General features: G+C 38.5%; 7 protein-coding genes and 1 pseudogene across 25 annotated transcripts; 5 read left to right on the forward strand and 3 right to left on the reverse strand.

Annotated features, from left to right (window-relative positions):
• Positions 1-5,537: 5,537 nt before the first annotated feature.
• Positions 5,538-14,186, reverse strand: LOC103719351 (F-box/LRR-repeat protein At3g26922-like). The gene is made up of 3 exons (XM_008808555.4): positions 12,999-14,186; positions 6,275-6,457; positions 5,538-6,179 (listed from the first exon to the last, which is right to left on the reverse strand). The coding sequence occupies exons 1-3, from the start codon at positions 13,983-13,985 to the stop codon at positions 5,811-5,813; spliced, it is 1,539 nt and encodes a 512-aa protein (XP_008806777.4). The 5' UTR covers positions 13,986-14,186; the 3' UTR covers positions 5,538-5,810.
• A 9,217-nt stretch (positions 14,187-23,403) lies between these two features.
• Positions 23,404-25,859, forward strand: LOC103719345 (putative F-box protein At3g58860). Of its 2 annotated transcripts, XM_008808545.6 has the most exons (4): positions 23,404-23,754; positions 23,848-25,004; positions 25,171-25,332; positions 25,412-25,859. In XM_008808545.6, exons 2-4 carry the CDS (start codon positions 24,081-24,083, stop codon positions 25,637-25,639), a joined length of 1,314 nt encoding a protein of 437 aa, XP_008806767.4. In that variant the 5' UTR covers positions 23,404-23,754; positions 23,848-24,080; the 3' UTR covers positions 25,640-25,859. The 2 variants fall into 2 exon arrangements, with proteins under 2 accessions (XP_008806767.4, XP_038981691.3); XM_039125763.3 differs by having other exon boundaries at positions 23,531-25,004.
• Positions 25,860-29,959: 4,100 nt separating this feature from the next.
• LOC103719343 (Tetratricopeptide repeat (TPR)-like superfamily protein) lies at positions 29,960-43,981 on the forward strand. Of its 16 annotated transcripts, none has more exons than XM_088701772.2 (6): positions 29,960-31,962; positions 32,061-32,132; positions 32,251-33,270; positions 33,537-34,341; positions 40,859-40,945; positions 42,829-43,981. In XM_088701772.2, the coding sequence occupies exon 1, from the start codon at positions 30,290-30,292 to the stop codon at positions 31,577-31,579; it is 1,290 nt and encodes a 429-aa protein (XP_088557898.2). In that variant the 5' UTR covers positions 29,960-30,289; the 3' UTR covers positions 31,580-31,962; positions 32,061-32,132; positions 32,251-33,270; positions 33,537-34,341; positions 40,859-40,945; positions 42,829-43,981. The 16 variants fall into 16 exon arrangements, with proteins under 16 accessions (XP_088557898.2, XP_088557891.2, XP_088557906.2 ...); XM_088701765.2 differs by having other exon boundaries at positions 42,836-43,981; XM_088701780.2 differs by lacking the exon at positions 33,537-34,341 and having other exon boundaries at positions 42,826-42,894; positions 43,626-43,981.
• Positions 43,982-49,184: 5,203 nt separating this feature from the next.
• LOC103719349 (uncharacterized) lies at positions 49,185-51,119 on the reverse strand. The gene is made up of 3 exons (XM_088703944.2): positions 49,923-51,119; positions 49,634-49,780; positions 49,185-49,565 (listed from the first exon to the last, which is right to left on the reverse strand). The coding sequence occupies exons 1-3, from the start codon at positions 50,859-50,861 to the stop codon at positions 49,185-49,187; spliced, it is 1,467 nt and encodes a 488-aa protein (XP_088560070.1). The 5' UTR covers positions 50,862-51,119.
• Positions 51,120-61,367: 10,248 nt separating this feature from the next.
• Positions 61,368-62,625, forward strand: LOC103719342 (chlorophyll a-b binding protein 13, chloroplastic-like). Its single transcript, XM_008808542.6, has 3 exons — positions 61,368-61,634; positions 61,745-61,906; positions 61,998-62,625. Exons 1-3 carry the CDS (start codon positions 61,491-61,493, stop codon positions 62,505-62,507), a joined length of 816 nt encoding a protein of 271 aa, XP_008806764.2. The 5' UTR covers positions 61,368-61,490; the 3' UTR covers positions 62,508-62,625.
• A 1,137-nt stretch (positions 62,626-63,762) lies between these two features.
• LOC103719341 (myosin-1-like) lies at positions 63,763-84,950 on the reverse strand (annotated as a pseudogene). Its single transcript, XR_015967554.2, has 23 exons — positions 83,996-84,950; positions 79,499-79,600; positions 79,273-79,416; positions 79,022-79,172; positions 78,879-78,906; positions 78,566-78,731; positions 78,410-78,473; positions 78,113-78,220; positions 77,391-77,494; positions 77,127-77,265; positions 76,890-77,008; positions 76,643-76,795; positions 76,456-76,545; positions 74,226-74,303; positions 73,142-73,300; positions 72,252-72,455; positions 69,163-69,368; positions 68,939-69,074; positions 67,371-67,500; positions 66,931-67,077; positions 66,723-66,838; positions 65,446-65,658; positions 63,763-64,762 (listed from the first exon to the last, which is right to left on the reverse strand). The product of XR_015967554.2 is annotated as a myosin-1-like (transcript).
• Positions 84,951-110,691: 25,741 nt separating this feature from the next.
• SPHK1 (sphingosine kinase 1) lies at positions 110,692-117,464 on the forward strand. The gene is made up of 10 exons (XM_008808540.6): positions 110,692-111,188; positions 112,421-112,543; positions 112,648-112,748; positions 113,200-113,272; positions 114,468-114,554; positions 114,679-114,756; positions 114,931-115,001; positions 115,285-115,581; positions 116,054-116,176; positions 117,033-117,464. Exons 1-10 carry the CDS (start codon positions 110,852-110,854, stop codon positions 117,228-117,230), a joined length of 1,488 nt encoding a protein of 495 aa, XP_008806762.4. The 5' UTR covers positions 110,692-110,851; the 3' UTR covers positions 117,231-117,464.
• A 9,365-nt stretch (positions 117,465-126,829) lies between these two features.
• LOC103719339 (B3 domain-containing protein Os07g0563300-like) lies at positions 126,830-142,521 on the forward strand. 2 transcript variants are annotated; one of them, XM_008808538.6, is made up of 12 exons: positions 126,830-127,334; positions 127,911-127,992; positions 128,147-128,245; positions 131,353-132,173; positions 132,328-132,424; positions 133,744-133,918; positions 134,618-134,694; positions 135,596-135,994; positions 138,382-138,431; positions 139,473-139,586; positions 140,415-140,482; positions 141,232-142,521. In XM_008808538.6, exons 1-12 carry the CDS (start codon positions 127,192-127,194, stop codon positions 141,810-141,812), a joined length of 2,706 nt encoding a protein of 901 aa, XP_008806760.4. In that variant the 5' UTR covers positions 126,830-127,191; the 3' UTR covers positions 141,813-142,521. The 2 variants fall into 2 exon arrangements, with proteins under 2 accessions (XP_008806760.4, XP_088557926.2); XM_088701800.2 differs by lacking the exon at positions 127,911-127,992 and having other exon boundaries at positions 126,914-127,334.
• The last annotated feature ends 1,658 nt before the right edge of the window (positions 142,522-144,179 follow it).

Below are 144,179 nucleotides of genomic sequence, written 5' to 3' on the forward strand. Positions count from 1 at the left end.
TTGTTCTTGCAGTGAACTTTTGTCTGTATTAGAACAAATATATGCAGAATTCTTCTGTTCTGGCTCTTCACATTGCATTATTGAGTTTGTGCTTTCATGGGTGTTCTCTTGATTAATCTGTTTTTCTGAAAAACTATACACTTTACTCCAGGTAGCTTCTGGTACACTTGTTTCTATGGATGTTGTCAAAATGTTTCATGTAGTTTTGATGTCTTTTCCTAATTTCTATTCATGTATTTTCACAGATATGATAACTTGTGATTTCCAGTGAATTTTAAAAAAATATCATCATGCAAGAAACTCTGCCAATTTCTGTGGTTTAAGTGGATGGAAATTGTTCATGGTATGGTTTTGGTGATATCTGAAGGTGGAAGTTGGACAGGTGTACTTTTTGGTAAGTAATTTATTTATGATATTAATGACATTATAAAGCAGCTACAAGCAGACTTTGACGTCCCATGCAACATCTGGGCAACCATGAGCACAGATGTTATGTAAAGAATACAGCAGCGTACACAGTGACAGATAAAAGGAGTACATGCATGCATAAGCACATGCAATAGAACCCCTTGAACCCTAAACCAACAACAACACCAGCAGTCAACTTACAAATGATGCCCTCACCAACAAGGACCTCCAGCATTCCCTTTGAAAACCTCAGTGGGTGAGGGAAGCCAGTGGAGAGGGTGAAAAGAAAGAGGCCGCCAGAGGGGCAGGCTGCATCAGTGCACTGAAGATTGAAGTGAGATGCTGATGCCTGATGAGCATTAATTAGAGGGAAACCTAAGGTATCAGGCAGCAGCAATGGAGGGGCTGTTCTGCCACCATGTCCAAACTAGTTAGATGGTTTTTTCTTTGTTTTTCTAATAGTTTTTTATGGTTCAGAATCAAAGTTTGTGGTTCTGAAAGCTTTTTTTTTTTAAGCTGGCTTTCTGACTTTCTTGGGTACAGGAGTTCCTGTAGACATGGCTTGGGATCTGACTCATGATTTTACTCATATTTTTCCTAACCCAAGTTTGGTACTACATTTCAGATTCTCTGAGGTCTTAGTTGTTTTGCCTCTTCTATGTCCAGATTTGTGATGATGGTTGCTCCAATGCCTGATTTGAAAAAGCAGCGAAAATCAGCCAGGAGGATGCTTTCTTTTGAAGGTTGGTGCATGGGGCTTCTCCATGACATTTTCTGTGCTTTTGGGTTCCATTTATCTTTAATTTGTTGCTCTCTTATTATTATGAGTCAGCTAAACATTAATAGTTTTCATGCTGTTAACATGTTGCTAGTTAATGAATAAAGATAGTGAAGTAATCAAGTTTGTAAAATCATCTTGTTCCATTAATTTGACTTGGCATTCAGCATTTTATCGTAGGTAACTTGAGATGACTAGAGAGAAACAAGGTTATATATTGCAGCTTGTAAGAATCTGTTTGGTAGCTCTTGTTTGTAGTACTATTGCATTTTCTGAGATTTACCCGAGACTTAAAAGCGATTGATTTTCTTTTCTTGTAAGAGACATTTTTTTTCCATTTATTTTATTTCATCTAAAATTGTAGTGATTTCTAAAGTGAATAGACTAATAATCATCTGGCTCTAATTGTTGACAGTTCCCTCAGATCACATACATTGGAATTTTCGTGGAGAGACTTCTAGGATGGATAGGCAGAATTTAATCTTCAAGCTTACTTCTTTAATATCACTTTGAATCTATATTTCATCTTCTCTCTTCTAATGACCAATCTGTTTAGTCTTTTGGCGATGTCTCTTCCTATGAGTTCATGATGAATCTGGGGTTTCTGCATGTGTGTTCATGGTTGCTAGAAGGTTATGGTGGATGATATTTGGATATGATAGTATTTCTTTTGCATACATGGAAGTGTGGTACTTCATGATATGTTGATTTTGTGTTGTATCATGTTATTTTAAAAATAGACGTGTTGATTTTTTTGTGTTTGATAGTGCAAAATGCTTGGGTTATACACATGCATTTTGTGTATGTATGCGCATATGTATGCATATAAATTTGGTAATGTTGGTCGCTTGTGACCAAGAAGTCTCCTAATCTATAAGTTCTTTCACTTGTTAGTTGAATACATGTATATGCAGGTTTTCTATGGTAACTGGTTTTGAGTTAGTTAAATTTGATCTCTCATGGGGATTCCTTTGCGATGCCAATCTCTTCAAGTAGCTTCTTGTATACATGTTCCGGTGTATATTACCATAGTCCTTTGTATAGTATTGGTGCCTTTTTCTTAATGCCTATGCATGTTTCATTAGATATGACAAAGGTTCCAGTGAGTTTCTATCTTCAAGATATAACGGCGAAGAATCCATGTGGCCCTGCTTTTAAAAACAAAATCTGTTTTGTTAGAACTATTGATGGTATGGTTTTTTTGCCTAATTTCTGGACAAGGATTTGATCATTCATTTTAGGAGCTTGTAGTTTCTGGAACATTTTGGTTGCTGCATACCTATTCTTGGTAATGAGATTATACAATGTTCATTTGAATTTGACTCATCGGCATTTCAGGTTTTCCAAGGAGTTTATGGTTCCAAATATTAATGACTTTTACCAATTTTTTGTCTAATAAAAAAAGCAGTGAAGAAATAACCTTTCAGCTGGGTACTTCCATCAGAATATTAGTTGCTGATGGGAGTTCTTTTATGATTTTTTTTGGGGGTGTGTGTGGCTATGGATGGTTTCTACTTTAATTTCGAAATTTGTTATAGCCATGCTTCCTCTAAATTTAAATAGGTTCCATGTGGTTAAAATGTTTGTTGCAGGATGAATCGAGATAAAGTTGTTGATCTTGTAGAATCTGCTCTTTTATTTCCCTTTAATTAGTGAGAAGCATCAGTATAATTGCTTTCTGTTTAGCAAAACAACCTATGGGACTTGTTTGGTCATTTCTTATAGGGCTTTCCGAGATGCAGCTGAGACAAATCCACAGAATTAATTTCCTAGTCTCATAGGAATCATTTTTTCCAGTTTGTTATTGCATGGCATGTTTAGTTTTCATGAAGGGATTTCTAACATGGATAGATGGAAGCTAAGACATAATTCATTAGAAGTGGCTAGCAAGGTGGTTGATCTTTCTTTCTAGGGTAGCCTCTAAGATTAGTAGAGTTAAAAATCAGTGATTTTGTAATATTCTTGATTATTCTGATTGAATGTTTTTTTCTTTACATGGTTGTTTGAATTCTTGTAGACAAAGAACTCTGGAATTTTTTAAGTAAGTGGACTTTTTTGCAGGGACCTCAGTTGGATGAGTATCTAGTCACTTTCAGATAATCTTTTGGTGATTTAGGAGGTTTTACGTTCCTTTTGATCTGTCTTTTGCGTTGATCAATGATATAGAAATTCCATAGTGATCTTGGAACTTGCAATTCAAATTCCTGAGAAGATATTTCTTGTTGATCTTTTCACACTTTCATATTTTGATCATCTTCTGACGTGTACGGAAATACAGTAAGATTTTTCTTCTGTGGAATAACATCAAAAGAATTTTTAATACAATTTCTGTTATTTATACCTGTTTGAGTTGGACTTGGAGTTTTAAAATACATGTTTTTCAGGCCATTTATTTGTTATGCTGCTTTACCAAACATTTCATTCGTGCCAGGGTTACAACTAATGCTGTTGAGAGGGGGGTTTTTATTCGAATGTATCATGTACAGTTTAGTTCTATTGCTTGCTCTGCCTGCCTGATTGATCTATATTGTCCTTTAATTTAGTTGTCTTTCGGTTTTCTAACAGATTGACTTTATAAAAAAAATCTGTAATTTGCATCTAATGAGAGATGGTCTATATTATTAGGCTCATCACTCCATTACATGTTGGTCATCTTCCTCCAAGTATCTGCTATTATAGATGTTCCAAATTCCTAATAGGTCTTATTAGATTTTCTATTCTGCATCAAAATTTGTTTTTGACTATCTATATCTATGTTCAGCAGGCAAATTAGGTCCAATGCAGAGAATTTTGAAGATTTGCTCTGTAGAATCTTTTGCTTTCTTGTTCTTCGTGTTACATATTAAAACTGAAGGATGTAGCATGATTTCATTTGCTGAAACAGTTATTGGCTCTGCATAGTTCATATTTCGTTAAAGTTTGTAGCTGATGAGTTTCCAAGTACTCACAGCATTGGTCTACTATATATATATATATATATGCTCTCATTAGTAGTTCGTAGATTAGCTAGTTTGCCTCCCATCTCTTCAAGTAAGAGGTCTTATGTTCAAAACCGAGTGGTGAAAAATAGTCACCATAATCTCAAAAGAAAATTATATGCCCTCCAAGGATGGGAGGGTTTCTAGGAGCAAACAAGTGGTGGGAAACCATTGTCAGACCCTTTCTGGAAAGGGTGTGAATCTGCCTTGCTATCCAACAAATCTGTCGAATCAAAGAATGCCATGTCATAATTCTTTATACCAACAGACAGGCAGAGGGAATGGAAGGACTGAATGGCTTCAATGAAATGATCAGCAGCGAATCTGTTAAAGCCAAGCATATAATTGTAGAACTACATGACTTCTAAAAATCTGAACTGTGAATATATTTGTAATGAAACAGGACCTGCATTTGGCCACATTTTCTTTTGCTAACTCCATAAATTTTCCTCATCCAACAAGAAAAAAGAAGAGCATTTGATAACACAAAATTTATCAGGTAAATTACCAATGAAAAACTTTTGCAATCATGCATCGTCGCTTTCTTAATAACCAAACAAGGTTGAGGCAGTCACCTGTAAGAATCCCTGCATTAATCTGCCTTTTATACCACAGTAAAGCTGTTTGAAAGTTCCAAAGCACCAAGCTAAGCCTCTTACTGAACAATAGGTTAACTGTGTTTCAGCAATGCTAAATCAGAAAATCTATACATGTGCTGTAACTTGAAAAATCATAACATGTAAATAAGAGAAACAACTCCTTCAGGTATGCTTGCTTTAAAAGGCACCAGAAGGTTAAATCAGGCAATGATTTTAAGATTTCAAACAAAAGAAATGGAGTGGAAGAGATGATAAACTAGTTACCAAGAGAATGTGTTTAGAGCCCTTTCAAGTAATTACAGATTCAATGCTTTCTTGTCCTCTCTCTGACTCACTTTTTTCTTCCTCATTCTGAAACCAGCTCTGCCAAAAATCCTGCAGCGAAGCTGATCTGTTTCTTCTGCTGTGTTTTTTAGCCTCTGTTCGTGTGTTATCCTTTTCTTTGACTGAAACTCTCCGCCCTGCTCCTATCTACTTTCACGTCACTGCAACAGCCCTCATGTAGAGCTGTCAAAAAACTCACTCTTCTCTGTATCTTTACCTCTGTTGTGCATGCTATGTGATTTTTAATAGAGACCGGGTGGCAGTTTTGCCTCCCTTAACATCAGAGAAAAGGTGATGCGTTCTTTCAGGTTTCCCACCACCTCCCTTTTTTTCAAGGGCAAGAATTAATTTTTTTTATGCAAAGCTGCAGGTTCAAAGAATTCATGTACATATTTTTTACCCTCCGAATGAAAGCATCATGTACTGAAAATAATATCCTAATCTACTGCCAATAATTCTTAGCTCTGTATTGCTCAAAAAAAAAAAAAATCCTGATCTCTTTCATCAGACATAACAAGATGATGAGTTTCCACATAAGAGCGAGTTGTTGAATGAGAATTCAGGGGAATAATTTCCTGCATAACTCAAATATACCAGCTTACAAATTTTAGATTACATAGCCCGCCATTAATAACCAATACTGCAGATTAAGACTACATCCAGCTTTCAAATTCTAAAATGCAGCGTCCACCAATCAATGACCAATCATACTAAAAATTAAGTCTACATTCCATTTGTAAGAAACACTATCCGAGCATGGGAGGCTTTCGGGAAAGACAGAATCTTCCGAGTAGTATCTAACTGCCTCTGGTTACCCACCGAGATTTCTTCGAAGTTGGGCATCTGAGCCATGTTCATGGTCAATTTCTCCAAAACAAGAGCTTTCCTCAGGATAAACCTTACAAGCCCCAGGACCCTCTCTTGGTACTTGAGGTAGCCCGCCCTTGACAAGCTATCATTAGAGAGCAGTCCCGTGAAGTCTTCTACCTCAAAATTCTTCAGATGATGCTTCAAACAAGAGAGTTCGGTGCTCTTTGGCTCTGAATAAATACTTAAGAAAAATTTGCTGACCCTCTTGAATTCTCCAATAAACTGAAATGCAAGTACGTCTGCAGTTAGTCTTGGAAGAAGCACAAAAGAAGGTCAATAAGATGAAGCAAAAGAGTTGAGAGGTTTCTAATGCCCACCTTGGGTCCACGACATGCATCTGGGGCATTTATCTGTAGAACAAGCGTCTCAAGCTCTGGTGACCGTCTTAGCAAGTTGTATATCCCAGGGGTCTCCCACCTACGTAAAGTAACCTTCAAAACCAACTTCCTCGGCCTCATAAAGGGTGACTGGAGATTTCTTATTTCCTGCAGAGCCAACAACTACGAAAGGCAAACAGTGAGGATTAGGTTTCAAATGCAATGATTATAAGATGAGTTCGCATCATTCGTTCATTTTTTTGGCAAAACTTTAAATTAGTATAAAAATTTCCCGAGTCAAAACAATTAGAATTAGGAGCATCTAGTCGGCCAATCGTAATTGCAAGCGCTATCTATGGAATGCATTCAGGAAACCATGAGCATGAGGACATTGAAGAACTTTTGTTGTTACATCTTGTTTATATTTTGAAAATATAAATTATATTTTTAAGATATAACTATAGTTTATGTCTCCTTCATACTTGTTGGCTATTTAGTTTAATGAAAGTAGCATTATAGACATGAGATAAAACATGATAATTGTGATGTTTATCTCTTCTAATTTTTTAATGGGGGAAGTCTTAGGTATGAGGAGAAACTACAGGAATACAATTTAGTGATGTGAATAAAGAAATGAAATAAACGACACTAGGTCTTCTGAATAAAAAAAACCCATAGATGAGATAGCTAAGGCTACAAATAGGTCAGAATGATTGGTGAGCCAACCCGACCAACCTGATTAGACCGGACCCAATACGACCTGGATAGATCCAACCCAATCCATTCTTTAAGACCCATGGTCTGGGTCGGGTTCAAATATTGGACCCATTCCATATTTTGGATTAAGTCTGGATTTTATAAACTTCAACCCCACCCAATCTATACACTTTATAATTCTATTTCTAATCTTCCTATTAGTTACCCAACTCAAGCCGACTCAATTTGATCCGAAGAAAGTATTCCAAATCATTCCTCTTTTTCTGTGTTAATAGAAAAACGTTCAAACTAATCTCACTATATTAAATAAAGATAGTTGTTGAGATTATCAACCTCTTGAAATAGATTGAAGTTCAAGATGAACATTAATTCATGAAGCTTTGGCAATGTTACCAAATAATTTTATTGCCATCAAAATTTAGTTTGATTCGGATGTTCCTTCATAAAATATTGTTAGCAAATAAATGTAGATCTTGGACACGAATCAAACCCAACCTCGATCCAACTCGGATCCATTTATTTTAGGTTGGATCCAGATTATAAATGATCCGGACCAGATTGAACGACCCATTTGGTCTAAAATATTTTAAAAGAAGCCGATCCAATCAGTTATTAGATTGGATCTAGATTCAATACTAAGACGCATACATGAAACTGGGTAAAATTAGGATCAAGCATACCTGATCTGACCAAGTGTCACAACCTAGGATATCACTCAAAAAAGCTAGCCGGAAAATATTTTCTGGATTCCTTAATCCTGTATAAGTATCCAAGATATTCTCGATGAATAACCGATGTGGGACTAAATATACGCCTGCACGGATCCTCACATACTCTTTCCGTTCAAGCCCTCACGTTTTTTTCAGGCTAAGAATTCAAATCCATTCAAATCTAATCACAAGCACTATGATTGGCCTAGAGTCAGTCTCCATGAACCTGTGCTGTAGTGTCTTCTAGTCCACATAGACTTTGGGTCGAGTTTGTTTTGATACCATTTATAACAACCCAGAATCTCACCTCAAAAGACTAACCGAAAAGTATTTTTTGGGTTCCTTAGTCCCCAAGATCTCTTCGGCAAATAACTGATGTGGGACTAAACACACACCCATACGGATCTTCACATACTCTCCTCGTTGAAGCTTTAACGTCCTTGTCAGGCAAAGGGTTCAAATCCATTTAAATCTAATCTCAAGCACTACTATCGGCCCATGGTCAGCCTTTATAAACTCGTGCTACAATGTCCTCTAGTCCACATAGGCTATGGGCCAAGTTCGCTCTAATATCATTTGTAACAACTCAGGACCTTACCTAAAATGGCTAGCCGAAATGTATTATTTGAGTTCCTTAGTCCTGTACAGTATAAGTATCCAAGATTTTTTTGGCCAATAACTGATGTGGGACTAATTACTACACGCCCGTACCGATCCTCACATACTCCTCCCGTTGAAGCTCTGATATTCTTGGTCCTCTTGTTGAAGCCCTAACATCATCGTCAAGCTAAAATTTCAAATCCATTCAAATTTAATTACAAGTACCATGAATGGCTCGTCGTCAACCTTCATAAACTCATACTGCAATATCTCTTAGTCCACATAGGTTATGGGCCGAGTTCACTCTGATACCATTTGTCACATCCCAAGCATCACTCAAAAAGGCTAGCCGGAAGATATTTTTTGGATTCCTTAATCATGTATAAGTACCCAAGATCTCTTCGGTGAATAACTGATATGGAACTAAACATATGCCCGCACACACCTGGCCGGTTTGCAGCCCCACGGATAACAAAAATTTTATCCTTCTCCAGCTTAAGAAGTAAAAAACTCATGCCACATGCGCTTTTTCTTCTTTATTTTATTTTAGCCTCAATCTATATGCCCTAAGGCTTCGCGTCAACCGAACTCCTTGGTTTGCGTGTTTATGTTAGTTTTTAAAATTCCGTTGCTTGTTTACCAGAAACAAATATGTGGGCTAGATTTTTCTCTCAAAAATTGTCGGTTAAAAGTGGAACCCGAGAAAGATAGGAAGCTGAACCCCGTCCGCCTCCCCCTTCCCTAATCCTTTTCCAACCGAGAAAAAAATCATCCAAGAATTTTGCTTCAACTAATACTTTTTCCAAGGAGAAAAACATATACATTGAACGCGCTAAACACACTACTTCAAATAGCATTGTTGTTTAATATCTAATATTTTCAAGAGTCCGACTACAACGTACATGACGCATTTTGGCTAAATGGATGTCTCTTGTGGACATCAGAATCGTCCACAAAGTTATACAATGTAACTTAGAGACCAAAGGGTAAAGCTAAGTATGTAGCCTGATTTGTTTGTAAGCATGTAGCCATTAGACAAGCTTTTCCCATAGCTAAAGATACATGATCATTGATGATTAATCATGAGGAAAGGAGCCATAGAACATCTTGGTTCTATTGCAGGACATGTTTTTGCATTGTATGTTTTGTTCATACCTGCGAAAGGTAAGTACGGAGAGAAAAAGTTTGGACTTGAAACTACCTAAAGGTAATTAGTAATTTAATGCGAATCTCGGAATCCAAAACTTTTAGGAGTTATATTTGAGAAAGATAGTCCAAGTGGTTTGAAAGTTATATAAAAGAGATATGATTCGGAAGAGGAGGAGAGAGATACTTGTTCTTTTAACATAAACCGGCAACTAGGCATGTTGGAGGAAAGAGAGGAGAGAAATTAACCGAGCAGTTGAATCAAAATGTCCAATCTATATTGGAATTGGATTAGAAAATATAAGAAATTAAAATCAATCTCTTTGGGCAATTTATAAAAAGAGTATGATTTGATTGGAAAAGGAGAATAAAGAGTAAATTTGGTAGCCAACGTGAGCGAGAATGTGGAATAATTAACATTAGTTTTTAAGATAATACGAGATAGGAAGCGTGCTTTCTGAATAAAAATAAAAAAGAAATCCTTAATCTTGTTTTCTAAACTCTTATTTTTATAAATATTATAGAAGCTAAATGGGATCTTTCTTTACCTTTCCAACCGTCCATATCGGAATTTCCCCATCGTATCCTATCTCCGGAGAACTCTTTACGTTGAGTCTCTCTTGTTATTATATCATGCGAGCTAAGCATTTTATCGGCATTAAAAATATAAGAACGTCAATTAAAAATATAAGCATTTTATCTTGTGGTAACACCCTTCCGGGCCACACCACCAGAGCAGAGATAATAGTGGTGTTACTTCGTTTCATGCGAATCACCATCAAAAAGTATTTTTTGCTAATTGGTGTAGTTGGTGGCAATTAGCAACATGCATGCAAAGGTGTGAAGCGATTGAGGCAACCCTTTTGAATTGTTCTTTTATTATGCTCGTACATGAGAAGGAATTCAGACCAATCTTTGTTTCAAGGAAATGGTGGGAAATTCCAGGAGGCCCGCCGCAGCACAGGACGTAAAGCAGCCCGTAATAGCGCTCGGAAAGAGAGAGCCGTACTTCCGCCTATTTGGAGCCATTGGTGGAGGAGTCCGGTGGCCTTCCGCCTAGCTCGATCATCTTTCGCTTCCCAGCCATGCGTCGATGTGCTTCGTCTGAATCCGCGATCATTACCGAAAGGTCCGACCTCTGCATCCCGCGCCATGCATCCGGCCATTATGATCCAGATTTACCTCGCTATAGTGGCCTTCCCTTTCCCGAAAGCATGCAAGGTTTGCGCGCACGTCCCAAGGTAAGACCGAGGATTGACCATCATGTCATCCTCCATGAGCGGAAGTAGAGTTTGAACTCTACTTTCCAGCTTCTTTCGCTTCCGCCAAATTAATACCATAGGCGGGGAAGAGGTTCGCCGAGGAGAGCTGCGAGGGAGAAAGTAGCTTTTCCGATTGCAGAAACTCTTGTTTGGCTTCTCAGCGATAAGATGAATCGAAGTCTTATCAGAATCTCTTTTCTCCTGAAACCAAGGACTAATTGAGCTTCTTCGCTTCCACGCACGTCCGCTCCCTATTCGTTTTCACCGGGGTTCCCACGGAGTAAGAGGCTACGCACGGATAGCTAGCGAACACATCCAAGTAGGGCGAGGCTATCCACGGATAACAGCGCTGATTGACCTCTTCTGTCCTCCTCCTAGCTCCTGAGCGACCTTCGCTTCCCGGGCTTGGCCTGAATCCACGACCATAGAAGTGGCGCTAAACCATAGCACTCCTGCGCTGTGGATCCCATTAGCATCCCAATTTACCTCGCTAATGGCTTTCCCTTTCCCGAAAGCCTGCTAGGTTTCCACCATGAGCCTCCTAGGGAAGTACAGTTTGAACTCCACTTCCAACTTTGTTGATTCCTTTCTCAATCTTCTACTTATAAATAAAGAAAAAGAGCTTATTCTATATTTTACTGGATAATAAACTTGCTCCTTAACTATCGAATAGAGTTTGTTCCACCTGAACGTATGCAGAGAACCTTTACGGCTCCCATCTACGCTTAGCTTCAGGAGAAAACAACATGATCTAACTAAAAACTCAGGCAACAAACTTTGATTGGGCGCTTGATGTGAGGATCCGTGCGGGCGTGTGTTTAGTCCCACATTGGTTATTCGCTGGGTAGATCTTGGGTACTTATACAGGATCAAAGAATCCAAATAATAACTTATGACTAGCCATTTTGGGTGAGATCCTGAGTTGTTATAAATGGTATCAGAGCGGACCCGGCCCATAACTTATGTGGACTAGGAGACACTGCAGCATGGATCCATTGGGGTTGACCACGGACCGATCGACGGGGAGAGTATGTGAGGATCCGTGCGGGCATGTGTTTAGTCCCACATCGGTTATTCGTTGGGTAGATCTTGGGTACTTATACAGGATCTAGGAACCCAAACAATAATTTCCTGCTAGCCATTTTGGATGAGGCCTTGGGTTGTTACACTTGATTTGTCAAAAAGCAGCGTAAACTTAACGCCCTTTGTAAAAGAGTTTAACAAGGAACCTCAAACAGTCTGTGGTCCAAACTGTATTTCCGGTTCAGTAAATGAGAAATTATAGAAGTTCTGAGTGAACTTTCAACCTAAAGTTATCTGTATAATTTTTCATTTTTACTCACCTATCCAGACAGAAAATCACAATGTCGCATACTACAGCTCTCGCCAACAGTTCCTATGATTCTTCGTTCATCTCTAAGCTAATCAAAGCTTCATCCTTTTATTCATTAGAAAAGGATGGGAAGAACCCATCAATTCATTTCATGAAAATATGAAAACAAAGTAGAAAAGGTTCTCTGGAAAAAAGAAAAGAAATCTAGAGAATGATATGCGAATAAAAGATCATCAGAACCCACAAAGAATCTTTACACGGTCTAAGAGTAGCTAGAACATAATTTTCACTAGACTTTGTAGATCTATAATTCAACATCAATGTCTATCTATGTTAACTCATTGAAAAGAGGTCTACTCATCTTGCTTCCCATTTCCGGAAGAATAAAATACTTAAAAAATCTTGAGGAAAAAGGAACATTAGAGAGCAAATTTACCAATCACCAGTCTCAAGATAAAAGAAAAGAAAGGAAATGAAGCTTCACAGCGAAACAAATGGCCAAACTATATATCTGACTGAAGAACGCATAAGAAATCATTCAGCTATTGGTATCAATAAACTACTTAAGGACTGTATGGCTCCGTCAGAATAAATCTACCACGCATATTACAATACATCATTTTCTTTTGAACACTATATATAATGTAGTATGTAAAGAGTTATGATCCACGAAAATGACCACGTTTCCTGAACATTAGAACAATTAAAATATAATAATGACAAATACAAACAAAATAGAGATTAGAAATACAATTAAAGATGAGGTTCTTTTTTTCTGAATTATCCTCTGGCTTCAATAATCTTATCGATCAAAATCTACAGAGGCCTTGCATATATGATACGATGCGACTAAACGTTAAGGGACTTGCGATTGTTGATAAATAAACGGACTGATATAAAACATCACAATTAGATGGAAAATTGAAATATTCAATTAAAGTTCAACGTAGACATACCACAGTGCAGCAATTGCACCATGTCAGAACTTGTGCATGATGAACATCCATAAGCAGACTATTTAACGGATGGTTGGCCACCCGGTCCACACTATTGTAATACCCCATTCGTGCATCTCGAAGGATAATGGTTGCACGCACTAGAGACACCAGGTCCTTCAAAGAATGGGTCGCACGCATGACCGACCCATAAATAGCCACTGTAACAAGATTTGGAGCAGAAAGCTTCAGCGAATACCTCAACTCCTCCAGCGTCAGGTGCTTAAGATTCCGAGCAGCTACAGTCCTTGCGCTTTTGCCATCACAGTCCTTTAGAATCAGAGTCTCGAGCGAGGAGCATTCCAGGAAAATTCTTTCAAGCAGGTCGTCACTCAGAGTAGTCAGTCTCATGAGAGCTAAGCTCCTTAACAATCTCCAGCACAAAGGATTTGTTGGCAGCTTAATCTCGCAGTAAGTCAAGGACAGGCTCGTCAGAAACCCATAGCTATAAAGAGAGTTCGGCAAGGAATACATGTCCTTACGCCGATTGATGCCGCCTACTCGGCGATGTGCCACGTCCAGGATGAGCTCCTCGACGTGCCGCTCGAGAGCGGAGCGGACCCAGACGTCGACCATGGCCGAGTGCCTGGCACGATCGTAGAAGTTGAAGGAGAGGTGGAAGCGCTGGAGAGGGTCGGGCTTGCGGAGAATCAAGCAGACGCTGACGAACTCGAGGAACTTCTGCCGGGCCTTTTGAAGGTAATGAGGGTTCTGGCTGAAGCTCTCCGGGGAAAATTGGAGGTCCAGGTGGCGAAGTTGAGTCCAGAGGTTGCGCCATCGCTTGGACAGGGTGCTGGTCTTGACTGCATCGATGGTCGGCAGCAAGGAGAGGATGATGAGGAGAAGCGAATCGGGAAGGGAAGAGATGCGATCCCTGCACGCTCGCTTCCAGCTGGCTGGCTCTATTATCATCGCGTTCACGGAAGAGCTGCTCCCCTCCGCTTCCATGGCTGATCGGAGCTTCGCTTCAACACACGACCTTCGATGACACACACACACACACACACACACACACACACACACACACACAGAGAGAGAGAGAGAGAGCGAGCGAGCGCTTCAAGGCACGACCTTTGATGACGGAGCTAATGGCGTTTAGGGATTTTACCGTCATTTTATAGATCCCGCTGGTACAAACCAGGGGCGGGCTCAACCCGATGGACGCGGCTACCCACTGATTAGCAAAATATCTTTGCCAGGTGGGGAGGTTTTACGCTCGCTCAATTCTCCGTCAGCCACATAAACTTGCATCACGAGTCGCCAAGGCTTCCAAAAAAGTTGAGCTGGTTGTCATATTCAGCAAACCCTGAGCGTATAGAGGGTAAGGTTTGCTGATTTTTAAATGAAATAGTTATGTCTAAAAGCTGTGGATTTTATATAAACTTGCATATAATTTATGCGATCTATAGAATATTTTTTTATTAATTATTTTTAAAATATGATGTAATAATATGATAAATTATAATAATAGAAAATTTTGGTAGTCAAATTTTTGTTATATATTAAGTAATTCACTTTAATTATAGTCAAGTATAAACTTTTCTCATTAATATCATCATTAAATACCAGTATTCAATAACTTTACACAAGCTGAGCATACGTTTTCCTTCTTTTCACAAATAAATTTAAAATACAAAATGACAATATAATAAATTATATAAATAGAAGCTTTTAAGCTTAAATTTTTATTGTATATTAAGTAATAAATTTTAATATTGGCCAAGGGTATTAATATCGACATCATTAATATATGTCGCATATTAAATAATGAACTTTAAGGATGCCCGAGCAGATTAATATCAACGTTATTAATATTAGTGTCTCTCTCTATATATATATATAATAGACCCACTGGTCCAAACTAACGCTAAGCAAAACTGGATGGCTGTAATTACCCAATGATGCTCATTGGAGCATTTGATGGTCCCTTGCTTCATCAGCCACATGATCACGCATCAACACCCGTGAAGGCCTACGTGTAAGATGCAACATGATACTGGATCAAGCGGTTCAATGAATGTTAGAAAGAGTTGAGCTGATTTTCATATCTAGCAAACCTTAAGCATATGCATATAGATAAGGAAAGGTTGGCTAACTTTAAGTGATTTTTTCTTCTTTGTTTAATTATTTTTGAAATTCAATATAGCAGCATTACAAATTATACCAAATAGAAAACTTTAATAGTTGAATTTCTGTTGCACATTAGTAACGTACTTTAATTATGACCAACCAAAAACTCCAATCATTAATTAATACCGCTGTTACTAATATGAGCATTTATATGGTGAAAGGATAAGTCTGCATGAGCTAAGCCCCCATGCAGAATCTCATAGTTGTTACCGGCAATTGGTCCTGCATGATGGATATGGTATGGTTTCTCTTTTTTTTCAATTATTTTTAGAATACAAAATGATAATATAATAAATTATAATAAATAGAAGACTTTAATAGCTACACTTTTATTGTATATTAAATAATAAACTTAATGATAACCAAGTACATTAATACCGTCATCATTAATATATGTTGTATATTAATAAATTTTAATAATGCCCAAGCACATTAATATTGATGTCATTAATACCGGTTTCTAGCTAATGATTGGAGAACCTGCCTCCATTTCATATATATATATATATATATATATATATATATATATATAATAGAGCCCATTGGTCTAAATTAGGGTTGGGTACAATCAGATGGTTGTGGTTGCCCATTGAATAGAAAATATCTTTATTAGGTGCAAAGAAGGTTTGATGCTCACTGGACCATTTGATGATTTAATGCATCATCAACCACATGATCATACATCAAGCAGAGAGAAGGCACATGTGCGAGATGCAACACATGCTGTATCAAATGGTCCATTGATTGCTGGAAAAAGTTGAGCTAATTTTCATATCTAGCAGACCTTAAGCATATTTATACAGATAAGGCAAGATTTGCTGATTTTAAATGAAGTTGATATGGCCTATACCGGCTTTACATAACATAGAGTCTGAAAAAACAGTAGACTTTATAGTTTATATAAACTATAATATAACCAGCATCAATGCGTGGAGTACTATTTTTTCCACTTTTTTTCAATTATTGTTGAAATATAATATAGTAATGCACCATGTCATCACAAATAAAATATTTCAATAATCTCGGTAGCACATTGAACAATAAACTTTAATTATGTCCAAGCTGAAACTCTCTCTCTTTTTTTTTTTAATGAAAAAGCAAAAACTCTCTTCATTAGTGCAAGCTCTATATGGCGGATGAAGAATTTTGCATAACGTGAGCCACCATACAAAAACTTCATCATTAATCCCAACAGTTTTAATATTGACCCACATGATGCGGCGGTTACAATTTCTTTATCCTTTTTCAAACTATTTGTAAAAAGTAATATGATAATGTAATAAATTATAACATCCAGAAAATTTTGAAAGCCAAATTTCTATTGCATATTGAACAAATAAATTTTAATAATGGCCCAACACATTAATACTGATATCATTAATAAGCATATTAAGCAATAAAATTTAATAATAATCCAGCAAATTGACATCAATATCGTTAATGCCAGCGTTCATACAACGAATGGAGAAATCTACACAAGTTGAGCCTCCATTTAGACATATATAATATATAGAAGAGAAGTGAAACTAGCCAGTTGGATTGCTAGCTTTATATATCCATACATTTGTAATATTGTAATGCATGTGAGGGTAATAACAAATAACTATTGTGGCTAATTTAAATATTCATTGACTGAAAACGGAACTCCTAATTTTAGTTGATATGCTTTTTTCAGCCTCTCGATTGGAGATAAAAATCTTTAAGTTGATGATTACGCCAATCCAGGTACTTATATAAAATTGGTACACAAAAGTTGGTAAGAACTGCTGATTTACATTGACTGGAACAAGTTCTGTGATGCATTTGCGCTTGCCACCTTTGCTTTATACTACCCAACTTAATTAATACTATGCTACTCTAATGTACCCCTCGCTCTATGAACGGGTTGGTTCTGCCTTCTATTAGTTGTTAGCCTAATTTCTCCTCTTTCTCCCAAGCTCACAGCACCCTCTTTCTCGCTTGCCTCTCCCCTACCTCACCCATCCGCTTTCTCTCTTCCTCTTGTCTCGTTTTTTACCTGTAAGTGGAGCACAATGTAGAGCAGCAGCAGCCGCAACAAAATCGCCAAATTGCCTGGTGTTATTCTTCACTTCTATGTCACAGACTTCTCAACCGAGCAAGTTGTCAAGCTGAGCCCTGTCGCCAAAGGTGGGGACGCTTGCGGACTTTGGCTCGTTTATAGCTGATCATTTTTTCGCCATGAAGATTTTGATGATTGTCAATAAGTAACTGGAGCTTCAAGTTTTGGCAAATAGTGCTTCCATATATATGATTTTTCGGGGGCACACAAATTCTGTCTTCGGTGTTGAAGCTCCAAAGTCCAGAACCTTAAGATTGTGCTCAGATTAAAGGCCTTTAATATGATTTAGATAAGCAAGTTCGAGATGTGGAGGCTTAGTTCTCCTAAATGCAATAACCCTAACTCAGTTATGAACCAAGCACCTACAAAATTTCATTGCTCAATATCGTTTTGCCATTGTTTACTTTGAAAGCGGTTTGGTCCCAGTAGAACAAGCACTGATGATTGCAAAAGCAAACAGAAAATCAATAAAACGACATTTTTCAACTACAAAAGATATTGGTATTATAAAAATATCAATTTATGATCAATAATGGAAACTGTTGAATAAAGTTGTAATTATCAAGAAAAATGAAGAAAACAAGCAAGTGACAACTCAAGTCTAGCTACCGTAATAAACACTGCCAGATTTCTTATGCCTCCCATGATTCTAGGATCAGTTTTTTATTTTTGTAAATATTACCATTTATTGTGTTGTAAATTTTCTTTTCAGTTACATATTTTGTACGCCTAAAATTATGCTTTTCTGATTGTATAAATATACAATGTATGAATAGAAATGATTGGTGAGTTCAAAATTCAAAACCATAGTAGTGTGCATTCTCTATATATCAAGTCTTGTTAAGAACAAGTATTGCAATACTCCAATCACTCTTCGGTTTTGTGTTGCATCAGCTGATGAAGAACCATCTGCCAGCTTTAGAGGTATTGCCGTAGATAGAGGAGTTGTGACATCCTTAGCTCCATCCATACTCGTTCTATCAAGTATATCTCGGATATACTTAAGCTGAGTTAGAAACAAGCCTTCTTTGGTAGGGATGACCTCAACACCAAGGAAAAAATGTAATAATCCCAAGTCTTTGATGGGGAATTTTTTTCCAAGTTGATCAATAATGTTGACAACGAATGTCGAATTATTTCCAGTGAGAATCAAATTCATCAACATACACAAAGCAATAGGCAAGTATAGAACCATCATGAAACACAAATAGAGAAGAATCAGATTTAGTATTGAGGAAACCAAATTCTAACAGTGCTTGTTTGAGGGCAGAGTACCAAGCACGAGGTGCTTGTTTTAGACCATATGTTGCCTTTGTAAGACAGCAAACATGATTTGGTTTTTCGGGATTCCTAAAATCAAGTGGTTGCTTCATATATACTTTTTCAGTGAGATGCCCATGAAGAAAGGCATTATTGACGTCTAATTGCCTTAGAGACCAACCTTGCATAACAGCAATTAATGGTTAACACAGTGCATATGGTGACTGGTTTTACTACAGGATTGAATGTCTCTTTGTAATCCAGTCCTGGTCTCTAATTGAACCCTTTTGCAATGAGTCTGGCCTTGAATCTGTCAACAGATCTATCAGCATGCCTCTGTATTCGAAACACCCACTTACAGCCAACAATATTACAATCACTCGGTGATGGAACTAGTTGCCATGTATTGTGACGCATTAAAGCAGTCAATTCAGAGGACATGGCATCACGCCATCGTGAATCAGTGAGTGCTTCAGTAACACTCATGGGTTCCAAGGAGGGTGGAAGAGGATGCTTAGTGACTACAAACGATTTTTTTGGCTTATAAATATTGTTCATGGAACGGATAGTCATGCGATGAGTGCGCACTTCATTATTTTCAGAAACATTAGATTCATACACTTCTGATGGAGAAATTTGATTCGAAATCAAGGTAGAGGAAGAGGGGTTACTTACCTGGTGAGGAGGCGGTTCAGGAGGTCACTCAGTCGTAGATGATGCGAGACTTCAGCGCCCAATATCGGAGATGGAGCTTGAAGCGGAGCGAAGGTGACTTTTGGCAACGAGATCACGACGGAGGGATTTTCTTGGCCTGATGTAGGTGAGGTGGGCACGGGAGTTTTAGGGCTTGTGTTTTAAAAAGGGAAAGTCCCTTCGTGGAAGTTGACATGCCAAGAGTGACTGAGCTTTCGTGTAATGGGCTCAAGGCATAGATATGCATTTTGGGAGAGTGAGTAACCCACAAATGTACATGGTTGGGCCTTGGGCTCAAGTTTATGTTTGTTATATGGCCTAGTTAAGGGAATAACATAGGCAGCCAAATTGCTGGAGCTTGATGTAATTTGGGATTTGTTTGAACAATTTTTCAAATGGAGATTGATTGTTCAATGTCGAGGTGGCTACCTAGCAGATATTATCTCATCTAAAAAGACTGGCTGAAAGGTATTACTCCATCCCGTACCCAAAAAAAAAATCGGCATTACTCCATCCAAGAAAGTTAGTAGAAGAGTATTATTTGAATTTTTTGAAACTGTATATGTATCCAAGATCTACCAAGTGCATAACCAATATGATTAAAATATATACCTCATGCTGCCTAGAATTGTACATATATCTAAGATTTATCTAGTGTATAATTAATATGAGACTAAACACAAGCTACATGTATCATCATAAAAGTTGTATACCCCAAAAAAGATCCAATCAAAGAAAGCATACAAGGAGGGATTAGGGTTCATGGTGATGTATTCCGTTTTGGATCCATCAACCTGCCAGCTCATGGAGCAAGTAGGGCTGCTTGAATCCATGGCCAGCGAACATGGATCTAATACCATCGTCATCTATCTACACCAATCCTCTACCAATCAAATAGGTATGAACTAGGAGTCAGAATCTTGTGCGATAAGTGTTTTACACTATAAGAGTGTCGTGTAGCTCTGGCTAGCCATCATGCTGTCCATCACAAAGACAGACGATTGTCACTTATTTCACATGCTCTGTCAAGCATGATTTGTTCAAATTCTCAAGATGAAAAATAGCTATTTGTCTCCAAGATGGACCACAATATGGTGGCTATGCAAGGCTACACAAGCCCTCTATGGTGCAAAACACACACCACAGATAATCTAAACCTTCATATTAGACCACCATGACTCTGAGATTGGGAGGCTCTCAAGCTCCTCCATATATAGGCTGGTCAACACCCGCCATACTTTTGTGCAGTGCTTGGGGACCTAAAACCCAATGCCACTATTGCTCATGTGAGGATCCGTGCGGGCGTGTGTTTAGTCCCACATAGGTTATTTGCTGGGTAGATCTTGGGTACTTATACAGGATCAAGGAACCCAAATAATATCTTCCGGCTAGCCATTTTGGGTGAGGTCCTGGGTTGTTACAAATGGTATCAGAGCGGATCCGGCACATAACCTATGTGGACTAGGGGACACTGCAGCACAGATCTATTGGAGCTGACCATGGGCTGATCGTGGTGTTTGTGATTAGATTCGAATGAATTTGAACCCTTAGCCTGACGAGGACGTCAGGGCTTGAACGAGGGGAGTATGTGAGGATCCGTGCGGGCGTGTGTTTAGTCCCACATCGGTTATTCGCTGGGTAGATCTTGGGTACTTATACAGAATCAAGGAACCCAAATAATACCTTTCGGCTAGCCATTTTAGGTGAGGTCCTGGGTTGTTACAGCTCACCAAGCTCTTGTTGATAAGGTGCGCATGGCCCTTTGGAGAGCTGTTCGACGCCCAATGCTACATAGGCCATGAAGGTGACCGTTAGACACAGCCTGAGATGATGTTGGCTGCTCTACTTCGGGCTTTCAAGACGCTCCAATAGGCTAGCATCGCTATATTCTCTCTGTGTGAGTTTTTAATGTTTGCGATGCTTTAGAGTCAATGGTGTCCTAAGATAACGTTAGCCCTTATGGTATTTTTCTATAGTTAGGAACCTCTATGTTGCATATTTTGCACCGTAGAGAACAATAAAGCTTTAGATAGCCACCACATTATTCATCTTGGAGACGAACAGCTCTCTATCTTGAGAATAGGAGCAACTTGGTTTCAGTACGGTACATGATGTATTGCAAATTGAAGGAGGCTATCTCTTTTCAAGATGGATAACACGGTTGCTATTTAGTGTTATGTAACCTTATGCGGTGCAAAGTATGCACCGTAGAGGCTTCTGACTCATCTTGCTCAACCTTCCAGTGTTTACTCCTCACTTGTTAGGTTCTTTACGGTGCGATAGGATTGTATCTTTTGAACAAAAGAAGAAATCATATTTTCTTTATACGCGTCCACTATTAGATCACATAATAGTTACTTTAAGATCTATACAAGTGGATGAACGAAAAAATTTGGACTGCTTTGAGGTCTGTGTAGAACACAATCCTACATAATCAGCCTTATAGTATCAGAGCCGAGGACGGCTCTTGTCCGATGGTGGGAAGGGTGTGAGGCCCAATAGTCCCACATCGGAAAGACTCGTTCTAGAGCCTGGGCATATGAGGCGGGTGTCTCCTAATCCTGCAGACGCGTTTTGGGTGGAAAACAAAACCGGGGAGGGGTGAAGGACGCTTGCGTGAAGCCCCAGAACCGGACAATATCTGGCAGGGGAGCCCCGCGGTCCCCCCTCATGTGGCCCCCACGTGGGCACTAGGTGCCTCACGTGCCTCGCGCAGGCGGGGGCGTGACATTTGGTATCAGAGCCGAGGACGGCTCTTGTCCGATGGTGGGAAGGGTGTGAGGCCCAATAGTCCCACATCGGAAAGACTCGTTCTAGAGCCTGGGCATATGAGGCGGGTGTCTCCTAATCCTGCAGACGCGTTTTGGGAGGAAAACAAAACCGGGGAGGGGTGAAGGACGCTTGCGTGAAGCTCCAGAACCGGACAATATCTGGCAGGGGAGCCCCGTGTTCCCCCCTCATGTGGCCCCCACGTGGGCACTAGGTCCTCACGTGCCTCGCGCAGGCGGGGGCGTGACATTTGGTATCAGAGCCGAGGACGACTCTTGTCCGATGGTGGGAAGGGTGTGAGGCCCAATAGTCCCACATCGGAAAGACTCGTTCTAGAGCCTGGGCATATGAGGCGGGTGTCTCCTAATCCTGCAGACGCGTTTTGGGTGGAAAACAAAACCGGGGAGGGGTGAAGGACGCTTGCGTGAAGCCCCAGAACCGGACAATATCTGGCAGGGGAGCCCCGCGGTCCCCCCTCATGTGGCCCCCACGTGGGCACTAGGTGCCTCACGTGCCTCGCGCAGGCGGGGGCGTGACAGTATTAGCATGAATGAACACAGTTGCCTGAAAGGATACCTTCATGAGTGTCACTTGAGAGTTTTTGTTAAAATTATCAAATATGCAAATATTTCTGAACAACCAAATATGATATGCAATGTAACTAATGTGGATGACATCATAGAAATAGTTATCTCTTTTCATCCCCCCCCCCCCCCTCCCCCTCATTTTTTTTTCGATACAATAGTTGCTCATCCTATTCTAGCATAAGTACAGCCAATAGAATCAAGGACGACAATTTGGCAAAATTGTGAAGGAGGGATATTCTGGTTGGTCCATATACCCCTCCGAAATGTTGTGATGTATAGGAGGCGACCCAGTCAGCAGCCCTATTTGCCTATCCATATGCATGCACTGTCTGAAAGATACTGCAGTCTCTCACCATCTGCCAGATATCGCCGAGTAGAGGACTCTCATCCCCTCTCCGCCCCTCCTCACGTAACTAATCGATTATTATGGTCGAGTCGCTCTCAAGAATGATGCGCTCTGCCTTCAGCCTTTGTTTCACATAGGAAATACCTTCCTATGTTGCTCTGAGCTCCGCTCCTATAGATGCCAGTCCATATGTGCATCACCCGCCCGCAGCAATGACCTATGAGTCATGACTCCTGATCACGAACTCTACACTGCTCTATCTCCATCATCAGTAGCACAACCATCAAAGTTCACTTTGAGATGGTCAAAGACTCCTAAGAAACAAGAATGAACTTAGGGTGGAGCTTCCGACCATATAAGTTTTATGCATGGTCCGAGAGCTATCTGATGATGAAAGTTTGTCCACCAAAAAAATAATAAAGAAAAAAAAAAAGGACTATCTGAAAGTTTTACCGTTAATATGAGTTCAAAATGCCGACTGAGGAAGCGTCAAAGCAATTTTATTAAGGGTCCCTAAATTATTGTTTAATTACTTACGAGTTTTCTTTTTTTTTTCTTTTGAACAGCGGGGACTCATACTCGACGGTGTCACTACGGCCAACAAGATCTCAAAGAAGATTGTTCAGGAAAATGTTATTAATACGTGGCCGTATTTTATGGATCGCTCCCGCTCCCGGAGAAAATACACTGCCTTTGCTCCTCTCCTCTAGGGCATAACCGCAAGCGGCCATCGCTCGCGATCGCCGTCGTCGCCCTTCCTGGGGTTTATTTGGACGCGCGCGGGTCGTATCCGTCGGAAATTAGCTAGGATTTTTCACCGAGCGAACGACGTCGTCATTTTCTTCTTCTCCGGTAATTTTCCTCTAACTCTCGTCTCTTTAAGGTCTGGATCTGTCCTTCTTCTTGGGCAATTTATGAATTAGTTCTTACAGCTTCTCTTCACAGCTGTTATTAGATTTTCTCAGCATCAAATGCCACTAATTGTTCATATGGTATTCCGACGATGAACAAAATCTCTGGCCGATAATTTTCACTTTTCACAACTATTTACTGTTTTATTACAAGAGAGAAACCCAAATCCGTTCCTTTTTTCGATGGATGAATCCGAGTTTTGACGAAATTCATATCCCGATTTCGTAAAAGTCATAAACACAATGAAGAGCACAGCAACAAGATAGATGTCGGTCGGTTGGATAGCAGGAAGCGGATGTGGCGCCATGGAGATTGGAAGAAGCCGCGACAGGATCAGTGAATTGCCTGATGCCATTCTGCACCACATATTCTCGTTCCTCCCCACCCGACAACTTGTGGAGGCGAGCATCCTGTCAAAGAGGTGGACGCACCTGTGGGCGTCGGCTCCTAGCCTGTCATTCTCCTCTGATGACTTCGATTCCACCGCGGATGGTAGACGGAGGTTCCCGAACTTTATCGACACTGTCCTCCTCCTCCGCGATGCGTCGGACATCTCCACGTTCCGCCTTCAATGGCTGGGGGAAGGGAAAGATTTGGAGCAAGCTGACCGATGGCTACGTTTTGTGGTGAAACGTAACGTTAAATGTCTCGAGCTTCAAATGCATCTGTACATAGATGAGAGCTTGCCGAGCTGTATCTTCAGTTGCCAGTCACTGCAGGTGCTGAAGCTGGAAGCTATGTGTGGTTTCATCGGTTTGCCTGGTTCGGTATCCCTCCCTAAGCTCAAGAGGTTGGAGGTCTCATATGCCGAATTCCTGGATGACTCATTAAAGGAGCTCCTCTCTGGATGCCCTCTCCTCGAAGTTTTATCCTTCGAGCATTGTTATTTCACTAGTTTAGAGATTTGTTCCCATGCACTTAAGAGATTAGAACTATATGTACCTGACGATGCTGAGGCCGTGGTTCGGATTTCTGCTCCAAGACTGCTGTCCTTTGCCTACTGGGGCATGGTGTTTCAAGAACTTACTCTAATGAACTTGTCTTCTTTGACGTATGCTTCTATCTGCCTTTTTTCTAATTCATCGAATGATGATGATGCTGGGGATATGGATCGCTATAGAAGAATAAGTAACTTGCTTGCAGGACTTCATAATGTTGAGTCTCTGGAATTCTTGTCTGTTGCCTTCAAGGTATGCGTCCCCTTTTAATCCTCCAACATGTTATCCCAGTTGGGTGTTGAATTGGAATCTAATTCTTGTTTGATATAAATTAAGGTGGAAGTAGTCTTTAGTTGCATGTTTTATGTTTCCACCAGCATTTTGTGATCCTTGTACTTGCATCTTATTCTTCTTCAAGTTTCTCCTGCAAAGAAGAGATCGTTCGCAGAGTCTTCCCATATTTCGCAAACTTAAGCATCTGAGAGCAGGCACTTCACTTGACAGAGATGGCATTGCAGCGATAACTAGCCTGCTTCAGCGCTCGCCCAATCTGGAATCTCTGGTGATTGATCAATATGAGGTGATAAGAGGACTGACAGAATCCATGCTTCCTTGGTAATTTCAAACAGTTTGATTTTATGATATTCACTTTTAAGCAGGTGCCAAATAATTTATGCATGGAAGGAGGATCCATGGCCCCTATGCCAGATTCGGCTCGTCTATGTCACCTTAGGGTGGTTGAGATCAGTAACTTTGGTGCAACTGAAAATGAACTCAGTTTTGTGAAATTATTGTCTAGTAACGTATTTTCAGCAGAAAAAGTTACTCTAGTTCCATCAAAGAAGACTGGAGAATCAGGAGACAATGCGAGCAGATGGAAGCAGTAATGTGAATATTCAGCATGAAGAGATCCAAAGACCACTAACATCTTCTATCCTCCTACATGCTTGTCTTCAATAATCTGCTTTTACTTTTAGCAGGAATTTTTGTAATTATATCTTACTTGAGAAGTAGTGTTTTTGCCTCTTGGGTGCTGCTTTAAAATAGCAGAAACATTAGCAAAAGATAAATTGCAGATATGTAATCTGGCCCTTTGTTCTTTGATAAGCCTTCCCTTTGAATATTTCACAAAAGGTATGATCCTAATAATTGCAAAAGAATTTTTTATCTACATTTCTCGAGAAATATATAAAAAAAATCCTGATCAACATCGATCACACGGCTTGAGATATTGGTCACAGGTGCAAGAGAATAACAAAGGTTCGATATATTTTCTTCTAATGGCATGGATAGAGTGTCCCAAAACTACATAAATGCATCACAAACTAATTCTATTGCTGCTTGGGCACCGCTAACGCTAGAATCTTTAGGACTATAATTGTTGTGGTGTAAGTCCTTTATTTTTGTTTATTTATTGATTGTTTTGGGGGGTGGTTGGTGAGGTAACTAATGAAAACTTAAAACAGAGAGAAAGGAGGGTATAATTGAAAACCTGACCTACAACCATCAAACAATTTCACTAAGGAAGGCTTAACCTTGAGCTTACTCTAAATTCTCCAGAATCAGTAAAGACTAAAACAAAAATTATTTTGGCTGAATATAAAAAAACATGGTACCTATACCTTGCTATGATTTACACCATATATCCTCACAACTGCAGATTTTCTCGAGTAAGATTCTTCAATTTCTATGAGGCTTTACAGAATTATATGCAGGTAAGGTATTTGGAATAAGACAACTGTGGAATATATATTATGCCACTGAGTACAAGTAATTTGGTGTCTCAACCAATGACTTGCAGTACTCACGGACCTAACCATGGCTCAATTACATGAATGAGCTCACTTCCATCCAAGGTCAAGCTTCTGTCCCGTACATGGCAGTAAAGTACTAATTCTTTGATGGGCCTTCGTATCACCAAGACTCACAAGATTCCTATGGGTTCAGACATAAGGGTTTTGAAACTAAAGTTTTGGTTTAATGAACTCAGCTTGAATTCTTAATAAGACGTGAAGGGCTCAAAAGATTATCGTCTTGTTTCACCATGTTCTGATAAACTTCTATCTTGCTATCCACCTGAGAATTTGGACTCACAGAGTTGCAATCTTCAACATGTTGAGACATCAGATTTTCTGCCTCCAATCTCAAGTATTTTATTGTATATGTAAGATTTTTCTATGATGGCTATGTTGCATTGCATGAAAAATACCATTAGATATTATGACCAGATATTCAAGGGTTTAATGACAAGTATCCTATCGTTCAATTACTAAGATTTAATAGGTCAAAACTTTGTCTTTGGAATTTATTCCTGATCCGTTCCATGATTATTGAATTCTTACAGCGCTAATGTCGATTCCTGGGCACTATCTGGAACAAACTTGAAGGTACTGCTCCAAATTATCATGTTAATCATATGAAGATTGGTTTAGATATCATGTTGTTTTTGGCTTAACATGTTCTTTATTGTCATGTTCATGGCTTCAGAGGTAATGTTATTTTTTCCATGGAGATTGATTTCTAACCTATGACTCTGTTATGCAGTATAGTTCCTATCTGAAGTGCAACATACTGAAAAATGCTTACCACTTTCAAAATAAAACCTGAGGAATGTGAAGTTTTTGACACAGTCAGATCATTGAAGTGAGTAAACCTTATTGCAAAAATATCCTAATCTCAGAACTCTCACGATCAATGCATCTGAGGTAATTGCTATACATTCAGCATTTTGGTTATACCATCTTATTCTCTATCTGTTTAGAAAGTTGATTCTAATTAGAGCATGCTTGGATTGGGAGAGAACTGAAGGCTGCATAATTTGGATGGCAAATTGAGCTTGTCTTCTCAAGGAATTTGATGTTCATGGGTTTAGTGGGGATGAGGTGAGTGTGAGCTTGAGCTTGTGAAGCTTTTGCTTAAGATTGCAAGCACCTTTCAGAAATTGAACCTCACTTTTATGAAGCAGCTAATTATATTTCAGGAAATATACTTGGGTGCTACCATTGCATCTTTCCATTGAAACATGATTTATCCAGGATAATTTATGATAATGAGCTCTTAGAGCTTGAGCTGACTTCAAGGGTCATGACATCTATAGGGACAAATATATATGGATTCTAAATTATTATACTTGTGGAAACCAAAGATCGGTTTACTGTTGTAGTCTGCTATTGCCAATCTTTTGATTGTTGCCTTGTTGGAACTCATCAAATTTGTCACTCTATATATTCATTTATTTATTCCACTTTGATATGCCAGAGTTTTCTCAAGGCTTTTTACAGCATGAATATTTTAAATACTAAATTCAACAAAAAAGCTTCAAAAAAAAAAAAAAAAATCACAGCCCCTGCAATGCACCTCTGTAGCAAGGGGCTTCAAAAAAAAACATCAGTTCGAGTTCCAGCTTCAACCGTTCTGGGTGCAGATTGGTTCTACTTAGGTGCCGAACCGTAGTCGCACTTCCGACTTCCGAGGGTGTCCAGTCCGTTTCCTAAAGCGATCAGCATGGGACGCCCCTCTACGGGTTCCTCTCCTCGTCCCCCGCACATCTGGACTACCCTCATCTCTAAACGCCACTTGTAGTACACGTTGTCAACCAGCAGGGACGGCCCAATCCTTAGGCGACTAAGACGGTTGTCTAAGGCCCTAGCGCAAAAAAGGTCTCCCGCAGGGAATGCTTCAAAGACAAAAAAAAAAAAAAAAAAGGCTTCTCTTAATGAGTTCGCCTTAGGCCTCCAAATGCATTGAGCTGCTCCTGTCAACCAGCACAAAAAAATCTAGAAGTATCCTCAGAAGACATAGAGAATATCACATAAAAATGTAATCTTCTCGCTCCATTACTTATAATAAGACTCAGACAACTTCGAGAGGTCTCTCCTTTTTCCATTTTCTTCCTTTTTTTTTTTTTTTTTTGCTAAAGAAAAGGAGTAGGGGGAAGGAAGGGACAAGCCCACCCCCATATAACAGTCCCCACTGGGCCTCCGTCCCGCCAGGAAAATGTTCGATGCGGGCAGACATTATCCTCTCGAGGAGAAAATGGTCCGCCTGCCCCCTTTTTTTTTTTTTTAAATTTTCTTGAGGAGAAATTATCTTCTCGAGGATTTGAAGTGATTGGAGCTTTCTCTGTTTCTCGTTTTGTACAGCTGAGCTGGAAGACCGAATTTATTATTCTCTCCACAATCAAACTAGAAGTTTTGTTATTTGTCTGGTTGACTAAATATATTCTGATTTGTTAACTTTTATAAAAAATTCCTCTAGGCACGAGGTGCCTATTGATCTTTTAAAAAAAATTGCAAGATTTTGAGGTATAAATCAATAGCAGAATAATACTTTTTTGATTTTTCTTGTTTATAACAAGAATTAAATTAAAATTAAGAATAGCTTATTAATATACAGGTAGTTAGTTATAATGGTGCGGAGGTAGGATCGATGATCACGACATCTTAATTATTCATTTTGCAAGGAAAGTTTGATTTTTTTTTTTACAATTTATATATTTAGACAGTTCGAATAAATTTATATCAAGGACTAAGTGTGAGATGGGCGATAAAGTAAAATAAATAGAAGATTTTAATCATGCATCACATGTTTCATACTTGGGCTCGCAAACAGGATTGCCGGAAAATCTTTAAATGTTTACCACTTGGTGAAGAGATTAATTTAAAAATTTCTACAAAATCAATAATTAAATAATTTTTATGCAAAACCCACTCTAATTAAAGATTTATGATGCTAGTTTATCTTAAGAAAATAGTTTAGGCCAATAGTACTTGCAACTACAAATGCTATCATGTGATGATATCAAGGGGAAGAATCAACATCCTATGTTTTCATGGATCACACTAAAACCTCACGATAAACTAGCATGTGCTATTCATATTAATTGCATCACCTTATTATCGCATGCATGGAATATCATGATTAATTATAAAAAATTCTGTAAAATGCACAGTGTCGTGACATGGATGACTTGGGTTCAACTGCTTTCACCCAATTTTGACTAGATTTTCTCTCATTTTGATTCTAAAAGAAAAAAAATGTAAATCAAAGACATCTTAAACTTTTATTGAATTTAGATTGGGTATATGAAATGCACTTGATATACAGTTAATATAGATGGCTATAATAATGTCAAAAGAATCATCAATGACCATGATGATTTCATCCATCTAATGAATGCACTCTCACTCCTTGACTCTAATTCATTCAAGCATAAAATTAATTGGAACATATTTTTATAGGAAAAAGAAAAAAAATATTTATAGACATAGAAAATCTCACAAGCAAAGAACGGTGGTATTTCATTTTTGCAAAACCAACAAAAACACCAGATTTGGGACTCATCATTGCAGTAGCATCAATTTTTTTTTTTTAGTATAACAACGGCTCATACACAATAGATGTGAATGTCGCCAAGATCGGCATCATCTTAAATAGTAGACAGTAGAACAGGTACAGCGCTATCAAATCCTAGGATACCCCTTTGAGGGATTCATTCAAATACCAGGAGGAGAAACTGAAGGAGAATAAAGTTGACCATGCGTTTCCTCCGGAACAGCCACCAACGGCTACTTGCGTATACCAAGCTCCTGACTTCCTATGTGAACCAAGGCCATCACCACCAAGCCCTCACCCTCTTCTCCCAGTTGTTCTCCAGCCCCGACCTCGCTCTGGACCCATATGCCTTCCCCCTCGCCCTCAAGTCTTCCGCCGCCCTTCACCTCCCGCACTCCGTGGCTCTGATCCATGCCCATGCCGTCAAGGCCGGTCTGCTCTCTAACCCATTCGTTGCATCCGCTCTCGTTGATTCTTGTGGCAAATGCATCTCCATTACCTCTGCCCGACAATTGTTCGAGGAATGTCCGCAGCGAAATGTTGTCGTGTGGAATGCGATGATTTCTCTCTACTCCCGTTCTAACGATATAACCAACGCGCTGCGGTTGTTTGAGCTCATGGATGTCACTCCCACCGAGTCATCCTACAATTCAATAATCGCGTCACTCGCAGAGTCCGATGACGGGTCGTCTCGAGCCCTCGGTTTCTATCGGCGGATGCAGGGATCGGGTTTGAAGCCCAACCTGATCACGGTTCTAGCACTCTTACCTGCTTGTGTAAGCATTGGCTCATTGAATTTGATCAAAGAAGTTCATGGGTTTGCCATGAGACATCACATCCAACTGCATTCCCACCTGTCCAGCGGACTCGTTGAAGCTTACGGCCGGTGCGGTTGTTTGATCGATGCACGTAAAATTTTCGATCAGATGCCGGAGAGGGACGTGGTAGCATGGAGCTCCATGATATCAGCGTATGCATTCCATGGCAACGCTCGAATTATGATGTCTCTTCTTCAGAAAATGGAAAGGGACAGTGTACGGCCAGATGGGATTATGTTTCTTAGCGTGTTGAAGGCATGCAGTCATGCCGGACTTGCAGATGATGCATTGGAATATTTCGAGCTAATGACCAAGCACTATGGAGTGGAGGCAGGCAGTGATCACTACTCGTGCTTGGTGGATGTTTTGAGCCGAGCAGGGAGATTGAATGACGCTCATGAGGTTTTACAGGGGATGCCGGTGAAAGCAACTGCTAAGGCTTGGGGGGCGCTTCTTGGGGCTTGCCGGAATCATGGAGAAGTTGGGCTTGCGGAGATTGCAGGAAGAGCGTTGTTTGAGATAGAGCCAGAGAACGCAGGGAGCTTTGTTCTGCTGTCAAGTATTTACGCTGCTGCAGGGAAATACGAGGAGGCAGAGAGGGTCAGAAGACAGATGGAGGAAAGAGGTGTTAAGAGGATGCCGGGAAGCAGTTGGTTTATATCTCGCAAGTCTTAAAAAGTTGTAGCTCATCATCACCAAAGTTCTAGTTCTAGATTAGGACTTTTACAGGCTTCTGGGGATTCCTTAGCCTTGATCATGCATGTCGGATTGGGACATCGATCTGAAAAATTTTGTGGTGAAGTCTTTTAATTAAATTTTTGTTTGTAAGAAGCAGATGAAGATTAGGATGCTGATGGTGTAAAAGTTGTATTGTTTGCAAGAATTCCCTTGTCAGCGTGTCTTCATCCACAGAGATTCTTTATTTCCTACTTATTCATGTCATTATTTCGCATATGGAGAGCATTAGCCTAACAAGCATGCTCTTTTATTTTGTGATCATCTTGTTCAAAGATGACAAGATGTTACATTGGAAAGAGCCCTAAATAAAGGAAATTTAGGTACTATCCATATATTATATATACATACATACATATATATAAATATAGGTAGTATCCACTGATAACTGATTAGTTTTTGTGGATTTCTCTGATATCAGGGAGGACACGGACGAGAAGGAACTCATTGTGCTTTCAGCGATGCTCCATCATGAATCTTTGACGGTGCGAAGGTTTCGGTTATCACATTGTACTAGCTATGCATCATCAAGAACCATTAGACAATAGTTAGATTTTTGGCGTCATATAACACAATCGAAGAGTTGTCTGCAACTTTTTTTTTGCCACCAGGAACGCCATCATTCCTCCGGCAAAAATTGCAATGCGGAGAATGAAATGGACAACGTTTTTCATGATTTGCCTGCTAATATATTATCCTTTGGATTCTTGCGTGTTTTAGAGCCGGAGGGTTGTAAATTTAGCAGAACTGGCATCATGGATGTTTGGCACTTCACAATCTTATCATTGTGTCACACTGGCTCATTTGGAGCTATGCAGACTCTACCTCAGAAGATTGAAGCTGTGTTGTTGTCATAATGCAAGGAACATTGAGAGCAAATCTTCCGAATCTTTGCTTCATTGATTACTGGGGCGAGTACTCAGACAACTTAAGAGTTTTCCATTAGGAAGCTCCGAGATTTCACCTAAGAGATTAGGCGATTTCATCTTTCATTTATATATTACACATTTATTCCAGGAAAATCCCAATTTACCTTTGAAAATATGTATGTTGATGCACAAGCAGGGTAAATTTTCACGAGACAAGAAAAGAAAGATAGTATGTAATGTAAGTGGAGACAATTTCAAATATTTCACCGGCCCAGCCCAATCCAGCCCATACAGAGTAGATTTTGGTCCGTAGGCCTTACCATCTGCTTTCCCATCATCCCACTATCCCGGCGCGTGCCTGCGGAAAATCCTATGCCGCCTCCGGATCTGGAATCCTGTTCACCAGTGACATCACGAAGAAACGGACGGACGGGATCACTTAGATCGGCTAAAACGGAGGGCACATATATCACCAGGAAAAAAAACGTTATACGCGCGTGCGATAAGATAACAGCTGGCAGTACACGGATCACAAAGGGACCCACCGCCATCTCCACTGCTATAAATAGGGCCCGCACCTTTCGTTAGCTTTGTTTCCCCCTCTCGTTTCAGGCGGCACAATTGAAAGAGAGCGAGATTCAGATGAAGGAAAGAAGGACGGAGGCCCCTCGCAGAGCGGTGGACGAGAGGCATGACAATCGGAAGTCCATGATCTATGTCCACTACGAATCCTTCGCTGACCAGAACATCTCAGTGCTTTCGGTATTCTATCTCTCCTCTCTTCTCTCTTCTCGTTCTTCCTTTTTATGCGATTCTTGGTCCTGCAAGGGTTTTGAACGAATGCCGAGGGTTTCTGTCCTAAGGTTTCGGTTCTTGTTTCACTTTTTGAATTCCAGTGGAAATTAAGTGCTTCTCGTTCCAATGAGGGTTTTCCTCGATTCTTGGAGGGTTTTAGCTTCTGGGGATTTGATTCTTTGTTAGTTTCTTCTATTTCTTGGATCGTATTATCGTTGTATTTCTTGTTTCAGTTACAAAAAAGCTGAAACTTTTGGAGGTGATGCAAGGTCGATAACTTAACCGAGGAGATGATGAAGAAAGAGATCTTGGTCGGTAACCTAAGGGTTCGGTTCTTGTTTCACTTTTTTGAGTCCAGGTGGAAATTAATTGTTTCTTGTTCCAATGAGGGTTTTCATCGATTCTTGGAGGATTTTAGCTTCCAGGGTTTCGATTCTTCATTAGTTTCTTCTATTTGTAGGTTCATATTATCGTTGTATTTCTTTTTTTAGTTTAATGTAACAACCCAGGATCTCACCCAAAATGGCTAGCCGGAAGGTATTCTTTGGGTTCCTTGATCCTGTATAAGTACCCAAGATCTACCCAGCGAATAATCGATGTGGGACTAAACACACGTCCGTACGGATCCTCACATACTCCCTCCGTTCAAGCCCTGACGTTCTCGTCAGGCTAAGGGTTCAAATCTATTCAAATCTAATCACAAACACCACGATTGGCTCGTGGTCAGCCCCAATGGATCCGTGCTGCAGTATCCCCTAGTCCACATAGGTTATAGGCCGGGTCCACTCTGATACCATTTGTAACAACCCAGGATCTCACCCAAAATGGCTAGCCGGAAGGTATTCTTTGGGTTCCTTGATCCTGTATAAGTACCCAAGATCTACCCAGCGAATAATCGATGTGGGACTAAACACACGTCCGTACGGATCCTCACATTTAAAAAGGCTGAAACTTCTGGAAGTGGTGCAAGGTCGGTAACTCAACCGAGGGGTTGATGAAGAAAGAGAGGATGTTGGTGCAGTGCCGGTGGACAGAACGGTACTTTGGACCAAGTTTGATATTTGTTTTTTGTGTTTATTTTTAATTTTCACAATGCTACTGAAAATATGGTGCGGCGTTGCTTCCATTAACCAAATATGAACGGAAATTTTAACCAAAAATAGGGTAGAGGGTGAAGGTGGCATGATCAGGAAGATTTAGGTGTGGTGGTGGAAAGAGATGACGGGAAGGAAGGAACGGGATATTGTAAGAAGATATACAAGATGTAAGAAAATTTCATTTGTTTGTATATGATAGGCCAAGGCGGACCCAACGCACACCCATAAAGAATCGCAAGTATAATAGGGAGTGAGGGAACGACGTGCATGGCATGCATGGGGACTATTGAAGAAGACCTGGTCCAAGCTAGCTGCAGTTTTGTTGGAAGACTTGGTCATCCAAGATCGTTGCAGTTTTAATGGATGAATTGATCCAGTCTGTTGGATAACATTCACATGCATAGAATAAGTCGAGTGTTTGTTAGCTATTATTTTGTTGTTTGTTAGCTATTATTTTGCAGTCAGAGTCTTTATTCTAGAAAACTATGGTCGTAAGTGTAGGAGAGGTTGTTATCCATTGTCTATTTAAATTCTGCTGAATGCATGAATAAAGGCAAGCAAAATTTCTATCCAACTACTTGCGGTACATTCTCACCCGAAGAGAATACTATTACTTTCGCAATTGTAATTCAGCTTTGACTGGGACCTATTATTGGTATCAGAGCCCGGGTTACAATGGCAACTAACAAGGAGAGGATCGAGAGATTAGAAGCAGGGCTTGGAGGACTTCAAGATGGCATCAACCGAATGGAGCTGGGAGTTGCTGACAAGCTACACCAACTCGAGGGGACCATCAACAGACTGTCCGAGGCTTTGTTTTCCAACAAGGAAGGCTCCAGCAACATCAACAATGACCGAGATGGTCATTCTCGCACCAACAGGGAAGAAAACAGAGATGACATGGACGGAGGAAGGCAGATCTTCTCTTCAAAGATGGCCAAACTTGAGTTTCCAAGATACTCTGGCAACGACCCCACTGAGTGGTTCAACCGCGTAGATCAATTCTTTGAGTACCAAGGCTCTACTGAAGCACAAAAAGTCTCTTCGACTTTGTTCCATTTGGAAGAGGAAGCCAACCAATGGTAGCAGTGGCTGCGCCGAGCATACAGGGAGGAAGGGCGAGCGGTGACCTAGACCATTTTTGAGGAAGAACTGTGGGCTCGATTTGGACCAACCGAATGTGAGGATTTTGATGAGGCACTTTCATGGGTCAAACAGGTGGGCTCCTTACGAGACTACCAGAAAGAGTTTGAGAGACTGGGCAACCGAGTGCATGGGTGGACGCAGAAGGCATTGGTGGGAACTTTCATGGGAGGTCTCAAGCCCGAAATAGCAGAAGGCATCCGGATGTTTAAGCCGAAATCATTGAAGGAGGCTGTCAGCCTTGCCTGCATGCGAGACGACCAGCTCTTGCGCCAACGAAGATTTACACTGCCACCTCAACTCAACCGACCGTAGCTGGACATTTCAACTCCAACAAGATCCATACCAGCATTCCCAGTGAAGCGCCTAACGTGGGAAGAAATGCAGAAAAGAAGAGCTCAAGGTCTTTGCTTTAATTGCAATGACAAGTTCACTGTGGGACACAAGTGCAGAGGACCGCAACTCTTACTACTTGAAGGAAGCACTAGTGCGGGCAACATTACGTGTGAAGAATTTACTGACGAGGTTGTAGAAGAGCCTACATCCGATCTTCAGCCTGAACCAGAGATATCCTTGCATGCGTTGACTGGATGGTCCACCTCCAAAACAATGCGGGTCACGGCTAGAGGCAGGCATCATAAAGTGGTTGTGCTCATTGACAACAGCTCTACCCATAATTTTATTAGTGAAAAGATGGCTAGTTTGCTTCACTTACTCGTGGTTCCTATCGAGCCATTCACGGTGCGGTTTGCTAATGGGAATCGATTGTAGTGCCAGGGAAGATTTGAGAACGTGCATGTCCTCCTTCAGGGTATCCCTTTTTTCCTTACCCTCTATTCTTTACCACTAACTGGTTTGGACTTAGTATTGGGTATACAGTGGCTGGAGCAATTGGGTTCGGTTGTTTGTAATTGGAAAAAAATGATAATGGAATTCCAATGGGAGAATCAAGCTCGAAGATTACAAGGAACTGATGCGCAGCCCATTCAAGCTGCATCTCTGAAGGTGGTCTCTAAAGAATTGAGACGAGTTCCATGTTTGCAATTTGTCTGCAGTCACTCGAAGAAGTACCACGACAGGACGTTCAACCGGATATGCAGCTAGTATTGGAGGCTTATGCTGACATTTTTCAAGAACCAACGCAGTTACCACTAAAGAGGGAGGTTGACCACTGCATTCCTCTTAAAGAAGGCATAGAACCAATCAATGTGCGACCCTACAGGTATGCCTATTTTCAAAAAGCTGAGATTGAAAAACAAGTTCAAGACATGTTAAAATTGGGGCTTATAAGATCAAGTACCAATCCCTTTTCATCACCTGTCCTGTTGGTTAAAAAGAAGGATGGTACATGGCGCTTTTGCACTGATTATCGGGCCCTTAATTTCATTACTATCAAAGATTGATTTCCTATCCCAACGGTCGATGACATGCTAGATGAACTTCATGGCGCATCCTATTTTACAAAATTAGATTTAAGGGCCGGCTACCATCAGGTACGAATACACCCAAATGATATCCATAAAACTGTTTTTCATACCCACAATGGTCATTATGATATTTAGTTATGCCCTTTGGTCTTTGCAATGCACCCTCTACTTTTCAAGCCATTATGAATTCCATATTTCGCCCTTATCTGCGTAAATTTGTATTGGTCTTTTTTGATGACATTTTAATTTATAGCCCCAATTGGATTATGCATCTTGAACATGTTCAACAAGCTTTTGAAATATTAAGGCATCACCAATTTTTTATTAAGATCAGCAAATGTGCCTTCGGTCAACAGGAGTTGGAATATTTGGGTCGCATTGTTACTCCTCAAGGGGTAAAAGTAGACCAAGGCAAAATTAAGGCAATGCTAGATTGGCTTAGACCTACTAATATTTCAAAATTGCGTGGTTTCTTAGGTCTTACAGGCTACTACTGGAAATTTGTTCGTAATTATGGGATATTGGCGCGACCACTCACTAATCTGGTGAAGGGGCAGTTCGGGTGGACAGATGAAGCTGAGACAACATTCACTTTCCTCAAACAGGCTATGACCTCTACTCCTACTCTTGCTATGCCTAACTTTAATGAGCCATTTGTTATTGAATCTGATGCTTCAGGAGAGGGAATTGGCGCGGTTCTAACTCAACAAGGCAAACCAATTGCCTTCATGAGCCGGGCCCTGGGAGTTTCAAAACTGTCATGGTCCACATACGCCAAGGAGATGCTAGCCATCATTGAAGCCATACGAACTTGACGACCATATCTGCTGGGTCGGAGGTTCTATATTCAGACGGACCAACGAAGCCTCAAGTATTTGTTGGAGCAACGCATGGTCACACCAGAGCAACAGAAATGGGTGGCAAAGCTGCTGGGTTATGATTATGAAATACTTTATAAGCCAGGCCGAGAAAATGGCGCAGCAGATGCACTCTCACAAGTGGTGGGCGGCCCAATTATTAATGCATTGTCTTTTTTGCAGGCCCAATTATGGGATGATATTAAGGCCGCGACTGTGGGAGACGTGTACATGGAGAAAATTGGCAAGTTAGCCACTGAGAAACCAGGGGCTTCTTACACGTGGCGTGATGGGTTGATTTTATTTAAAAACCGGGTGGTAGTGCCTCCCAACTCGCCCATAATCAACCAACTTTTAAGGGAATTTCATGATTCACAATGTGGTGGTCACTCAAGTGTGCTGCGGACATTCAAAAGACTTGCCCAACAATTCTATTGGCCGTCGATGTATCACACGGTGCACAACTATGTCTCCTCTTGTGATGTTTGTCAGCGAGCTAAGGCAGAAACGTTGCCACCAGCATGTCTTCTTCAACCACTACCCATTCCATGCCAAGTATGGGATGACATCACTATGGATTTTATTGAAGGTCTTCCCCCATCCAACGGCAAGGATACTATCTTAGTGGCGGTGGATCGCCTCAGTAAGTCTACACATTTTTTGGCTTTGACTCATCCGTTTACTGCAAAGACTGTGGCTGAAAAATTTGTGGAGGGAGTGGTTAAACTCCACAGTATGCCCAGATCTACATAAGTGATCGCGACCCCATTTTCATTAGCAATTTTTGGCGCGAATTCTTCAAGTTATCAGGAACACAGCTGAAAATGAGTTCCGCCCACCACCCGCAGACGGACGAACAGTCAGAAGTCGTAAATAGGTGCTTGGAACAATACCTTTGCTGCTTGGTCCATCAACAGCCACGAAAATGGAATTCTCTTCTTCCATGGGCTGAATTCTGGTATAATACAGCCTATCACTCATCCACAGGAATGACCCCCTTCCAAGCTCTGTATGGTCGGCTGCCCCCAACCATTCCGCACTACCAAGTGGGCCAATCTCCAGTCCACGAAGTGGACCAAAGCCTTTCCTCCCGTGATGTATTGCTGCGACAATTGAAGGAAAATTTGCATGCAGCCAATAACCGCATGAAACAAATAGCTGATTCCAAGAGGCGCGACGTGGAGTTCCAAGACGGGGATTTGGTTTTCCTCAAGCTGCATCCTTATCGGCAGCAAACAGTTTTTAAACGGGCATATCAAAAACTAGCTAGCGGATTTTTTGGGCTATATCCAATTGAAAAGCGAGTGGGTAAGGTAGCTTATAAGCTCAAACTTCCAGAGGGGTCCCGTGTTCATCCTATTTTTCACGTGTCCTTACTTAAAAGGAAGTTGGGCGAAGCTAGTGCAACCAGTATTGACTTGCGGTTACTAATGAAGGAGAAATCGTGCTGGCGCCGGAAGCTTTGCTGGATATTCGCTGGGTGAAGAAAGGCTCGAAGTTTATTGAGGAGAGCTTGGTTAAATGGCAAAGACTCCCTGCAGAGGATGCTACCTAGGAAAACACTAAGGAGCTGAGGGACCAGTTTCCATCTATGGATCTTGAGGACAAGGATCTATTGAAAGAGGGGGGTATTGATAGGCCAAGGCGGACCCAACGCACACCCATAAAGAATCACAAGTATAATAGGGAGTGAGGGAACGTCGTACATGGCATGCATGGGGACTATTGAAGAAGACTTGGTCCAAGCTAGCTGCAGTTCTATTGGAAGACTTGGTCATCCAAGACCGTAGCAGTTTTAATGGAAGAATTGATCCAATCTGTTGGATAACGTTCACATGCATAAAATAAGTCGAGTGTTTGTTAGCTATTATTTTGTTGTTTGTTAGCTATTATTTTGCAGTCAGAGTCTTTATTCTAGGAAACTATGGTCGTAAGTGTAGGAGAGGTTGTTATCCATTGTCTATTTAAATTATGCCGAATGCATGAACAAAGGCAAGCAAAATTTCTATCCAACTACTTGCGGTACATTCTCACCCGAAGAGAATACTATTACTTTCGCAATTCTAATTCAGCTTTGACTGGGACCTATTAATATACTGCTTATTTTGGCATTATCTGTAAACAAATTCTCCAGCCCAGGGGACTCTGTTGAGTTCAGGTGAAAATGTATTCTGTTCTAATATTTTATCATAAAGATATGAAAATAATATGTTTTGATGCTAGTGAACTCAGTTGCAATATCACTACTGCATTTGTGATAATATTGTGGATAATATTTCTTGAAGTTTTATTCTTCTTCACTCACTGTCTCCCAAAATCACATTATCAGTTCTGGTCTTCTTCACTTATATTCTTTTTTGTATAGGAACAGTATTCACATTACACTTTTCTTTAAATCCATAGGTAGTGCGAACAATATTTATATCTGGATTCAATGTTGTATTTTTTGAATAGTTCCTAGTTATTTTCTTACACTCTGGGCTGCCGAATGTTAAATATATATTTAAGTCAATTACTATTTGAGTTTGTGGAATCTTTTATTCTCCATCTTCTCTATTTAGATTTAGTTCCCGAATGGCTAGCTTTTGAAAATGGAACCTTCTATCATTATTGTTGTCACCTTTGCAAAAATGGGGGGGAACCTCTTTGGTGAACAATTTTGAAAGTATATTTCTGGTACAATTCAACTGTCATCCTGGAGAAGAGTAAAGTGTATCTTTTATTTTTTGCACCATTGAACAATAACATTCTTATCTTTCACTTAGATTTCTTTTTGTTTATTTCCCCTCATCACTCTGTGTCCCTCATATTTTTGCTATCATAGAACATCAATTTGCTTTAAAGGTGGCAAATTATTATATTCATTAGAAGTAAATGATTGTGTATGATTTTTCTTAGGAAGCGGTTGCTTAATGTTCATGCTTATGTTTTCCCCAAAACTGCACAAACACATTACTTTTGTTAAGTAACTATTTTTTAGTAATTTGTAATAGTTTTTGTCCTTTGACCTCTTATTTACTTTTTCTTCCAGACTGATGGCACATTCCTAATACTCATGTAATGGCAAATTGTGAAGCCATCGAACCAAGGGTTGCAGCTGCAGAGCAATATCTCCCAGGTTAAGCGGTCATGAACTGATGTTTTTGTAGAGGCTGTTAACTAAGTTATTTGTAGTTAATGAACATCTTTAAGTAATTTCTGCCAGAATATCTTTTTCCGTGCAATGCATTGGTCCATATTTACAGCTTAATCACATTCCAGTCAGTAAATTGAAATGTACTTAGTTGCGTGTGAGTATTTTGGAATCTATATGCTTTTGTAAATTGAAATAATTTCTTTTTCTGATTCTGAAGTCGTCATAATGAGCATAAATTTGGCAAAGCTTCTTCCCTTGTTTTGTACATTATTATAGGACTATTTGAAGCATAAAATGGACTTATTTGGATTGGGACTTATTAGCTTTCTGGTGATAATAAATTACCTTTTATCATTTTAATAAAGAAGCACACTCTCCCTTTGTTAAAATGTTCAAGACTATCATACATCTTGGTGAAGTATGAAGTGACATTTTGCTCACAGCCTGTATTTTATTTTAACTTTTATGTATCCCTTTAAAATTAGTGCATATTCAATTTCTGAAGATTATTGGTGTGGTTAGTTATCAAATAATGATCACAATGTCAGAAGAAGTATGAAGATGCCTGCTTGTCTAGGCAGGCACCTGGTCATCCATGCATTTTCAAGTTATGCGAGCGAAATTTCAGATTAGTCCAAACTACTACTTGGCAAATTTACTTTAAACAAATGTTTCAGTTTTTGTAAGTTTTCCTTGTAAACCTTTAAACAGAGAATGGTTAGCTTTAACCAGTATAGGAAGTTATTGCAAAGCCATTGCTTGTAACTCCATACATCACTTGGACAAAGATTCTTTGATGTGTTCTGCCAAGGGATCTATAATGAATTTCCTCTGCAAGTGTTTCTAGAAACATTAGAGGATATGAAATTCATTTCTGTAAATGTCTGACATCCTGCAGTTTAACAGAATCAGAGAACTTTCCTCAGAATAGTAATATAGTGGCAACATATTCCGACATCCTGATATATGTCTTTGATTGTTATTGTTATGCTATAGTTTTATATAGATACTGACACACACATATCAACCTCAGGCTCTATTTTTATTTTTTAAGGATTGAAAGTTGAACCTAGTGTTTCAAGCAAGGTTCACCAAATACCGGCATGGTTCGGCCAGTTGAATCCAGATGCTTTAATCCCTCTCCTAAAACCCTCTCCAGCTCTCCCAATGCTCTTGAAGTCCTCACCTCCCCTCTCTCTCCCTCTCCCGCCTTCTCCAGCCTCTATCCTCCGACAACTCCCCAACAGTGTCCTATCCACATCCAACAATGACGACATCCCAAATAGGTAAGCTCTCTCCCCCCCCCCCCCCCCTACCGTCAATTAGTCGTCAGATGGCTTGAAGCCCTCGCAATGTCCTCACCTCTCCTATCTCTCCTTTCCTCTCTTGCCTCTGCTCTCCCATCTCACCCCTTGGCCTTGGTCCTCTGATGATGCCATCCGATGGCATACCATCCACATCTGATGATGAAAATGACAACATCCCAGCCAGGCGAGTCCTCTTTCTTGCTCTCAATCTCCACCACCAGATCCTAAGGCATCGGCCTTTCCCTCCTTCCCCCTCCTTCATCCTAAGGGGAAAAAATGCATGTGCAAGTTGCATGAAGATTTAATGTTGGTGCTAGCATTCTATATCTTTTGTTCCATGTAAATTTTGAAAGGCGAATTCAATGGGAGGAACAAGATGGTAGTCCTTTGGTCTTATAAGTTTCACTCAGGAAGTGACTTTTCCTTCATCTTTTTCTGGTTTTCTTTTAGATCAAATTCTGAATATTTTACTCTTACTCTACTTCTTACTACGGAATGGGTGTTTATAAAGAGCTGAGCCTTCTTTGACAGTGTCTAACTTGTGCACACTGCTAGAAGTTTTCAGGTCAGTACTTGGTTCGTGCGAGTGGATGTCTATTGTTAATGAAGTGCAGAAATTTTAAGGTACAGCACATTACTGCATCTCCCACTTGCTATGACTTGTGCAAAGGTACATACTGCTGCCATTACTCTTTTGGTTCTGGTATTCACAATAGACTATCATTGTGATGCAATTTATTTGAATCATATATACTGCCTGTGATTTAAATATATGTCAGCATTCCCTTAATGCACTATAGGTTGCGATTTAAATCTACCCTTTCCATCATATATCTTTCATGCAAGTTGGGGCAGGGCCTTAATAATCTAGCTCAAGGGTGGCACTCTTGGCAACGAATCCTACTCATACTTTAAAAATATTACAGTAAAAAGGCAGGTGCATGTGATTTGTTGTGAAAATATGGATGCTCTGAGAGTGGTTTCATTGCACAGAAGGGTGTGAGGAAGGAATTTTGAAGAAAGCATGAGAAAGAGATGTGGAACATTATACGGTGTCAATTGTTCAACTTTTCTCTCTCCTCTTAGAAAAGCACCAAGTTACTTGGGGACCTGTTTAGGTGGTGATTAAACATTCTACTCATGTTGCATATGGTATTGATTGTGATGGCATTTACCTGATCGTTCAACTTTAATGCATCTCGCTTCTGCCCCTACTTTCAGATAGGTTATCTGATTGTCATTTTTGTTTATACAATGTATAGTTGTTGCTTCTGCCCCTACTGACAAGAGTTCTACCTGATTTTTATTTTATTTATAAGATGATCTATGTTTTGGTTTATCTTGTGTAACTTCAGGTCCGCTGACTCTAATACAAGATGCAAAACTTTCAGCCTTAAGTGCACGTTCCTATTTATTATATTTTAGTCCTTATAAATGTATATATCTGACTTATGTAAATCTGCAGTCCTTTCCAATCTTGCTCCTCCAGTTTAAGGGTCAGTTAGTTATAAGAGAATTTTTTGTCAAAATAGATGTTCTTAGCTCTGTTTTTTTGTTTCAAACAAGATGAGACTGCATGGTGTAAAAAAACTGGTTGCTGAATATCATTTTTTTCTATGCACTTACTCTTGACATCTGCTTTATCCTTTCAGATAGGTTTTTCATCTTTCTGGGAGGATTTAGCATTATCAGTATTTAATTCTTTATTTAATTCTTGGTTTGTATTCTTGTATTTAAAAAAAAAATAAAAAGGCTGAAACAAAGAAGTGATGCAGGGTCGGTATCTTTAACCAAGTAGATGATGAAGAAAGAGAGGATCCTTGGTTTGCTGGGGGACCAAGTTTGGTTTTTTGTTTTTTGTGTTTTTTAAATTTTCATTGCCTATGAAAATATGGTGCAGTGTTGTTGCCTTTCAATTAATATGAGTGAATTTTTGTAAAAAGAGGGCAGAAGATGAAGGTAGCATGGATCTTTTCGGATGCGGTGGCTTGGATAGGGGGGGACTCCGATGGAAATGATGATGAGAAAAGAGGATCAGGAGGATCTGGGGTGAGGTGTTGGAAGGAAGCGATGGGAAGGAGGTAACGAATAGGATATGGTAATAAGATATACAACCAGTTGGTGTAGTTATTCTGTTGATAAATTTGCCAACCCAGAGATCAGGTGAAATTGTTGCTCTGTTCTAATATTTCGTCTGGAAGAAAAAAAAAAAATCAGAAAATAATGTGCTCTGATACCGGTGAACTTAGTTTCAGTATAATTCTCCTTACAAAATAATATATAACCTTTTCAGTGCCTCGTACTCTTCATTCTTTGATTATGCGGTAAGATGGGTCTCCAATGAGCGCAAGCGTCGTGTGTGAGTTGTGCCTTCTCTGTGCCGCATTGGCTTGGAAGAAGTGTCTTGGGAGTAGTAGTTATCTTTAGAGATTTTCCGATGAGGGTAATCAGTAGAGGGCAGCCTCATCAGCTCAAGATGCCAATCTGATTCTCCTGTTCCAATGGGCTGCTACTGGAAGATTAGGTTCAAGAGATCAAGCATATAAGAGAGGATCCATATATGCACAGGGAAGATCGCTCGCCCTGGGCTCCTTCCTTTCTTCCTTACCTGGCTGGAAACTGCAGCAATTCCAGGAAGCACTTGGTGGCTTGCACACATCCCTCCAAGTTGTGGAGAAACGCATCAGGTTCTTACGCATGTAAGGACCTAGTTTGTATAGCAGGAAGCTCCAATAACCTTGTTCCAGCCAGCGTCTCACCAGAATAAGTTCTGGACGCTTTTTCAAGCCCCTAGTCCCCTCTCCAATTTTTCCTCGTAGACATTGTTCCAGTTGACGAGGCAGTGGAAGAAACGACTTACTGAATCCTTGCCCTTCCAAAGAAAAGCCTTACTGCGTCTATCCATCGTGTCACTAACCCCCAATATGTAGGAGCTTGAAGGCTGCCATGTAGTAAGACGGCAAAGCTATTACCAATGTATTGATCACAGTCAAACAGTCATCAATCAAGGGATAAACATATCCCTTTTGCAAGAATTAAACCTCTTCCCCGTCATCCCCAACGATGGTATCAAGTCTTGTCTCCGCAGGCTCCTAACAATCAATGGCGGCCCCAGATACGTGAACTCTTGAAACACAGCTGCTGATACGCCTCTGATACAGCTGCTGAACTCAACCTGGACTGAGATAAAACTCCACCAAAGCTTTACTAATTTCACTGATATGCTGACTGATACGCCATCGATACGCTGACTCACATGCTAATGAGGATTGGTGTGAAGAGATGGAGCTAAGAAGGAAGCTTAACTACTAACTAAATTCAGTTAATCAGTTGAACTGATTACTGAATTCAGTTGAATCCAGTTGTACTAGTTAAGTTAGTTTCAGACTTACTTATAAATAGATGTATTCATGATGTAATAAGTGAACTTTCGGTAAGAAATAAAGTTAGTCCTCCTCCATCTATTCTTCTCCCCTCTCTGTTCAAAGTTTCAGTCTTTTGTCATGGTATCAAAGCAAGTCTCCATGGCCAATGCAGTGTCTCATTCACAGCATTCTTCTTCCCTTTCTTCTTCTACCGATGATCAATCAAGCCCATATTTCCTGCATCATGGAGACAATCCAGGTACTACCCTAGTTTCACAAATACTTAGTGGGGAAAACTATCCAAGTTGGTGTAGATCGATGGAAATGGCACCAAGTGCAAAGAACAAGATAGCTTTTGTTGATGGATCACTTCCCAAACCAGAACCATCCGACCCATTGCTTTCAGTATGGATTAGATGTAATGATATGGTGACTTCTTGGATTCTTAATTCATTGTCAAAAGAGCTAACTAAGAGTGTTCTTTATATCAACTCAGCTAGAGATGTTTGGAATGATCTACGAGAAAGATTTTCACAAGGTAACGGGCCTAGAATATTTCAAATTCAAAAGTCCATTGCTTCTTTGTCACAGAATCAATCCAGTGGTAGTTCCTAGTTCACTAAACTCAAGGGTCTATGGGAGGAATTATGGAATTATAGGCCAAATCCTATCTACTCTTGTGGTGCAATGAAACAGTTAATAGAATATCAAAATCAAGAGTGTACCATGCAATTTTTGATAGGGTTAAGTGACACTTACTCACACATACGAGGTCAGATCCTCTTGATCGATCCTCTTCCCCCAATAAATAAAGTTTTTTCATTAGTATTACAAGAAGAGAAACAAAGGGAGGTCACTTCTGATGCTAATCCGAATGTGAATAATATAGCATTCTTGAGCAGATCTGCTACTAAATCAGGAGTTGGCCATTTTCAAAAAAAGGATCACCCCATGTGCAGTCACCGTGGTATGATGGGGCATACAAAGGACAGATACTATAAGTTGCATTGATATCGTCAAGGATACAAGCCCAAAACCAGAGGACCTCAAAGTACTGAATCTCAAGTACAGAAAAGACCCCAGGTAACAGTTCTTTAAATCAGCAAGAGAGAGCATTAGAAAGGTGACATTAATTTACACAATGAAGCTTTCGGCAAAGTTGATTTTCAACCCTAATACCATCTTGAACCCCAAAATAATACGATTGAAAGGCTGATAGGCCTGAAAGAAGAGACCCAAGGGACCACATAATTGATCTTTCTTTTTTTGACTGGATAAAAATATGGGCAATTTTTTTTTTTTACATAACTTCCAAAAATAATTAGGAAAAATCAATTTTCTATGATTTTCTGAATTTTGGAGAGGGTCAAGTTTTTTCTCTCCTTTCCATTTAATTCGTATAAAGATGATTGCTTTAAAGATTGAAAGCCTTTCTTCCTTTCATTAAAGCCTTGCCAGTTTTCTGTTGGTTTATTAATTAAATAGTTTAACATTTTAATGCCTCATGAGATTCTCATAAGTAATTATTTTTTATAAAGAGATGCCTCTTAATGCATTAGATTTGATGATGATTCTAAAGATCACAACCTTTGATAATTGAATAGCTAACGTAGTAAAAGAATGTATCCAATTCAAAGAAAGAGACTAAAACACCGATTCATACTCATCCCTTTATATCTATAAAAAATGAAAGGGATCGTCGTTTCCATCTATTTGAACAATATAAGTGAGTAAAGAGATGAGAATTGAAAGAGTAAATTGAGTACTAAAGCGGATGAACTCAAGTACATCTTTTGAGCATTTGAGAAGAAGGAACTAAGTCTTGATTAAAAAAAATCAGAATGATTTTATCAATCTATGTTGCTGATGCATTTGGATTTGTTTGGTTTGATTTCAATTTTAATTCTCTTTTATTAGAGCATACTTCAAGAAGAACATGCGGCACTTCATCGTATCCTAAGAATAGATTGTTGTCAACTATGTACACGAGCAAAATGAATTGTGCTCTAAGATAAGCATCTTTCATAGTGTCTCGAACTGGGTAATATTTGCTACTTATTTTCTTTGCAGTGTACGTGCAAAATGCTATTTGTTAAATAATAATGAAGAATAGTTGTTAGATTTAATGAAGCCATGAAGAATTAAAAATTTTCATGGGTTACATATTAATAATGTCGTCCATAGGTGATGGCCCTAATATAAAAAATATTATTATTATTATTGCTTGCATACTTGAGATGAACGAAAACATAAGCACTTGAAGATATCAGCTTACCAAGTTAGTAATGTTTTTGGCAGCTGCACCAGATGATCTAGAATAAATTCTACCCTCACTATGGTTTAGGAAGTTGGAGGTATTTGGAGAAAGGCTACTCTATGTTGCGTAGCCCATTACCTATGGACACTTTCTATCAAAAAATAAAGGTATAAATATATTGATATATTAAATTTATTCTTTTTTTATTTTAAAATATCTCATGCTTTTTATCTTTTCTAAGTTTTAATTGTTTATCTAGTTAAATTACTCTTTCCCTATCGTGAATCTAGTGACAAATGGTTGATGCAGGATGATTCTACTGGTCCTTTTGGAAGTTCAGGTTAAAGCTGGTGCGTCTTGTTATAAGCCGTGCGTTTTGGGGAAAAAGCAACATCTTTTTATCTCTCTGATCGGGAATGCCCTTTGAGTGTTCTTTTATAGGTTTTCAGGTTTTTCTTTGAAGCACTCAGAGTCGTTGTAGTATAGTGGTGAGTATTTCCGCCTGTCACGCGGTTTTTTCAAGTGACCAATTGATTTTTTTTTTTTGGTAAATACATCAATTTATATAGCTCTAACTTGAGTATATTCTGCCAAATTACGAGAAAACAAAACGTACAAAAGAGAGGAAATATCTTCTATAGATGTCCATAAAAAATCTTCGAAGTGCCGGACGACTACTGAACTATTGTTTGGTAATGAACCAACTCAACTGTTACCAAACTTTCAAACAGACAATAGCGTGAAAGTTATCCTTGATTTCTTATCCTTTTAAAAAAATTTCGAGACTAGATAACCTTTGTAACTATAAATAAGTGCTGATTTCGCTCATGATAGAGGACAAATAAACTAATAAGATTTTGTAGCAACGGAAGCTGCAGAGAGCATAAAACCATATTCTCCATTACAGCATGGAGTCAAAAAGGTCTGCTTGGTACTCATTCTACTGGAAACAGACAATACCGTGGCTTTAACATGAACAAAAGCCATCGAATAAAGCAGGAAAGATGTATCAAGTGATAGTCTTCAAGCCAGAGAGAGACACCATTGGACTATGGGATAATAATTCAGTCAGTTTTTTTCTTCACATATCCTGCAAGGCTGCAATCTTACCGAACACTATTCAGATGCAGAAACTTAAAAACCACTTCCTCATGATCTCCTCTACAGAACACAAGCAGGAGAGTTTACACTTTAGAGAACACTACATAGTTTAACTCGTCATTCATACATCCTTAACAGTATAAATAGTTCTCCCTCTCTCTTTTAAAAAGAGGCAAAGAAGAGGAAAACTCCTAAGCAGTCTCTCTTGGGCAAGGAGCATGACCGTTCTGTGCAGGATGGAGGAAGAATATCTGACAATTTGGTGATGCCTTCGGTCTGTCTAAAAGCCCGTAACGAAGAATATCCATGCAGCTGTTGTTGTTGAGATTGATGTCAAAATGTGGGGGAACCAGCAAGAAGACACGCTCAAGGGCAGCTGCTCGGCATAAGAAATGTTCTAAAAGCCTCACATGATGTGCGCGCGCTTCAAAGTTGAACATGTACAGCGTCCTCAGCTGCTTGAAATCGAGCTCAGGAGGCCACTGCTGCGTTCTCTCTAAAACGTACTTCATAGCTGGATCCTCCAAAGCGTCCGGGAACTGCAAGTCCATCATATCAAGATAGAGATTTAGTTCGATAAATCAAGTACATGCATGCAGGAGAAAATAAAAAGTTGGTCCCTAGCTGTACGCAGACCTACCTCGATAAATAAATGCTCCAGGCGAGGGAAACCCCACCGCGTCAAAATTTTGTAAACTTCTGACAATATATCTCCAGCAATCTGCCTGCATAGCTCTTGGTTATGTAGTCGGGAAGCAACTGCAGGCCTTGAAGGACCAAATACATACTGAAGGAAGCATGGCAGGAACAAGATGTCAAGGTATATTATATATGGTAAGATGATATCCAAAAAAAAAAGTACTGCATGCAGTCAGACTAATTACCATCAGATTCTTCATGGAAATTAAAGAATGTGGGTAGGATCATACCTGAATCCCTCTGCTACGCAGAGTTAGAGCCTCAACATGTTCAAAATCCCTGAACATCCTTGCCCAAGTCTGCCGGTACCGGTGATCCCAATAGTCATGGTGGTAGGAGCTGATGTAAACGTTGTTCAAGGAGGAGACATCAAATAAAAGTAATATTCTTGGAAATCTGCCAACTAGATGGAACATCTGAAGATTTGGAGCTGATATCTCTATGGCATTGACTTGCCCACAGTGAACTACATGGAGGTTCTTAAGTCGCAGGTTTGGGCCTGAAACTCTGATCCATTGCAGCGTCAGGCACTCGCATAGCTCCAACTTTTTCAGCAACGGGCAATTGGTGATCAAGTTCGCTAATGAAAAGTCGGTGATGTTGAGCCCATGAAGGTGCAGCGCCTCGAGAGAACCCAAGTGCGTAAATTTAAACCATTTGTATATTCTGCAGTACTTCAGGCTCAATACAATGAGCGAGTTGCCCCTGAACAATGTGTCATTGAGCAACGGCTTCTTCCTTCTGGGCTTGAGTCTTCCATCAGGATTACCTGATGTCAATCCTTGAGAGAAGTCGAGGTGGAGTTCTTCTGCACCACGTGAAAGGGCCTGTGCTATCCACTCCTTCATGGTATTTTCATAGGACTTGTCCGGATAGAAGTTGAGTCTGAATACTTCAATCCTTCTGTTCTGGTACTGCTGCATAGCTTTTTCTATCTCAATAATGAACTCTTGCTGATCTTCTGCATCCTTGTAGACCCTATCATGTAAAAGCTCTGTGGAGTACGCAAATCGCTGCTTCCATAGACCCTTCCATTGGGTCGACAGCACGCCGGTCTTGATTGCATCCTTCCGGGGCAGCAGGCCGAGGATCTGCAGCCGAAGCGAGTCTGGGAGCTCCGTCAATCTGTCTCGAGGGCAGTCCCTCCTTATGCATCCATCTCTGGCCATGATTTCAAAGCGATGTCTATAGGGGGGCTGTTGATGTCCCTCCAAGTCAGTCAAAAGGCAAGCAGGAAACTCTTTTTTTTTTCTTTTTGAGAATAAAAATGAAACAAACTAATAGAATAGAACACACATTAATTTTACAGAATGGAATCAAGGTCAAAAACATGAAGACTGATTCCTTTTAAGCACTGCAAACACTTGAGTTGGCTTCGAATCGTGAGATCCGGTTGGTGAGTGGAGAATAATTTTTCAGCATCTGTTATCAGGGAGGCCAGGAACAGGCCAGGCACGCTTAGTTGATCACACGCAAGTTATGGGAATGAAATTAGCATAAAGCGAGCTATGTTTCATCATGTTGTGAATGATCATAGCACTCACATTACGTGGTGGCTGTGAAAGTCATTCATCATCATATATGTACAGAGCAATGACTGAGGTAAGTTGAGGAAAACAAGACAAATCCTCAAAGGGGAGAACTAAGAAAGAAGCTTTTGGATAGTGAATGTACCAAGAATTTTTCACCTAAAAGAAAAATAATATGTCATGGAGTTTACATGCTTACCTGTACAGATGATTGACATAGGAAAAAAAGAACAAAACATAGCTAGCCATTTATTTTATCTTTAATACTCATATCCAGACAGTAGATTGATGTTAAAGATTTATTTAAATGGTTTTAAACTAAGAAATGTATGTCATTCGGATCTGGAACTAGGAAAGGAATATTATCAATCAGGAGACTCGGAGTTCCAAAGTCCTGTGCTTAAGCACATTCTTTGGGATCTATAGCTGATAAGCAGGCATTATTACATGGAGGAGATGCCTCAAATGTAGCTTTCAAAACACCAATTAAGTGTTAAAAATAAATGGGTGAAACAGACCATTGAACAGAGCAAACTAAAAATTTTAACATAACAAAATTGTATCAAATGAGGCAGCACACGGCAAAAGGTGCCTTGAAGCCTTGCCTATTTTCACGTCCGAGAAAAATATTACTAGAACATCGATGAAACCTTGTTTGCGCAATAAAAGAAGCACAAGCAATAAATCCCATAAGCTAAAAAATGTTAGTCAAGTAAGCATTCATATGATACAGTCAAAAAATAAAAAAATAAAACAAACAAAAAAGCAAACTAGCATATGAGACGTTTGCAATTTTGTGACTTAAGTGAAACTAGAAATTGCCAATTTCCTGGTCTGAAACCAAAAGTATAAACTTTATATTGTTTCTATGGAAAACTCTGAATTAAGGATTTTGGTAATTTTTTTATCTAAAACTATCACGAGATATTCTAAATATGGGTGATGCTCTATTTTTTTGTCTGTTTTTGCACTAATTAATAAATAGGTGAATAGAGTAAGCTCTTGAAGATTAAGGGATCAAAATCGTAGGTTTTGGTTTGCTAATACTAATTAAAGGTTGATTCATCAATGTTTAATCGCTCTTTACAGCCAGTTTTCACCATATCTTATCCCTCTGTGAGTTCCAAGGTCCTTGTCTCCAAATTTTTACCTTATTCTAAATTGTCCGAATATCCTTTTGGCCCTTACATTTTAGACCGTAAAAGTTTTAATCCCATAGTTCAATGGTACTAAGAACTTTCATGGCATGCATGTATGCGTAGCATCCCTCCCTATCTTTTCAAGAGCAGAGACTAGTGTGAACTTTGCCTGGGATGCACTTACCAAGCAACGAGACGCACCTCATTGCACCACCACACCACATAAAGTATCTGTTTTTTGATGTATAGTGGTGATTGTCTAATCAAAACAAAAGGATGGAGAGTGGCCTGATGAATAGTATGATTATATGAGAAGATGAGTGAAGGGTTTGAGCATCTGCACCTGAGAAGCCAGCTCAGAATATTTTTTCTGAAGAAAAAGCAAGTTGGGAAGTACAACATATGCATTGTTAATGACCAATGACCATTGCAAGGAGACAATCTGCTCTTCAAACTTTGCATGCGTATTAGAGCCACTGCTGTATGGCATTTCACCACTACAAGTTTACATGGAGGTGGAGCAAGGGATTATGATCAAGTTAACGGACCTCAAGCTGAAAACGACTAACCAATAGAAAAGGCTTTCGTGACATAATATCTGCTCTTAAATGTTCTTTATTTTCAGTTAGAACAATTCCTTTTCAACTTTTGCTGCCAAATCTACATAAGGAAGCTGCCATGGAATTTCGAAGATTTATCGATTGGAACTCAATGATTGAAAACTTGAAATCTGAAAAGAAATCTCTGAGTGGATCCATCTTTGAACAATAAACTGATGTCTACAAGTTAAAACAGAAATATTCAGACTAATTTGTCTTCTGAATTTTTCCAATTTTGCATATAAACATTATATTACAATGCAGGGAAAATTCAAATATCCTAAGGACCATAAATTATTTCTTATTTTTGTACAGATTGACAAAGATGATAACAAAGTTTTCATTCATGCAAACGGTTATTTCCTTAATAGTTAAATTCTGAATGCCCGTATATTAAATACAAGTAAATGAAAGTATAGTCTACGCCTTACCCCTTAAGCTTGCCTCTTTTGACTTCTAAAATACCAAAAAAACTAATTTACAAATTTTATAATCAGTTTTATTTTCTTTTTTTGAGAAATAATAAATTCTAAATTAGATTTTTTTTCTCTCTCTTGAAAATATTTTTTGGGGGCACCGATGATTATTTCAAAGAAATGACTAGAGACTATTCAGGTCCAACAGTTGGAAAAAAAATATTAAGATGTTTGAAACTAGAACATCCTCCGGATGGAGGAGGGATGCATACTAGTTTGCATATTTTGTATCATCTGTTTGATGAGAAAATGAAGACTGAAACAATAACAAAAGAAAATTTGGAGGTAAAGTGGCTGCGATATAATTGAATTAACCTAACCCATTTGCCTTTCCTACTCTCTCAAAATCACTACCTATGTGGAAAAGATTTCAATCCTCTTGCAGAAAATTATATCCTTTTATTTTCATTTTTTTCTTTTCATAAACTTGCTTCCCATTACAAAGTGATGTAAAAGAAGATTCTCATTTGATAACTTTTTTTTCTCTCTTTTTCTCAGTAATGATACAAGCCTTTTTTTTTTGCTAAATATAATGATACAAGCCTTTGGTAAAAATTCTATCCTTTTATATCGTGCATCACTACTTCTTCTATGCATCTTTTTCTTCATTTTTTTCCCTTTTGCCTGAATTGATCCCCACTCAAACTCTCAATTGGTTTCCACAAAGAAATATAACATCTAGATATGCAAAAGTGTAAGTATATACAAATTCTAGCACCAATCAAAGTAGTGATTTCACATAAATAAGTATTTAAGAAAAGTAAATGAACCAACGATTAATATATTAAGAAAAAAAATTTTCTCTTTGCTGTGGATTAAAGTGTATATCCTTAGTGTGAAGATACAAAGAGTGCATTCTAATATCAACAAAGCCTTACGAAATAAAACAATAGTACTAGAACAGATAAAATCTACAAAAAATAAAAATGGAAACAACACTCAAAAATAAGAAAAAAATTCAAGTGTATAAAATGAATAAACTATCATAAAATAGATCATATAGCAATCAAGAAGAATGATTTTATGATAAAAAATTAAAATCAAAGCTTAGGATACCTTTGATTGAGTATTATCTGCAAAATTCTTTCAGATCTCACCAAATCGATCAAACATGCGCTTTTCTTGAAGGATGACAAATTAACACAAATGGGGGAGAAGCAAAGGGGAAGATTATATAGAAAAAAGGGGAGATGTATTTGGTTAAGCCATGCTGGCCACTTTTTTTATTTGTAAATGCTAAAAGGAAAGAGATACTCCAACAAAATTTTATAAATAGCAACCAGCAGTAATGGAGTAGCCGACAAGTAGATTACATGGATATCTAAAATATTCCCAATAAAGATACTCTGCTTTCAATGCTTTGTTCCTCTTGATACACATTTTCTCTCATTGTCGTCCATTTATTATGAAACTCGCAATAGGTCTGAATCATTCGTTTCAAACTTAGTCAAGGCATTCCAATCCAATACCTAACAAAGTTCTTTACATATTCCAACTTAAATTGAGTGAAGCCATAATTCTAAAATTAATCTATATGTGTAATCCGATTCTTAGCAATTCAACATTAATCTGACAAATTCATATCATCTCAATTTTTCACTAAAAATAAGCATGCATGCATGTGTATGTCTAAGCATACACGTACGTACATATCAAAGGCCACAAAACCAACTTAAATTATGAATCAATTATAATCAAATAGCTAGTAAGCTAAAATCAATATCCACACACCTCTTGTTGTTGCATATTACATCACTTGATTTGGCATCACTAACTATATATGTTGGAAATTGTATCCTAAATGTCAATCGTCAGCGTGTTGATGATTGAATTTTGTAAATGAATTGACAAATTAATCAAATGTTATTTGGCATTATTCATCATTTTATTGTACATCTTCAAATGAACTCTTATATGATGAAGTCCTTAGGACTTATTTTATGATAAAGGAGGATTTATCTTCAAGCCCTTAAATCTATTCGTAACCAAATGATATGCTGTTAATAGGATGACAACATTGTCGAGATTAGGTCGTTGTGAGATATATACGTTGGTTGTCCTCTTAACCAAGAAGTGTGGAGACACTGATATGTCACATAGGTGAAGTGTAGGAGTACATTTCACTGAACGTGACCAACTTCGGAATGCTCTACTGTCAAGAGATGTTCCGAGTGGATATGAGTATAAGTATCCCTCAGACCTGAGATCACCACAGTGACTAGCAAGAAACTCACTGTATATTGGTACCAGACTACCAGAATTTCTAATTCTAGGATGGAAGGTTACTGGGTGCAATCAAGTATTTGCGAAATCGGTGTGTGAGTCAAGATGGGATTGACCTCTTCTGAAAACAGGAGATAATGCTTTGTGTTCAATTTAACAAAATCTTGGCCAGGATAATCCTTGTGATGAGTCACAAGATTTCTAAAGTTGATCACATAGTGGATGTACTGATTAGAGAGTTGACAGTACTCTGAAGTCATCCTAGCATTAGGAGTCAAAGAGATGAATTTTATAGTAACCATAGTTCGGAATTTCAGAATATTTACTTCGCATATATTCGGCCTATCCGGACGTCGGGTACCATTGCTAGATGGCCACATCGATTGGTACAGAAAGTCGTTCATGTACTACCGGCTTAGGTTCGAACCTATGAGGTCACACGCATAGAAATTTCCTGATTGATCAAGATAGCTGATGAATAATTGAGAATCATTCAGAGATAATTTGGTCAATTCGATTGGCAAATTATCCTATAAAATAATTAAAGTAATTATTGGAGGATTAATTAGTAATTAGATTACTAATAAACTCAATTTGATTGAGTAAATGGACTAAAGATGAGCCAAATTGAATTGGATTCAATTTTGGGTTCAATTAGGATTTTGACCTTGATTGGGGTCGACTCAAAGTAAAGAGGGGTCGACTCGAGCTGGGGTCGACTCAAGCCTGGCTGGGGTCGACTCTCTCAAAGAATCTAGAGGACGATCTCTTCTGTTTTCCCAGGTGGGGTCGACTCGAGTTTCATTAGGGTCGACTCGCTGGGCGTATCAAGGAAAAAAAAATCTCTGTCGTCTCAGCCGGAGTCGACTTGCGAAGCTATGGGGTCGACTCGGATCGAATTTGGAGTCGACTCGAAGGGGAAGGAGTCGACTCGAGGCGACTTGGAGTCGACTCGAGCACGGGAAGATCGACTCCTTCCGGAAATTCTGGAACTCGCGGACGGGCTGAACTTGCGGGATTCGATCCAGAAGTGGTTTTTCAATGAAATCTGAAGGGATTTAGATCGTGGCACATGTGGGAGAATGGGTAGATGATGATGGAAGATCATCACCATCCATTTTGATCTTATCTCACCCGCATGAACCAATTATTGTTTGGATTTTGAATTCAAACAAGATAAGATCTATCTTGTTGCAACCATCCCCTTCATGCGCCAACAAAAAACCAAATTTCTATTTGAATTTCGCATTCAAATGATCAGATGGCATGCCTATAAAAGGATGATCTCCTTGTGTCGCCAAAAATAATGAAAAAAAGAAGAGAGAAATTCAGCCTACCATCTCACCGAGTTCTTCCTTCTCCTTAAGTCCTTCACGCCATTAGTGTTAGGGATCCTGGATAAGAGCCTTTAGATCAGATCTAAGTTCTCTTCAATCCCTACTAGACATTCCTGCAAGTTCTTCCAAGAAGGCGAATCAAAAGTTGATAGCATTCGGAAGATCTAAGTTCAGCAAAAGACGATCCTGCACAAGCTAGCACTTCCGTGGGATTGGATCACTCCAGGAGCTTCGCATGGATTACTCGTAGAGGCCAGACGAGTGTGTGGCTACGAAGCTCGAGCATCGGATACATTACTTTCAGATTTCATAAAGGTATGAATCTAGATCCAAAGTTGTATCACTTATAGGTTTCAATCCCCGAAGGTCAAACCTCTTTTCGGGCTCTTCACAGAGTAATCTTCAGAGCCAATTCGATGGGCATTCGAAGATTAGTTGGGTGTTAGATTAATTGAGTTTAGAACTTAATAATCTAATTTCAGATCTGAAATTAATTGTACAATAATTTTAGCATAATCGTTTAAACGATCCCGGTATTTTGATCATGAATACTTGTAGTGGTACTTTAAAATTTGATTTCTTATGCATGATAGAATTAAAATATTTAATTCAGTTTTTCCGCTGCGATTTTCAAAAAATTAAAAAGAACTACGTGTGGCTTAATCCCCCTTGTGAAGGGGTACGTAGACAACCCAAACAAGTACAGCCATTGAAATTTGAAAAAATTTTAAATTTCAGCATGTTATCACTACTAGCTTTATCGATTCGCTTTCAATATATGTGCCCTATTTCTTATTTTTTACAGCATAATTGTTATTTTCTTTTTCTTTTAATTATTTTTTTATTTTAATAAATATCTAATACATCGAATTAATGTACAAATTATACAATATGTGTATAACCATAACTATCAAAACTTGTCCTTCTAAATCAGCTTCATGCATCTTCATCCACTAAGTCTTCACTTTTGGGGCTATCTCTAAACCTCTGGCATTCAAATGTCAATTTTTTAATCCATTCCATACTCCTTATACTTTTCGCGACCAGCTATCAACCTAAAGTCCCTTATATAGGCTGTCAAATTTCAAATTTGACCAAGAAAATAGCAAGATTTTACTATAATAAGTTCTTTTTTCATGTCTTGTAAACCAATTGAGATATGCCTTTCATGAATTTAAGTTACCATGGCAACCAACAATTATCCAATATCCAAAGGCTAGCAAACCAAATCAAATTATGAATCAATTGCAATCAAATCAAATAGTCAATAAGCTCAAATCTATATCCACGTACACATTTCTAGCTCTTGCGATATATATCATTTGGATCTATGTAACTAATTATGTGCCCTATTTCTTATTGTTTACAAGATAATTGTTATTTTTTCCTTTAATTATTTTTTACTTGTATAAATATATATCTACATCGAATTCATGTATAAATCAAAGAATATGTGTAAAACCATAACCATCAAAACTTGTCCTTCTAGATCAGCTTCATGCACCTTCATCCACCAAGCCTTCATTTTTGGGGCTACCTCTACACCCCTAACATTCAAATATCAAATTTTGAATTCATTTCATAATTCTCGTGCTTTCCACAATCAGTTATCAACCTGAAGTGAACCCTCGTATGGGCTTCAAATTTGAACAAGAAATTGCAAGCCCATACGATAATAAGTTCCTTTTTCATGCCCATAAACCAATTGAGCTATCCCTTATCATTGCGATGAAAAAATTATAGTCATTGGCAGAGAAACATCGGTGCAAGTCTGTCTCATACATTTTTCCCCATCATTAAAATGTGCATATAATGGATCACAAATATGGGGTGGACACATGATGATACATATACACATTCTAAATCATGTTGAAATATGATTTTACGTACGCATGGATTTGCATTGATTTCTTTTTGGTGAAGGGTTCATACACATGTAATATTAGTTGAGTGCAAAGCCCTCTAGCAACGAATGGACTTAGATGCAGGCAAGTAGAAGCCAGACATTATAAATGAGAAGGACCATTCTTGTATCATGCATGCAGTAATATGTAGAAATTAGATCAATAGTCTTATGCATTCATAAGTTGTTGTAGTATTGCTGCCTGTCAACCTGGCGGTATGAATTCAAATAATAAGATATTGAACTGGCATCATTATTCTATTAACATTGAGCAGTTGTCACGAAAGAGAGAAAGAGCTGATAGATTCTTTTCTTTCATAATATACAGTTATCTTCTCTATTTGCATTTCAGTGCTTAGATATAGCCTGCACCTTGGCTTTGCTTAAATTATTCAAAGGTGTTTGATAGAGTAATCTTATTTCTGAACTTGGATTGGTATAGTATGAATTCTTCTATAGAAACAAAGAGGGGAAAATATGAACTAACCCTTTCAGGGGAGGACAGCGAGCATATATAAGGGATCACGTAGAGCAGCACTCATATATATATATATATATATATATATATAAGAGATGGTATCAAGACAGGAAGTGAAAACTAGAATTCTCTCAAGGAGATGGAGGACTGTAAGAGCAGCTCTGGGCGTATGCCACCACTCTAGTCTTCAGTGAGGTGTTTGCCGGTGGCCAAACAACTGAAGAATTTGCATGCAGCATCAACTAACTTCTACGCCTCCATCAGAGCAAAGAATTAGAAAGAATTAGATAAGTCTGCGCTCTTCTTCTGTCGAGGTGAACAGTTTGCATCAGATGCAGAAAAACAGATTAGATTTGTTATAGTAAAGAACGTTTTAGGAGCTTGATATCGACTTATCTCGAGTCTTTTATAACCCCCATAATTATGTGTATTTGCTGATGTTGGAAGACCGTCCCAATTGACTTGTGATCTCTTCAACTTTAGTTCTATCGAACCTTCATTTTTTTTTTTTTTTTTTTGAGATAACAGTAGGCACATGGTGCCTAAAGAATTTTATTAAAGAGTAAGATGATTAGAGAGAGAGAGAGAAGGAAAAGGAAAGGAGAAAAGAGGAGGGAAAGCAGGCCAAGGCCCGCTTCCATACATTATGAATCTCTAATTCTTTGAGACCTCTCTTGATCCCTCTCTTATCATTCTCCTGGAAGAAGTCATGGAAACTCTTTGTGCTGAAAGACCCAGGCCGGTTCCATATCCAAAAAAATAAGGTCGTTTTCCTCTGAAAGATGTACGTGCTGCAGAATACTCCTCATTTCAGCTGCTTCCTCCTCCTCATTCTCAGTTATAGAGATACCTGAACATGTGCCAGATGCTGGGGAAATCAGGCTTAGAGTTTTGATATTCCTTGATCAGACTATTAGGATTGGCTCCAAGCCGAAAGAGCTTAGGGAAAGCAACATGAGAGGGTGCTCACCAATCCAAACATCGTTCAAGAAAAGAGTGGTCGCCTTGGTTAGCCATGCTAGAGAAGAACTTAGCTTGGACCTATAGAATGTCTTTTCACATGGGAGAAGCCAGCCTTCTAAGGGAAGAACCAGACCAGAGGAACCCCATCTTTTCTTCGACAGTAGTTTGATTGGATGACGGCCTTCTTAAGACACAGCCGTTCTGAAGAGACCTCCACTACCATTTGCTAATGAGAGCTTCACTGAAGGAGAATAAGTTTTCAATTCCCAGACTTCCCCCCATTTTTTTCTGATCTGCAAAAGAGATTCCAATTAGCCTGCCAGAGGCCTCCCTGTATTGATCTTCTCCCGTCTCCACAAGTAATTAGGCTCGGCTCGATTAGATTCCAAAATATATCTTATAAATTTCTTTAGATATATAAATTTAGACAAGCCTAAGTTTAGATGTTTATTTAATACTTAAATTTTAAAGTATTAATTCAAATTTGAACCAAGTTTGAAATCAAGCATAGACAATGATTGAAATTGAACAAGCTTTAAGTCAAGCTTGAACTAAGCTTGGTTCAAACTTCAATTGATTCCTAGCTCCATTTTAGAATTTTCAATCTGGTTGGTTAGGCTCTTGTACATCTTTGTTGCAAATTAAACTCAAATCATAGTGGTAAAGAAATTCCACAGTTTCTAGAATTGAGCGACTCATGAAATGCCCACACATTCCGTCAAGCCAAACAGTATAGGGACCAGCTTAGACATCAGCTCTGAGATTATTACTGAAAAATTCATCTGACGTCAAATCAAGAGACAGAAGAGACGAAAGAGCATTCTCGTAATGGACTCTGTAAACAAAACCCAAATTATTGAACAAAGCTAGTCATCGGTTTGGGCTCAGGAGAAGATAACACGCGGACGGATAGAATGGATATGAGCTGGTGATTCTCCAAATCCTTTGTGGCCCTCCCATTGGTCCAAACCAACTCCAAGAAATCTCCACCTCACGCTCCCCACCACCCCCTTCCTCTCTCCCTTCCCTACATACCCCCCGTTCCCTCCTTCCACTCCATGCTCCCCTCGACCTCAGAGAGAACTACAAACACCATCATCTCCTGAATCCCAGCACAAAACCGGCTACTGCAACCAAGAGAACACCCATACATGCAGATGGCGGCGACGCTAACGGCAGCCTCCGCTCGCACCACCACCATCGTCGGCCCGACACCTTTCCTCGGCCAAACCCGGGCCTCAACTTCCAACCCTCTGAGAGATGCTGTCTCCATGGGCAATGGAAAGTTCACCATGGTAAGCACCATATCTTGCTTCGCAGGCAATCTGTTTTCCGTATGCTCCATTTTTTTCTTCTTCTTCTCGGGAATTAAGGAACCAGTGTTATGATATTATCCTTAAACCAGGGGAATGAGCTTTGGTACGGGCCAGACCGCCTCAAGTACTTGGGACCCTTCTCGGCTCAAACCCCCTCCTACCTCACCGGAGAATTCCCCGGCGACTACGGATGGGACACTGCTGGGCTGTCCGCCGACCCTGAAGCCTTCGCAAAGAACCGAGCCCTCGAGGTATTGCAGCACCGTCGGTGCAAGATTGAACCGAATCTGCCGTCTTGGAGAACCAGAGAAAATAAACCGAGCTATATGAATGCTGTTTCAGGTGATCCACGGCAGGTGGGCGATGCTGGGTGCGCTTGGCTGCATCACCCCTGAAGTCCTCGAGAAATGGGTGAGGGTGGATTTCAAGGAGCCGGTCTGGTTCAAAGCTGGAGCTCAGATCTTCACCGAAGGCGGGCTCGACTACCTCGGCAATCCCAACTTGGTTCACGCGCAGAGCATACTGGCGGTCTTGGCGTTCCAAGTAGTCCTCATGGGCCTCGTCGAGGGCTACCGCATCAATGGCCTGCCCGGAGTCGGGGAAGGCAATGAGCTCTACCCCGGCGGCACCTACTTCGACCCCCTCGGCCTCGCCGACGACCCCGTCGCATTCGCCGAGCTGAAGGTGAAGGAGATCAAGAACGGGAGGCTGGCGATGTTCTCCATGTTCGGATTCTTCGTTCAAGCGATCGTCACTGGGAAAGGCCCGCTCGAGAACCTCTTGGACCATCTCGACAATCCTGTCGCCAACAACGCCTGGGTCTACGCCACCAAGTTTGTGCCAGGCTCTTAAATCTTGCATTCCGGAAGAATCCGTGAAGCTGCTGTAGATTACCTTTGGCTAAGTACGATGTTGAGACTGCATCGATCGGAATCAAGCAGTTGATGGCAATTCATAAGATTTCTGATGATCTCTCTTTCTAATGTTTGTTGATGCCTTTCATAGTTTGAGCATCCTTCTTGCGTTACCATTGCGACTGTCGACGACACCCCGCCTCTCTCATCCATTGAGAGGACAAGATGAAGAAAAAATAAATCTCAACAAAAGAAAAAAAACCTTGACATTTTAAGTGTTGTAACAATCATTTTAAGTGATGTAATAAGGGTACCTGAACCACGATATTCTTCCACTCATTGAACTCGATCCCATAATAGCTCTTAGAATCCTGTCATGTTTTCATGATCATCCATCATAACCAAAGCACAGAAGAAATTTAAAGGGAACAAGATGAACTTCAAAATTTAAGGCAACATTTGAGTGCCCAGCTTGTCTCACCCTTTCAGATTTGCCATCTGTTCAAACAGAGTCCGTAGGACATGCAGCACAGTTAGAGAATTAATGCGGATGCTTTTTATGAAGGATTAGAGCTAAATACATTATCTTCACTGATAGTGTTAGAATACAGTAGCACTATCCTTCTTAAATTGTAATCAGATTAATTCCCAAATAAAACAACAATTTCTTATGCCTCTAACCAGTAACGTGGCATGCTTTTTTGCTTACAAAAAAAAAAAAAGACAAACCAACATGGCATGGTTTAAAAATTGACTTTTCATCACCAAAAGGTTTTGAGATTCATAATTTCTTATTCAGATAGTGACATAAGGTAAAAGCAAAGAGGTCATACCTTGAGTTTTTTCTAAGCTTTTCATCTAACTAAAAGCATTCTTCCTTGCTACTTAAAAAATTATAAACAAATAAAAGCATACTTCCAACCCACTTGTTTCTTTGCTCAGAAGAGATGATAGGTTGACTGGCGCACACAAGATTTCAACAACATTTGCACACTCCTTTTTCAACTCATTATATTATATCTTTGCAGGAATTCTCAATTCGTCAAACACAAGCACAAACAAGCCACAAAAGAAAGGAGTTATTTAGAGACAATTTGTTATCGACTTGACCTAATGATATTGATATGAGATTCTTATTTAATTCTTCGACCAGCATATGCCACAAAATTCTGCCAATACAAGCTTGCATTAGGGGCCTGGATGAATGTTGCACTCTCAGGTATACCAATGTCATGATACGACTAGGGAACTTAGATCTCAAGTATACCATTCAAATTTCTTTCCTTTCAAAATTGTCATTTTATGCTTACATTGTCGTTCTGAGGAGTGACAATGTAACATAAGATTTTTTTTTTCAATGCCCAAAAATCTAAATTCTGCATTTTGGTATTAAATAAAATACAACAAACTATACATTTTAATTTCTCCCCCTCTCGCATCCTCATCTCTCTCTTAAGCTCCAGGTTCTTAACTACTCCCCATAATTACAAAAAAAAATGGAAGATATACAAGCCTCTTATGCACCATAGGCACAGAGGGTAATGCAACAAAGCATGTAAACAGCATTACTGGGAATAGGCTTAAATCCCACTTCACCCAGAGATAGGATAGAACATCTCTTCAGCTTTTTGCGCAAAATTTCATCCCTGATTTCATGCATCAGCATTGAGGAAATGCCTGCCATACTTGAAAAAGCCATTTGTTAAAGAAAAATTTTCATCATCATTTTGTGCTCCAATTGCCCCACCATCTCTTGCGTGTTCTCTCTTCAGGATTACCAAGCTTACGAAGTGCAATTTTTGTCTCTCTTAACCGAACCTTAAAATCCTTCTTCCAAGTTACAAACCGGGCCTTCAATTTGTGAAGCTCTTCATCTGGGTTTCTGCTGGAACCTGACTGCCCCGACTTCACCTCAAGAAGGAACCCCGCATCATCCTCAAAGACCTGTCTCTGCTGCTCAAACTCCTTTACAAGGTGGCTAACTGCACTCTGAGTGCCATTAGAATTTCTTGTGAATCCAGCATCGGAAGCATCAAGGTGGCTAGCTGCACTCTGGGTGCCATCAGAATTTCTTACAAGTCCAGCATCAGAAGCATGGGATGGTTTAGCTGGAGTGCCTTCAGGCGTGTGAGTCCCAGCAAACATGGTATCTTCAGAGTCAAAAGAGTATTGAAGTGGTGATATGTCAAGCCTTCCCTGTTGACTTGCGATATCATCAGCAGTGAGACTCTTCTTGGCTGCAGCTAGACTCACCTGAAAATAAAGTGCATGATCATTTGGTATTCATCCAAGACTGATTGCCTGATCAAACATGGTTTTGCAAAAAAAAGGGTTTCAAACAGTTCAAGATAAATATGAATAGCATCATATATTCCCAGTTGAGAGTTTGCTGCCAATTCATTCATCTAGTGGAGCAGTTTTTTAGATTAGAAATTGTTACAAGATTAGAAAGGACAGCTGTCATAGCACTGTGTTAATTCACAAATGCATTGAACTCATAGAGACTATAATAGTGAAAGATCAACATGGTTTAAAATAGTGGCTGGTAATAATGGCTGCAATTTTGGAGGCCTGCTATCCATTTTTAACTACTGTTATAAAGTAAGGGCCAGCATATGACATTTTCAGTGTTTGGCTTATTCAAATAATATCATTCTGCCTTAATTCCAGCTCAAAAAAACAATATTTAACTCTAAATAGTGGCATACTAAAATCTTGCTGTTAAAAAATTCATATTCCCGCTACAAAAGATAATAATGACTGTTATAACAACCATTATTTTTTCCCAAACCAAAATCTTTCAGGGGCTTAACATGGGAAATAATGGCCATTACCACCAGTACAGCAGTAAATAATGGTCTCGATGAGATAATATTAACAACGAATACCACCATTACTGAAAGCTTGATGAGAATTTCACAGATTGGGAAATTCACCTGCAAAGAAGTCAGTTGTTTCTTCCATGTCTCTTCCATAGACTTCATTTTTGCCTCATATTCTGACCATCTCATCTCATAATGTTGAAGTTGCTGTTTTAAGATGGCATTTTCTTCTTCCTTTTCTCTCCAAGCTGCCTCTGCCTTCAGCACCCGCCTCTGTAAGTCAGCCAAAACTGAAGGGTGCACCTGAGATTGCTCTTTGTTGGTACCCTGACATTCAAAGCTTTTTCAGTTTAAACTATAGAAGAAAAGGAGATTAAAACCTTCAAACAGGCAACATAAATGAACAAGTAAAATGTATATCCGAGCTGTCTGCAAAAGTGCAGTGCTTGAAGGATCTAAACAGGATATTATAAATTTATTAGCAGCTAGATAAAAATCCATGGATGGAGAACAGAAATTGCCGTTGTACAAAGAAAAGTAACCTTACAATCTAGCATTTGAGGACTTGCATTTGCCAAGTCTGTGATACAATGTAATCGCCAGAATGCAAAAGAATTCCAACACAGAATTTCCATTTTAAACTAAGTAATCCAGAAGATTATTAACAACCATCACAGTACTTATGCACTCTTCTTTTATACATACTCGTCTGCAAATTCTCAACTCATGTGCCTTTCATTGAGCTTTCCCCTCTTAAAAGGTCATTACCCAGTTATAGTCTCGGCAATCCAGGGTCCTAGGAGGGGTAGACTGGGACAGACCTAATCTTTGGCCTTTATTTGTACAAAATAGCTGCCCCAGGACTCAAACCCACTTCATGCACTTGGCAGCCTAAGCCTTTTAGCAAAAAGTAATGGCCCCATTAAGCTTTCCCCTCTTGCCAACCAGAAATTGGCTCAGATTAGTACAATGGGGATACCACGAGAATGTGTTTGCACAAATTTTTTTAATATAACATAATCTTTTTTTGAAAATGAAAGATCAAAAATGATATAAACAATACTAATAGACTTTTAGGGGCATTGTGAATTACAGCAAATTGAATTTAGTGAGTACAGATCAAACTCTGTGTCTCATGAGAATTTCTTATCTAATGGATTTCATGAAGCTCTCATATAATTCCACATTTCTGATACAGCATTTAGCTCTAAAATTTGCAACCAAAAAAAAAAAAAAAAACTGTCCCATGGGAATTTCTTATCTAATAGATTTCATGAACCTATCATATAATTCCATATTTCTGATATAGCATTTAGCCCTAAAATTAGCCAAAGAAAAAGGTGGAAGGATAGCATCATCTTCAACTCTTAAAATAAACCACAATAAATTACCTTCATTTCTGGAAGATTCTTGTCAGGATCACTGTTAGCTTTCACATGATCGAACTTTGACATCTTCCTGTTTTTTGTAACAGCCAAATGATTCCTTGCCAACCACCCACGAATAGCTGCAGAAGAAAGAAAATGAGAATCAGGATAGGACACTCGTTGCAATCATAAAGAACCGATATTATCTCCTTTCAAGCTGCAAGTACACCACCAGACTGCAGAAGTATAATATCCTTCTGCTGGTCATCAAACATTGTCCTTGCAATCCGACGCCTCACATGCTTTTGTATGAGAACAGCCGCCCTCCATCTCTTTATTAGAACTTTGAATTCAGACCTTGCCTTTTCACCTCGGACAACTACACAGCACAGATTTCCAATAACAGATGTTAAGGTGAAACACCAGAGATACAATCAAATGAAATTCTTCTGGAGAAAGAGAATAAAGCATTTTACCAATAATAAGAAAAATGAGAGATGAAAACAATGGGCAGGTCACTGATATAGCCATAAATTTCCATGGCTCAAAAAATATTCTTGGGAAAAACATGTGGCAAAGATAAAACATTAAAGAGAGAGCCCATATCACAATTGTTAGGATATTAGGTTATCTAGAGCATATCAGAGATATTATACAATGTGCAAGCATTACATGATTGCAGTGTAGTAACTCCTTTCTTGAGTGCCTGGAAATAACGACAGGCTTGATGACCGCGGAAATTTTTCTGAACCCAAAGAATCCCTTGCAGAGTGTGGTTTCTAGCATCTTCCAATGCAGCAACCTACAAATCATAAATGCCCTAATTTACAAAGGGGGTCTGTAGAAAGAATACAGCAACAGCAATACAGACCTTAAGCCTAGAAGATCAATAAAACAAGGTAATACTAGGTTAAGTGACTAAAATATAATTAAAAAAAAAAGTTGTGGATGTATATAGATCTTCTGTATCCTTTTTAGAAAGTAAAAACGTGATAGCAAAGAAAGACTCAATTATTCACCCTCAAAAAGAAGTAACAAGAATTCTTGGGCTATTTTTTATTGTTAAGATGATAGAGTATCTAAATAAAATAATATCCTGCACCTGGTTTTGATTGATTTGGAGCATTATTATCACACAAATAGATTCAACAAGTGTTAAGAAAGAAAACTAAACTATCAGGTATGCTGAAATCATCGAACAGACAAAGTCGTGCATTATTAGTTTTGCAGCATTAGTAAGGTTTGAGATCTAAAAGATTACTCTAAGGTCAATCTAGGTCCCCTATTTTCATATACTTTCCATGAATAAATTGAATTGATGATTAAATTATTAGTATATATGTCTTTTGGTGATATAGTGGTAATTAGTGAAAGGAATACAGTTTCGGTGGGTATACATATAATGGATGAGGTCCAAAACATAGTCAATGGCCAAAGGATACCCTGATATGATCATACTCGCCATCTTGGATATGATAATCAGAAAAGATGAAATATGGATAAAGACATCCCAACTACTTCTAAAGTGAGGAAGCCAAAGGGGAGAGGTGCTTCTAGGGTATCTGCAATCACTACGTGCTTCTGGAAGGGAAAAGGGCTTATTTTAGGAAATAATGAAGCCACCTATCTTGCATTAATCAAAATATTGCTCAGTTGTAGAGATTCCAGGCACTAAAAAATCCTTAACAAAAAGCTTTGTCAACTCCGGATGAAGATCATTTTAGAAATGAATGGTGTTGATTTAAGAAAGGCAGCCCATGCTAGTTGACTGATGCATGTTGGTTATGTCTATTGTGCTTATGGTAACTTAAGGAACAATTAACAGCATTTTTTATCTGAGAAATGGCAAACATTCAAATACTTTGGGAGAAAAAGAACTCCAAGATTTATTACAATAGCTGGCCATGCGAACTTAGTATCAGCTGTGATAGTAAAAGTAAATGGATATTAAGATGCAAAATTCAACAAAGAAATTCGTAGTTGCAGCATATAAAGTATATTCTATATTTGAAATTTCTGTAATCGCTTGGATACGAGTAACCATAGGTTAAACTATAAACTATCTGAGCTTATGATGAAATTTCTTTAGCTGCAGAGGGCTATCTAGTTCAAGATAACCTCAGAGGAATCCCAACTTCATAGAAAGACATCTATTAATAAGTGATAAACTTAACAACCATAAATATGTGAATGAGCTCAAAAGGAATATATGTAGTAGAAGAATATGAGAAGATAATCACCTGCCCTGTGCGAAAAAATATCTTTGTGTAGCCAACTTGATACAGCTCAGGTGGGACATTGAACTGTTGTAGAAGGCCAACTGAAACACTGAGTGGATCCTGGGATGCTAGATTCTCTAAGAGAAGAAAGCCGTACCTAGAAGAGAAACACAAGGCATGTCAAGAACCGTCATTGATATTAAGATGCCGTTTCTTTGAAAGCTTGGGAAGAAACGGAGGGCTACCTTTCAGCAAATTGCTGGTGTGTCATTCTAGTTGGATAACCTGACCTTGATATCCGGACAACTTCCAGTACTCCACAGCATCTAAGTTGTTCTAAGACAAGATCATGTTGATACATGCCAGGAAGTTTATTATTGTTTGGCTTAATGCATTGAATAAAGTGAGGTGCAGTATTCTCCAACCGCTGCATCAGCTTGAATAATTGACCCTAAAAACATATCAACAAAACATAAAATTACATAAAATGCAGTGAACTCATGACAGGAATTCCCTCATCACATCAACAACTTTAAACTTCATGTGCAATTATCCTTTGGGTATATTGGAAATGTAACCAATCAATGAAGCGAGAAAAGTAATGAGAGAACAGGAAAATTGATGTTCACAAAATTGATGAATGAAATTTAATTCTGGGGCTGCTACTTTCAGATGAGAATTATGGAGAATCGAATAATTTGTTAAAATTTCAATATAAATATTTTTGCACACTTCAAGACTCGCGACATAACTGAGAGCATTCCAACCATCGCTTGAGTTTTTATCCATATTAAATTATCACCGGAAAAAAAGAAACGAGTGACTAAGTTGCCAGAGAGAATCAATTTGGTAGATATTTAAAAATAGCAAAACTAATTTTGGCTGCTCTGACTACCGTCATATGTAACTTGACTCCTATCAGACTCCTAACTAAAGAAATATCTTCTTAGCAATATTTCATGGAATCTATAAGGATCATACTCATCCTAAGATTTCATCAAGTAACTTCCTAGCAACTTAAGACTCCAATCACAAGGACTCATCCATATAGGAATCCTTTCTGCAAAATTCTACCATTTTTCTTTCCTCTCTTCTTCAAGGTATTCTTGTACACGACACAATCCATCTCTCTTGGACTTTCAACTGCACCAATAGGTCATCCTTGCAAACTCCCAATGGACTTATTTTTGAAAAAAAAAATAGTAAATCAGAATAGGTTTCACCAGCAGGAGTATGAGGGAAAGCCCTCAAATTAAAAGACCAACATCAAAGAAGGCATGATACTTGGTTTCACTAGATGAAAGATGAGAGCTTAATTTCTTTGCCAGAATATAGCCCCTACAGTTTCGCACAATAGAAAATGATACATTGCACAGAGCACTAAATTGAAATATAGTCCCATATGTAGGAAAATATGGCCAAAACAATCTCACAGGTAGAACCAAACAGGACAGTAGGAGAAAAGGTAGACAAAGAAAAGAAAGAAACACCATAATCTGAACAAGTCCCGATGCTTGAGCGAATAGAATCTCACTCAAAACAAGAGGACGGTACAGAAAATCGAAGCCAGAACCATACATTTGATGCCTGGTAAGCGATCTTGAGGAGAACTTCGGGAAAAGATGTATCAAGGTTAGTACAAGTGCTAATGATCATAGAAACAATATACCCATGCATGGAAGATGGAGGAAGCACTAGAAAAACCACATGGAGATAATCTCGTGTCATAACAAAACAAATGGGTGAACATTTGCCCTGCTAAGCAGAATGGAAGTTTCAGAGTAGCTAGAACTTAAGCCCCACTTAATTACGTATGAATTTCAAGGAGATGAACTTAGGACTTAACAAGCAATCTGGAAGTAGGAGACTGAAAGAATGATGGCAGAGTTAGTTACGAGGTAAGAACAAATTCTCCAATCAATCCTATGCCAATCAGATTCAAATGACGAGCTACTGACCATAAAATACTTAAAATCACAGAAGATGTTTTGGAGGAGAAAAAGAAGGCTGCGCATAGGAGCCATGAAGATGTACACTTAATATGTAACAACAGCTATACCACGTGAGTCATGCTTGTCAGCAAGCTAAATGTCCATATCTGGGAGGTAGCCTCATTAAACATCACTGCATGAGCTAGTGTTCATAAACACAAAACAGCAAGTTGAAGGAGACAAGATGTTATGACCATGTCATACACAAAAGAGGGGCAACAAGGCAGAGGGGCAACATTTTCTAGGCGACATGAAACAGAGAAAACTCTAACATACTTAAAGTTGAGAACAAAAGAGAATAGAAGGATGAGAAAAGATCCAAAAAACGCTCAAGATATCTTGATTGAAAAACAAAATGGAGATGTAGGAGGAAGTGGATGACATCAAAACACCACCTAAGAATAACCCTAACCACCAGAGAATAAAAATCGAGTATGTAAAGTCATCAAAGAAATCCAGAAATAAGATGGAATAAACACTAAGAAGATGTTAAAAGGCAAAAGGAAGTTAAGTTGGGTGAATTGAGACCAAACAAACATAAACTGTCAGGTTCATACGGGCAGCAGAAGTCAAAGTGAGAGGACGATGAACCTCACCAAGAGAGAAAACTAAAGCAGAACTCAAATTTTAACGTCCCTGAGAAATTTAGAACCAAAGTCTTCAAGCTTGGTCAAAATTCAATCTTGTTTCTAGTGACTGGCAGTGAATTGGCAATCCAGCTGGAATTCCAATGAACATTCACCAAAATAAGATTGACAAGATAGTCAAATCAAGTATTGAATATTGGCAAGGTGAATTAGCACCCTGCATTTGGTCTTCGAAGTTTATGCAACAAAGAAAAATCTCTTGACACAATACCATTTAGATCATGGAGCAAGTGAATGAATGATGCAATAATGCAAAATGAAGTAATACATGATCTATGTGCTTTTAAATAGGTTATATGCCTTTTCTCAAGAAGAAGAAGAAGAAGAAAAGAAAGAAAACAAAAAAGAAAGACTGTATGCCATAATCAATGGATTTAAATGCTGATCAGCAAGGCACAGCATGGCACATATTGTGACAGTGACTTAACAGCATAGGGGCACCGGCATGGTACTGGCAACCGCAAGTACTTGGCATGCTACCATGCCAGTACCAAGTTGGACCACCACCAGCATGCAATACTTCAATCTTTCATAAAACACAAAACTCACAAATGAATCTACAAGGTAAGTCTGTTCCTGATTTAGTTATACATAACCCATACATAGTACAACCATAATATTGCAAAAAAGATCACTAAGAATATTAAATGTTCAGATGACAAAAAACTTTTTGTACATGTTTAAATGAGGTGATACCTTAAATTTTGTCCCGACACTTTGCTTTTGCGAATCAACCTTACTTGGTTGTCTCAAAGGATTTGATTCCTTCTGAGATTGACTAAGTATATTTGAGGCAAATAGCTGAGGAAGTTGACAGGAGCACGATAAAAGCAACTGGATAATATCCAAATGTAATGGATCTCTATTTTTCTCCAAGAAGCCACTTGTGTCATACATAACCTGATAATTGTAAACTGTTAGTCATATTGAAAAGTTGATTCATGAATGCAATATAAAAAGTATTAACATGGAAGGCAGATCTGTAAATAAACTGGATAGCACCATATCTGACATTTTTCAAAACATGGGTTTATTGCAGAATGTCAGGTTATATGCAAAGTTTCACCATCAAAAAAAAAAAAAAAAAAAATCTCTTGAATCCACCTCATTCAAATGTTTATTGCTTTTCTTCAGTTGCTTCACTATGGTTTTTGAGGTGATTATTTAATGATGTCCTTTAATGCTTCAGGAAGGCACCCCATGTCCTAATTTCTTTCGCTGTTAACTAACCACGTCCATGAAAAATTTCTCTAATAACACTGTCAAAGAAATGCAAGCAGAACCAGTACAGTTAAGCTAGGATTTTGGAGGTCATGGAACAACTATTGTCAGTTGAAAGTTTTGTACTAAGAATTTAAGTTAATAATGATGCACTGAAATGTGATCTTTTGTATTTTTGAAAAATGAACAATATTGTTAAAAAATGAACATGCTTAAGAGCATGCCTTCTATGAAGTATCACATTCTAGGGAAAATTATATTAATAATTCAAAATCATGATAGTATATGGAGTATGATCTCAACAGACTTAAAATGCTCTAGCCAATAGCAAGCTGTTTAGAAGTAAACATTACAAAATTACTGACCTCTCCAGCATAATGACAAATACTGAAAGCGCCACCCCTTTCCCCCTTAAAGCAGGGGCTACCACTCAAGTGCTGCTTGAGCTTGTTGGCAAAGGTAAGATCTGTTGCTTCAGGGAAATTTGACTCTTCATCCAACAAAGACAATAGACCGAGGGGTTTCTGTCATGTATTGGAAAGAATGGTTCTCATTGTCATGTAACACGTGATATGTCCAAGATACAAAGTTATAGAAGTGCATATCAACACATCAGGTACAAACATACAAATGCAATAGCAATTATGGCATCATTAGGCTGGCATGCATGCCAAACGAATCTTATCACCTTTGTTGTGCTTCTTTAAAATAGCTATAACAATAGCAGAACTTTTTTTAAGCACTATTCATGAATATATGTAATAAGTTCCTGTATACAATTTAGAAACACCATCGTGCTAGCAATGGGTCATCAAAATACAAATCTGAGACAGCAAAGACCAAGAGTTGCATTTAAGTAAATATTGAAAAAAAGATACACTAGAATCATACAAATGCATGGTAAGGGTCAGATTTTGGTTGAACATATGACTTGTATCATTAATTAAATTCAGGTTATAAATCAATGTAATAACATAAAACAAGAAACAAAAGATTATGTCAGGTTAATAAAACAGGAACTAAAGCATGTCAGGCAATAGGTTGGCATCAATAGCCATGCTAACTAAAAAGTCAGGAACTGGCCTTGAAACAAATTTCTTGTCTAAGTGAAAGTACATAAAAAATAAACCTCATGAGACCTCAAAAAGGAGGCCTCCAGCAGCAAGAACCCACCAACCACTACACCCCACAGTCACCACATTGATGGACCCACCTTAGGGCTTAGAGCTAGCAGCGCTCTATGGGTTTCTCAATCATGACCTTTTTAGCATTTTCTCATCCACAAAAATGAAAGCTGGTGCAACTTTCTAGAGAAAATATACCTGCTTTAAAATTTAAGCACTAGAAAACAAGTGATCTCCCATGATTGTGTAATTTGACAAAGAAAGGAAAAACATAAGCAATTACTTTTCTACTATTTCACATTTGATTGCTATTTACGTCAAATACCTTCTCAAATAGATTTAGACAGTCAGTGTTATCGACAAAATCAACAGTCGTCCAGTCAATTCCATCTTCTATATACTCCTGCAAGCAAAAATGATAAGAAAAACATGAATTACAGAGTGGACATTGTAATGCCAGAATTCTACAAGAAAGCATTCACCAGGGACAGGCAAAAAAACTGCATGTAAAGTTAAAAAAAGAAAAGACCACATAACCAGGCCGCATCATCTAATTCCCGAGGACAGTCCAAGGAAATAATTACTAGCCTTACAGTTGAGGAGAACAAAAAGATAACCAACACCATTGTAATGTTCTGCAGATGATTGTCAGCACAATGTCAGCACGGGTTGGTTCATGGTCTTGACACATGGTATGCCCCCCATACCGAGTATTGATTTGCCAGCAATATGATGTAAGCTCAGTACGGGGTGGTACAGCATACCCAGTAGGGGCAGTATGATCCAGTATGGCAAACCATGATTGTTAGACCATACACAGACAGAACATCTAATATTGGCCAGAACAATCATATAAACAGGTGGTAGTGATACCAGATCATCTGAGAACAATCAAGTAAAATGTTGACATTGCTAAAGTTATGAAAACAGATGAGAAGTATAAAAATTAAAACAGTATTAACCGCAACAATATATTCCACGTGTTTAGCAGGCATTAAAGTTTATTGCAAATGTTTGCATCGTGATCACCAAAATGCGTTCAGGGCTTAAAATTATCAAATGGTACAGTCCTAGTGTATCAAAAGTTTTGATGATCATGACATAAGAATTTAAAATAAACGATAACTTTGCCAAGTTGAGAATACTTTGGCAAGGAAAAACGCCAGAGTTCTCTATGGTGACTGGTGATCAAAGATCAGACAATTTTGGAAACCAAGTTAAATCTTATTATAAAGGTCTGATATTAATAAAAATAATTTTGAACACCATAAACAAATCTAATACTAATGGAGTATGCTCTTATTGGGAACTAGAGAATAGAAGGATGTTGTAATTAAAGTCATGTCCCTCATATGTAGACCTGAAGGATCCTCAATTTTGCAATCCACCCTTTTTTCCACATAACTGAACATGATTGTTTATTTTCTATCTTTCTGTATTCGTGTTCAGGTTGGCAAAAATTTTACATACTGGAAAGCCGAAGGGCAAGCCTGACCATAATGTTTTGCAACATCCGAAATAAATTGGACCCAATTAGGCAATTACACAAAAAAAAAAAACTCTATTGAGGTGAGAATGTTGAAAAAGATTTTTCATACAACAAGGATAAAAATACTAACATGGGTATTTAAGGAAACTTTTGTTGCATATATAGAGAATAAAGTGATCATATAACCAAAAACAATAGCATGGACATCTGCAATTAAAAGTGAAGCAAGCCCAAATTTAAGGGCACAACACAAGTTGAAGAGCAGAAAAGGAGAGAGAGAAGGGCCAAAGATATTATAAAACTCATGGGGAAGGATATATAAAAGACTCTATAGCATAGGTGCCCTTACAAAAATTTGTTAAGGATATAAAAAACCTTACCCATACAAAAACAAAAGGCATGCTGCTTATGATTATGGATACTATAAACAAAAAAAAAATCTCAAATTAGTATAAGTTTCTGCTTGGAAGTTTCTTTAACATTTTATCACATTATGGTAAACAATTATTTCTAGCACGCCTTGTGAATTAAGTAGTGTATTGTTCTAAAATCAACCTTGTCTAGTTGTGTTTCCTAGTTTTCTCTCTACTTTCCTCTTTCATTCTTCATTCTTTTCATCTACAACATTTTCCCTACGCTTTCCAATCCCATAATCACTTACCAAACACTAAATTTTTCCTTACTAAAAATTTAAAAGGGAAACAACTCTCAAACATTATAACTAGACCTACTAGCAAGTTCTACCTAAGTCATTGGTTTCCAACAAGGCCCAAAATAATGGCAATTAATGTTCTGAATCAAGTGAGACTGAACTTGCCATTAGCAATTCAAAGATATAAAGCAATGAGATAGATGGAGCAATTTTTAATCAATCCTGAAGTCTGTCATGACCTAGAGCAGAATCTTTCAGAAATTTTGATTAACATTTTGTCAATCAAGATAACTAAAATAATATACAATTCTATTTAAATTTGTCTTTGAAAAGCTGCCTTCAAATCGCATTATGAACCATTTGGTATCATGCATGCCAAGAAATCTTAGCACTAAACTAAATGTAAATTCCCACCTCCTGTGCGAGTTTGAACAAATGTCGATTGAAGTGCTGCTGTAGTCTCTCATTAGCATAGTTTATGCAAAATTGTTCAAAATTGTTCTTCTGCAATAATATGAAGCGTTAGTCCAACAAGAAAGATTAAGCAAATCAAATATCTATTCAATATGACATTTCCAGGCTTCCAGCACATGATCCATACGTGAAAGGATTCAAACCCATAAATATCTAAAATACTTATGGATCTCCCAGTATGACATTTTTCCATTTGGAATGACTTGTTAATTTGTTCTACAAGCCAGTCGAACAAGCTCGCGTATATTGATTTTGCCAATGCATCCCTGGTGTCAATGGCCTATAAGGAAAAGAAAAATAAAACATAAGATTCACCAAATATGTGTGGTTTGCACAGAAAATAAGGTATCTGAGACACAACAACATTGTCACACCTGTGGTAATGTAAGCTTTTGAACAAGATCATCATTTCCGTCTTGAATTTTATGAGTTGATAAAGCTAGCATCACATCAGGAACATTGCAGCCCAACAAATTTGCTGCATTTGTTACACCTGCACAGAATGATAAAGCCAAGCAAACACTTAGGTGAGAATTTATGCTAGCAACTATGACATAACAAAAACAAAAGTCAAAAACCTATAAACATTAAACTGAAAAAGAGATAAGTACCTTCACTCAAAACAACTTCCACATGGTTTTCATTATCAATTACTGAGAAGTCAATGTTACCCAGCCATAATATGGCTGCAAGCATAGCAAATGCAATCTCTTGATCTTCCTTAGGAATTTTAACAGTATCCAAGGCTTGCTGGACATATGGAAAAACAGCATAAAAAATAAGCAAGTCAGTATCATGAATAAAAAAAAAGTTTAATATAGTAAAGATCATCAGAAAGCTAATAGGTCTGACAGCCAGATAGGTCTGAAAATTACCATCAATATTTGAAATCTTTGAGCATCATCAACATCATCAATTCTCAAGCAATCACTTTGCTTTAAATATTCATATTCACTGGCTGCTTTTAGGTTCAAGTGCTCTGTAATGCATCCACATGCAAGGACATCATTATCCTTGAAGGAGTGATTAATTAAGTATAGGTGTATGAATATGTGTGTGTGCACTGTGTGTGTGAACATGCATATATGTGCATGAATTGGTGCACAAAGTGTAGTTGTATTATATAATGATATTTAACTAGAAAGAAATATTTAGGAGTGTCAAAAAGTTACAAGGTTGAAAAAGTTAAATTAATGAGACCAGTAGAATAGAAAACAGTGGCTATAAATGTTACAATAGAGTCATCCTTTAAACCAGTTTTAATACAGATATGAGTTATTATTTTCAAGGAATATGTGTTTATATGAAGGACAATGTAACAATAATCTGTCAGTAAGATATAAACATCACACAAAATCTAGATTCTGTTATTCAATCAAAAGACCTCTTGGGGGGAAATTTTGGATGCACCTCTTTTCATGAATTTTTACATCAGATGTAACCACAATTTGCATAACTGCTACATATTTTTAAGTGTTTTAAACTTTGAGAAATACCAAGTGCATGAAATTGCATAGAAGTAAATGACACAGACAGTTGTGCATAGACTAAGTAAAACCTTTAACAATGAAAACAATTAATATAACCACATAACCACCTTGAAGATCGGGAGGAGCTCCTGCACAAAGTTGATAGAAAACATGGAATGATCTTTCGCCTGTTGCTCTCTGAACCACCCTTGACTGCTTAAGCAATATATAAGATTCTTAATATTTGGAACAGCACAAAGTTGATAGTCTTAACTACTAACAGCCAGATTAATACCTTTTCAAGAAGAACTGCTCGGAGTTTTATGAACAAGACATAGTAAATGAAACTTGTTAATATAGTTAAAGAATATGCAAATTATCCAGTACATTTGCAAAGAAGCAATGATTTGCGGAAACATGCTTACAAGTTTGGATCTTGGCACCCCAAATTTTTCCAGCAGAACTAAAATTTAATTCAATCAGCTTCCCCTGCATCACATCAGAGAGAAAACATTATATTGTAGATAAATCAGCGGATAGTTTCAAAAATTTAAGAAGTTCAACATGCGAGGTGAACTCACAAATCGGCTAGAATTGTCATTTCTCAAAGTTTTTGCATTTCCAAATGATTCCAGTATTGTGTTAGTCTGCAGAACCTCATACTCTATCCCACTGCCACCCCCAAGAGCAGCAAGGTATTGCATCGCAATTTTTGCTGTTTCTGTTTTTCCAGCTCCACTTTCACCACTGCTTCAAAACCACATTTTGAAACTCCATCAACAAAGTGATCCAATGAAAATTTACATGCAAGTTATGAATTGATAGAAAAGCAGACAAGTAAAAAAAATGATGACATATTATAAAAGAATTTAAAAAAAAAAAAAAAAACTTTACCTTATGATGATAGATTGATTGACTCCATCTGCAGGATCCACAAGAAGATATTTAAATTCTTGTGTAAATGGTCATGTACAATTGCTTAAATGTACATCAAAATTCATAGGACTACAGAATTTTCAAGGAAACTATTCTTCCACCTCTCATCATTTCATTGTAGGCAGTGTCTGCCGTTGCATAGACATGGGGACTGTCCATAAGTTTCTGCCTATAAGCTGCAACAAAATCATTTCCATATAGAGGGACCTTTTTAAAGGGGTTGAGTGCGACCAAAACAGGCCCAGCTTTGGTCTACAAAAAGGACAACAATTAAGTAAATTAATAGATGCATGTAGCAATAGCATAATGCAAGAGTGACAAGCAGCAAAAGTCTGCTTGCGAAAATGCGTACATAAACCAAATCACGAGAACATCTGTACTCAAGATTGTGAAGAACTGAGGGCTCATTTAAGTAACTAAGCCGTATAAGATCATCCACACCATCAAGAATGTCTGGATTTGCTGGTAAGAGATTTTCTACAGACACTCTCAGAACCTGAGCCAAAAATTTTCAAATAAATATCTAAATGCCATTTATCTGGATACTTATCAAGGAACACAGAAACTTAAAACCTCACTTTGCCATCAGACAGCAGGATATTAGAATCATCTCCAGAAACTGACTGTATCTTCCCTAACTCCCACTTGGCATCTGGAAACCAGCACCAAACCCGTATTTTCTGAAATGAAAGAGAAAACATCTACGCATAAGCAGTTTTGGTTGAAAGTAATGAGGATAAAATCTGAAGATAAAAAATTTAAAGTCACAATGTAGAAATTAAAAGTTGATCAATAGCATTTGCAATAGATATTAATTTAGCTTTGTTAGTTCAAAAGCTAACAGAACAATAATTAGAAAACCCAAGTCATTCAAAAAAATAACTATCCATTATCCCCAACTCATAATGTAGGCCATGCATAGCCAATACATTTTAGAAAGTTATGCATGACTTCAATCTTCAGATTTTTCCCTTTTTGTTAGATCTCCTTGGTTAGATAGCATATTATGCCATTAATGATTGTCTAGTACTTTTCTGTCAGAATTGCTATCCCACAACATCAACAACTGCTAATGTATGTTACTGCCTAGATTTGGCTGATGATGTAGATAATACCATTTTAATTTTTAAAAGTTTTTTAAATTTCAAAAAAGTTTTTTAATTTCTAAAAGTCCAACAATCTTTTGCCAACTAGAAAGCCATAGGATATTGGTTGTTATTTGGGGCTTTCAATCTTCTCCCAAACTCTCACCTCCAATCCTTAAAAGGTAATTGAAGGTCCAAGTTTCAAGAAGTTGCCTTAATAAACACTGAACATTGAAAAAAAAATTGATTCTTCATATTTTTTTCTGGCATGCAAGTTCATGACAACCACATATAAAAGGCTGTGTTATCCTTTCTCAAATACCAAAGAGCGGTCCAATTTGTTAGCATTGCCCCATTCCTGACAGGTCAACTTTCTTTAAAAAGGTCTTATTATTTTCCAACCTCAAATTGGCTATCTGCCTCCATATCTCCTCTAACACCCCAAGTTTCATTATCAAGCCTTCTCTGACCTATTCTCACATTTTTCTCATTGTTTTACCTTTTCAACATTATTTCACTTCTTTTGTTGGTTTTCTTTGAGGTGCTATTATGTTGATTTCATTTGTTTTAAATAAGGCTGCAAATGGGTCGGGTCGACCCGTGACCCGACCCGACCCGACCCGAATTTTAGGACCCGCGGGTCCGGGTCGGGTCCTAAAATTGGACCCGAATCATTTTCTGGGTCGGGTCTGGGTTTACCAAACGGACCCGACCCGACCCGAATGGACCCGAAGAGAGAGAGAGAGAGGAAAAGCAAAAGAAAGTCTTTTCTTTTTCTTTTTCTTTTTCTTTTTTTTTTGGCGTGGGTTGTGGTACTGTTGGTCAGTGTGGGAGGATAGCAAGTTAGCAACAAGCATAGGTTCACAGAATCCAAAGGAACGTCGGCCCGTCAGGATTCTCTCTCGATCTATTACACTGTTGAGACCTCTGGTGTGTAGCTGCCTTTTTTTTTTTCCTTCTGTTTTTTGGTTTTTGTTTCTTTTAACTTTTGAAGGGAGAAAGTGAGGGAACACTGCAACTGAATATGGGCATGTGCCAGTTTTCTGTAATGGAATTGGATTTTGGAAGAAGGTCTGGGATTTTTTTTTGTCCTCGTGAGAGGGGAGCTGGGAGACACCGAGTTCCGTCCAATCAGTCATATAGATAAAAAATAGTGTGATATGAAATTTGGCTTGTAGACCGACTTAGTTAGTGAGTCATGGGTCATCTGTTCTGACTGGAGCTCAATTGCAAAGTCTTTCAAGTCATGGGTCACCCAGCACCTCATAATTATGGTATGACCAAATTAGATTTGTCCAAATTTTTTCCCAAAAGCACAAAAAATTGGACCCGATCGGACCTGGACCCGGACCCGACCTGAATCAGACCCGGACCCGACCCGAACCCGACTCGGACCCGACCCGACCCAACCCGATCTTCAACCGGGTCGGGTCCGGGTCCAAAATTGGGACCCGAACAAAAAACCGGGTCGGATCGGGGTCACCTAGGACCCGACCCGACCCGACCCATTTGCACCCCTAGTTTTAAATCATGGGAAACCTCTTATAGTACATATTGACTAAAAGACGAACCATTACCTTCTCATCTTTTTTTCCATCCTTGGCATCTCTTCAGCTGTGAAAACTTCACTCTATACTAGTTTAATTGTATGATCCCTTTAAGATTTTCTAAATCCTCTCTTTTCTTTTGGACCAACAAAATGTTTTTGCTTAATCTCTTGATCACCGCTGCTTCCAAGGTGATATCTTGCCTCGATTGTCTTGCCGATATTATTGCCATGGAAACTTGTTGTTGCCTTCCAAATATGGATATTCCACTTGTTGCTTCACTGCTGGGTGGTGTGATTTGCCACCACTCAGACCAATATTACTGAGTCTAAATGTGGTGTCATCTTGATGGCACAAATTCGGAGCCTCTCTCCCACAGTGACAATCCTGGGCTCCAAAGCATCAAGCTCCATCTCGACCACATATACATTTGCTTTCAATGATTTGTTCAGCCAACAAAATGTGGAATTAAATGAACTTAAGATTTTCCCTCACCTAATGACTTAATGAGTCATCACTGTAATATTGCATAACTAACTTTTGGAGGGCTTAACAAATATGGACTGTGCTTGACGGCCCATTTACTGTAAATGCCTAACTCATTTCCAGCGAATCTGTTAGAAACGGCCAAGAAAGTAAGCTAACATCCCAAGGCCCCCACCACTGTTGTTCCTAAGATAACTTCCCTCAAGAAAAAAAATCTCCTGTTCAAAGTCCTTTAAGAACAAACCTCACAAGGAGCTTTTGCAAATCTGCCAAGTTGGCATAGGACTACCTCAATGTGGATTCTCAATATGAAATAGCGTGATTAAGTTTCAATTTCCAAGAATACCCTCTCAAAATGATTATCACAAATAATTTTAATTCTCATATACAGCGTCAACTTTCAACTAGCTTTCAAGGTGCTCGCCAATTTATTATGATTTCTCACTCAGAGCGTCTGCAGATATTGTAAAAATAGCATTTATATCTCTGCTTCCTTAAGTAAATTCATATCTTAAAAAGAGAGATTCAAATCAACTAAAAAGAGAAAGAAGTGAAACTTGTAGGGCTGACAGGGTGAAACAATCTCAAACTTACATAGAAGTCATCCTCATATCGTGTTCTAACCTGAATGTACTGAAAAAAATGCCCCACCAAAGTTTTCTTAGAGAAGAAGGGAAAAAAATCAAAATAATATTGAAGGCTCAAACATAATCTGACAACAATAAAAAATATGACCAGACAAAACATTATTTCCAGTTCTGACGCCATCCTAACATTAGCCCTTGATATCCAATCTACGGTCTTAACAAGAACAAGTCACTTACTTGACTGATGCTTATCTTTGAAGACAATTGCTGACGGATGACATATTTGTATGTGTATGTGTGTGTTTTGATAATTCTAGAAGTAAATGATTTAAATTAACTTCAGTTAACAAAGCATGGATATAATTGATGTAGCTCTGTACTAAGTCAAACTGGGAATGATGACAGAAAGTAATATGTATCCAGATTTCACACAGAGTTTGTTAAGGATATAGAATATTTTAAACAAAAGTTTAAGCATCCTTGATCCAATCATTACTTAGATTAGATTTAGTAGATTAGAGCTGGAACATTCTGAGCTTTTCCCGATCAAGCCCTTTAATATCCAGACATCAAGCTTTTGATGAACTGTACTTCTTCAATGCCCGCTATAGTTGCAAAAGCTTTATCCCAATATCGAGTTTCTCTTTAGACATCACATTACTACTTAGCAAGACGTAGACCAACTAATCAATCATCACTATGTCATTAAAGATTTAATGGGCATTTTAAACGCATTTTACTCATGCCATCAAATAAAGATGCTATCTCAGAAGTTATATATCTCATTATTTTGAAGAAACCAAAACGTGCAAATGGTAAACTTGTAACAAAAAAAAAAAATAAAGGTTTTAGAATACTTCCAATCAATGAAAAGGAATTTTTTGTCTTAGTCCAAGTGAAAATATTCATTCAGAATAATTAAATTACGTAAAATGGATCTGAATCTGAAACCAAGCAAACTAGTGAACCAGGGAACTATGCAAAGTAGCATCCTAAAGCAGGTGCCAGAGGAAGACTACAGAGTAGGTCAGGTGTGTTAGGTAGAAGTTTTCAATATAGCTCATTTTCACAAGTATAGAACTAACAAATGTTACTTCTGATGCTGTTTAATTCAATGATGCTGAGGAAAAAGAAAGTATCATTATATTCAAGCTAAAGCAACATGGTACAGTAATGTCTTGATGCCCACAATTACCATTAATGTGGAAGATAATTTATTAAAATATATTCCCACAAGGTCAGCATGTTTCCATGTTCATGTTTACTAGCATAGCAAACTCAGTGTAATGAACCTCTTCTTCCAATGACAGGAAAGAATCTACTGTATACAAACATAATAAACTAAACAAAATGGAGTTAAGCCTTATTACCTTCTTTAGGGCATAATCAATAGTATCACGCCACCCTAAATTCTCTTCCAGTGAAGCTGCTGAAGGCAAGGGTGCAGCAGGAGAGTCTAGACTATCAGCTTCATCTGTTCTTTCCTCGCAGCTCTCTAACTCTGGCATCTTAGCATATGGAGATTCTTCTGGCCGTTTGACATGCAATATCCTTTTGTTTCCAAAAATCCCACTTTTAAACAGCACCTCCTTATCTTCCTTAGAGGGCTGGTGATCTAACCTCTCTTCCTTCCTCACAGAGTCCTTCAACAAGATTTTGGGTGCACCAGTTTCCAGCTTAAAATTGACGGGCAGGGACCTTCTCGATGAGGGAAGCCGGCCTCTCGAGGTGGGACGAACGGGCAAAGGCGGTGGTGCATCCTGCGGCTGTTCATCTCTCTGCCGGAGGATGTCAAGCATAACCTCCAGCGAGCTCCGAGCTACCATCGGAGCAACCATGGCAGCTGACATCGTGACTCTAAAACCCCTAATTCACAGAACTAACAGGAAAACCCAAAATTCCTCAATCAACATCATCAAAACCAAATCTTTCCTCGAATCCCTCCAATCTCCAACCCAAAAATGCAAATTTCCTGCAATTCCAAAGGAAAAGATATAATCTTTTCAATCATAATTAAACATAAAAAGATACCAAAGTCGACAGTTTCTGCGATAAAAAAAAAAAGAACGAATAAAACATCAAACCAAAGCACCAAAGGCAAAGCACTTGAAACAATCTTGGAATCCGCAATAAGACCAAAAAGCTGCAATCTTTGAACAAAAGTTGCGGGATAAAGCTTCTATATGAAGAGGGGCAGGGCGTAATGGAGGTGCCTCCGATCCAAAATCAAGACCCTAACCCTAATTCCTGCTGTCCATTGGAGGAGGTGGGGACTAAAAAGCGCTCCCTTTGAAGGAAAATTAGGGCTTGTTTCACCGGAAATTCAAATTTCCGAAGTGGGGCCATTATCGCCCTTTTAAATTACCCTGCTAATTTTCTTTGGGTTAAAGCGGAAAATCTACTGGTAGATTAGAAAGCCCTTCAGGTCAGAGAAAATTACTTCCAGAGCCACTCCGTATCGTATGACGTACTGTGGCTTTTCCGATAGTAGGGCAGTTTTGTTGATCCGGAAGGGGAAGGGAGGGTAATTTTACCGTCACGTACTTAACGACCTCCGTTTGATGCCAAGGGTACTCAAACGCCGAGGCACTCATGGAGTTGTGGTTGGAGACGGTTAGAATTTTGATATGAAAATAAAAATAAGTTACTGCCATTTCAGTTATTTGGTTAAAAAAAATTATTCTTATTTCAATTTTCAAAAAATAGAAATGTTATAATTCTTCAAAATTTAATTTTTATTCTTTTCTAGCATTCAAGTAATATGATTCAGATTTTAATTTTGGTAACAAACCAAACATGTTGCACTCGAAATAACCAATTTGCCATCCTTAGTGCTCTGCCATCCCATCATGCTTCATTTAAAAATGGCCAAGATCCATGGATGGTGCTGGCATCTTTGTTGGTCCAAAAAGATAAAGATTCAGCATTTATAAGATGATATATTTGTATATCATATGCAGTGTACTTCAAATTTCCTATCTTACAATTGATTGATAAGTTTCGACATATCTAGTAGAGGCAAGTTCTTAGGATAGTGTGATAATTCATAATAAAAGATTGATCAATCAAGTATCTTTAAGGTTTAAAGGATGATGTATTTTTCTGAAACCTTAATCTCTTGCAAACTTTTATTAATTTGTCATAAAATTTACAAAAGATTTAATCCTGGGAACTACATCCAGATAGTTTTATCCCTTTGGGATCAATTCATTGACTAGAAAACTAGACGATTCTACATGTGAATGTGTAACTCGAACAGTTGAGACAATCCTTAAAAAAATCATGAAAAATCTTTTTAAAACAAGCCTCTAAAATAGATATGCTATCTATGGAATACATGACTTGTATGAAAACTACCTACAGTGGGCATTCACCTTAAATCTTTAGATTTTTTTTCTTTATTCATAAACCTAGGTGATTGACAAAACCTGCACAAAAATGTCCACATCCAGTGTTTTTATCCATGCCATATACTAAATTTAGCATTTTAGTATTCAAACCCCATCATTAATCAACATAGAGACCATATAGCTTTACAGTTTATAGAGACCAAGTGAAAAAAAAAAAAAAACTTACATGCTGTTTCACACTAATAGATCAATTATTCAAAATATATGGGCAATATATACACAAAATATCTTATGATACAGGCAAGTAAGTTGGAGTTTGGAGGCTTGAGTACACAATAAAATAAAACATAAGCATATCAGCTGCCGAAACATGGCCTGCCTAAAATAGTCAGAAAGTTGGAGTTTGGAGCGGTACGAACCCATATTCCACCAGTGGATTTAAAAAAATATCGCCCTTGGGGTTGGAGAGCTGTTGGGAAGTGGAAGCTCTCCTTTATATTACTTTTCCTAATGTAATCATAACAACTACGTGCAAACCCCCTTATTTTGGGGGGATTATAAGCGACAAGGTCTTCATTGGACTTCACTCTCAGCCTCTCACCTAACGCAACGACATGGCCCGTTTTATATCAGGTATTTGTCAATCTTATCATCATCACTATCCCATTGTTGTTAGGAAAATGGGAGGCACCTTAGTCAATTTCTTATGGAAGATGTTTGTAGTGTATTATTTCTTGATTTCGATTAGCAAGACCCATTTAAAAATTGGAGCGGCACTAAAAACTTCCAAGTATGGTCCCATCAACCACCTTCCCTCCACTAAGTCATGCATCATATTATAGATGGTGATTTTTTTTAAAATGAATCTCCCTTGTCTTTAGTTTCTTCAAAAATAGTGCATATTTCCATGGGCCTGCATAAATAGATGGCAATGAACATAGATACTTTCCAATTCATTCCCATTTTCTTAGTACTTTAGAACTAGCTAGTAAGGCATCTTTACATCATTAGGATAGCTGGATACCGACATCCACCAGAGATGAATGTCAAAGCTTATTAATACCACGCATTGTATGTTCCAATGGCAATGATGAGGAGTGGAGAAGGTAGAGAGAGATACATGCCCATTCATAGTTTATCTTCTTTTCCAGCTATATGTAGTGTGACCAAAGTGTGTAATTATTGACGCAATGGTTTTTCCCGGCTAATCATATGACATTGGTCTTATAATTAACATGGATGGGTAGGGGGGGGTCCAAGAAGCAATCTAGATGTGATTATATCAATAATCTTTACTTACAAGCAAAAGAAAACAGGTCAGAGCCCAGTCATTTGAACCTGCCATCATGATTGCGGTGTGCTTTAGAAAGGACCAGTTATGATCTCCTTGATTTGCGTTACGTGAAAGAGAAAGGGAAGAACAGTTTGTAGGTCAAAAGTATGTCCTGTACTTGTGACAAGCAAACTATTTTCCCAACCCATCATTCACTGGTGGTGGTTCCTTTGCTTGAAATTCTCTAACTAGACCCCTTACACCAAGGTTCGGACTCAAAACGTCTTCCCATACCGTACGAAAGGTTGCAACTGCTGGGGAATAGCGCAGTCTCGGTGGAATCAAAATAACTGAAAAACGGATGATGGTTTATTCCAGCTTAAGTTCCTGTCGAGTGCGTGTCGGACAACGAAAAAGATCTGCTTAAAATTGTGAATCCATGTGGAAGATTTGAGATCCAAACACGGGCCCTATGTTCCAAATTTTACGTTGAAACAAGTGAATCTTGAGCTTGCTCTAAATAATTACGAGGCGTATCTGATCCGCATCCACTTTGAGCTTCCTACTTGTATTAAAACTCAGGAAAAAATATCTAGACATTCCTCAGGCTGATAACGTTTTTATTTAGCATCCTCGAGTTTAAAAGATTTTAATATGGTGACTGAAGTTATTTTAGTGGTTTAATATGGTTCGAAGCCCCATCTAATATCCAATTTGTAATAGCTAGTTTTTTTTAAAAAAAATTATTGGGCTTGTGTGCCGGCCCGAGCGGCCAAACTCGAACCGAGCTGCCTCAATCAGCCAAAACCGTCCGTGGGCTAGCCCAGAGCGGCCAAGCCCATGATCCTGCAACGCCTCACGTGCGCGGCACGTGCGATAAAATCGAGGAAGAAGACTCTCAAGTGGAGTTTTCTTTCTCCCAATCTCGGTGCCTGATCCGCAGAAAATTTAGGAAACTCAAGGCGAATAAAACTCTAAATCATGCCTATTCAAAGGCCCTCGATCTCCTCCTATGAGATCTACCAAAAATTCGATAAAAAATCATTTGATTCAAGCCTTCTCTCTCCGAGTAATCTCTATGCTCTTTCACCGAGAAAGGTCGTCAAAGTGCCTCGTTGAACCAAGGTAAGGCACCCTTTCCTCCACCTCTTTCTTCTCCATCAATTTAGCGACAGTTCGTCATGATTAGAGTCGGCGAATCGTCAAGAAAACGCTGAAACAGAGCACCCATGTTTCATTCTTCACTTTCCTTTTTGTATCGCAGCCAGTTGCCGTTGGTTTGGCCGGGGGTGTGGCTCACCATGGCCGCCAACAAGTGTGGGGTTGGGCTACCATGCAGAAAAAAGAAGACAGATCATGAAGAAAAGAGGAAGGGTTTCTCTTCTCTCTCCTCTCTCCTCTCTCTACTTTCTCTCTCTAGATTCTCTCTCTTCCTTTTTTCTCTCTCTTGGTCTATCTCTCTCTCTCTAGTTGACCCAATTAGATGGTAATAGGGTCTCGGGAAGACCTAGTGTGGACCCCTGATGGACGCCGGTGGCGGTCTAGGTTGCTAGTCCATAGTTTAATTTTTTTTAATAATCGAGTTTTATTCTGTAGAGGGAGAGTCATCTGCATAAGAAAATTCTAATCGCGGTACTCTGCCCCCAACTCGTAGACCCTAAAGCGGGTCAATGATCATTGCGTTAGTCGGTCTTCCATAAAGGTAAGAATTCTGGTATTTGAATCACCATATATATATATGTGTGTGTGTGTGTGTGTGTTTATTGGTTTTTATCACTAGATCTACATTGTGAGATTTGTATCGGTTTAGCATGTAACAATATGCTTTTATATGATTTTCAGTACATATATATTTATATTGTTATCATATGCATCAGATGTTGAAAACATGATTATATGAACAAAGATACTTTGAATTTAAGAGCAATTTATTGTATATATAATAATTGATTCGGCAAGAGTAACAAGTAAATCAGACAGATAAGATATAGTTTGAATTAACCTCGTTATAGCGCCTATAGGCTAACATATAGAAAATCTCCATGAGCTCAAGCATGGGAAGCCACACGGGCTATAACGTGATCGAGATAGCTACCACTGGCTATAACGTGATACAGTATCAATCTTGGACCGAGTCATGATCTTGGTTAATCCAAAGCCGAAAAAAATGATAAGAAACCTGAAAATCAAGTTAATGAGAAATGGATAACATGATATAAGAAATTGTTGTTGAATAATTGGTTATATATGTATGTGTGTGTGCTTCTTTGAAATGATGATAATGAAAACTTATGTGCATGTTGTTTATGAGTTTTCTGACTATTGATATTTGATACGATATTCAGTTATTTGGTAATTGATTATTTTTTTATTATTTATGGTGTAGCAGTTTGGGATTCTTTTTAGACTGGAAAAGCTTATATTCTTCTTACTTGTTTCTCAGTCACAGAAGGCATAGACTGGAATGTGAGGGTGGTAGAGTTCGTGCAGCTAGTCATTGGTTAGTTAGTTGTTTATTTTATTTGGCTGAAACTAATAGATATCGGAAAATTTATAATTAAACTATAGAAAAATTAATGCAAAGGGATTAGTTTAATTGTTGGTATTGTGTGAATTATGCTCATATTTCAGGTCTACCATAGTCTCTAGGACTCTGCTATAGGGAGTATGCAGCCGTGTCATATTTCAAACCTGAGTGGTAGATCTAGAGTATGACACAATTGGACTAAGATACCATCTAAAAGGATATAATTATCCTTGGTATTGTTTAAACTTTCTCATAAATTAATCAAGGTTAGAATAGAATAGCAAGGATTATAAATTATCTTTGAGATAAGATATTCCAACTAGGATAAATTCATAAAATTATCTATGTCTTCTTTCACCTCATAATCCCCATCAATTAGCCAAGGGGTGGTGGAGAGGATTCTCAAAGTCTGAAAAACCAAGAGCCCAGTTGAATCGGCACATCATCATCACATTTGGCAAGGATGATGCTCTGAGACCCATCGTGGCGCAAATGGAGAATATTCCTCCTGCTGCTCTACATGGAGACACAACAGAATTAGTTAGGATTTGCCTTTTTGTTTTTTTTTTGATTTAACTGTACAAAGTTGGTTATTTGATTCATTTGTAATGCTACAGACAAGCTATATATATGGATACATCTGTGTACAAAAAAAAACCGAAGGAATGAATTAGCCATTCACAAATCCGTTGTTCATTCTCTCCGGCTCTATTTTTTTCTCTCTATATTTCTCTATTTCAATGTATTTCTCTCATTGAAACTTCACTTTCTCTTTCTGAAACTTTTCATTTCTAAAACTCTTCTTCCTCCTCTGTTCTAAAACTTAATATAGTATCAGAGCAGGGCTTGTGACTTACAATCCTCTCATCTTCTACATCTCTACGTTGTCATTGTCACATTCTATTTCTCCTAGATGGCTGAAAATCTCCATACCACATATTCAACTGTTCCTTCGAATCCCTTTGCTCCTGGTTCTTCTCTTTCTGAAGATTCGAATAGTCCCTTCTTTCTTCACCATAGTGATAACGCCAATATCGTAGTGGTAACACCTCCATTAACTAGTTTAAACTACCTCTCATGGAGCCGATCTTCTTCTCTAGCCATTTCTGTCAAGAACAAGCTTGGTTTTCTTGATGCAAGTATTTCCACTCTTGAAATTACAGATTCTCTATATGTCCCTTGGCTGAGATGCAACAACCTCATTCATACCTGGATCTTGAATTCTATTTCGAAGGAAATTGCCTCCAATGTTCTGTTTGTCAAGTCTGCAAAGGAGGTGTGGAACAAACTCAAATCAAGGTTTGCACAACTAGATAATGTAAGAATTTATCAACTCAAACAATAGTTTGGCTCGATGATTCAAGGAACACTCTCTGTAAGTGAGTATTTTACTCAACTCGATGCCATATGGGAAGAGCTATGGAACTATAGGCCACTCCCATATTGTTCTTGTGGTCACTGCACCAGTGATGCACTTAAGAATGTAGGTGAAGATCTGGACCTTGATTATGTTTTCAAATTCTTAATGCGGCTCAACGATACCTTTGATGCTATTAGAGGTCAAATTATACTCATGAGTCCTCTTCCTAGATAAAACCTTTTCCCTGGTACTACAAGAAGAAAGGCAGAGGCAGGCACGTATACTAACCTTACCTACACCAGAATCCTCTGCTCTTGCAGCGTTTCACAATCAACCAAGGAGATAGGAAAAAACAAAACTCATTTGTCATCGCTGCGGAAAACCTAGACACACACGAGACAAAATAGAGTCATTGGGTTTTCTCCTAACTTTAAATTCACTAAGTCTAAGCCTACATTTACTAACGGTGACACTATGACTCCTCATTCAACAAACCAGGTTTTCTCTCCCGTTCGGGAGAAAAGTGTGATGAAGGCACCCCAGCTTTCTCTTACCCAGGCACAAGTTCAGCGACTCCTTGCATTTGTTAATGCTCAAGCGCCGTAGCTTAGCCTCAGCTCTACTTCTTCATCGCAACAGCCTCCTATCCTTCCTACACCAAAGCAGCTCGCTGAACCTGGCACCATTTCAGCTTCCTCTTCCAATATGGTAGGTACAAGGCTTTGTCTCTCTAGTATTGCTCATGTACCTGATGCTTCTCTATTCTCTATCAAGCATCATTCACGTCTTGAGTCCTTTTTGCATCATAAATCTATTAACACTCATGAAACACCCTGGATCATTAACACTAGTGCAACAGATCATATGGTCTGTTCCACCTCATTTCTTACTTTTATAACTCGTCAAGTTAAGGCTTATGTCCAACTACCTAATTGTTCTCGAGCCAATGTCACTCACATTGGTACTGTCCAAGTTTCAAAGTCTTTAATCCTTTAACATTTCTTTGTGTTCCTTCCTTCACCTTCAACCTTATATCTGTCAGTAAAATTACTCATTGTTCCTCTCTTTGTCTTGTTTTCTTGCATGATTTCTGTTTTATTCAGGTCCCCTCTTCATGGACAACGATTAGTCTAGCTAGGATGCATGAGGGTCTTTATTTTCTGACTCACAACCTTCTTGAATGCAAGACCAGCAGCCAATCATCTCCCAACAGTCAACCTCATTTCAACCCTCAGATTTACACTGCCACAGCAGAAGAACCATTTGATTTATGGCATTTTAGATTTGGACATTTGTCTAAACAGAGATTGATCTTGCTTCAGTCTCGTGTTCCCCTTGTAAGAAGCAATGAACAATTTCAATGTACCACCTGTCACTTGGCAAAACAGAGAAGACAACCATTTTCCTTGGGTTCAATTTCAACAGCTTCTCCTTTTGATATCATTTACTGTGATATATGGGGTCCCTATTCCCACTCCTCTATTCAAGGATTTCATTATTTTTTGACCATTGTTGATGACTATAGCCGTGTAACTTGGGTTTATCTTATGAAGCTAAAATCTGAAGTGAGATCCATTTTACAGGCTTTCATTCATATGGTACAAACTCAATTCAAAACACATGTAAAACAAATTCGTACTGATAATGAAATTGAGTTTAACATGACTAACTTTTACAACTCTGTTGGAATTCTTCACCAAAGAACCCATGTTTACACCCTACAACAAAATGGGGTCATTGAGAGAAAACATCAACACCTTCTTTCTATTGCCAGGGCTCTCCTTTTTCAAGCATCTTTCCCATTTCAGTTTTGGGTGGATGCAATTCTCACTGCTACGCATCTTATTAACAGAATTTCAACTCCAGTTTTGAACAATAAGTCACCATATGAAGTTTTGTTTTCATCACCTCCATCTTACAACCATTTAAGGGTTTTCGGTTGCCTATGCTTTGCTTCAACAATCAAGCAAAGCAGATCAAAATTTGATCCTCGAGCCAGAACATATATTTTTCTTGGCTATCCTGCGGGTATTAAGGGTTATAAACTCTATGACTTGGACAACCAATGCACATTCATATCTAAAGATGCCACTTTTTACGAGTCTAGTTTTTCTTTTCATACATCTAAACCCATCACTCATTCAAATTCCTCTTACCCTACTGACCTGGTTATTCCTGCACCTTTTTCTGATACGAATTTCATATTTACTACCAATGAACAACCTGTTTCTAATTCCATTTTACTTGAGGTTGATACTTCCTCCGTTTCAGAATCTTCAGCAAATTCCTCGCCTGTTAATAGTCTTACAACCCTCATTGTCCCTCTTAGAAGGTCTAGTAGAGTAAGAAATCCCTCCAGCTACCTCCATGATTACCATTGCCAACTCGTCACTTCAAATGCCACAGACTGCCTCACTCATTCCTCCACCAGCCATCCTCTAGCCAGTTCTATGTCCTATGCTCACCTATCTCCCTCTCACAAAGCTTTCGCTCTGTCTCTTTCTCTCACAAATGAACCAAAATCAGTTAAAGAGGCTATGGTACATCAGCATTGGCATGATTCTATGAAGGCTAAACTGAATGCCTTGGAAGAGAACGGCACATGGACCATCATTGCTTTGCCCCCAGGCAAAAATGCAGTAGGTTGCAAGTATGTATACAAAGTCAAGCTCAATTCTGCTGGAGTTATTGATAGACACAAGGCATGTTTGGTCGCCAAGGGGTACACACAGAGAAAGGGATTTGACTACCAAGAAACCTTCAGCCTTGTTGCTAAAATCACCACAGTCCGGGTGTTTCTTGCATTGGCTGCTATCCATGACTGGGTTCTATGCCAAATGAATGTCCACAATGCCTTCCTGCATGGAGATCTAGATGAAGAAATTTATATGGAATTACCTCCAGGATATCAGCTCAAGGGAGAGTCCATACCAGGTGCCAAAATGGTCTACATACTACACAATTTCTCATATGGACTCAGGCAGGCTTCACATTAATGGTATTTTAAGTTTTCATCTTCTCTTGTTGCTTTTGGTTTTCAACAATCTATGTCAGACTATTCACTTTTCATTAAGCATGATGCAAATAGTTTTACCGCACTGCTAGTATATGTTGATGACATTATCGTGGGAGGCAGTAATCCAGCAGCTATTGAATCCCTTAAAGCACACCTGCATTCTCAATTCAAAATGAAAGATCTTGATCATTGAAATACTTCTTGGGGCTTGAGATTGCAAGAGCATCTGATAGAATTCACTTGTGCCAAAGGAAATATACTCTTGAAATATTGGAAGATGCAAGGTTGCTTGGTTGTAAAGCTATCAGTACACCCATAGAAATCAATCACAGGCTTTCTCACACACCTGAGGATATACTGCATGATGTTGTGGGTTGCAGGAGGTTAATTGGAAGTCTAATCTACCTCATAATCAGTCAGCTAGGTATAACTTATGCAGTTAATGTCTTGAGCCAATTCATGGATAAACCATCACAGATTCATCTAAGTGCAGCACATAGAATTCTGAGATATCTCAAAGGCTCTATAGGCCAAGGGGGGTTCTTCTCTTCAAGCTCTCCTCTGCATAAGGCTTATAGTGACTCTAATTGGGCGGCTTGTCCAGAAACTAGGAGATCCATTACGAGTTTCTGTATTCTTATTGGTAACTCCTTGGTTAGTTGGAAGTCTAAGAAGCAGGCCACAGTGTCTCGATCCTCAGCGGAAGCTGAGTATCATGCTTTAGCACACACAAGCTGTGAAGTCATCTGGTTATTAAACTTATTGAAAGATTTTAATGTGGATCATCATAAGCAGCCAGCTCTTTTGTTCTGTGACGGTCAATCAGCAATTCACCTCACTAAAAATCCTGTCTTTCATAAAAGAACAAAGCATATTGAGTTAGACTATCATTTTGTTAGAGAAAAGGTGCTGGATGGAGTTCTTACACTAGTACACACTTCCACAAAGTTTCAGTTAGCAGACATCCTAACGAAAGCATTACCCGCTGCTACACTCTGTTTCTTGTTATCCAAGATAGGCACATTAAATATTTATGCCCATCTTGAGGGGGAGTCTCAAAGTCCAAAAAACTAAGATTCCAACCGAATCGGCACATCATCATCCCATTCGGCAAGGATGATGCTCTGGGGTGATGCTCTGAGACCCATCGTGGCGCAAAAGAAGAATATTCCTCCGGCTGCTCTACATGGAGACACAACAGAATTAGTTAGGATTTGCCTTTTTGTTTTTTTGATTCAATTGTACAGAGTTGGTTATCTGATTCCTTTGTAATGCTACAGACAAGCTATATATATAGATACATCTGTGTACAAAATATACAAAAGGAATGAATTAGCCATTCACAAATTCGTCATTCATTCTCTCCTGCTCTGTTTCTTTCTCTCTATATTTCTCTATTTCAATGTATTTCTCTCACTGAAACTTCACTTTCTCTCTTTGAAACTTTTCGTTTCTGAAACTCTTCTTCCTCCTCTGTTCTAAAACTTAACAAGGATGGCAATGAGCTCCTGAGTGTTGGCTTGGACGAGGAACCAGCGGCCTCGAAAACGTTCCAGCGAATGTCGTAGCCATCCTAAAGGTAGTGGCCAAGCTCACAAAGGGCACTGATTAGGCCTATGAAGGGGTCATGGCCTCCTCAATAAGGATCTTGCCATCTGCTGCATGACCGGGATAAGCTAGGGTGTCCTCAACGATGAAGAGCATAGGAAGGAGGTTCTTGATTTTTTTTCGCTATGTAAGTATAGGCGACAGTAGTGTGGTGCTGCAAGAGAGAAGAGACAAGAAAATGAGATGAGTGGCGATAGAGAGCATGTTGAAGGAGATCAGAGAGGACGGGCCGTCGATGCTCAATATGGATCCCAAGTCGACTATCGACGATCGTATGGAGGATTTTACAGTAAGAATGGAGCCATTGAGAAGCAGCTCGTCTCCTCCTAGGCCCGCCACCTTTTAGCTAGTGGCAAATATTCATGGGATGGAGATATGGGCATAACTGAGATTTGAATGGTGTTGGAAATTGAGCGACCAGAGAAAGTTGCATCCTTCTTCTAAAGCATTTCTCCTACCATGACAATTGGATCCATGTGGTACCGCCTCGTCCTGCTCTCCTTCCTTGATCTCCTTAAACATTTCTACAATGAGGATGTATCTTTTTTCTAAACTTGCTCGTGTTCTTCTTCTTTGTTTTGCTTTTGGGTTCTATATGAACAGGTTGTGATGATTCCTCAATAACTTTTTTGCGACGATGAGGCAATCTTGGACTCGTATGGTTTGCTACTGTTCTTTTCTAGGCAAACATTTGCAGTTATTCTGATTTATTAGCTGTAGAGAAAATGGTGAATATGAGCCTTCTTTTTCCCTACCCCTTCTTAGTTTTTCTAATTTTTGGATTTTTTTCCAAAATTTTTAATTTTGGGGATTTATTTAATTTCTTTTCTATGATTGGTGTTGCTCCAGCATTATTTAATTTAGAATTATTAAAATCAAATAATTCTAATTTGAGAGATGCTCTAGTGAGTTTATGGAGAGCTACTTCATCAATTTTCCAGTACAGACTCCACTTAGAAGAAAAAAAGATTCAATTTAATTGAGAGGACATAGGTCTTGCTAGATCTAATCCATGAGGTAAACAAGTGATTTAAACTTGAATTTGAAGTTTATTATTTTCGCCATTTGCTCATGTCATGTTTCTTTTTGTTCTAACAACCGATATTTAATAGCTAAAATGATTTTAAACATGTCTTAAATGATGTTTTTCTTTCCTTTCATCTGGAATCTTGCTTTAATATAAAATCATGATATGTGAAGCATCTTTATTTTTAAGGTGCTGTGAAGCACAAGTCCCCTATAGAGACTACTAACATTTATATTCTTGTTTATAATTTAAAAACGGCCCCGGCCGAGCAGCTGGGCCCAAACATCAAGTCCAACTAGCGCAGCCACCCATAACAGGAGGCCCAGACACACAATAAACGGGCCTAGGCACAGTAAGGCTAAACCAGGAACTAGCGGAAGATGTTGACAGTCTCACACATCGCCCTTCACTGATCGCCATGCTGTGGTTAAGATCCCGGGTAAAAGCAAAATCTTCGTCCCCCTTCAAGAACTGACTTGGTTCATCCAAGTAATTTTTTCTTACTAAATTTTTTTCTAAAAAATGATGCCTGTGTATATGATAGTTAAAAATATAGGTTTTGAATATTTGATTCATCATGAAAAAATGATATATTATAGCATGGCTTATATTTGGTTTTTTTAAGCATCAATTTTATTGAAAAAATTATGTAAAATACTTTTTATATCTTTAATAAAGTAAAATATCATACTCCATTTTATTTAAAAGATTCAAGGCATTTTTGGAAAAAAAAAATTACTCTAATTTCCAGCCAGTAGAAATTGGACTATCTCTTGTCCCATATAAATATTTTTTTTCATAAAATAAGAAAATATTATATGTATAAGAAAGCTACTTTCTGTCCTTCTTTTTAAAACTTCAACTAAATATTAGGTGTCTCTTTTTTTTTTTATCCCACTTTTCTCCCTCATTTTCATGTGAACTAAACGAGCCAAGTTTCTATACCATTTTCGCCCTTCCGTCGAGCCCTTTGTCGGTCTCGTATAAGGCACGCTCTTGCATCTCCTTGAGCTCTAATCCGAAGCGCCATGGTGGTCCGTTGCTTTGGGCCTGTGAGGACGTTGGGTTTATTCAACAAGGAGAAATTTTGGCTAGTTGTTGACGACAAGAAACGATGAAGGTAAAACCGCTTAGAAGTAGACATGAAAGGGTGGTCGAAGAAATGCGTACACATTGTATGATGGCAGCAGACACGAAACCGGGCCTAATGATCGGAGAATTACGAAGGAAGGGGGGAAGGACCTGACAAAAGCTAGGAGCTAACCACGCAACTTTCTTCCTGCAGCTCCTCTCTCTATGCTAGCCTATAGAAAGTTTCCTTAGTCATACATGCTTCATACAATGGCATTTCGCCTGCACATCTTTTTCTACCCATCTTTCACATTCGCCGAGTATTTATGGAAACTATTTACGGTTGTGGCCGAGCTATCGCTAGCTAGAGGAAGAATTTAAAATTTGAAGGGCTTTTCGTACGCCTCTAGGGTTGGCCATGTGGCGGGTTTTAACTAATTGGTTGGAGGCTTCATGACAAGCTCTCATTGATCGGTTTATCATATGGGTTATAGTTGGTTTTGAGGTATATCACTTGCCCTCACTTCCAAGGTTGAGCTAACTTGTTGGCTTGGACAATGGAAGTCTAACTAGAGGAGGCAAGCCATGAAGCCAAGCCATCAAGAATGTCTTTTTGATTCGTTCGTAGAGATCTTTTGGATGCTACATTATAAGAAGCATGCCGGCTGTTGAAAATCAGCTCGACTAAGGCACCGACCTGGCTACTGAAGTGCTCAGATATGATCGACTACTTAGACCATAAAGGTCAATCAAAGATTACAATGCATCTCCGAGATGGTGACACAATGGCCGCTACGCTCGAATGGTGGACTCTAATGTCGATCACTCCCGAGATGATGCTGGTGGGCGGAGATTATGCGTGGACCTTCGATCCAACACTAGATTTGACCTAAAACGGTAAAGACATAGAGATCCTCTTGTCGAAGAGTGTTCATCGGAGAATCCTTTGTTGCCTAAGTTAACCAGAATCTCAAAAAACAGTAGAAGTGTTGTGAGAGCTGCAGAGTGGCAGTGCAATGGCTTTAAAAGAGTTCGAGAATATTTACCTGAAGGATCCTCTGGGAATAGCTTATATAGAAGAGGGTCAGTGCCCATCGCCCTGGCCATTTTTGGTAATCAATCATACGTCCCAAAAATTATGTGTGAGTATATGACCTGCATCTTGCATATTTATCACGCAGTTATGAAAACCGTGTATGATCGTGGCTGAGCTGTTGTTAACTATGGAGAGTGTTTGAAATTTGAAGGACTCTTTATGCACCTCGGAGGTTTGCCATATGATAGGTTTTGATTGGTTGGTCGGAGGCTTCTGGCGAACTCTTATTTGTTGGTCTACCACATTGGAGTACTTTCCCGATTTAGGAAGGCTGCAGGTTTCGTTATCCTTAAAACTTGGCGGTGAGATATATTACATTTTCAACGGAATGAATAATGCAACATTAACAAAATCCATAGGATCTTTAGCTATCATGAAAGTCTTAATATATAATCTCATTGCTTTGACTTCTCGAACATTTGGAGACATTATCACCAGATAACATGCTCCACCATCCAGCAAGACTTGGGTTCCGATGGTTTCATTAATGAACCATGTTGAATAAGCCTTGCAACGGCAAGACTGTGGCTACCTCCTCTACATTTGCATTGCTTAAAGGGTTCGTTTGGTTCGCGGAAAGCATTTTTTCTTATAGAAATATGATTCCTGTAAAACAAATTCCTAGAAAGAGGAGAAGGGCCTTTTTGGGAAAAAATAAAAATGGAGTGATTCCCGCCTCATGAGAAAGTAACTTTCTTATGTTTCTCATGGGAAATACTTTTCCATGAAATGTGGGAATCATATTCCCATGTAAATACACCTTTTTTTTCTCTCTTCGTTGAAAACTCCAACTAAATAAGAGGCATCTCATTACTTTTTCGTTAACCACACTTTTTTGTCTTCTTTTTTCGCGAACCAAATGAGCCCAAAGTTTTCATAGTAAGCTCGACGCAGGATGTTGACCATAGCGCAGGTCTTTTTTTTTTGGTACACATGCATCAAGATAAATCGTTGGGAAAAAGGTAACTAGTGGCAACTTCGGCAACATACAATCGTCGTGGATTAGGCAAATCTTAGTTCACACACCATAATCTTTTTAACCCCTATCGTACAACATCGGTTTATTACGGAAATGAGTAAATAAAGCTACCTTTTTTTTTTCTAGAAAAATCATGGTTCTAGTGTTCACGTGAAGTTCTAGATTACCCGTTTATTATATATTTCATGTGTGTTCATGCATGCCTCCTAGCTGATCGCTGAGGGACCGATTTTGGGTGGGGAGGGCGAAGGAGGATGGTTTGACAACTTGATGTGAGATTTGGGTCACATAAAGTTTGCCTTAAGCAACACAAGCTTGCTTCATTATATAGCCAGCATTTTTTTATCCTTGTACGCATACGTTGAGCGAGTTCCATCATCATGATATAATAAATTTTTATTGAAATTAGTTTTGCCTTAATCTTCTACAGGTGAACTGTTTGCATTATATTATGATTCCTGAAAATCTGTAGCAAGCTTGGTTTTTACTGTTTACTCTTTAGCCTTCGATTTCTCTTAGCAGTCTTTCTTTAAATTTAGTATCTTTCTCAAAAAATAGATTTTTTGGGCGTCTACGTCTAACTGTTGATCTGTGCAGCTCCATGTTTTGTGGATATTAAAAATGTTTGATAAGGATCACAAAAATTTAAAGAGATGTTTGGTGATTTGAGTCGATATCAAATATAAAAATACTAGCTCTTTTTTCAATATTAAATCTCATATGCTCGCAAGAATATACTAACAACTTGTTGTGATATTATTTTTTATAATATTATTCCTGTCAACATCCATAAAGTTTTTATCAACATTAAATTAAAAAATTAACACAGAGTGGTGCTAAACAAACATTAGTTTGATGCCACTTGCTTCTTTATTGCTTAAAGACAAATGGCCTAGTGGATGACAAGGATATTTGCAACACTGAGCTTTAATTAAGCCAGGCTTTTCCCAGTTATTATGATGATGTTTTAAAAGCATAAGTGGTTGCATAAACCCTTCTAATTTGATACGTTGGTCACCTAGAAAACGGCTTCAATAACTTCATAAATTTTTGGCAGGTTAAAAAAATGGTGATAGCTTCCCTTCTCCCTGTTAGAAGGGATCTTTTACTTATCCTTTTGTCCTTTCAATTTATTATTATTATACATAAATAATGCTCGAAAGCATGATAAAAAAAAAGTGCGAAGATTCCACGCCATACTCTTATATTGCACTTCCACGCGCCCTTGGCAGACTTCCACAGGCGACATTGTACAATTAGGTCAGGCGATAAGTACGTAATATAAAAATTTCAATATCGCAATACTTTACCTTGACTTAAAAAAATATATATATTTTGTTTGGAAAAAAACAGTCAAGGCGATCTAGGATTACATTTCAGATGAAAATCACTGAAAACTTTTTTTTTTTGATTTCATATGTTACTAATTAATTATAAAACTGATATTGTGTTATTTTTAAATGGACTTTTTTTTTTAAGTGTCTTATCTCATAATTTTAGTTTGGATGATATACGCCTCCTCTTATCTACTAAGCAACGGTTCAAGGTTCGATTTCATATAGATCTCTATTTTGATCCTTGATTAATGAAATCTTCAGTTTTGTGAGCACTGATTTGATCTAGCAGACGACTAGACTCCGGTCAATGTGCGGGGACGGACCGGCAGAAGGAAAAACGAAAGGTGGAAGACGGAAGAGAAGGAGAAGCTTCTTCTGGGGCGCGGTGCAGTGGAATACCAAAAAGAAATCCGCGTGGACTCTTTTTTTTTTTTTTTTTTTTTGATGGGTCAGCTGCTCAAATTGCTCTTATTTGGGCACAGGCAGTCGCATCACTATCAAGAAAACTACAGAAAACAACAGAAACTAAGGACTGTTGGGTCCACAGAATTCTTTGGAATGCTGAGCAGCGAATGAAGAGACCCAATCAACAACTTAGTTCACCTTCCAAATGTTGGATCCGAAACAGGAATATTGCGGAATAAACTAAGACAAAACCAAAACCAACTAGAAGCAATATTCACACAGGCAATATATCAAATACCTTAAGAGCAGAAAGAAAACACACCAAATTTACGTGGAAAACCCTCTAGTGTAGAGGGAAAAAACTACGGGGCAAATCCAATCAATCCACTATAATAAATATAGAGTTTACAATCCTCAAGTTTATACGCAAAACTTGAGTTCACAACAAATTGGAAAAAACTCCAATATCACCTCCCTAAGAGTAACAATGATCTCACCCAAACCACCACAGTGTGATGAACCCAAGAATGTAATGAGATCCCTAACAATGAATACTATAAACTCCCTATAGCATTCAATACAACTCTTAGATAGAAACCCAATTTGTTAAATCTCCGTGTGAAAATCACACTCAAGAAAAAAAAAGGATAAGAAAAAGAACATGTTTCTTTTTCCGTATGGCGCACGCAAATCTTTGGATTTTCCTCTCGCGCCCTCCTCCTCCTTTTTTTTCTTTTTCTCTGCCGTATGCTCCTTCCTCTTCTCTGTTTTCTTTTCTTTGTTTCTCAGCCGCAAGCTCCTCTGTTTTTATGTTTGATGTGCCGTAGCCTTTGATTCACGCCTCCCTATTATATTCTTTCACGCACACACTCCCAGGGTCCTGCAAAGGCAAACAAAGGTAAAGCCCTAATGGGCTTTCTGGGCCTCTCCAAGTGGGCTAAACCCACTTACAATCTCCCCCTCCTGCCCACAGAGGAAGGAGACTATACTCTAACTTGCTAGTTAGAATCCATGCCGGCCAATCCGGCACAAAGTTTCAGCTTCTCTCTTGTCACAACTTTTGTCATCATGTCAGCTGAGTTCTTGTCAGTGTGAATCTTCTGTAGTAGTACTAACAGTTCTGCAACTACCTGACGTAGCTAATGGTATCTCACATCTATGTGCTTCATGCGTGAATGATATGTAGCATTCTTGCTCAAATCTAATACACTTTGACTGTCACAATGAACTACGTACTCATCTTGCTTCAAACCCAAATTTTGGAGAAACCGTCTCATCCAAAGTATCTCTTTCCCTGCTTCAGTAGCTGCAATATACTCAGCCTCAGTGGTAGATAAGGCAACACACTTCTGCAGTTTCGACTGCCAAGATACAGCTCCTCCTGCAAAAGTAAACAAATATCCTGAAGTTGATTTTCTTCCATCAAGGTCACCTGCCATATCTGAATCTGTATAGCCCTCCAAAATTTGTTTTGAGCCTCCAAAAGTCAAGCACATCTTGGAGCTACCTCTCAAGTATCTGAAGATCCACTTCACTACTTGCCAGTGATCTTTTCCAGGATTAACAAGGAACCTGCTAACAACTCCAACAGCATGAGCAATATCTGGGCGTGTGCAAACCATAGCATACATCAAACTTCCGATTGCAGAGGAGTAAGGAACTACTGTCATGCTATCTTTCTTTTCATTTGTAGAAGGACAAGTCTTCTTACTCAGTCTGAAGTGACTACCAAGAGGTGTACTGACTAGTTTAGCCTGCTTCATGTTAAACCTTTCAAGTATTTGCTCAATATACTTCTCTTGTGATAACCATAGCTTCTTGGTTTTCCAGTCACGAAAAATCTGCATACCCAAAATTTATTGTGCTGCACCAAGGTCTTTCATGTCAAAGTACTTGGACAACTTTGCCTTCAAACTGCGAATCAACTGAATATCTTGTCCTACTATCAACATGTCATCTACATATAACAGAAGAATAATGAATTTTTCATCAGAAAATTTTCTGACATACACACAATGATCTGCCTCTGTCTTGGTATAGCCATGACCCACCATGAATGAATCAAATTTCTTATACCATTGCCTTGGAGCCTGCTTTAACCCATACAGACTCTTCTTCAACCTGCAAACCATGTGCTCTTTTTTCTTTACTTCAAATCCTTCTAGCTGAACCATGTAGATCTCTTCCTCCAAATCACCATGGAGAAAAGCAGTCTTCACATCTAATTGCTCAAGCTATGCTAGCTGCCAAACCCAGAACAACTCGAATGGAACTCATCTTGACAACTGGAGAGAATATCTCATCAAAGTCAATATCTTTCTTCTGCTTTGAAGCCTTTTACCATCAATCGAGCTTTGTACCTCACTAGCTTTTCACCATCCATCTTTAGCTTGAACACCCATTTGTTTCCTAGAGCCCTTTTACCTTTAGGAAGCTCTACCAACTCATAAGTGTCATTCTTCTGTAGAGAACTCATCTCTTCGTGCATAGCCGTCACCCAGCTCTGCTTGTCCTTATGAGTTTGCACTTCCTGAAAGCTCTCTGGCTCCCCCTCCTCAGTAAGCAAAACAAACTCTGATTCAGGGTATCTAGTTGATGAACGATGCTCCCTGGTAGACCTCCTAACCTGAGGCTCTACCGCAGTAGGCTGCTCCCCCTGCTCAACACTCTCTGGCAAGTAGACTGCTCCCCGTGCTCAAACAAATCGTCCTCAAAAACAACTAGCTCATCACCTTGGTCTTCAACTTGCATCTCTTCTCTACCAGCTCACTTTCTGGAGGCAAAGAGATAGATGTAAAGTCAGGAACACCTTCAACTGTTTGACTGGGCTTCTCTACTTTTTCAAAGTCTGTCAAGATCTGGTCTTCATGAAAAACTATATCTCTGCTTCTGATGATCTTCTTCTTCTCCAGATCCCATAGCCTGTAGCCAAATTCTGCATCTCCATAACCAACAAATATGTAAGGAATAACCTTATCATCAAGCTTTGCTCGTTGTTCCTTAGGCACATGTGCAAATGCCTTGTACCCAAACACCTTCAAATGAGAGTAGGAAACATCCTTCCTTGTCCACACTTTTTCAGGAATATCAAAACCTAAAGGAACAGATGGAGACCGGTTGATTAAGTAGCACACAGTAAGTACAGCTTTACCCCAGAATGACTTAGGCAGTTTAGCCATCCTCAACATACATCTGACCTTTTCTATAATGGTGCGATTCATCCTCTCTGCAATACCATTGTGCTGTGGGGTACCAGGAACTGTCTTCTTATGTCTAATACCATGCTCTGAACAGTAATGCTCAAACTCATTATATGTGTACTCACCTCCATTATCTGTACGAAGATACTTCAATTGCTTCTCTGTTTCTCTCTTCACCAAGGCATGAAACTGCTTGAAGCACTGAAATACCTGGTCTTTTGTTCTTAAAACATAAACCCACACTTTTCGTGAAGCATCATCAATAAAGGTAATAAAATATTTACGACCACCTAAGGACTCTACTTCAATAGGACCACACACATCAGAATATACCAAATCCAATATATTGGGTTTTCTACTAGAGGCCTTTTGAAAAAAAATTCTATGATGTTTGCCAAGTAAACAGTAATCACAGGGATTCAATGACATACCTGTATGGAAAGGAATGAGGGACTTCCTTCCCAAAATCTGCAATCCCTTCTCACTCATGTGAGCCAGCCGTCTGTGCCACAGATCTGGTAAAACATAATCTTCAGTCATATTCACTGTACCACCGCACAACTTTACTTGTGTTTTATAAAGTGTGCAACAAAGCTTTCCTCTAGCAAATACCATTGACCCCCTCGATAGTTTCCAATCTCCTGTTGCCAAAATAATTATCATACCCAGCTATATCAAGAGCATTAGTAGAGATCAGTTTCAGATGCATATCTGGAACATGTCGCACATCCTTGAGTGTAAAGGAGCATCCAACATTGGTAACAAAATAGATATCACCAATTTCCACAATATCAGCATAACTGTCATTTCCTATCTTCACCCTGCCAAATTTACCTGCTATGTAAGTAGTGAAGAGCTCTCTCCTTGAAGTGATATGACAGGAACATGCTGAATCAATTACCCACTCCACATCGGGATCTGCAACATGACAACACTGGTCCTCTCCCACACAGAGAATTGCCACTGCTTCATCTGAAGCACAAGCAGTGGTATGTTCATTGTTGGCCTTCTTCTGATTCTTTTCCTCTTTCAATTTCTTTTTTCAAGCCTTGCAGTATTTCTTCATATGACCCTCTTTATTACAGTAGCAGCACTTGATTTTTCCTCTTGTACTAGACTGACTTCTAGAAGTACGGCGCCCCTTAAAATCTCTACTCTTACCTCTTCCCCTATTTTCTGTAACAAGAGCCTGTGCACTGTCCTTATCCATGTCTCTTCTTCTTGTTTCTTCATTAACTAGAGTAAGCTGTAGCACCCCATCAGGAGCAGAGTTGCTAAGTGACACCACCAAAGTCTCCCAACTGTCAGGCAATGAACTCAACAGTAATAATGCCTACAACTCATCATTTAGCACTATCTTCATTGTGGTCAACTGATTCACCAAGTCTTGGAACTCACTCAAATGCTCAGCAACAGATCTTCCCTCTTTCAGCTTCAAATTCACAAGCCTCATAATTGCAAAGGCTTTGTTTTGGGTTGTCTTCCTCTCATAGAGACCCTCTAGCTTCATCCAAAAACTGTAGGCATCTGTCTCTTGAGATACATGATGGAACACACTAAGATCAATCCACTGTCTGATATACCCAATAGCTTTTCTGTGCATCTTCTTCTAGTCATTATCATTAATATCCTTTGGCTTAGCATTAGTACCTCCAATGGGCTCATGTAAATCCTTACAGTAAAGGATATCCTCCATCATAGACTTCCAAATAGAATAATTAGAAGCACTAAGTTTCATCATAATACCAGAAGAATTCTCCATCTACTTCCACAATATCTCCACACCCACACAACCTCAGCTCTGATACCACTTGTTGGGTCCGAAATAGGGATATTGCGGAATAAACTAAGGCAAAACCAAAACCAACTAAAAGCAATATTCACACAGGCAATATATCAAACACCTTAAGAGCAGAAGGAAAACACACCAAATTTATGTGGAAAACCCTCCAGTATAGAGGGAAAAAACCACGGGGTAAATCCAATTAATCCACTATAATAAATATAGAGTTTACAATCCTCAAGTTTATGCCCAAAATTTGAGTTCACAACAAATTGGGAAAAACTCCAATATCACCTCCCTAAGAGTAACAATGATCTCACCCAAACCACCACAGTGTGATGAACCCAAGAATGTAATGAGATCCCTAACAATGAATACTATAAACTCCCTATAGCATCCAATACAACTCTTAGATAGAAACCCAATTTGTTAAATCTCCGTGTGAAAATCACACTCAAGGAAAAAAAAGGACAAGAAAAAGAACCTGTTTCTTTTTTCGTACGGCGCACGCAAATCTTTGGATTTTCCTCTCGCACCCTCATCCTTTTTTTTTCTTTTTCTCTGCCGTATGCTCCTTCCTCTTCTCTGTTTTCTTTTCTTTTTTCTCAGCCGCAAGCTCCTCTATTTTTATGTTTGATGTGTCGCAGCCTTTGATTCACGCCTCCCTATTATATTCTTTCACGCGCACACTCTTAGGGTCCTACAAAGGCAAACAAAGGTAAAGCCCTAATGGGCTTTCTGGGCCTCTCCAAGTGGGCTGGACCCACTTACACCGAAGGACGTGCCTGATTTAAGTAACCTGGCACTTTCGTAGTATTCGTCGCATGTCGCACAGAAGCGGGTGCTTTATCTCCTTCCATCTCTCCATCTGAAGACGATCGATCAAGACGGCTGAATCTCCCTCCAAAATAATTTTGTCAGCCTCCAATACATGTCTCGCATAGGATATTTCCTCCCATGCAGCCCTGAGCTTCGCCCCAAATATCGAGATCTCAACAGAACGACAGTCCCTCGCAGCAATTAGCCTGGCGCTACGGTCTTTGATCACAAATATCATACTCATCTAATCACCAACGGCGGCCAAGCTCTCATCGAAATTCAGTTTAAGATGGCCTGGGGGACTTTAAGTGGGACATTTTTCGGACCACTGACGCGATGGTGTTCGGAATGTGAAAACAATAATCCCAGGCGAATAACCTTATGGATCGGACGGTCAGTATTATCCTATCATGATGGACGTGATTAGGGGGTGTACACCGCGTGGGACCACGAGACTGATGGCGAAGTGGTTCCACCGGAGGCCTGCGCACGACCACGTCCCATCATCGGATCGAAAGGTCCAAACGGTGGGTCCCGAAGTGCTTTCCGATCTTCTAGAAGGCCAACAACTCCATCGACGCCTCAGCAGCCTTTTGATTCGGACAGGACGGTCAATCTCATTTTCTTGTGCCGTCCACCAACGGCGGAAACGGAGAATATTTTTGTGACGAGTCACTACCGACGGGCGCCACTGCTACAGGACCTGACTTTAAAAAATATGGCTTTTTTTGGACCGCACATGATAAATAATGTAACCGACTGAATCGCTGGCGCATTATTTTGGTGATTTTATTTGAACGAACAACATATTTTCTCTTTCTCTTTTATACAATTTTTTTATTAATTATACTTATATTCATCATGTGTGAGGCGCTATTATATAAAAAAAATTAAAAAAAAAATGATGCCGGAAGTCTTTGAACTCCACTCCTTCGCTAAGAAAGGACCAAAAAAATATGGTCAACAAAAAATATAAAAATATATTTAATTAATTTTTTAAAATAAAAATATATTTTTATAAAAATAAATTTTTTTACTGTTTAGAAATTAAAATTAGTTTTTTTCTAAAACTATCATCAAAATTAATGCATAAAATTATTCACATTCATAAAAGGTATAATAGGTATTTCACAATAGTGATGTCCCAAAAATAAACCGGTCCGTTCACAACATTCCGTCCCGTTTTGGCGGAGCCGTGCAAGGCACGTGACTACATCACGTGTCATTGTCTCAACATCTCCTCGGATCACCCGCAGGCCCCTCTCTTTCTCTTTTCTTTAATTCCCCGGACGATGCGGACGACGGCCCTACTCTGAATGCGCGCATACAGATTCCCATGCGGAAGACGGAAAAGATACAGAATGCTATATATATATATCCAAATTTTTTAAATTTTTTTTACATGAATATCTTTCTAAATATCAGATTTTACATGAATATCCTTCTAAAATTGATATTTGCATGTATACCCTCGTAAAATACTTATTTTTCTATTCTACCATTTTTTATTCTTATTTTTGTATATATACCCAAGCCATGTAACGCCATTAAAAAATTAACGGTTTCAAATTAAAATGACTAAAATATCTTTAATGGGTAGGCATGCAAATAGAAATTTATATAAGAGTATACAAGCAAATAGTAACTTTACAAGGATATTTATGCAATTTTTTATAATTAGAAGGATATATATACACAAAAAAATCGTAGAAGATGGAAAGAATTTAGATACATTAATTAATGTGATAGTCTTTATAATCCTTTATAACAGTCAACATCAACTAACCAGCTCTTTTGTCTTCCAAAGTAGTACTTAAGTCTTGTAGAATTCTTAACCTTCTTAAAATATTCTTCAAATTTTACCTTTAATTTGAATTATTGTTGCTCCATTTGAGAACCTGTACATTGAATAAATAAATATACACAATATAAATTGTAAAAGAGAGTGCTTATTAACCAAACCTATCCTAACAAAATAAAAGAAAAAAATAATATATAACTATATTATGTTTCAATAATCAATCAAAAATGGGTGATATTTCGTTTTTCTTACCTTCAAATAAAGTATATGATATGCGGTTAGAAACCAAAAAATAAAATTTTAATATAGGTTCACAGTGAAAAATAGAAATGAAATAAATCTAATCTAATTAATCTCCCACTGGAATGGTTCTGATTAATTTGTTCGACAAGGATCATCAAAAAAAAAATACTGGTTTTTCGATTTCTGATGCGAGAAGCCCGCGGGCGGTGGGGAAGCCGCCGTGGGGGTGATACAGGGGATGGGGAAGCCGGGCGGGAAGCCTGCGAGGGGTGGGGAAGCCGGGCGCTGGGGGGGGGGGGGGGTGTTGTGGTGGAGGTGAAGAAGAGTGAGGGTGGTAATGTCATTTCATATTTTAATTTTATTTTTAATTAATATAAATACAATTTTTTTAACACCGTTAGAACAACCGTTATATTAGGGATATTTATATAATAACAGAGTTTTACGAGGGTATATATGCAAATATTAATTTTGAAAGGGTATTCATGCAAAATCTGATATTTAAAAGAGTATCCATGCAGAAAATATTTTTTTAAATAATATTTATTATTTAAATATTACTTTATTATAATATTTTTTTAAATAGCTGTGGTTATTCATGCACTAAAGAAAGGAAAAATAGACTAGACCGACTGAAAAAGTGCAACAAAACAGGCAACCAACTATCAATTAAAGATCTAATAACAAAAAATGCCCATAACTAATAATAAATGCACAATCCAATAATAAATACTTTCTTACGTCAATTTCTATATCATCCTCTAATTTTTGCTAATATGTACTATATTTTAATTTTAAAAATTTGGACTTATGGGTTTCCCCGCCCTATATCACTGTATCAAATGTAGAAAAACTAAAAAAATAAAAGGGACCTTGCTAAACAAAAATATTCATTTTTTCCTTGGTAGCCAAATTAGCTCCCATTTTTCAGTTTTTAATGTCAAGATAATTCATTCCAAATTTCGAACTCTTTATTATTTTATAACTAATAATAAGTACCTACTATGCGTGTGCCATCCAGAAACGCAATCAGGTAATATGGTTAATTTGTTATTTATCATCCTAAGTTCCTAACCAGTAATGATGAATGTTGCAGGGAATTATAGCTATGAGAAGATTTGTTGACGCATAAAACTTTATATGCACCCGCTTGGACAATATCTCACAGTGTCCCCTACCTCTTTTCTTCGAGATTATTTAGACCCCACATTCCCCACCATTGCGATTCTCGAGTTTCCTTTCCTCTTCCCCTCTCCATCGCTCCCTCTCTCTGTCTCTCTCTCTCTCTCCCTCCCCCCCTCCCTCCCTCCCTCCCTGTGAAGTCGAGACTAATGGCAATGGAGGGACAAGCGGAAGCCCTAACCCTGACGGAGCGGATCCGGGTGAACGGGGTGCCTACGGAGGCTAGCCTGGCCGCCCACGGCACGCTCCAGTGGAAGGGCGGCGACGGCGGCGAGCGATGCCTGACGGTGGAGTCGGAGGTGCTGGGGTTCGAGGCCGAGGGGCTGAGAATCACACTCAGGGCCTTCGTGGGGGGATTCCAAGGGGTTTCTTGCGGCGGCGGAAGCCTCGGGAAGAGGACGAGGAGAGACTACGTCCTGGAGCTTCCAACAGAGGAGGCCGCTATTCGATGGAGCGAGCGGCTGAGGGATTGCATCAATTCCCTTGGTAGGGCGCAAGGAGATTTCCGTTGTTTAAGTTTTTTCTTCGTTAATCGGAACAAGAAACCCCTTTTGTGATAATTTTCTGTGTTTTTGTCGCATTTTTTTTCTAGGCAGATTGCTTAATTTATAGAAGCGATGAGATAATTGCTTCGATTATCTTTAGAGGTTTCCTTCCCTTTTTAGTAAGAAATTTTCTTGCTTGCGCCTTTCATCTGAAAAAAAGAGAATCTTTTTTGTTGCCTTCTTGATTTTTTTCTGTTTAATTTCTCGAGACGTCTGCATTTGTCTATGATAAGTAATCTTTTTGGAATCTTTCTTTTCAAGAGAGGATTCTTCTTCTTCTTGTCTTTTTCCTTCGGATTTTTTGTGCGATTATCAATTTTTTTACGTATTGTTTTGTTTACCTGCGTTGATAAGATCTACTGGTAGTTTTTCGTTCCTTTTTTGGGGACAGTTTTGAGATTTTCCTATAAAAATTGCCAGAGGCGATCTTTTTTTCTAATTTCCATGACTGGTTGCAAGAACTCTCTTTGTTCATTCTGCGGTATTAGAATTGGAAATTTTCATCTTGATCGAGAAGATACTTTCTGTTTACGCGGAGAAAAAAAGCTACTATTTTTCCTGTGTTCTAGTGGTGAATTTTTCAGATATATTCGTTTTGCTCATATTCACAAATTCTCTTAGATGACTTTGAATGTCGACCATTTTGTTGATTTGCTGAAAGCATAAAAATATAAAATTTTGTGCATACAGACGCACCTTTTTAGCACTTCTACTGCTTCTTTTCTTTTCTTTTTCCCCTCGAGGATGATTTTTTAAATCCTTATTTTTCTTCTTTTTTCTCAAGTCCTGGTATTTGTGTGGATGCGGTTAGACTGATTCTGTATCATATGTCCTTTATCTAAAGGTAAAGTTGCGCTTTCTTGATTGACGAGTCCTCAAATTAAACGAGATCAGGTTCATTCTCTGCGTTATAGAATTTATATAAGAATTCATATAATTTTTCATGCAAGTACTAATCTGTTGTAAACAAATAAGATTTTTCCCCCTTATTTACCACTTCATTTCTTATGATCGACCTATCATTGTGGTTTATATATCACTGCTAGCTTCAATTGTAAAATAAACTACTGCAGATTTTCTGTTACAATATACTGATTTGCAAGTAAATTGGAACATTCATGTATAATTTTTGACTATCTTGCTCAAAAAGATCCTTATCTTCTTTCAAAATAGGTCGACCAAAGAGGTTATTTATTATTGTAAATCCCTTTGGTGGTAAGAAATGTGGACATGCAATCTTCCATAATGAAGTCAAGCCCCTTCTTGTAGCCGCTGATATTCCTTATACAATGCAAGGTTGGTGAGCTTCCAAATCTCTCTCTCTTTCTCTCTCTCTCTCTGTCTCTCTCTCTCTCTTTCTCAGAGTTGTTAACTTCTTCTTAGGCTTTGCTTTTCTTCAGAGACAAAGTCTCAGTTTCATGCTCAAGAAATTGCCTATTCATTGGATCTTCTAAAATATGACGGGATTGTATGTGTTAGTGGTGATGGTGTTCTTGTGGAGGTTAGTAGTTGCATCTTGACCTTGGAGTGTGTGGAAGATTGTTTGATAACAGCGTTTCATCTAGTTTCAAACCTATACTGTGTGATATAGAAATGAGTATGTCATGGATTTTGCAAAATCTTTGTTGGCTTTGTTTGAGTTTTCTGCTGCTGGAGTGCCGAACTTTAGCTCTGTAGGTTTTATGGACTATTTTTCTAAGGGTTTGTTAACATTGTTATGCTCACACATCACTAACTTCAAGGTTAAATTTTATGTGGTAATAATTTTGCAATATAAACCATCAAGGGCCTATCTCTCATTTTATGGTGTTGTTCCATAATTTATAATCTTTTAATGCTCCCTAAATGAATATGTATGGGCAGACTTGTGTTTTCCAGTAGCCGATTCAGTTGCTTTCTTTTTTCCCTCTTCTTCTCTCCACATTTTTATTCATCTTACTTTTAATGAGTAGGTAGTCAATGGCTTGCTGCAAAGAGAGGACTGGGATACTGCAATTAAATTGCCTCTTGGGATCATTCCAGCAGGTATGTTTTGTTCACATATCAAGAACTGTTAAAGTAGTGACATCAACCAATCTCATGATTTCTTGGAGTTATCTCCAATAAGAAAAATAAATGCTCATATTATCTTAAACACAGTGCTTAAAGTAATACTTATTCTAACCAGGCTAAGCCCAGGCTTGCCTTCTCTGATTAGCCAAAGGCTTGGAGTGTTTGGTTGGGATTTCACTGAACTAGAAGCAAGTGGGTAAGATATTGGCTTTGTTTGAACCTGTTGGCTTTGTTTGGCTAACTAGAATTGATTTTCCAATGCTATCTGATAAATGTCTACCAGATTTTGACCTGATTAACCAAATTTTGACCCTTCTAGCCTGGTCCTTGACCCAAATGCATCCAGAACCTTGAGTTATCGTGGCAGTTGCTTGATGCTCAAATGGCCAGTAGATGTCTGATTTGACCTGCTGACTTCCTCATATATCAATATGGCTTGTAAAGTATTGTAAATTGGATAAAAGTATTTATGGTCCTATATCCTAATTATATAGGTGAGGTAGACAATGTCTGGTTGGAGAACTTGGAAAGTTGGAATAATTTATTTGACATGTTCAAAGGAGTGTTGGTTATTTGCTAATTAGTGGTAGGATACTGCAACTTGTTTGGTATTGGTAGCCTAACCAGTATGTTCACGAACATCTGGTTTATTTCATTCTTTCGCTGATGGAACTGATGTTCTAGACACTTCCATCGTTATAATTGAATAATATGACGGCATGATGGATTTGTTACCATGATGCCTGTCGCAAGATAAATGAGGAGCCTGCAGTTCTTTGTGCAATATGAGTGAAGATGCACGAATTTACTTAAATTTTGTGCACAATGGCAGATTCTATATAAAAGGCTGCAGATTCATGTTTCTACTAAAAAATAAAAGCAAAACTTCACAATAGTTCTCCAATGACAAAGAGAATAGAATGTGCTTAGACTAGCTCAAGGCAATATTTTCTGGACATACCATGCCTATAATTATGACAATATGTTAATTGCATATTCTCAATTGGTTTTGCAAATAATTGTATGAATTTAACTTTCTTCCTTATGTCAATCAGCTTGCTGTTATTTTAACTGTATGATTTGTACCCCTGAAGGCTAAAGATATGGTGTTTATAATGACTGTATTTTCTATGTGCGTTTGATTTTTGAGTTAGAACATCTAATGCAGGCACAGGGAATGGCATGGCAAAATCACTTCTGGATTCAGTTGGTGATTTGTACTCTGTGTCCAATGCTACATTTGCGGTTATCAGAGGTTGTCTTTTGCTTCACAATGTTATGTTTGGTTCATCTAAGCACCAAGCATCGGAAAATGCTGTCATTTTTTATGTATAATGAATATACATTTCTCCGATAGCAATTGTCTTCCAACCTTGCAGGTTACAAACGCTCACTCGATGTTATTACTGTTTTGCAAGGAGAGACGAAGTTCTTTAGTATCTTGATGCTTACTTGGGGTATGCAAAAAAAAAAAAAACTTATAGAGGCAATTCATTTTTTAAATCAAATGATTGATGGCTAAAGATTTTCTTTAGAAGTAGTCAACCACTGTGAAGTTTTTTTTTTCTTTTAATAGTTAAGGGTAACTTTGCTATGTGCATGTCTATAAGTCATTTAATGGTTACCTGCAGGTTTGGTGGCTGATATTGACATCGAGTCTGAGAAGTATAGGTGGATGGGAAGTGCTCGTTTTGATTTTTATGTATGTACATCAGTTGTTTTTAGACTTTCTCATAGTACTATTTTATGTATCTCTTGAATTGTGACATAACCCAAGTAGCTAAGTCGATGTTTTGTGGAACGTCATATGACTTCATTGTTCAAAAAATGAGATGATGCTCGTTTTGCCGAACTAATGTAATTGTGAAAACTTTAAAATATTTAATTCTTCTCCCATGACATTAATTATTTGGCATGTTTCTTACTAATCCTCTTTGCCAGGATGATTGATATTTTTTCATGTTATAATTCTTACATGCTTCTAGTCTCTCCTGCGGATAATGAACTTGCGAAGATACCATGGACATATTCAATTTGTGCCTGCACCTGGATACGAGTCATATGGGGAACCGATCAAGCAATACAGCAGCTGCATGGGCAACACCATACTGTCTGAACAAGGCCAAGCAAATAATGCTAAAGTTCAATCGTGTGGTTACCCAGGCCCTGTGGCTTCTTTGGATGGTCTGGAATGGAGGTCAATTGATGGCCCTTTTGTTTCAGTTTGGATTAACAATGTGCCTTGGGCTGGTGAAGATGTTATGCCAGCACCTGAAGCTAAGGTAGTTTCTTTCTTGTTATTGCAATATTCTTTTCTATATGTTATGTTTTTCTCATTGCAGCATGACAAAATAATGTATTGTCGACTGCCAAACACATAAGCAGGTATTTGCATCATGAGCATGCATAAATTTCCCTTTATAGTGTTGAAATGCTTAAATCCTAAATGCTGTGTTTCTGCATGTGGAACTGTTTTTACACCAGGAAAGGAAAGGAAGTTGATAAAGTCTTTTCTTTTATTCTTTGAGTAATCCATTTATCTCAAACACACGGGTTTTGGCTGTGTGGATTTTCTTTTTTTAAGCACAGAGATGGTTGATTCATTTTGTCACAAAAGTGCAACATGTCTTGAAATGCTACTCCTTTTTCTTTGATGATGTTGAATTAGCCAGCTACTTGATGTTTGTTTCACGTATCTGTTTCTCATTTGAATTAGCCAACTCATCATGGCAATCCTTCTTGATTGTGATGTAGTTCTCAGATGGCTGCTTGGATGCAGTCGTACTCAGGGATTGTCCAAAATCAGCCCTTCTATCATTGATGTTAAAAATGAGTGATGGAAGCTATGTCAAATCACCGTACGTCTCATATCTCAAGGTGCGTACAGTTCTCTTGACCTCTTAATTGTTAGGTCTTGTTTCAAGAAAAAGACGTGCAGTTTCCCACAGCCTTCAACTTTTTTTTAAGTTTTAAAATGTATTATATATTTTTAGTTCCATGGGAACATGATAAAAGTTCTCCTGAAGAATATTTGGGTTTAAGCATAGAAGGTTAGGCTATCAAAGCTAACTTATGCATAACCAATTGATGGAAGAACTTGGAGCGAAGTAAAAAAAAAAAAAAGAAAAAAAGAACGGAACATGATTTTGGTTGACCTGGCAAAATTATACAGCAGAATAACAGAACTGTTCATATATTGGGTGTCGAGGTAGAGCACAAGGGACTGAGAGATCCTTAAAGATGTCAATGATGACTAACAGCAAGGGTAATCTCAGGTTTGAAGAAACATATAGTTCTTCAAAAAAAAAAAAGGGCGGACGTAGGATGTTGTATTTGTTGGTTCTGATGAGAGTGCTAATTAAGTGGAAGAGGCGTGCCTTGATATGATGTTGAAGATAGGAGAGAAAAGTAGTTTTGAAATTATAAGACTTTCTCAAACATAGATAACCATATGACTCAAACAGTCATATCCAATGTAAAACTGCAATTTCGGAGGCAATGCAGCTAATAGTTTGATAACAAATGTTCCATAAGTTGTGCTTGTTCGACTTGAGGGCTAATCTCAGTGGTCATACCCCTTCAAAGTCTTGAAGTGGTGGGATCCTCCACCTTTCGGCCGAACATAAGTCCATTTCTTACACAGCAGACTTCTGGGCACTTGGAGCGGGTACATTAACAGGGAAATGGAGAAACTTCTCTCTTATTCGAGGTGTTTTGATTATGTGTTTCACAGGTGAAGGCATTCCGGTTAGAGCCTGGTCAGCGTGTTGGGAGACCCAGCAAGGGTGGTATCGTCGATTCTGATGGCGAGGTCATCGCTAGGGGAGATCGAGTGAATAATGGCAATCAGCAGGAGAATCTAATGTCCTATGGCCCTCCCATTCAGATGACAGTTGACACAGGTTTAGCTACTATATTCTCTCCTAGATGATCTGTTTTTCTCCCCCCTTCTCATATGTCCGTCTTCCTCCTCTTAGTACCATGTACGCATACATGTTAAAGGAGCAAGAAGCAGCAAATATGTGGCTGTTAATTTTTTTTATCAGCTATTGAGTCCATGGTACACTGGACCATATCGAACAGTCTCGTATTGTACCATTTGATATAATAATAATGCGGCATCGGTATGGGTTCCGCACCAACAGAGATATTCTTGTTAGGTCTATATCTTTCTATGTGTTGGAAAATGTGCAATTTTTTTTTTTTTATTGTTGAAATTTTTTTTCCACATGGTTGTCTTTGGTTGGATGCTTAATTTTATTTCTTATTTCTTGTTCAAATTAGCGTGATATTAATGAGGAACAATTATTGCCGGGTCCTACATTTGATGGAAAATTGGAATATGTTTGCAGTGGGCTGCTGAGTGAAATTTCTTTTAGTAATGTGGAAACAAATTGTATGGCAAGGTAGATCTTTTCGCTAAGGAAAGCATGTAGATATTTTTTAGGTTTTCCGGGCCTTGCTGATGGAAACTGATGCTGACTTTCTGTCAGTTCTGCTGTTCCATTGTTTGCATCATGCGACGTGTGCACGTTGCCTGATTCAAAAACGTAAAACAGACCTGATGCATGGTGGGCCAAATGCCCGTCCTTCGCAATTGGGATGCTCCAGTAGATGGATAAAACAAAAGGCGCATTAATTGCAACGGATTAAGGGCCTTTCGGTTATCCATAATGAAAATGTTGTGCAGATTTTTCGACTAGTGGCAATGGCTATACTATTTTCTATACGAGTATAGCACCGTAGCAGAACTTTCGAAAGGTTATATAGTTCAAGCATTTTTATAATAGAATTATATAAATCAAGATTTTAAAAATATTTGGTACTATATTTTTAATTTTTATTTCTAAATTTATTTTATCTTTGGAAAAAAATAAAGATAAAGAAAATCTCAATTTTACTGTTCTCAAAAATAAGAAACCATGTCTTGGGTTTCTTTTCTTAATACGGTTGCTGCCATTATCCACTACCACCATCACTATTTCTATTACTGCCATTATTGCTCTCATTGCTCACCATCATTTCTAATGCTATGGTAGCTATTCCGTTGCTATTGTCTTCACCATTACTACCATTTGTACTCCTTTATTTCTACCACATTGTGGTCACCATTGTCCCGGCCAAACTGCTAACATATTAACATTGTCCTTCCTTCACTACTATTGTAGCTGCCAATCCACCTTTCCTCTCCGCCGTCCGTGCCACTATATCATTAACACCCATACCATCATTGCCATCACCACTGCCACTACCATCTTGATTGTCTCCACCATGACGTCGACCACTATATGTTTATATTTTTAAAATAATTGACTGCATGCAACATATTTATATATTAAAAATGTAAAATAAAAATTCAAGTTTTATTGATGCCAAACGGCGTCTTAAATATTCTTATTGCTATTTGCCACATTGTAAGATTTAATGATATAATCCTCCGTGTTTTGTGTAATTCATATGCGAGCAACATACCTACTGTAGTATGCTAAGGCTCTATTTGGAGGAGCTTTTGGAGAGCCAAGAAGCATTTTCTGGCCCTCTAAAAACACTTTTGGATGAAAAATAGTGTTTGGTAAAAAATTTAGAAAGCTATTTTAGCTTTTTCAGAAAACTAAAAATAGATTTTTGGAAAAAAAAAACTCAATGAGTTTTTCGAAAAAGCTGGTTTGAGCTTTGTTGGAAAGTTGTTTTTTGACCAAAATACCCATAGCAAAATATAACAATAATAAACTTTGTCCCTTTATAAACCTAAAACTATGCTGGAGCCTCTTCAAAGAACCCTAGTCACGGATTAGACTCTCTTCCGTGAAAAATTAATTTACACTAATAATTATAATATTTTATACCTTTATTATTGTATTATACTATAAACATAATATAATATTATATTATATCATAATACATTAATATATTATGTTAAATAACTTAATATTATGCTATATTATGAAAAATTAATGTATGTTAATAATTATAATATTTTGTACCTTTATTATTATATTATACTATAAATATAATATTATATTACATTATACCATAATACATTGATATATTATGTTAAATAATTTAATATTATATTAAATTATTATGCTATATTATACAATGTTATATTACTATATTATAATAATATTATATTACATTACAGTAATATTATACTAAATTGTATATTTATGTATTAATATATGTTATATTTTATTATGCTCTGTTGTATAATACTATGCAATATCCTTTATAGTAATTTTTTTATAGAAAAGTACTTTCTCAGTTTATTTACCAAACATATGTTAAAGTGCCACAACACTTTAAAAATGTAGTTACCAAATAGCAAACAACTTTTTATAAAAGCTCTACTTCCAAACTCTACTGCTAACAGGTTTCCGAAACGGGGCTTTAATGATTAGATTCTTAAGCTTGCTGAAATATTTGTCATCCTTGGGCGCCAGTTAACCTATGCAATTTGTATATGATGCCTGGTAAACTTAAACTGAGATGGATCTTCATTTGGCTAGGATCCTTTACCCAATACACTAGTGTATTAAGCTTTGAGCTATATATTCAATGAGAACAAATTGCCGGTCTCATAAAAAATGTGAACTTACGTTTATTTTACCAAACAAACTCTCCAGGGGGAAAAAGTGCTGCTAACGCCATTAACATTGCTACGGCCGATTGCTACCTAAAGTTGACCTTTTAACACTTACTCTGCTTCCCTCCTGCTTCCTCCCTTTGTGGTATTAGTTTAGCTCCATTAGGCTAGCATCCAAGGCAGCCAACCCCACCACTGCCTCGGTCTTGGGGCAACTCATCCATATGGATAAGCACCCATGATTTTAGGAATCCTATCATATTATGATCATTTTCTCACCTAGTTATATTAATTGGCACTAACTGCAGACCTTTTGAGCCATCTTATCATAAAGGTATTCAGAAATTCTACAAGATTGCCTCACGGGGAAACCAATACTAGACTAACTTGCCTAGAAATGTTAAAGAGTTCTTTGAGCTTCTTATTGTTTTGCAGGATGAAGCCCTTACATTAATTTCCTTCCCTGGTTTTTAGCTGCTTTGATGCTTACAGGCATCAGATCAAATAATTTTCGCATTGTTTGACCGTAGAGTTGATGCAAATTAGATCTTGATAATAACACTCCAAGCATGATAACAACGCATGATGCTGACTTCCGCTCGAGTACAAAATTGCCGTCAAAGTTTTGCTTCGAAGATGTGCTCGTGGCCTACGTATCTCTGCATAGCTCCGGCCGTTTTGATGGAAAAAAGGCATATATAAAAGCCCAACCATTATTTGGTTGGCTTTGTGCCCCATGCACCTGATGACAAACCTTGGAATATTTGTCGGTACTTTTGGCCTTTTGAACTCCTCTGTTCCTTCTCCTCACCTTCGGCTGTGTCGCGAACGCCAGCGGAAATGGCGAACGGAAGTTCTTTTCGTCTCGTGCTGCGGTTCCCAAGCTTCGGAGCAGGTGTCAATTGCCAGAGAGACTTTGAGGGTCTGTGCGGACGTATATTTAGTCTCACATCGGTTATTTATTGAATAAATCTTGGATACTTATACAGAATCAAGAAATCTAAATAATTACTTTCGGCTAGCCATTTTGGATGAGGTCCTAAGTTGTTACCAATGGTATGTGAGGACCCGTGCGGATGTGTGTTTATTTCCACATTGGTTATTTGCTAGGTAGATTTTGAATACTTATACAGGATCAAAAAGCCCAAATAATACCTTCTAGCTAGCCATTTTGGATGAGGTCCTAGGCTGTTATAGTGACAGAGGTCGATCCAATGGTTAACATGAACATCAATCATTCTTTTTTTTAAAAAAAAAATTAATATACCATTCTAATGTAGATAGATACATCATAAAAATTAGAAAATAAATTATACAAAAAATCATCCCAATAATCCATAACATAGTTTCAGGATGATTGGTCATATATCGCCATCCACCCGAAGCACTATTTGCTTTGCTATAAACATGTGTGGTCTCACATGAATATAAAAGATCCTCTCATTTTTTAGTAGTCATGAATCAACGGTTGGGAGCTAGTATCTATATTTGATGAACTTGATAACCACCGAACCACCATCAATCCCTATCAAGAATAATGTGAGAAGTATTTAATTGTTTTGTAACATATGTCAAACCTTCTCATAATATATGGTATGCTCCAAGTCATTTCGGCACAACTATGGCGTGCGGAAATATATTGTAGAGTGTAGTTCTTCCGACTATTTGTCCATATGGGGGTTGGAGTTGTTATCATGCCCTTTTCTTCCAGTCTAGGTATAACTTCTTCCGTTGTTTATGTTTCCGACTTCTAGCTATTGCAGGGGTTTGCTGCCCGGGGTGGCAACATTCCGCTTCCCACATGCTTCACATCAACAAGGGAGCAGCAGGAAAAAGAAAGAAGAGGGAAAAAAAAAAAAAAAGTACCAAGGGAGGCTGCAGACGCAGCCTATTATTTGACATATCAGTTTCGGATACGAAGCTATGGGCCACTTGAGCAGTATTCATTATGCCCGGTGTGTTTTACGGGCCAGTTCCATCGTCATCGAGGAGAATTCGGCCATGGTCATCAATTGGGTCCGGAGGGACCAAAAGGTAATGGTACTGCTTGCCTTTTGCTTCGAGATATCTGAGCAATGGTGGGAATTGGAGGGGCTTTCAGGTTAAGCATGTATTCCGTGAAGCTAATGGGACTACGGACTGGATGGCTGCTTATGTAGCCAGTCACTTCGGTAGTATCGTGTAGGCTGGAAATAAGAAGTTATCCCTGGCACTCTGAAGTAATTTGTTTTTCAATTTTATTGGATGTATCCGTATTTGATAGATATGACCCACCCATCTTAGCGCGAAAAAAAAAAGAAGGGAGGCTGGCTGATAACAATGGAGTGGGGCGCAAACATTCTCTCTCCCTTTCGGGTCCCCAAACATTTTATTGAACTATCTGTTTTTTTTTTATTTTATGTAAACAGATTGTAAGGAAAACAAAAGGAGAAACATGATGCTCCAGTGTTAATGTGTTATGCTACAGAATTAGGGGAAAAATAGAAAAACAATCTAAAAGACCATTCTTAGTTGGATAAATATTATAAAAAAATTGATCAATTTTTTCATTGATCAACTTATCCATATTTCTACGGGATAGGTAAGTTATTTTCTTATGAATAGCATTTATCTTTGAAATAAAAGGAAAGTCTTACCCACTTAGAAGGTAGGTAAGTCATTTTTCTATCAACTGAAAAAATAACTTTTTTATTTTATTCCCAGCATATCCCTAACCCTATAGTAATAATATAATAGTGATAATAATATATTATTATATCATAAAAAATATATAATATAATATAATAACATATACTAATATGTTATTATTATAATTACATATTATTATTATATATTATATTATAATATAATATATAATAATATATCATAAGATATATTATATTATATTATATATATATTTTTATATGTAATATCGAAAATATCGATAGATTAACAGTTTATCTGGAAAAGTAGCAATGCGAAAAATATGAGTAATAAATTTTAGAGCCATATTTTTATACATAAAAGAATATGAGCAAATTATTTTTTTGGTCTAAATATTATCTGAAAAATATTTATTTAGAAAAATATTGATTTTTGAATATTTTTTTATTCTTTAAAGAACAAGCCTTGGAAGGAATATAGAGTTTCTGTAAAAGAAAAAAAAACCGGAACTTTCCTTCCAATAAATTCTGTAAAAATAAAAAATTGTGAAACATGTCTCTATCACTTCAGAGCCGGATCAATCTCGACGGCACCGACGTGGGATTGCCGATTTCCGCGGCACTCATAAAGTCGCATATCTCCTAACACGAAACACAGCGCGTCAAATTATATCCACTTGCCACGTTGGAAAGGACCAAGGAGCATCTCTGCGCCCACACCGGTCCGAGATCGTCCAATCATAAAGACTTGACTTAATCGGACGGCTCCCATCTATCGCAGTGTCGCGCCGCGAGTCATCAGGTTAGCCTCGTGCCTCGTGTTCTTATCATCCTTAAATTTAGTCACGGTCGTAAGCTCACGCCCGGGTCGTGCTTTACCGACCCTGCTCCAGAGATAAGATCTTGGCCGTCCAATAACGATCAAACGAAGGGATCACCGTACGATCGGTGTCGGGACTCGTGTGGGATAACGTTATAACCCTAAGGAGGGCATCGCAGTAGTCGGGATTCGATACTTCCTTGGCGCATCTCTCTACGTGTTGCGATGTAGTTTGCTACTGCGAGGCTGTTTGCCATACCGAATGGAGCACCGATTCCATAGAGCAGCGGTAAAGCATGCGAGCGCCTGCGAGGACGTTTTTTTTTTTTACCGCTGCGAGTACACCACGAATAGGGGTGCAAATGGGTCGGATCGGGTCGGGTCCTAGGTGACCCCGATCCGACCCAGTTTTTTGTTCGGATCCCAATTTTGGACCCGGACCCGACCCGGTTGAAGATCGGGTTGGGTCGGGTCGGGTCCGAGTCGGGTTCGGGTCAGGTCCAGGTCTGATTCGGGTCGGGTCCGGGTCCGATCGGGTCCAATTTTTTTGTGCTTTTGGAAAAAAATTTGGACAAATCTAATTTGGTCATACCATAATTATGAGGTGCTGGGTGACCCATGACTTGAAAGACTTTGCAATTGAGCTCCAGTCGGAACAGATAACCCATGACTCACTAACTAAGTCGGTCTACAAGCCAAATTTCATATCACACTATTTTTTATCTATATGACTGATTGGACGGAACTCGGTGTCTCCCAGCTCCCCTCTCACGAGGACAAAAAAAAATCCCAGACCTTCTTCCAAAATCCAATTCCATTACAGAAAACTGGCACATGACCCATATTCAGTTGCAGTGTTCCCTCACTTTCTCCCTTCAAAAGTTAAAAGAAACAAAAACCAAAAAACAGAAGGAAAAAAAAAAAAAGGCAGCTACACACCAGAGGTCTCAACAGTGTAATAGATCGAGAGAGAATCCTGACGGGCCGACGTTCCTTTGGATTCTGTGAACCTACGCTTGTTGCTAACTTGCTATCCTCCCACACTGACCAACAGTACCACAACCCACGCCAAAAAAAAAGAAAAAGAAAAAGAAAAAGAAAAGACTTTCTTTTGCTTTTCCTCTCTCTCTTTTCGGGTCCATTCGGGTCGGGTCGGGTCCGTTTGGTAAACCCAGACCCGATCCAGAAAATGATTCGGGTCCAATTTTAGGATCCGACTCGGACCCGCGGGTCCTAAAATTCGGGTCGGGTCGGGTCTACGCGGGTCGGGTCGGGTCGGGTCACGGGTCGACCCGACCCATTTGCAGCCTTAACCACGAACGGATCTACGCCTTGCGAAATGCGTCAGTGCAGTCCTATAAAAAAGGCTCCAAAATGATATGCTATAAAAATGGTAACGCAGTTTGCAGGAGTGTTCATCTTCCGCCAAATAATGTGCGATCCAAAATAAATTAAGAATCTCTAGAAAATAGCGTACATCTCAAATTAGTGGGTATAGCTCTAACCTAGTATGCTCGTTTCTGATCTAATCAATCACTGTGGCCGAATCATCCGTAAAAAATATTTGCTGAGCCTCAAGTATACTCTGGCACGAAGGAGGCCAAGCATATTGGGCAGATTTATTATTTTGTTTATTGCATGGGGGCAAACTTCGAATGCTGCGTCAGCTTTATGCTTTCCGCTCTGGGTTGGAGAATTTGCCTCTTCGCACGTAAACCTTCCATCAACCCATGTGTCAGCTTTTTTATGTGCAAATTTTCATACCCGTTTGTCCCACAGCTCCTAAAGATCACAAAGGTTTCTGTTTCACGCAATAGCAGCAAAATTGAAGCACAGGCACAGAAAAAATTGATCAGGCGGCTCCGTTCCACCTTGGATGAATTTAACTCGCCTATTACTACGTGGCGAGTAATTTGACGCCGCCCTCTATCCCAAACGTTCCCATCGTGACCTTATCCGTAAATCTAATACATGAACACACCCAGTTGGCCCACTGCTGGTCCTCAAAACTCAGCTGTAGTTATGACCGTCAGATCACACTCCAACGGTGATAAGGACGCAATAAGATCTTCAGCAACCCCAAACCAGGGGGTGCCCGTAATGCCACGTTAAGGTTTCCCCACGGCCGAGCAGTCCCCAAAATCAGACCACCGTTCAAATATGATCTCTCAGCCGTCCGATTCGATCAAGAAACGCAGGGGACCACCGCTGGGCGGAACATGACGTGCGGGGCGTAACCAGCTGACACGAAGCTCAGACCGGAAGCATGGTTACGTGTCGCAATCTGGTTCGCTGCTACGGCCGTGGTTCGTGTACGGGATAGCGCCTCGGATTCTCCGAGGCGTGTGAAAGGCGTGATCCTGGGGAGCGGGGGTTTCGTGCCTGCATGACGTTCGCGGGCCATGCAGATTCGGAGCATTTTACTAATTCTATTCATTTATTTATTTTCGATAAAACCGGAGATAAAAAAGAAGAAACCGAAGAGTGAGGGAGAAGTGAAGTGACGAGGAGAAAGACTATAAAAGAGTCCAAACGAGTTTATCTTCTGAACGTCCGTATTATATAAATTATGCGGGAATTAGATCTGCCGTGAGTTCAGTCTGCCGGCGGGAGAGAATGGGATCGCTCGGAGAGTATTATACGGACGGGAGAGCCAAGTGTTGGCGCATAGGCTTTTTATGAGAGTACTTTGAGCATGTTGTTGTTGGTTCCGTTCGTTGAATGAAAAAGACGGGGAGTACAGCGTGTCGGTTACATAGAGTGAAACGAACGAGATGGGTTCTGGTCACCTCCAGCCGGTACAATATCCTCGATAAGCACGCCGCTCCTGGGGTAGCGCATGCGGAGGTCACGGAGCCTCAATTCTAGAGTCACTATTGCTGCAGCGGTCACGGCTTTGGCTCCCGTTTATGAGTTTGTTTGATGCAACCATTAAGTTTAAAATCAATTTCATAGGACGTAGACGATGTTTTATGAAGCAGTGTACTATAGTTAGCAAGAGCTCACCCAGCCAACTCGGACCTTAGATTATTATTATTATTATTATTATTATTTTTTGTACAACGGCATCTCATCTATAACAGATGCAGATGAGGCCGATAAAATTATAAAATAAAAGGTTACATAAAGGTTTTGGCACGAACCTACCATCCAACTAAATAAATTTATGAGAATAATGGATCGCAAAGAAGACAATTTAGTAAAAAATTCCGTTTGCCTCTCTATATATGTATGAGGCTTGATAGGAGTAGTACTTCAATAATCTGTAAATTTCATGGATCAGCTGTGCCTCTCCGATTTCGAATCGAGCCAACCACCGTGGCCAGTAGTTTTGAAAGCAAAAAAATACCGTTAACCCATGTCGCTCAGTTGATGGTACCCTTTACGTAAGAAAGGACCGAGGACACCGGACCGAATCAAGAGTGGGAATAGGAATAATGCTCGCGCTCGCGGTATTTAATGCGTCATGATGCGATCGAAGAAACGAGGGTGACAAGAAAAGGGAGGTGAGCGCACCGCGATCGGTGGGAGCCGGGGGCGAGAAAAAAAAAGCGAAAAGCGTGAGAAGCGACGACGCCAAGACAAAGGCGAAAACACCGTCGCATGCCCATTTCTCTTCTCCTCCGGTTTTCCTAAAAAAAGCCCCTTTTTATTCCTTTCGCTCGCTTCGATTCCTTCTACCCTTCACAAACCCCACCTCAAGCCCCCGGCACCCACTCTCTCATGATTCGAAGAAGAAATCACAGCATCCCCTCTTCTCCCTCTCTCTGTCCTGAAGACCTCTTCTAGGGTTTGCGTCCGGCCGTCCCTCGGTCTTCGTCGTCTCGTCTCGTCTCGTCTTGTCTCCATGTCGTCGTCTTCGTCGGCGCCGACGCCGACGCCCAAGATCTGCTTCAACTCCCACTGCAAGGAGCCGAAATCGGAGGGCCCTCGAAGGAAAGGGTGGCGGCTCCGCTCTGGCGAGTTCGCCGACCTCTGCGATCGCTGCTTGTATGCTCTCTCTCTCTCTCTCTCTCCTCTCTCTCCCCACGTGCGAATTGTTCTATGAGTTCATTACTGCGTTTGATCTTGGCAAGCTTTCTTGATTTGTTATTTGTTGCGTTTCTTGATGGATTTTGTTGTAACGTTCCACTGGAAGACACTGTGCTTCACATAAAAATTCGTTCTTGAATTCGTTTTCAGTCGGCTCTGAGGTTTATTGAGGATTTGTGGATTGTTTTTGACGTGATTACCGCTGGAGTTGGAGTTCTGTTGTTACGAATAGGCTTCGATCGTTAACCGATTTAACTCTCAGCGTGAAATCAATTGCTTTTCCTCGTGTTCTTCTTTGTTTTCTCGTGCATGTTTTTGGATCTGATCAATTTTGAAGCGAGTGAATTTTAGAGGATTAGTATGATTCAAAAGTTTGAAACTTTTCTTGTCCGATTGCCACGTGGAACGTGGAAATTCGGTAGAGAATCACGTATTATGAAACGAGGACGTGAATTGGTTCATATTCTTGTGCTGCTGTTTTACTCGATCGATGATTCCTTCGCAACATTATCTCGTGTCCATGTCTGCCTTTAGTTCCGCGTATGAGCAAGGAAGCTTCTGTGAAACGTTTCACTCAGATGCTGCTGGTTGGAGGAATTGCGAGACCTGTGGAAAGGTTAGAGGAGAAATCTCCCGTGACTCTTTTAATAAATCAACGGCTTCCTATCAATCTAGCATGCGGATGCATGGAATTGCTCGTGTAGTGAATATGAAACGAATAATGTAGCTATTCAAGCGATCTGTGTACTCATTGGGATGTCATGTTGCAGAGAGCACATTGCGGATGTATAGTATCAACCTCAGCTTATGTGCTTCTTGATGCTGGAGGAGTTGAGTGCTTTGCATGCGCCAGAAAATCTGTTGTAATGGTAAGCAATGAACCTGATGTCCTTCAAATTGTTGTGGAATGTTTGAGCCTCCTGTCATCTTATCTTTACAAGCTGAGGACATACCATTGCTGTTATTCTTCAATTCCCTGATGACTACAAGAATTGTTTATTCTGCATTCTAGCATGTTCTCATGACAATAATACTAGTTAAAACTAACGAATTTGTTCCTCTTAAAATTGTTAGGTTTGCATTTACTGCTGGTGAAAGGTTACTTTGCTGCTTTTCACATATGAGTGTCAAAACAAACAGTAGGCCTTACCTCGTCGATTCGGATTCTGCCATATGAATCCATATTTTCTTTTGTTTTTTGTTGAAAATCGAGACAAAAGTTGGAAGATTTATGTGCCCCCCCTCCTCTCTTCAACCATTCAACCCATTCTATGGCATAAGTAAGGAACATCCAAAACATTTGTGATTTATATTTCAATGGTGCAGGTCTCATATTGAATGGCCAATCACTTATTTGCATTTATAGGGTTCAAGTTTGAGGCCTTTTCCTGATGGGATTTTGTGTGTGTAGTGTGTGCCTGTGTGTGTGATAGAGAGAGTGTGTGTGTGCCTGTGTGTGTGATAGAGATAGATAGAGAGAGAGAATCACAGATGATGTAAATATAGGGGCATATGTAACAACTGGTGAGTGAACTAGACCCTATGTCTAGGTGTTCTAGAGAGTAGTGCTCCCCATTATCTTCTTACAGTGCAGATTGTTGGCACGGACGAGGCATCCCACTAAACTTGTGGTAGTAAGTGTCCGTATAAACAATGAAAGATTGATGGGCAAAACTTTTTGGATGATGGTGATCATGAAGAGTTGATGCTCAAAAGGGGAAGTTGCTGAGTTGGATTCTAAGTAAATAAGTGTGACTATTTTGAGTTTGTTGTCATAGGGCTTTAAGTACTTGTCACGCCCCCAACCCGAGATCGTGAACTAAGGGTCGTAGCAACCGCTGCATAGTCATAGGAAACTCTCTCCACAAGCATGTATGACATCTCATCAGGATATCATAAAGCAAATAGCGAATATTTAAATTTTAATTTAAATAACCAGAACTAAATTTTAATGTCTTAAAGAACCAACAATATTCAAAAAAAATTTTCATCAAACTCTAGTTGAATCTTGATCTAAATTAAAGATGTCAAATTCGGCCTCTAGTCACTCTTTGAATCATAACCCCATGCCATCTTAGCTCTCAAAGTCTATAAAAATAGTAAGATATGGAATAATGAGCTAGACAACTCAGTAATCAATAAACATTTGGAGTCTTCAACCAAATTAATCAGATAATAAATTAAATAATTATTTATAGAAAATAAGCACCCAAAATTTATCAATTCAAAATCAAATTTAGATATGCAGTATTATCAAAACATTATGCATGCCAAATTCAATCTTACTCAATATCATTTGTTTTCATAAATTCAAATTCTTTCAAATCATCAAATTCATCTTGACAACCATGAACTATAACCATATTTATATCCTATGGTTAGGCTAGAATATGAGCTCAGTAATAATCAAAGTGCCAATATATAATCCTCTACTGGCAGGGTATCGATATACCAATGTATAACCCCCATTGGCAGAGTATCGATATGTCAATGTATAACCTTCATTGGCAGTGTGCCAACATATAATCCCTACTGGCAGTGCGCCAACGTATAATCTTTACTGACAGGGTATCGATGTACCATCGCATATCCCTCACTAGCGGGGTATTGATGTACCAGCGCATAGTGGAGTATTGATGTATCAGTGCATAACTCCCATCCCACTAGCGGAGTATTGATATACCAACGCATAACCTCTACTGATAGGGTGTCGATATACCAGCACATAATCCCCACTGACGAAGTATCGATATATAATCGGACTCAATATTATTTTGAATCAAACTCTTTCCATAAATCGATTTCATGATCCAAATCGAAAATACAAAAAAAATCATCCGATATCGATTTAATTAAACATAATCCATAGTAAAATCAATACACTCGATCATGCATCAATTAATATTTTATAATAGGAGATGTTCAACAAATAAATATTATGCTTTAAGTTCATAAATCACAAATAATATGATCAATCGAATGAGTTCAATATTTCCAACATAGTATTCCGAAATAAAGCATATTCAGTAATAAAATACTATCATCAATAGTATGATTCAAATTAATTAATATAATAATCTTTTAATTTGTCGATAAATCTAGAAAAAGAGTCACATTACTTAATCTTGCAAGCGAAACGAAATTACAGATCCAAATAATTCCAAAAATTTCTCTTAGAACTTAAGACTTCAGCGAGCGCTTAACTGAAATCTCCGATGAGTACCATGAGCTAAGGCCATTGGAAGTCAAGAGGAGGAGAAGGATCTGACGGTGCTCTAGCGGTGGTAATCAGCAAAACCTGTCGTTGATGAGGCGAAAAGTGCTGTGGGGGTCTTTACATAGCCGTTGGAGGCTAGGTTTCCTAGCTCCCGTAGGAAATCAAGATAGAGGAGTCTATCTCCTACTCCAAGTCAAACAGGGTCTTATCCTTTTTTTTTCATCTCCTACTCCAAGTTGAATAGCGCTGTATCCTTTTTTTTTCCGTCTCCCACTTCAACTCTTACATCTAGTTTGGTCAAGTGAATTGGGCCTAGATCCTTATTAGCTGGGCTGGGTGTTATAGTATCAATCTTGCATGCAAATGTAAAAAATTGTGGTTTCTAAAGTTAAGAGTTATGACGACTTTGCTGTTGGATTGATGTGACCTTGTTTGTGGAAATGGTTACAAATGCATGTTAAGTTCCCTTTAAGAAAATTTCGTCATGTTACCTGTTACAACTTCTACAATCATTCCTTTGTTAAGAAACTTTAACTACTTAAATGATGTCCGAAAGGTTTTACATCAAATCTCCAATCAAGATTTTATGCATGGTTTCACTGACTAAATCTTAATTTCTCCTATTCTGCTATACTACAAAATCTCATTTATATTTTACATCGTACTCTTCTCTAATCAATAAGTCATGTTAATGGCATCTGTCAAATGTTCCTTATTTCTTGATGCCACTAATCTTTATTTTGTTGGATGCTCGTGAAGCCTCAGGCACCAAATCAGATGTGGCCATCCCCTTTGGTCAAGCCTCCACAAATATCTGAGAGGAAAGATTTTGCTATTAAAAGCTGGAAACAGATGACTGGTCCGTTTCCTGGACAGTGGCGTCAAGCACCCCATATTTGGAATGCTTCTAGCCTCCAGTCCGATTTGCATCAACGGTTATCATATGAATTCGACAGACCTAATAACTCCGAAAGAATGATTTCTGGAGGACGCAATTCTATCACGGCACAAGAGAAGAAATTTGAAGATCTGCCTGAAAAATTAGGCTCTAGCAGCCTTAATCATGTCACACGAGATAGATATGCTAATGGAAACGCTGCTCTGGATCCAGTTTCTGCATTTAATATATATCAAAGAGAAGAAGGAAGTGCTGATGGCCTGCAGGATCGTGGCCACCTTGTTGGGGAAAATGATCCTGTGTCTACAAGAAAAGCAGGGATTTCAGATCCTTGTTCAACCAGTTCTGCAGTTAATCTTGAAACACATCCGAATTCAGGTGTAAATTCAGTCCCATCATCCATTTTAAAGGAGGATCCATCATCTCTGCTGATTGGCTTGGCTGCACAATTTCCATCACCAAATGGTGCAAAGGATCCGTCTAGGGTTTCAACGACTCATCCACAAAGACAAACAGCTCCGCCATTATCGAAACAATTTTGCCCTCTCAATGGGATTGATGGTGAACTACAAGCTCAAATGCGCAATGGAAGGCCTCGAGTAGATCCCCGAGCACGGACACAGTTACTTCCTCGTTATTGGCCTAGGATAACGGATCAAGAGCTACAACAGATATCTGGAGAGTATCCATTGCCCCCATCATCGTTTCATTGCATGTTTGATTTGGCTTTTATTTAGAGATTAAGTCTTAAACATTTGCACCCTGCTAGGGACAAGTTTATGGTTATTTTGCGACAACCTTCTATTAAGGAAGCTTGTCCTTAACCTTAATTTAAGTTCGAACTCTGTCATCACGCCATTGTTCGAAAAGATGTTAAGTGCTAGCGATGCTGGAAGGATTGGACGTCTAGTGCTGCCAAAAAAATGTGCTGAGGTGAGTCCTTAAACATTGCCAAACCTTCTATATATGAGATTTGATTGAGCTATGAATGCAGTCACTGTTAATATGTTATATGCATGACTTATTTCTCCAATACCCTGGCTGTTCTTTTCAACTAAAAGCCCTTCCAGTTTGCAGAAATCTGAAACATTGCTTGCTTTCCATGTTATCGGTTAATGATTGATGTACTGCTGCTGTTTTATGATTTCATTGTGATATGAAAACAAATTTTAAGTCATTTACTTTCTTAATCCTTTTGTGGACACTTTAAATTAACTATCACCATCTGTCATTGTCATTTTTAAGAATTGCTATCCGTAGCTTTGTCCTACAAATTTTTGAACGCCTTCATCATTGCTTCTCATACAAGGTCTTATTTCCCATGGCTTAATATGCTTTATATATTTTATGTATCTTTACTCTGTCTTTACTTTAGTTCTCTTTAGTTATCCCTTCTTTGTTGTGGATCTGGATCTCTCCAAACTATTTGAGTCTGATGTGAGGTGTGGTTTGAATTTCACTGGTAGGTATTTCAACAAAGCTGCAATTCTTAGTTTTTTATTTACTCTTCAACATAACACATATAGCCGTATGGAAAGCATGATCAGGAAAAATGGAAAAAAGGGATGAAATTTTAAAAGGATACAATACTTTTACAAGGGTATGGATTAAGAATTCATCAGCAAATCAAAACTATAATTTTGAGGTTTGTATATAAAGACTATGTTAAAGTCCATCTTCAAAGTGGCTTGTTGAACGGCTTGTGAAGTTGCATGCTACTGCATTGCAATTTAGAGTTAACTAACATTCTAATTACAACCTTTAACTGAACTATTGAACCCCTATCAAATTCACCACTTCACATATATAAATGACCCATCTTTTGTTATTTTTTGTTTTTTTATTTTATTCTAGTTTGGTTTGACATACTGATGCACTGTACTTTGATTGAAAATTAAGGAACTTGCAGTACCGCGCCAACTCCCCTTCTTGTGACTGTGGTGAACCCTTTAGCTTCATCCATTCAATTATTCTTAATTAAAATCTATGATATCGATTGTTCAGGGATTGAATTTTTTCTTCTATACTTTCCCAGATATCTCTTTTTTCAAGGACCTGATATTAAGGTGCATAACAAGTCATATTGAATGCTAATAAGTCGAGATCATCTCATTTTAATAATTTGCACTCTAAACTAAAAGGAACTCTTTCCATATCAATTAATCATTTAAGCCAGGCAAATATGTACTATAAATCATCTCATTGAATAATGTCACAATGCTTTAATATATGTGATTGGCTATTATGTGCAGGCATACTTTCCTGCAATTTCTCAGCCTGAAGGACTGCCTTTAAAAGTTCAGGATGCCAGTGGCAAAGAGTGGGTATTTCAGTTTCGCTTCTGGCCAAACAATAACAGCAGGATGTATGTCTTGGAGGGGGTTACACCGTGTATACAGTCAATGCAATTACAAGCAGGCGACACGGGTATTTATCCATCATCCATTCCAGAACTCTCTCTCTCTCTTTCTCATGTTTTCTATTTCGCAGCCCCTTTGCACTTGAAAACTTTAAATGAGTTCCTCAATTCCCATGCTTCAGTTTACATGCACTGTTATGGTCATGTGGAGTCAGGCACGAGCTTTATCTTCCAATTTTAGACAATTAAATTTATAAAAATTTTCAGACTTACATATTCAGATCATCCTGTAGACATGTTCTTTCATGTATGTTACATGCTCATTTTTATGGATTTTTTTATGATTGGATTACATTTTATACCATAGGAGAAATACAACACATGATTAACATACTTGAGTTCTCATCACATTCAGGTTGGGCTTCGTAATAGCCTTCTAGAATTTTGTTTCTTAAAGCGTTTCACCTTTTACAGTTTTTGATAACTTACACATGCTGTGAGTTATATAGCAGGATGAAATCTGATTTTTGTGCTTATCTTTCCCTATCTCCTCTTCCATTTACATGGATGACAGTTTGGTATGTGTATAGAAATATTTCGCAGCTAAATGGCTTATTGCTTGTTGGTTAAAGTTTTTGATATTGTTTAACCTTTTTTGAATTTGTTTACTAGCTTACACAAATTTTGGATTTACAAGTAGAGACGGTTACAAATGCCTAACCAAGTGGGATGATTCTGTTCAAACTACGAATTTGTATTCTCTGCAGTGACATTTAGTCGGATAGATCCAGAGGGGAAGTTGGTCATGGGATTCCGAAAGGCTTCTAGTGTCTCTGCCGAACAGGTTTGTGATTAAAAATTTTCAAAGCTTTTCAAAAAAAGTTAATATGTGAATTAAGCAACTCTTGTCGTCCTCTTATACTAGCTCTAAAAGCTTTATGCATTGTTTGAACTTTGAACAATCATACGATCTTGTTAGTCATTTTTAATATGCGGTGCCTTCTTGTAGGGATTATTCTGAATCTTCTCTGTTCATGCTTTAATGCATGGATACGTAAAGTAGAAATTTGGAGCAATGCATTCAAAACCATAGTATGCCTACTGTACCGAACCGAACGGTACCAGGCATACTGTATCGAACCAGACGGTACCGAACATACCACACTATACCGGTTCGGAACCAGTACCGGTAGCGTACTAACACTCCGTACGCCAAAAAAACTGCATACCATACCATACCGACACTATGCTAGTGTGGCACCAGTATGGGGTCCGGTACCGTGACGACGAATTTTGTTGAAAACGTACTTCAAAATTGTATCCTCACCTTTTAAATTATCAAGGTGCATATGTATGTTAATGACTCTTATTAGGGAATAGAGATAGTTGGAGCTGTTCCTTTTTTGTTAATATGTGCTCTGTAATCTCTTGATTTCTTTTAAAGCCAATGTATGATTACCTATGTTTGAGAAATTTTAGCTGGAACTAGTTGGTTTTAAAGGACCAACCTTGTCAAAGGTGCAGTAGGTGTTCGTAGATAAAAGTCAATATATTTATTCTATTAAAGATTTTTCTTTTTTGCTTCTTGACAGCATTTTTTCAATTTTGTTACCTTTATTTATAAAGAGAATATAGCCTCTTTTTTTGTGACTGCTAAGAAATTGGTAAGGAGCACATGGAAAGAACTAAAGTTTATCTTTTTACATTTTAGGATTTTAATTTTTCCTCTTTCATATTTGTTGCAGGATACTCAGACAGGTAAAGCCGGCAATGGTTTCTCTACTTCTACTGAGGGTAATAACAAAAATTCAGCTGCGGATTTGAATGCAAATCTTCCTCTTCGACCTCTTAAAGGCAGCACAGAGTCAAGGAACTCAATAAACACAGCAGATCAAGCAACCTGGTCTAAATTTGACAGATCAGGATTCATCCAAAAGGATGGGCCTACTGCCAGATCTTCACATGGCCCTAGTAAAAGGAAAGGTAGCAACCTTGGTTCAAAGAGTAAACGTCTTCGTATTGAAAATGAGGACTCCATGGAGTTGAAGGTAACATGGGAGGAGGCTCAAGAACTGCTCCGGCCACCTCCTAATCATGTTCCAACTATTGTTGTCATTGACGGCATTGAAATTGAGGAATATGAGGTATGCCAGTTCGGAATTCTCAATCCAAATTTTTTGCTAATTTCCTGTAAATGTGTGTAAGCCTTCTATCTACTACAATATATTCTTTTCATCTATGTATTTTTTTTCCTACTTGTGGGTGGTTGACAGATGGGTCTATTTGGTGGGTGTCTGGGCCTTTTTATTCTTCTCCATTTACTCTTTCTTCATTTTGAATCAGGGGCATCAAGTGCCTTGTAACTTTCATTGTCTATTGGCCATTGATCATCTCTTATCTGTCTCTTTTTCGGCCTACTTTATCTTTTCTTTTCCAACATATGTTACCATTTTCAAGAAAATATATCTGACTTGATAATTATTGCTAAACTAACTTTTGTTCTTTGTTTCTTTGCCTGTAAGTTCTCATGCAAAAGGTATGCTGAATGCCAATACTCATGCATGAGTGTGTTGTAAATTTCTTCTCGTGCTATCATTTATTTTACGGCGGATTAATTTTTTGAACTCACCTAGTGGGAATTATACAGTGTGCTTTTGGCTCATGCATTTGTCCCTACAGAAAATATAACAAGATTCTATATAACACTAAAGTTACTGTAATATTCTCTTCGGGTGCTTGTTATGTTGTAATCCATTTCCAGTAATGATTTCTGGCATATGATCCAATCTGGTATTTACGAAACAAGAGTTTGTGGGTGCTTAGTGTTAGATAGGATGGAAGCTGACAGAAAGGGGAGGAAGGAGGTGGTTATGAGGAACGTGCTTAGGTCCATAGTATCTTCCAGAGGCACATATGGGCAAGGTCAGGCTAAATAAATTGGCTTCAATTCTAGGATTTGAGCCAAATAGTCAGCCCATTTGCTAAACAGGCTTCAGTTGATTATAAGAGATGCTTGAAATGGATTTGAAAATTGTAACTAAAAATCTGACCTTTTTAGCTTTTTTGTTGAGTCTATTTATGATGGCTCATGTTTTATTTAATTTTTCTAGACCTATACTAGACTCTCAAAAACTTAGCTATGTTTTTGGGACATGAACTAGAAACATAGGTCCAGATTTTAGGATTAAGATGATGCCACATTAAGTCTGGTCTGACAACCCAAAACTTTCACATAGAAATTTCCAAAAGTTGAGTTATTGCAGTCCTTTTCTCTGAGGCCTTTATTGGATTTTGGGCTTGAAACATTCAAGTAAAACTAGAGTTAAAAATCTATTGCCAAGCAAAACCAAGCGGGCTTATGATGAACTTTTAGAATTGATGCACCATCTTTTTGTTGGTTTATCTTCTTGTTTTTTCCCCTAATGTTATCTTGTTAGAAAAAATCATGGATGAGAGTATTAATTTCTGCATGAATTGAAAATATATGCTTGAAACGGTGCTATTTATGATGTGAAACTTCCACTGGCAGCCTGCACTTGGTCCCTGTTTCACTCGTTTTGGCTATTCCCTTCTATCAACCACCAACTGTTGGTTTTTATCTATAGAGTAGACTTTAATTCATTGATGTGGCTCATACACTTTCGAGAATTTTAGTATTTTCATTTTTTTAATTATATATTGACTTTTTTTGAGAATTTTAGTCTTTTATTTTTTTATTTTGATTATTATATATTTACTTTCATAGTGCTTATGCCTCTTAGGGACTTCAGAATTTCAATTACTGGATCTCACACATGAAGCGCTCTCCTTTTTCTTTACTTAAAAAGTCAAGTGTCTAGGAAATATAGAACCCAAAAAGCTCATGTACCACAATAGCTAAGGAAAAAACTTTTTTTATATTCTCAAATTCTATGTAGAAGAGGTTAAGGATGATTACTCCCAAAAGCCAAACTGATATGTTGTCACCTTTACTGTGCACATTGGCTAGTGATCAGTCTGCCTGTTTATATTATATCATGCACCATTCTATTATTCTGGAAACTTTAGGTTTCCATTGAATGCCTTTCATGATATTGGTGAGGCTTCAAAAGGTATGCAAGCTACCTTAGCCTGCATCTTTCTGTCAGTACTTCCATGTCAGCCATCACATTCACCTTTTTGCCTATGATTTTGCCATGATTGTTATCCTCTCCTTTGCGGGCTCCACACTAGCTCTTGAATTCCTGCCAGCAGTGTAATGATTATCCAGCTTTACCCGTGTTGCCATAAAAGGTGTTGCCATAAAAGGTCTCGTTGATGGGAACATCCCTTTCCGAGCCTTCAGTGTTAATTTCGGCATTAAATATGAGAACAAGGAAGATAGATACCCATGCATACTAGTGATTGGTGGTGAAGAGTCATGCATGGTATATCAATGAGGATGCATCTGAAAACTGAATAGACATTTGTTTTGAATCACTGTAGTTTCATATGTTATATTGTAGGCTAATATGTAAGGATGGTCTGACTTTGATTCGGTTGTCATTAACAGGAAGCACCAGTACTTGGAAAGCGTACATACTTCACCTCTAATCAATCTGGGTAACCTTCACTCTGTTGCCTCTAAGCTTAAATTTTTTTTGGTCTCCCATGCTGACATTTATTATTTTGATTGTGCAGTTGCATTTGCTAGCCTAGAAACATTTTGAATGTGAATTGATGCATTTTTGTAGTAGCTTTAAGATGCAAGAACATGTGAACCCGATACTGTTTATTTGGATAGAAGTGCCTTCTACTATCCTGGCTTGTATAGACTTTGACATTGTCGTTGATTGCCATATTGGTGAATAGTGTTTTGGAGATGATGGTCAAACATATAAATATCAAACTATGGCATACATCTCAAGACATATCTTTGTAAGGTGAAACTAGCGAAATCCCGAAAGATATGAGACATTGATCAATTACTGTCAAACCTTGCTCCCAAATAATTGGCATCTCTCACTCTTCTGGTCAAGGAAATGCTTCTCTCTTGCATAATGTCATTAATCTCAACGACTTTTGTTGCTGGAAGGTTGAAAGGTGGTGCAGGGGTTGGCACATAATGAGCCATTTCTAGCAGTAATGATGATGATATTTGATAAACATAAGTGATGGTGATGTTCAAGGTGCAAAGCCTTTCTGGACTGTTGTACAGTCATATGAACCGCTTGCACTATATAGCAAACTGCAATAAATTTTTAGATTTAGCGAGTTCCACTTTTCATGTTTTCATTCTTAATTAATGCCCTGTTTAATTAGAATTTAGAAGTAACAGAAGATGACATGTGTACTTGGAAGTTTTCATAATTTCACTGGAGCTGCCTTTTCCAATCTGCCACCATATGATGCTATTATACTGATATTATTGTGTTATTCTAATTTTTGCAGATGAGGAAGATATTTTATTTAGTTACCAATGACACACAATTATTTAATGAGAAAACCACTTCTCCTGCAAAGGGATGCTTAATGCACTTTAACATTGTTTTCATAATCGACATGCTATATTATACTCATTATCATTTCATGACTAGTACGCAGCAATTTCTATTCACTTACATTTCTGCTAATAAATGCAAACATCGTGTTTGTCACAACCAGCGATAATTATCAATGGGCTCAGTGTGAGGATTGTTCTAAGTGGCGCAAACTTCCTGCTGACGCAATTCTGCCTTTTGGGTGGACCTGTTCTGATAATAAGTGGGATCCGGAAAGGTGATCTGGAATTCTTTCAACTCTCGAATAAGAGTGTTACATTATCCTTTCCTATGTTTTTTTAACAATTTGGTATCCTGGTTATCTGCGACTGTTAAATGCATCCAAACTTAGATTCAGTGATTTAAACTGTCATATTTCCTGTGGTTTAATACCTATTATAGGTTGTATTTGAGGAGTAATTATTATGAAGAGATTTAGGTAGGTGGCTTTGGTCTCCTTTTCCATCAGAAAAAAAATCATGAGGAGCTTGCTTAGTTGTCTACTCAGCACCAGATGATTCTTTCTTTGCTTTTCTTTACCAATCAGTCACCAACAGGCAGTGAATTGTGTTACTTGAGAGAAAAAGCAGATCATAATCATCAGCTTCCATATTGATTCTTATCTGATCTATTTGTATTTGATAGTTATTCATGCTTGTATGTGGGTTGATTTGGAGAAGGAATTTGCTCTAAAGAATCTACCTCAAGGAGGGTTAAATAAAAAGATTTTGCAGTGCCAATTAACTAATTTAAATTTTTGTTATTTCTTGTATTGCAAATGGCATTTCAAACTACTTATAAGACTTCACATAAGTTACAACCAAGATTTGATCATGACCGTTGATTAACTGCAATTAAGTCCAGTAATCTACAGATAGGATTGCTCCTTTTTTGCTTGGCTTTATAAAACTAATGAGCAGAACCCATGAAACACAATTTTCCTAAATTCCAGGATGCATATCTTGGAAACCGAGGAAAACTCTGTAAATGCTTCTATATACTTTTTTGTTTCTGTCTTCTGTTTACTCTTGCTTAAATTCTATTTTGTCTCTCTCTGCTTTTACAGGTCTTCGTGCTCATCTGCTCAAGAGTTAAGTCTTGAACAACTAGCAAATTTGATCCCTATTAAAACTGGTATGGACAACTTTAGCGTGACAAGTTTTTGATGCTAATATCTCTTTTTAACATTGGCATTTACTATATGCTTTTTGTTCACTAAAAGGTTTGCTACAGCTAGTTCACACATAGACGCGCACACACAGAGAGATGTGTACAATGCCCAAATTATCTGAATGCTTTCATTTATTCACATCAATTCAAAGGGAAGAAGCATTTTTGATTTCTTGTAACTCAATCATGGTATTAAATGCACAAGAATAGGTGGCATATTTGATGCCTTGTTTAAGTACAAGAATACCCTTATCCCTTTCTGGTGCTTGGTAAGAAAGGTAGGATAATGAGGCATCTGGTCTTTTATCTCCCCCACTTGTATTATAAGCCTGAATAGATAGATAGATAGACAGACAGACAGTCAGGCATTTAACTTTGTTTTAGTCTTTCCGAAAGATCATTTCTTTTTGATGTGTACAGGTTTCCAGGAAGTACAATACCTCGAAAGTTTAGTCCATACCTAGAAAGCCTAAAAACTAAACTGCAACTTCGATGGTTAATATTCAAATTTAAAGTTAATTTTTTAAAACCTCCTCTTTTTCTTTTCCCTTTTTTTTCATCAGACATATTGTCCACATGCCACCAGGAAGTTCAACTCGGAACCTCTCTGCTGAGACGGGTGCCAACGAGCTGAAATAAATCTGGTTGGCATGCTATGTTTTCAACTTTATCAATCTAATCTTTGACCTTGAATTTATTTTGGTGTTTTGCAGGTGCTTCCAAGAGGTCCAAGGTTAAAGTAGAAGCTGACAACATTGAAGTTTCGGATGGGCTTGACACGCTTGCTAACCTTGCCATTCTTGGTGAGGGAGAAGCCCTACCCACTTCTTCTCAGCCTACAACGAAGCATCCACGACACCGGCCTGGCTGCACCTGCATCGTATGCATTCAGCCACCAAGTGGCAAGGGCCCCAAGCACAAGCAGACATGCACATGCAATGTATGTCTCACGGTCAAACGCCGTTTCAGAACCCTCATGCTAAGGCGTGAAAAGCGTCAGTCAGAGAAGGAAGCTGAGGCTGCTCGCAAGCAGCAGCAGCTCATCCAATCACCAGAGATGTTGCCTCCCTTGGGGAGTGATCCATCATCAGCTGGTCCGAGTATCTCGAGTTCTCCTCAGAAAGCAGTGGTGAATAATGATGGAGTAGAGGAGGGATCCGAGTATAGAAAAACATCATCTTCTCCTCTTAAGGCCCAGATTGATCTGAACATTCAGCCAGAGCGGGAGGAAGAACCATCACCAAAATCGGATGCTGGTGGGATGATGAAGCTCCTCAGAGATGCTGCATCTTAGTCATACTGTGATAATGGAAATAGAAGAGGCCAGTGATCCTGGTCAGAACAGATGGCAATGTGACCGAGATCATGGCATAGTTTAAACTTGATGCTGGCCCTCACAATTTGGACCGCCAGGTCTCAATTCATGCCCCTTTTGTCTTACAAACTGGGCACTGGTGAGAATGGTGGCACCCTTCAGTTTTGCTTCAAACTCACCATTATTCTGCTCGTCAAAGTCATTGCCTCCATAACTTTGTTCAAACCATCCATCTATTCTGACCAGACAGCCTTGTGTTCATAAGTTCTAGAAGTTGGTCAGGATTCTGGTCCTAAGACATGCATTTTTTTTTGCGCCTCATGTTGTTGCTTCTTTTCTCGACAGCGGAGGAATATGATGAGAAGTTCCAAACCTTTAGCTTGCAAGGTGATGGTAAATCCAGAAATGATCCTGGAGAAGTTTTACTTTGTTGTTAGAAAGGCCACATGTTAGTTGTGGATAACTGTTCGCAGATAGAAATGAAATTTCGTGACTAACAATGAGGCATGAGTTTCCCAATGGGTGTTTACAGGTTTCCGTGGTGAATCTTACAGCTATTGTAGCCGTAAAACAGTATTCTCTCTTTTTTGTTGAGAGTCTACTATTTGCAAGTATTTTGTGTGTTCAACTTAGATGCGAATGTTGGTGTATTTTGTGTATGAAATGGATCATAGTAGGAGCTTTGAGATCTGATGATTCACTGATGCCAATGCTGTCAAAAGTTTGAGAAATATATGACGTCGTTCCAGCAGATGGATCATTTTTTTTATTTGAAGATGAGGTTTGCATGAAATGTACGGTGATAAGCTAGTGGGATATTTATGTTTTCAAAGAAAGCAATGAGAGGCAAGCATGGAGCAGCTGGTGCTGATATTTATATTACAGGTATCAGCATCGGGATGTGAGATTATGTAGGAGGCTCGAGCCGGTATTTAAATGGTTTCGCTTCATGAATGCAGGCTGCTACGCTGCAATGATTAAGAACATGCCGCATTACCTTTGCTACGCCGTGGGCAGGCTCGCTTTTTTAGAAAAAAATTGTTGTGTTAAAAACAAATTTGGGGAGTGATAGTATGAACTGAAACAGTGAATTCATGGAGCCAAGCATGCGTAGATTAGCCATGCTCCAGGATTTACTCCTGTAGGTTACAGAAAATGGATGCATGGATTGATTTAGATAGATGCGTGATTTAATATGTAGCTTTATTAATTCAAGTATATATTTGAAACCCAATATTCTGATTATGCCGAGATTATGGGGAACTTTTGAGTGTGATATCTAGGTTACTAATGTCGCTTGTTTTCCTTAGGCCAAAATTATGAAGGGCATCAATGATTTTCCTCAATTTTGGGCCTCAAAATGTAATGGCTGCAATTCCCTAATGGAGCATGTGGGGATCCAAATGGGATCGTTAAGATGATTTTAAATCATTAGTAATTCTTGCCTAGAGGTAATTCAATACCCGGTGATATAAGATCATCGTATTTAGTATGCTATATTTCAATAATTAAAGATTTTCGGACATCCACAAGTAACATATTTGGTGTTCTATGAGAATCTAAAATCTTCGATCATTCAATACCAAAACTATTCCTAATATATTTCATAAAAATATATTTATTAATCATATAAAATATATTAGAATAAAATATCAACATATTTATTACTATATTAATTATTAGTATACTCCATAAAAATATATTACTAATCTTGTAAAGATATATTAATTGTTATTATAAAATTAATATTTTTATTTATACATATAATATATTATTTCTAATACTAATATTTATTCTGATTAGAAAAATAAAGCAAACAGAAGTGATATATTAAATAATTTCATATAAAAATATAAAGTAGAATAATATATGTTTTTAATTTTAAATTATTATTGAATAATAATATGATTAATAATATAATATAATATATATCATAAATGCTATATACGTAATATCAATATAATATAATATTGATATATGGAATTTTTTGTCACTAAATTTTGGTCTAAGATCATCGTCCTGGGTAACCTTGAATATCCGACTGCAGGAATGGATTTTTTATTATTGGGTTGGATAATAATTTGAGAAATAAAGATGATTTGAGATCAGTCTACCAAAGGCAATGGTTACATCCCCTTCGTCCATGTAATTTTTGGTCTTTGGAAGTTCACCCATTCCAAATGCCCTCAAGGCTACACCTCGATCATGGCGCCCAGAACTCAAATCAACTGGAGATACCTTGGAGACGTGACAGCCGGCATATCCTCTTCCATCGACAAGTGGAATTTCAGTTAGGATCTTCTAGTTGCCGGCGAGTCTCTAAGATCTCCCATCCCTTCCAGCGGA

Source organism: Phoenix dactylifera, chromosome 1 (genome assembly GCF_051530095.1).
Source record: "Phoenix dactylifera cultivar Ajwa chromosome 1, Ajwa_hap1_PhDact_Kaust_v1.1, whole genome shotgun sequence".
Classification (NCBI taxonomy): domain Eukaryota; kingdom Viridiplantae; phylum Streptophyta; class Magnoliopsida; order Arecales; family Arecaceae; genus Phoenix; species Phoenix dactylifera.

Bases quoted from the DNA above. Each gene is read 5' to 3' on its own strand.
- LOC103719345 (XM_008808545.6), top strand. From the start codon at position 24,081: ATGTCGGTCGGTTGGATAGCAGGAAGCGGATGTGGCGCCATGGAGATT. The intron at 25,005-25,170 runs GTATGCGTCCCC...TTCTTCTTCAAG, and splicing joins TCTTGTCTGTTGCCTTCAAG to TTTCTCCTGCAAAGAAGAGA. The intron at 25,333-25,411 runs GTGATAAGAGGA...ACTTTTAAGCAG, and splicing joins TGGTGATTGATCAATATGAG to GTGCCAAATAATTTATGCAT.
- LOC103719342 (XM_008808542.6), top strand. From the start codon at position 61,491: ATGCAGATGGCGGCGACGCTAACGGCAGCCTCCGCTCGCACCACCACC. The intron at 61,635-61,744 runs GTAAGCACCATA...TCCTTAAACCAG, and splicing joins GCAATGGAAAGTTCACCATG to GGGAATGAGCTTTGGTACGG. The intron at 61,907-61,997 runs GTATTGCAGCAC...ATGCTGTTTCAG, and splicing joins CAAAGAACCGAGCCCTCGAG to GTGATCCACGGCAGGTGGGC.
- SPHK1 (XM_008808540.6), top strand. From the start codon at position 110,852: ATGGCAATGGAGGGACAAGCGGAAGCCCTAACCCTGACGGAGCGGATC. The intron at 112,544-112,647 runs GTTGGTGAGCTT...GCTTTTCTTCAG, and splicing joins TATTCCTTATACAATGCAAG to AGACAAAGTCTCAGTTTCAT. The intron at 114,555-114,678 runs GTTGTCTTTTGC...CCAACCTTGCAG, and splicing joins TACATTTGCGGTTATCAGAG to GTTACAAACGCTCACTCGAT.
- LOC103719349 (XM_088703944.2), bottom strand. From the start codon at position 50,861: ATGGCCAGAGATGGATGCATAAGGAGGGACTGCCCTCGAGACAGATTG. The intron at 49,781-49,922 runs GTATGATCCTAC...TGCTTCCTTCAG, and splicing joins TGCGTAGCAGAGGGATTCAG to TATGTATTTGGTCCTTCAAG. The intron at 49,566-49,633 runs GTAGGTCTGCGT...TGATTTATCGAA, and splicing joins TGGAGCATTTATTTATCGAG to CTAAATCTCTATCTTGATAT.
- LOC103719343 (XM_088701745.2), top strand. From the start codon at position 30,290: ATGCGTTTCCTCCGGAACAGCCACCAACGGCTACTTGCGTATACCAAG.
- LOC103719339 (XM_008808538.6), top strand. From the start codon at position 127,192: ATGTCGTCGTCTTCGTCGGCGCCGACGCCGACGCCCAAGATCTGCTTC. The intron at 127,335-127,910 runs GTATGCTCTCTC...GTCTGCCTTTAG, and splicing joins GACCTCTGCGATCGCTGCTT to TTCCGCGTATGAGCAAGGAA. The intron at 127,993-128,146 runs GTTAGAGGAGAA...GTCATGTTGCAG, and splicing joins ATTGCGAGACCTGTGGAAAG to AGAGCACATTGCGGATGTAT.
- LOC103719351 (XM_008808555.4), bottom strand. From the start codon at position 13,985: ATGGAAGCGGAGGGGAGCAGCTCTTCCGTGAACGCGATGATAATAGAG. The intron at 6,458-12,998 runs GTATGTCTACGT...TGCCTTTCGTAG, and splicing joins GGTGCAATTGCTGCACTGTG to TTGTTGGCTCTGCAGGAAAT. The intron at 6,180-6,274 runs GTGGGCATTAGA...CTTGCATTTCAG, and splicing joins ATGCATGTCGTGGACCCAAG to TTTATTGGAGAATTCAAGAG.